Genomic DNA, 126101 nt, shown 5'->3' with positions numbered 1-126101 from the left:
AAGTGGCAATAATGGAATAATATGGTTAAAGGACCACTATAGTCACCCAGACCACTTCAGCTCAATGAAGAGGTCTGTGTGCCAGGTCCCCCAGGTCTTAACCCTGCAGCTGTAAACAGCAGTTTCCGAGAAACTGCTATATTTACATTGCAGGGTTAATCCAGCCTCTAGTGGCTGTCTTACTGACAGCCGCTAGAGGCGCTTCCGCGGCGCTCAATGCAAAAATCGCATTGAGCACGCAGAACGTCATAGGAAAGCATTGAGTAATGCTTCCCTATAGGCGGTTTGAACGCACATGCGGCTCTGGTCGCGTATTTGTGCATTCAACTTCACTCTGGAGCGGACGTCTGAGGGGGAGGAGAGGTTATCAGCGCCAAGGGATCCTGGCGCTGAATTAAGGTAAGTGGCTGAAGGGATTTTAACCCGTTCAGCCCATCAGGAGGGGGCCCTGTGAGTGGCGGGTACCAAAGGACTATATAGTGCCATGAAAACAAGTTTGTTTTCCTGGCTCTTTAGTGGACCTTTAAATGAGACCTTTCTTGTTGAGTTTGGCATTACTTTTAGGGTTAGAATCTGGGTTGGTTTCAGCCTTAGATTTACCCATAAAATTATTAACCTACATGTTATTGCTGCTTAATACTACTCCCTTATGTAAAAGGTACACTATGGTCGTCAAACAACTTTACCTTAAAGGGAAACTATTCATCAAAAATACTTTAGCTAAATGAAGCAGTATGAGGTATAGATAATGCCTCTTAGCATTGAAACCTATGTAGGAGTTAAATCACTTTTGTTTCGTTTTATGCAGCCCTAGCCACAGCTCCCTTGGCTGTCACTCACACAGCCTGCATGGAAAAAAGTTTAATTTTTAATCGGATGTAACTTACTTTAAAAGTGTGTGTTTTTTTTTTTTTTTAAATCTCCAGCATTATAAATTGAGCTACATACAGGAGACTCCTGTAGGGTCTAGCAAGCTATTAGCAGAGCATGAGAAGAAATTTGAAATTAAAACCAGATTTGCAATAAAAGTGTAAACTTTAGATGACTGTTTAGAGGAAGTGCTTAGGAAGCTTGTATACGTCACATGCTGGGAGGTGTGACTAGAGGGGCAGGGCATGATCTATACACCAAAACTTCATTAAGCTAGTTGTTTTGGTGACTATAGTGTCCCTTAAAATGTTTTTGTATAAAGATCATGCCGCTGCAGTTTAGGTGATAGATCACTTTGTTTATGCAACCTTAGTCACACCTCTCTGCATGTGACTTGCACAGGCTTCTCAAAAAGATCTGTTTAAATTTTATTGCATGACCTGCTCACTATGAAATTATTTGAAATTCTTCAATAAAAAAAAAAATACATGAAAATAAATTCTAAATTAAACATTAATAAATTATATAAAAGGGATACAGAAAGAGGTGGAAAAGGGTTTTCCATCCACAAATATATATTTACAACAATATAGTTTACACAAAAAGATGAATACAAATAACATTGTACTTTAGTAGTGATGTTCCGAACGGTTCGCTGGCAAACATAGCTTGTTCGCGTAAGCCACGGATGGCGACCATATGCGATGTTCGGTCCGCCCCGCCCCCTATTCGTCATCATTGAGTAAACTTTGACCCTGTACCTCAGTCAGCAGATACATTCCAGCCAATCAGCAGCAGACCCTCCCACCTCCTAGACAGCATACAATTTAGATTAATTCTGAAGCTACATTTTTTTTTTTGTTTATTATACATTATTCTCCATAGCCAGTAACCTGTGTTTATAATACATTATCCTCCCATAGCCAGTAACCTGAGTGTAATACAAGGACTATTGGAGAGGGGCAGTAAATGTAATATAATAGAATTAATGGAGGAAGACATGGTACTGAAAAAGACTGTCCACTCCGGGCAGCAGCCAGCTGACCCGTGAGTCAGGCTGGGGCTGCCGGGAGTGGGCAAGGGGAGATATGTGGCGGGACATCGCCACTAAGTGCCATGTCCCCTGAGTATTCAGAGGTTTGGTTTTATATTTTGTGTCTCAATATGTACTGTGATGGTTTTCCCTTGTGTATGTCTTGCTATTACTGCATTGCAGAACATTTAAAAGTTGACAGTTAACTCCTGGAGCCGTGAATAAAAATTGTCAGTTGACTCCATTGTGTCGTGTGGTCCTTGGGAACGGGAATTATGCTGTGTGTCCTGCCTTCTGTATGATGAATCCTGAGTACCAGCGGAGAGCCCTTGGATAAACCCCTGCCACTCCGCTACAAGGCTCCCATTGGCCCACGTCATTCCAGAACTCCCACACACGAACGTTTTGGGGGCGTAGGCATGACGTGGGCCAATCGCTGGTGTAACAGTAGTGTACATTTAAAAAAAAAAAAAAAAATAGAAATTTGACTGTGAAATAATAGCAGTTAGTTTCCTTCACACATGTGCGTTTCAGGGCCTGCCAGGGCACAGTGTCACACCAGTGCAACTCTTATCTGGTGTAACAGTAGTGTACATTTAAAAAAAAAAAAAAATACAGGGGGCTTGTCACCTTTCGGGGACCCTTGGTGTTGTACGTGGCTGGGTGGAGGAAGAGACCTTCAATGACATCAGTGAGGACAAGGAACTTGGTATCCAACCTTGTGCAAATGGGGAGTTTGCGGTGCGTTAAACGGGGAGTTTGGTCTGTCACTGTGAAGCGGGTGTAACCCTTATACTACCTGATCGATACAACATCATACCTGATGTCTTAAAGCACGTTATTCCAAACAATTTAGGAATGTTAGGTGATTTATGCCCTTTATGGATTAAAACCAGACTCTGCATCAACTATATAATTTTCCATGGGAGTTTTGCCATGGATCCCCCTCCGGCATGTCACAGTCCAGGTGTTAGTCCCCTTGAAACAACTTTTCCATCACTATTGTGGCCAGAAAGAGTCCCTGTGGGTTTTAAAATTCGCCTGCCTATTGAAGTCTATGGCGGTTCGCCGGGTTTGACCGTTCGCGAACATTTGCGGAAATTCACGTTCGCCATTCGCGAACCGAAAATTTTATGTTCGCGACATCACTATACTTTAGTAATCTATGCATATTTACATATAGGTCACTGTGCAGAATATAGCTTTTTGGGTCTTCCCATGTGTCACAATGACATCTTAACTAATCCATTAAAGGGACACTCCAGGCACCCAGACCACTTCTGCCCATTGGAGTGGTCTGTGTGCCAACTCCCACTACTATTAACCCTGCAAGTGTAATTATTGCAGTTTTTATAAACTGCAATAATTACCTTGCAGGGTTAACTCCACCTCTAGTGGTTGTCTAGTAGATCAGGTCTCCCCGGCTGGTGGGCGGGATCAGTCTCGCCCACCGGCCGACGGAGTCAGTATGAGGAAGCAGCGACGAGGGACATCGTCGCTGCCCCAGGTAAGTTACTGAAGGGGTTTTCACCCCTTCAGCAACCGGGGGGTGGGAGGGAGAGGGAACCTGCAGTGCCAGGTAAACTGAGTGTTTTTCTGGCACTGGAGTTTCCCTTTAAAGTAGATGGGTTGTCTGAGAGAGATAAGACATTTCATATCTTTTGTTTAAGACTAGGTATAAAACCTATGGGATGTTGGGTGATTTCCAATATCTAGGTATTGCTGATGTAGCATTAATAGCCATCTAGAGCTTGCAAGAGCCTCCTGTGAATGACTAAAGTTCAATTTACAGAGCGAGAGAAGAACTTCTAAAGAAAATTAACATCTGACTAAAAATGAAATACATTTTTTTTTGTAATGCAGGCTGTGTGGTATGGTTACAGCTGTATGGACAAACAAAAGTGATTTACCTCCTTAAAGGGACACTCCAGGCACCCAGACCACTTCTGCTCATTGGAGTGGTCTGGATGCCAACTCCCACTACCCTTAACCCTGCAAGTGTAATTATTGCAGTTTTTTTAAAACTGCAATAATTACCTTGCAGGGTTAAGTCCTCCCCTAGTGGCTGTCTATTAGACAACCACTAGAGGGAACTTCCTGGTCCCTAGTACAGATTATCTGTGCTAGAGCGTCGCTGGACGTCCTCACGCTGTGTGAGGACCTCCAGCGTCGCTATATTCCCCATAGGGAAGCATTGAAATTCATTTTCAATGCTTTCCTATGGGGTGCGCTAATGCTCCCGGCCGACGTAAGCAGAAGGAGGAGCGGCGGGGGAGGAGGAAGCGGCGACGTGGGACATGTCGCTGCCTCTGGTAAGTCACTGAAGGGGTTTTCACCCCTTCAGCGATTGGGGGGTGGGAGGGAGAGGGACCCTCCAGTGCCAGGAAAACGGATCGTTTTCCTGGCACTGGAGTTTCCCTTTAAACACTCCAATAAGTTGATGCCTAAAGTGTCCCTTTAACTTCCAAACTGAGCCTTAACTCTGTATCTTGCAGGAGGCACATCCAGTATTGTGGGCAAGTTCACAAATTGCAGACGCTCAACAAAAATCTATAGCATTTAGAATTTAATGCAACACTTATTTTACTACAGCAAGAAGTGAAAGCTATATTATAGTAAGATGATCAGGACTGAAGGAAAAAATAATTCTCCTGAAATAATCAACATTATTAATTTTCCAGGTTTAGTATTTACTAAATGGAATGGAATTATTTTACCCAGTGGTTCTTAATTCCAGGGTCAGAGCCCAGAAATGTGGTGTTTCGGGTTGCAAATGTTTCGCAATAAGAAACGTCCCGGAGAACGCATTTATTTCGTAAACAGGTCCCACTGTACATTTTTTTAGTTGAATGTCTTTGTATGACAGTCCAGCATTTAGTGATTACCAAGTTGTCTAAGGGCTGGGTTTTTTTTCCGTTTTTTTCCCTTATATTTTTCTTTCATTCTAAACCCCCTCCCCCCAAAAAACCCTTACACAACTTGGTAAAACTAAATTCTGGCTTGGGAACTACTGCTATAAAACATCTTGCTGGAGGAGAGGACTTGTATAGCATGCACAGGGGAAGTCTATTTCCTCAAATATTGAGTCTGCACTGTGTGACTGTGCAAAGGGGGTTCTCATCCTCGGTCTGGTCAGGTCAGTCAGATTTTAGTGGAAGATGCACTTCCAGGCAGGGCTGCATGTGACACCATTAGATGGGTACAATGTGGTTCTCTCTCTGTGAGAGGGACTGAATGAGTGTTGGCAAGCTTGAGTAACTGCTGCTGCGCAGGAACTCCTGCCAAAAGTGTATATCCCAGGGCTGCGATAAGATTAAAGGGACCTTGGCCCTAATTTTAAAAATGTCATTAAATAATACAGTGATGGAAATTAATTTATTTTTGTGAGGGAGGTGGTTTCTGGACAAACTCATAAACCATCAAACTGCAAAAAATTGATGTATGTATATTCTGCAAATATTTTGTCTTATTCATCGGTAGGTCTTTATAAGCTCTGTACCCCTCTACCAGTTGGAATATTGACAAATTTTGGGTTGTTGGTGTGCCTGAAGTGCTGAGATGAAGGGACCACTGGCACAAGGTAAATCCAGTAATCCTCCCAAACCTGTGAAGAGACAATAATATAAAAACAGTTTCCAGGAGAGCAAAAGAATAATGGCAAAACTATTGGGACACTCTGTAGTGTACCCTGGGTAACCCGGCTGGTTACCTGCGCTATTAATAAATGTCCAGACCCATTTCCCCCAGTAACTGGGCGATACACAGTTCCAGGGGTACAACAACAGCTTTAGAGGCCACACTCTGCTTTATACTCTCTTCATGCAAGGGGGGTGTAACACAAGTAGCATACAATGTCCCCTCCCAGGGACAATTATCAGAACCCTAGTCCCTTGTTCCAGCCATCAGTGACCCCTCCCAGGGGTCTGTGCGTGTGACAGAAACTCCATTCCCTTTGTTCCCTGTTCCTGCCACCCAAATACAGGGTTTCCACTTCCCATGGCAGGGGTGTCTTCCCAGGATTCTCTGTACCTGGGAGTCCCAGCACAGGAAAACCCCCCGCCTTCTGGGCTCCTAGGCACAGAAAGCCAGCCAAACCGCCATTATCCTCTTAAGAGTGTCCCCACCAATTTCAGGGACCCCCCCAGAACGGTAACTGTTACGAACAACCTCCATCTGCGGGGTCCACAGCCTCCGTCTGCGGGGTCCCTGGGTGAAACCAAGCAAAGAAAACGTCACCTTACAGGACACGAATACACCCCCTGGCCGGTGCTCATCTATACGAATGGCAGCCACCCTTGCATTTTCCCACTTATGTTGCAAGTTGTCAATGTTCTAATTGATTGGTGTGAGCATTCCAGGGGGCACTGTGGAGGTCCTTGTTCGGGAGCAGAACGAGGAGGGAAGCAATCCGCAAATGCTCCTCCTGGACGCAATTCGTCTAACGAACAGGCCACCACCCAGGGTCAGCACGCACCGATGTTTCCATTGTGGTTTTCACACCTCGTTAGCGAGATGTGAACGTTCTCACTAAACATTTGACATAGTAGTGTATTGGGGGTGGTCCCTGTTCGGGAGACGAACGGGCTTTGTTTGTACGTGGTCTCCTGAACGGGGAGCAGGTAAAACACACAAGAAATCATAAATCCATGCGGAACATAGGCAAAAATACTTAATACATTTTACGGATTAATTATTGAATTCACGTGAATTCAATCAGATCTATTTATACAGGTGTATAAAATCAAGCACCTTGCATGCAGTCGGGATTTACAAACATTTGTGAAAAATAATGGGTCGTTCTGTTGAGGTCAGTGAATTCAAGTGTGCCACTGTGATATGATGCCACCTTCGCAACAAGTTTGTGAAATTTCATCCCTACTAGATTTTTCATGGTCAACTATAAGTGGTATTATAGGAAAGTGGAAGTGTTTAGGAACAGCAGCAACTCATGTTGCGTAAAAGTTGCCAATGCTCTGCCGATTCCATAGCTGAAGAGTTCCAAACTTCCACTGGCATTAATATCAATGCACAAACCTGTACAGCGGGAGCTTCATGGAATGGTTTTCCATGGCCACGCAGCTGCATGCCAGCCACACATCACCAAGTGCAATGCCAAGCATCGGATTGAGTGGTGTAAAGCACACTACCACTGCACTCTGGAGCAGTAGACATGTTCTGTGGATCACACTTCTCTGTTTGGCAGTCTTATGGGCAAGTCTGGGTTTGTCAGATGCCAGGAGAATATTACTCCATCAAACGGTATAGTTTGATGGAGTAGGGATAATGGTGTGGGGATGTTTTTCAGGAGTTGGACTAGGCCCCTTACTTCCTGTGAAGGGAAAAACTGTTCTGTAGTATGTTTTGGACAATGCTATGCTTCCAACTTTGTGGGAACTGTTTAGGGAAAGGCCCTTTTCTATTTCAGCATAACTGTGCCTCAGTGCACAAAGCAAAGGTCCATAAAGGCACGGTTGGATGAGTTTTGTGTGAAAGAACTTGACTGGCCTGCACATAGTAATGACCTCGACTCCAATGAACACCTTTAAGATGAACTGGGATGGAGATTGCAAACCATGCCTTTTAGTCCAACGTGTGCCTTACCTCACAAATTCTCTACTGGATGAATGGTCAAAAATCCACACAGAAGGGAGCGGAGCTTGCCGGCGAGACGGACCAGATGCCATTTCTAGACGCTCCTAATACTCTAACAGAATCCAGCTAAATTGCCGAATTCTACACTCCATCCAACCTTTCCAACAGCGGGCCCGACCAGAGGGACTCTGGCCGCATCGTTCAATGCCCTTTTTATACACCCCGAAGCAGGCCAAGCGGAAACGCAGAGCCGGGGGCTAACCTAACACCGGTGACCCCCGGTTCTCGAGCAGGTTCTGTGTGGCTCCAGTCCCCAGGGGAAGGCATTTTGCCTGCCCTCAAAACAAGCATGCAACAGATCGCTGAAAATGTGAGAGGTACCGAGAGGGACATCCTGGAAATCCGAGGAGAAGTGTCCAAAATGAAGGACTCCATACTAGAGCTGTATAATGCGCAATAGGCTCTATCATTGCAATTATCAGCACAAGAAGACAGGCTTCATCGCAATCATGTAAAGATCCAAGGCATACCGTCAGAGATCACAGGAGCAGACTTGCCACACTATGTACGACAAATACTGGCTTCCATACTACCACCAGCTGTTGTGAAAAAAAAGCATTCTAGCCGGGATATACTGTCTCCCCACACTGGCAAAAATGTCTGCACCAACTGTAGGAGATGTCATCCGTCGCTGCACTTTACCTCAAGATAAAGGCCACATCATGGCTGCAGTATATTTTAGGAATCACAATTGACCTTCTACCACGACTTAACTAAAGCCACACTACAATGGCAAAAATCGATGAACCTACTAACCAGTCATCTACGCTCAGCAGGTATGACGTACACATGGGGGTCACCGGGATCCTTTCTCATTAATCACAATGGGACTACCCACAAGATCGCCAAGATGGGCGAAGCACCCACTATGCTTGCAGCGCTGGAAATCGTAGATTCAACTGCAGCTTCGCTTGACCAGCACTCAACTCAAGTGTGGGACCCATCAATTGTTGTGCCATTTGTTCCGAGAACCGAACCAGAGGACTCACTAGCCACTTGACTCCCACGAATGCCAAACTTATCAATGGAAGTTACTTTGCTCCCACATGTTTCAGTTTTATTTTCCTTCTATTGAGTTTGGTTACCGAACATTGTTTTCTGTTGGGTTCACACATTACAATCTAGACGTCTCTTTGTAAAGCCTCTCAGGCTTTTGTAGTTTCAAGTGCCTTAATGTATGCAGTGCTGGTCCGGAATCGGCCCCCATCCCCCAATGCCCCCTAGGTTAGGGGTGAAATCACTCTAGGGTAGGCCCCTTCACTCATATACTTACCACACCTTCTATTGAAGAGGCCCTCAACACTACGGCATACCTCTATGGGCTCTTTATACTACGAATAGTACATACATTCAAACTCTATAGAGCAGCAGAATTGGGTATAAGCTTGCTCATGGTTAGCCACCACATCTTTTCCTAACCCGAATCACGCTCAAGCTACCACTAATCAACCAAGAAAGGGACAAAGGCGCCCTATGTAAATGTTTAAATAGCTCACCAAGCCCTCTAAGACTTACCTCCTGTTTACAATAAATATATTAGCAACATTGTATATTAAGAGTATCTTGTAATATCCTTAACATTGTATTGTTTAGCTATACAGTGGAACCGCGGAACTCGAATGGTCCCGTTTCCGAACAATTCGGAAGTCTAACAAAAATTTCTAGTAAAAAATGGCTCAGTATGAGAACGATTTTCGGTACCCGAACAACTCATGTCACAACTTACACCATCAACTCTCATCATAAGTAAAGTGAAGTTACATTTTCATTTCATTTACTGTACATTGTGTTTATTATTATTTTCCTATGTTTTTTATGCATGTAAGGCATTATTATACTATATAATTTGTTTTAAAATGCTGTAATTTTGGGGGTCTGGAACGGATTAATCAAATTTACATTAATTCTTATGGGAAATGTTGATTCGGTTGTCAAACAAATCAGAACTCGAACAACCTTCTGGAATGGATTAAGTTCGAGTTCTGAGGTTCCAATGTATTTGCATGTTGATTAGGCACTGCACGTCAAAAATAAAAAATTCCCACAGAAACACTCCAAAATCTTGTGGAAAGACTTCCTAAGGGAGTAGAAGTTGTTCTAGCTGCAAAGGGGGGACCAACCACATTTTAATGTCTGTATTTAGAATGCAATGCCATAAGTCCCTGTTGGTGTAAATGTCAGGTGTCCCAATACTTTTGTCCATATAGTGTATCTGTATGTAGTGAGAATCCCAAAGCACTAATTTTTGGAGGCTTCTATTTGAAAACTGTATATATGCAAGAACATCACGGAATGATGAATAACCTGGAGTTGGATTCCCGAGCAATCAAAATAAAGTAATTATAATAAATATCTGGATACATTTTAAATAGGGAAAAGTATACATTTTAACCCATAACATTTGATTATCCATGACTGGTAATCATGGCGGGAAATTATTGTCCTAGGTCACAAACGATGTGCACCCATCGTTGCACGTTCTCTTTCCTGAATGTATCGCTTGCTAAGATGAAGTCTAACACCTTGCATATCAACTAATTTTTATGTGAAGTCCTGGAGAATAAAGAAAATTTAGCTATACTTACTATAAATATATTTTCATTGATCTACCCATTGCAACATCACAATAGGGTTAGCTCCACCCACTTGGCTTTTTAGGACAGGGAATAAATGCTATAAATAAGCCTCCTACCAGACCGGATCTCCAGTGTGCATTCAATGCTCCTAAAAAATTAAATAAGGACTTCATGCTGCCACGGGTATATACAGGAAAAGAAAGTTACGGCAAGTATGGCTTAATTTTCTTTTTTTTTCTCCTTTCAAATCCAAGGCAGAAATGAAAAAAAATACTGGAGGCATGAAAACGCATCAGATTAATTAATTTCTTCCCCCTGTGAAGTCCTCAACATCATGTTGCTTCAAAAAAATTAAAAAGGTTTTCATTTTTCTTCATCTCTTGTGGATTGAGGTGATTTATTTTCTTGTGGAGGAATCCAGTATTTTGATTGAACCTAAAATCCATGCTAAACATCTCCCCTGGAGAGAAATACAAGAAGCAACCAAAAATGTCTGCAAAATCAGAAATATGTTAAAGGGAAAGACAACTATACTGTAGAATTTATGGTAATTTCCGATCATGTTTAAACTAGAGGCTTCATTATGCGCCCCATAAACCATGGTCATATCCTTCACTAGATAGTCTAGGTCAGACTCCCCGGTCACTAGAAGTGGTACTCACGGAGAGTGACCTTTAACAGGACTATGTGTACTGGGTTTTCACGGAAAGAGAGGCTGAACTCCCCTTACTGGGTCTTTTCAATAAGTGGACTGGTAAGTATAAAATAAAACCGTAAAACTTAAAAAAGGAGAAACTGTCCACAGCCAGCAGGACAAGAAAAAATACTGGAGAACCTATCTGGTAGGAAGGGTATTTATAGCTTTCATTTCCTGTCCTAAACAGCCAAGTGGGCAGAACAAGTGAATTGCAGCCAGAATTGCCAGTCGCCTTTTGACTAATGAGAAATTCAGATGCATCATATGTCTACTTTAAAATAAATATTCTTGTAAGGAAATTCTTTTATAAAGTATTGAGATTGCATATTTATCAACCCCTGGGTTTCAGCCGGATTCATTCTAAACAAATTCAGTAGCTGATAAATTGTCACAAACATTATCCTGGCTTTTGCATGCTTACCTATAGCAATCTGCAATAGTTACCCTCTGGGAACATAAGCAGTGAAATGGTTAAATAATATAAAAAAGTTCTAAAATAGAAATGTAATATGTACCTATTTGTATACTGAAAAAATGTGTATATATTATTTATAGTATGGGTATATTTTGCACACTGGCCCATTTTCATGCCAATTGGTTTGTCTGTTTTGTTTTACCAAATCTTTGATTGCAGACGAAATTTAGTCATATGGGCAATGTTCGGCCGTCCCAAATTTTTTTTCTATGTTTGATCTAAGTGGTTCGGCTAAAACAGATCTTTCGCCATGCACAAGTCTAGTTCCATGTTAATTATCTTCAATATTTGATTTCTGAAGACAGCATCAAAAGCCATCATGGAAAAAAAAAAAAAAAGATGATCTTGGACCATGGAAAACTGCCAAATGTGTGTGGTACAGAACTAAATTACTTTTGGAATGTGAGACCAAAGGGATTTTCAGATTATGTATAGTGCACCATCAGGGGTTATGTTAATTTTATTCGGAATGTTTTTTAAAATAACCCGGTTGCCAAATGAATAATTCATGCATTAAAAATAAATTCCCTCTTATGGTAAAAGAACTTATGGACTTGAGTTTGATCTCTGTGAGTTAGATGTTTAGACATAAAAATGTTAGTTTATATTTAGACTTGAAATCACACGGCAATAAAATATCTGCATGATTCCCCTGTTTGTTGTTGCATACCATTCTCAAATCTGTTTATATTTAGTAATTATCATCATATTGTGATATTTAAAGACATAAATCTACCTGTTTGTCCTTTCCCATAATGAAGTTTGAGTACAATGTATTTAACCCCTTAAGGACACATGACATGTGTGACATGTCATGATTCCCTTTTATTCCAGAAGTTTGGTCTTTAAGGGGTTAAAGGGACACTCCAGGCACCCAAACCACTTCTGCCCATTGGAGTGATCTGGGTGGCAACTCCCATCACCCATAACGCCACAAGTGTAATTATTGCCGGTTTTATAAACTGCAATAATTACCTTGCAGGGTTAAGTCCTCCTCTAGTGGCTGTCTATCAGATATATAGCAGCCGCTTGTATATCCTCCGGCGACAGCTCCTCTCCGGTGCACTCGGGAAGGCTGTCTGCTGATCTTTGTGGGGAAACGCTGGCTGTAAGTCCGACTTCTGCTGAGCGCTTCTGCTGCAGATAGATGTTGTAGAAAAAAAGAATAGCACCCTATCAACGCGTTTCGCCCTTCTGCCGAGGGCTTTTTCAAGATAGGTGCTTAAAGTTCTGTTCGGCAGTTTTATACCTTGCCGGGCAAAAGTAATTCAAATCTCTTAAAGGTATATGCCCTTTTTTTAAAAAAACATATGGATAAAAAATGTGGCAAACTCATGGAAACAGGTGCAAATTGGATCATACATCTAAACTATGGTATAAAATGGATGTTGTATGGATTCAGCTTTGTGCATTGACAATGTGCATAAACATGAAACATGAAATAATTTTAATGATAGCTACAGGGAGTGCAGAATTATTAGGCAAGTTGTATTTTTGAGGATTAATTTTATTATTGAACAACAACCATGTTCTCAATGAACCCAAAAAACTCATTAATATCAAAGCTGAATATTTTTGGAAGTAGTTTTTAGTTTGTTTTTAGTTTTAGGTATTTTAGGGGGATATCTGTGTGTGCAGGTGACTATTACTGTGCATAATTATTAGGCAACTTAACAAAAAACAAATATATACCCATTTCAATTATTTATTTTTACCAGTGAAACCAATATAACATCTCAACAATCACAAATATACATTTCTGACATTCAAAAACAAAACAAAAACAAATCAGTGACCAATATAGCCACCTTTCTTTGCAAGGACACTCAAAAGCCTGCCATCCATGGATTCTGTCAGTGTTTTGATCTGTTCACCAGCAACCACAGCCTCCCAGACACTGTTCAGAGAGGTGTACTGTTTTCCCTCCTTGTAAATCTCACATTTGATGATGGACCACAGGTTCTCAATGGGGTTCAGATCAGGTGAACAAGGAGGCCATGTCATTAGATACCATACCAAACCATACCACCTTCCAGTCTACGGTCACAAAAGAAGTGTTCGATATTAAGAATTGCATTACTTGTAACACCAAACAAGTTATATACAAGTTGGAGTGCCCTTGTGGCCTCCAGTACGTGGGCCAAACCAAAAGGACACTCAAGATCAGGCTCAGGGAACATGCCTATAACATCAAAAGGGGTTTTGAGAAACACTCCCTCTCCAATCACTTTAGAACACATCACAATGGTGATCCAACACTCCTCTCGTATTGTGGAATAGAAAAGGTGGAAATACCATGGAGGGGAGGGGAATTAAGTAAAACCCTAACGTACCGGGAAATGTTCTGGATTTATACCCTTAAGACTCTGATACCTTTGGGCCTCAATGCAGAGCTAGAATTAGCCCAATATACTATAACATAAGATTAGAACTTCCATCAGCTCATAATATATATAATTTCTGGCTAATCTGTTTAACCCTTCAGTATTTAGAGATAAATAGGGATTTATATTCCCCAGCAATTGAGAACCCTTGACAAATAGCGTTCCATTATTGTACACACAAAAATAAAGTTTATCTATCCCTAATGTATATGCATTTTTACATGTAATCATCTAAGTTTTAATTTATATGTTTAGAATTTTTATATTTTATAAGTACGACCATAATGAGTTTTGGGAATATTTTTGTACTATACAGAGATTCCAAGTTCAAGATTTATGTTGATTTTGTATAACTGGCATATTTCCCCTCTTTTATATAGAGATGCTTTGAGATATAGGTTGTTAGCAGGTCTCTGTCCTGATGGGAAGACTTTAGACAAAATTATATACTCTATAGCTACTAGTTCACTATTTTTTATTCATTAGGAGTAAGTATGCCAGTTTTTAAATGTTATACTACTTGCAATGTGTTACTAACAATATCACATTAACATGTGACTGTATGTGACTGTATGTGACCATGGTGGGGATGCTGGTAGCAATCATTATTTCCATGACTGCTTTATACTGCACCTTCAAGTATGAAGCCAACAGTCTTAGCTATCATTAAAATTATTTCATGTTTCATGTTTATGCACATTGTCAATGCACAAAGCTGAATCCATACAACATCCATTTTATACCATAGTTTAGATGTATGATCCAATTTGCACCTGTTTCCATGAGTTTGCCACATTTTTTATCCATGTTTTTTTTTTTTAAAAAAAAGGGCATATACCTTTAAGAGATTTGAATTACTTTTGCCCGGCAAGGTATAAAACTGCCGAACAGAACTTTAAGCACCTATCTTGAAAAAGCCCTCGGCAGAAGGGCGAAACGCGTTGATAGGGTGCTATTCTTTTTTTCTACAACATCTATCTGCAGCAGAAGTCGGACTTACAGCCAGCGTTTCCCCACAAAGATCAGCAGACAGCCTTCCCGAGTGCACCGGAGAGGATCTGTCGCCGGAGGATATACAAGCGGCTGCTATAGACTCTGTCCTGCATCATCTATTACGATGAGTACAAGATTTTATTTAGTGTAAGAGTTTTAAGTTTGGGGGGGGGGGACTTTATTTGTTCCTGTCTCTTGGATAATAAATTTTGATACAGAATTACGCTATGTATCTTTCTCTGTTTCTTTTCTTCAAAGGTATTTCTACATTTCTCTGAGCTCCTACATATCACTACGTTATCTGGACTTCCCTTTTTTTCAGGACTTTGTTACAGAACTGTACATAAATTATATTTTTTGGACACTTTGTTATATGACTTTCCTATTTTGGCATACAAATGCACCTTTTTTAATTCTAAGGGGATTATCTACTAAGCGCTGAAACCTACATACATATTTGTTTTTTTAGAATTGGGAAAATTCTCTTCCTGTTTTAGCTGCTATTATTGTTTGAGTACCTGAGGTACTACATTTATTGTATTATCTTGATTGTTTATCGACTTTTTACGTTGGCCTTTTATTTTCAACTTGCGCTCTCTTTTCAACTATTTTATATTTTAAATGACTACTGGACTTTATTTTTTCCAAGTTTTTGGCTGAAAACAAGAAAATCGAGGAAAGAAGATTGAACAGAGGATAGACAATAAACAATATATAACAAGCACTGCCTCAGGAAGCACCTCTAATAGCCATCCGAGGAGTGGCCAGTGGCTGTAATGTAAATGTCCTAGGCTGTAATGTAAACACTGCCTTTTCTCTAAAAAAGGTTTTTACTGCAAAAAGCAGGGAATGATTCTACTCACCATAACAAATACAATAAGCTGTAGTTGTTCTGGTGACTACAGTGTACCTTTAATTTATAAAGAGACTGCTATCTATCCCACTTGCTTCTGCTAAAAGATGTCAATATTCTGACATTGGATACAATTTCAAAAGGCCTAAAGCCACAAGGGGCATCAGCAAGGACACTAATTACATTATTGTCTCATTCTTTAGCTGGTCAGTACAAATCACCCAGACAGTGCGGAAAACACCATCAAACTTGTTTGAGCAATATAGCCTCTCCTTCTGTGTACATCTTATGACTACCCTGACATGTTGAACAATGCTGGAACTCACTGTAACTACATGATCCAACACTTTACCCTATGGCTGGTGATATGCACATGGCCTGATAATTACCAAGGAGGACAATACATATCAGATAGCAGACGCTTATCGGATACCTGTGCTAATAACATAATTGGGCATTCAGAGAGGATTGGCAATAGCACTAAAAAAACAACCAATTGGCATCCGCACACTGTTACAGCATTTCTTCTGACAAATTTCCAGCCGCGACCAAGGTTAACAGCTAGGCCTAAACTTCCTTACAGCACTGCTAACGCCTATGTCACACTCTTCTTTCTTTTTTCTTTTTAACTTTGTTTTATTCACCATTGTCTTTTTCTTTCATCTCATTTCCAGCATGGTTATATATAAAACATTCCCAGAAGTAATTTTCTTAGGAGCCCTTTTCAATTTTATTTGATTATAACTGTCATTTTCAACACCCGTATATGGATGAAGCAAGCAAAGTATTATTTTACGATTATAAAACATGGAGTTTTGTGATGTACGGTACACTGTCACTGTCACAATAAAGGAGTCAGCATTTAAATATATATAATTATAGAGGATGAGTACTTCAACTGTTTGGCCACGTTTATATGGCTATAACAAGATTGAACTCACTGCTATAGAATGGAGTAAAATAATATTTAGAAATATTCCTTTATAGTAATATGATAGCCAATAATTGATTTATTTTGCTTATCTTTTCACTAATGCTCTTCCACATGCCCCAAATAAAAAATAAAAAAATCGTTGGCAATATTATACTCCATCTTGTCCAAATCTTGAACCCAAACTGCTGGTCCTTTGATCTTGCCTCTTGGTGGGGTGGTGGATCGCATTAATGGCTTGGTCAAGTGCCCAACAAATGTCTTCTGTACTGGTGTGTCACTTGGGATCTCACGCTGGGGACACTTCTGTTCAGAGACCAGAAATGTTAAAGTGTGCCAAAAACAGAGAACTGAAGAACAATGTGATTAAATCTATTTAACTCAAATGAACGTGTGAGAAATGCAACAATATAAAATGATCAAACAGCAAGATTGTGTGCCACAGTAATAACAGAAAAAGCTGCACTGAAATTTGGGTTTAATTCTACACCTCTCTATGACTATTTAACTTCTTCTGGACCAGGTGTTAAGCAGATCCCTCAATATGGTATGTTTTGCATGCCATTGGTCATTTTGGTGATACTTTCACTAAGCCCATATAATTCTATCATCCATTTGCATATAAGGTAGTTTTTAGTGAATGTTTTTATTTTCATTAAGTTTTAAGAAATAAGTGCATTGTGACCAGATAAAGAAAAAAGAAGGAAGACCTAGCATCATTGTTATTACATTGTACATCAGGAGACATATTGCAAGCAATGGACTTACTCTATAATTTGATCTATGATAGCATAATTAATCTTGAAAAGTAGAATGCTAAGGGGCAAAACTAGTATCCTAATGACAGCCATTGCTGTAACAAAGTAGAACTAGTGACAAACCAACTTCCCATCCTGGGTTATAAGCTAGCACCAAATTGCCCATATAGAGAAAAGAAAAGATGGAGACGGATAAAAATAAGGAAGAAGTAGAGCATATGTAGAAACAGAACTGAGAAATGGAGTGAATGAGGAGGGAAAAGTAGGACAGAAATTAAAAAAGTAAGTATACAAGTAAACAGCAACGACAGTTGCGCCAACAATAATCAAAACACAATTCTAACAAAACATTTTTGACATACTGGAACATCCTGCCCAAATGAGCTTACAACCTAAAAGCTTCCAAAACAGGATACTCCCATGGTTGCAGGAGAGACTAATAAACAACTTCTGGATCACCCCCATTCCAAAGGAGGAGGAGCCCAGCCCACGCTGGAAAGAAATATGTCTCCATCTCAAAGAACCGTGAAACTGTCAGGAACTGCTCTGCTCTGTTCTGTTGTCTGGCCTTAGCTTCTGGTATCCAGTACTCTTTTACAATTCTTGTTTAGTTTTTCTTGTTTTTTCTGGTTTTCTATTCTGTGTCTGGTTTTCTGGGTTCATTCCTTTATTCCGTTCCTGGAATTCCCAGTCTCCTGGATTCCTTTATATGTTTGTTTCATGTCCTCTGCCCCTTCCTTTACAAGTGAGTACTGTGTGCGTTTTATTGTTATTTATTTAGTCATGCATATCTAGGCAGTTAGGACCCACTGTACTTTTGCGCAGTGGTGGGCTGCATACATCTTGGGCATTTATGTATGTCTAAATCTCCAATGTTTTACATATATAGTACTTTGTTATGTCTCCTCTTGTTTTGCCTTATATCTCGTCTTGTTTTATTTTGTATTCCCTGTCCATGTACAGTCCTGTCCTGCCCCTGTTCTGTTAATGTTTCCCTTATGTATTGTGTACATGTTCTGGGTTCTACTTTCTATCCTTCTCCGGTTCTGGGGTCTTCTTTTCTTGTTTGGTGCCTATTCTAGTCTTACCTTGTTTCTAGTACTGTATACATATCAGCAATTGATCTGCTCTGGCTTCCACTAAGCTGCATCAGGGTCTTGGTAAGTGGCCGTACTAACGCAGGTGCTCAACACCAGGGGGCGTGTGGTTACCCTGCACCAGGCCCTACTTATCCACTTCCATGCTGAAGACTCCTCTCATCATCTACAACAGGCACAGGGGTCCCAGTCTTTGGACCGCCACCCTGACAGAAACCAACTGATCCTACCGGCTAAATATAGAATTGTCTTGAGTTGTACATCCTATCTGGAATTGGAGAGTTGCAAGTAAGATAAAGAGATAATAGGAACCGGAGGACACACTTAACGAACATGCACCAATCCTCTGACTTACAAAGAAATCAGCACATATGGGTAAGGTAGAGTCCTTTAGTGGTATGAAGACTAAGCCACTTAATAGGCAGACAGATTATATGCACCTTTACCAAACATTCCATACTTGTCCAGGACAGATTTAAGTATGACAATTATTAATGCCAAAATTGTAAAGGAGTACGTATATTAAATCTTATAATAAGCACATAGAAACTAAAGAGAGAAAACAATTATTATAATAATTTTCTCTTCTGTGGAAAATGCAGACAAAACCCGTTGGTAGCTTTAAAACTGTGCAGCAGAAAATATATATAGCATACATGAGTCCAAAGGATTAGCAAGACACTGAGGGTTGTTTTTCAAAGTGTTCTGTTCTAACAAGTGGTGCTGGAATCTGATAGAATGATCCACTGGTTCACACATTCCCACCATATAGAGAGCCTTTGCAAGGCTGCACTACAACTAGCTTCGAACCACTGGAGCCTTTGTTTCCAGAAAATACTGTGCTACTTCTTACAGCTGCGATCAATCAGCTGGGACTGTTGCACCGACTTTGCCAATGCCCAACACGATTGAGCTCTCCATGCAGCATAAGGTTAGGTTAAAGAGGAGCCTGAACCTCTTGTGTGCCTTATCTAATGGTGACTTTCCAGGGATTGCATAGTATCGAGGGACTAGTATCAATACATTAAGAGTTGGAGTCATCCTGGCTATAATGACAAAAGATGGACAAAGATGCAATGATGGATCTGAGAGTCTCCAAAAGTCTCCCATGATATATTGTGGTAAAATCTCTCACTGGATTGCTACTGGCTACTGTTTGATGCTATTAAGGGTTAAGGAAAACTCTCTGGCTCAAGAAATATGGAGGGGACATGAGAAAATGGACTGTGATAATCCCTTCAGCCAAGTGGGATGGAGACAGGAACAGTTGCCAGACCCCTTAGCAAGCAGAAAGATTTGGTTTCAGCAAATCTTCTCAGCTACAGTGAAAGCTGCCAACTTCAAACTTAGTCTGTTCCATGACAAATCTGCAGACATCCCCACCAGAATGTTATGAGGTTTAAAATCTGTAATTAAAAGGTAAAGGAAGAGCAGCTGTTTGAGTACTATCCAAAATGGCCACCCCCAAAAAGTTTGGATTTCATGCAGACAAAGTGGCAATCCAGGAGGGTAGACAACTAACTGTCCTGGGTCTGCATGGTGTATCCTGGTAGGTTTTCTAATTTGTAGGGCGTACCTGATGTTCTATTGCCCAGTCACTTAGAGATATTGAAACGAGATAAAATGTGTAAACAGATTCATGTATGAAAGCAGTCTTTAACCCCTTAAGGACCAAACTTCTGGAATAAAAGGGAATCATGACGTGTCACACATGTCATGTGTCCTTAAGGGGTTAAAGAGAAACTGTTGGCACTGTAATTGACTATTTTCCTGTAAGTGGTTATAGTTTCTGGAATCCCCCTGCACTGTAGTTCAGTGTTAAACTGTTATTAATGGCTTAACCCAAAATGGGAGTCCCCAGCAGTCCATCCCCTCTGTGCTGCTTGGGCTGATGAGAGAGGAGGCCTGAGCAGCAATGGTCATTGGTGATTGGCTGGGAGTATCACCAGACAGTTTTTAGCCAATCACAGCTGTAAATTGCTGGTGTGAATTGGTATGACTAAGAACGTGTGTAATCTCTGCGTTAGCCATGCTTCCAATGGGGGCCGAGCTGTGGGCTGCCAGGTTCTATCATCAGTGCTAAACTGCTCAAAAATGGTTTAACCCTGAATAAAGGGACAGTGCCAAGGAACTCTGGGCACTATAAACAAGTCAGTGAGATGGAATGTTTATAGGTCTAGAGTTTTGCTTTAAAGGACATTACCGATGAATGTGATTTTAACTTTGAATGTTAAGATATCAATATAATTCTTAAAGGGACACTATAGTCACCAGAACAACTACAGCTTAATGTAATTGTTCTGGTGAGTATAGTCATTGCCTTCGGGCATTTTTATGTAAACGCTGTTTTTTCAGAAAAAAGGCAGTGTTTACATCCTCCCTAGGGACACCTCCAAGTGGCCACTCCTCAGATGACCACTGGAGGTGCTTCCTGGGGCAGTGCTGCATAGTATTCAGCACTGCCGTTCAGCGTCTCCGCGCTCTGCTGATTGGCCATAAGAGCAGCAGGTGCTGATTGGCCAAAACAGCATTTGGCCTCACCCTCATCCTTGCCGATTTTAGCCAATCCAATGCTTTCCCAATTTTGATGTCACTAAGGAGATGAGGACAGCAAAGGTGGACCCGCGCAGCGCTGGAAATAAGGGGAGTTTTAATTATTTTTAAGAGGACTGAGGGGGTCAAGCCACCTAAATTGTGGGTTTCGCACTATAGGGTCAGTCTGACCCTATAGTGTTCCTTCAATAAAAACCTGTCTTCTTAACCCCTTAAGGACACAACTTCTGGAATAAAAGGGAGTCATGACAGAATATTTCATCATGTGCCTTTAAGGGGTTAAAGATGTAGCCAACAAACTAAATACTTTTCAGCTACGTTGAATGAATCAAATTCCTGTTAATCTACGTCTGAATTAATCTATTCTTTAGGGATTTACCTGGAGAGTCGACTGGACTGGTCCGTTCAGAATTTGATTAATTCTACACAGCACAAAAAGATTTGTGCACAAGTCTAACGGTTACCAAATTCAGTCAATCAATGCTCTGTCCTGAAAATCTGTAACACTAAAGATGCAAGAAAGTGGCATTTTGAGTAATGCTTGTGCTAGTCTAATTAAATTTGTCGCTGCCAGCAGTATAATGTACAGAACCAACTTTAGACCAAAATAAGAGCTAATGAATGAACGTCAAAAATGCAAAACACAAGCATAAACTGAGAAAAACAAACTTTATTACAGAATTTCTTTAGTGACATTGCAGGCATGCCGAAATATTTACCGAAATAAGACTTTGTTTGTGGTATTACATTTTTGATGCATGTTGTACAGATACATTGTGAATTGTATCATTAGTTGCAAGATTTTAGCTAAAAATAAAGTCATTTTGGTCTTTAAATTTACAATGAATAATAATGGCTACATAAATGTTCGGCCAAAATAGGACCTACATTTCGCAACTGATTTGTCCACTCATCACAACTCATTGCTTAAAGAGATTTTACTTCTCGAAAAAAATACATTCTGCAGAAATTAGGCCAATCACACTGTTAAAAATGGCCAGATATAGTTTTTTTTTTTTAAATTTTTCAGACAAGCAAGTTTGCGATCACATATGGAAATAAAATACGTTCTTGCCCAAGGTCTTTAAAGCTTCAATTTCACATTAATATGGCCAAAATGGGAATGTGTTGGCTGTAGGTTGAACCAGACAAAAGCAAACTAAAAACAAAAAATAAACTAAGACAACCAAAATAAAAACACAGATTTTGGCCTTCTCAATAAATCATTTCAAATTGAACAATTGATTTTATAAAAATATGCTCCTAGACTTGCTCTCCCTTTATTAGTTATTCAAGCATATGTTTTGGCAAATACATTAAATCTGTTTAGAAATCTTTTATTTATCATTCATATTATACAACAAGAAAACAAACATTTTATTTATAGAAGAAAAAAAAAAAATATCAGTAGTGGCACTTCCGTAAAAAGGTTATATTTGTATTCCCTGCAGCATACTCCTTTCTTGTTGAAATTGGCCTTTTGAGTGTTAGGTGGTTGCAGAGTTCAAAATGCTTTGCCAGAGAACAGTTTTAGGCATTCAGAAGTTCATGTTCCTTATCGGTTTTCCCAACAGCATCTGGATTAGATAGCGGATCCAGGTCAGCAAAGAGATTGTACCAAGCAGACAGGTCTTTAGCAGGTTTGGTGCTCTCTGGAAAGTGAAAGACAAGGAAAAAAAATAAGTAGCTATGTTATGTAATCTTTGTCCAACAGGAATGGACTCTCAATTGTACAGTATTTTTTACAATAACATATATATATATATGTGATATATGTGTGTGTGTGTGTGTGTGTTATATATCAATGCATGCCCAGTTCTAGGTCTAGGCTTATAAACTGTAAATGGAGCAATGATAGGGCTTGTTAATAAAAACAAACTAAGCATATTTATGTGTGTGTTTTTTGTTTGTTTTTTGCTTGGTGAAGATTTAGATAGATTTGTGAACAATATTTGAGAGAAATAGGCCTTTTGTGTACATAGAAAAAGTCTTAGATCTTTAAGTTCAGCTCCAGAAAAATAAGGGCAAAAACAAAAGTGTTGCGTTTATAATTTTGTTCAGTGTAAGTTTATTGTGATTTAAATATGCAGGCAAACTTAAACGTGTGCATCTATACAGGCACGAGTTGGGGAGTGTTGAGAGCACGGCTTGTGACATCAGCAGTGTATTGTGTGGCACACGCTTTCTTTGAGTGGAAAAATGGATTCTGAAAATAGAGCTTCTATTTGAGATTGATCCGTGCAGTGGGGAGCCAAAAGGGGACTGCCCTTTGGCAGACATTACTATGGATGCCATATTTAATGTCACCGAGGAAGCACCGAGGCTTGCTCAGCGACGCATTGTGAATCCCAATGTGGAAAGACCATCTGAAACAAACAGGGTCTTTAAAAGGCTTCTACTTTACTGAAGGTGTTTTTCCCCAGAAAGATTTTTATTTATCTTCTTGGCTAGAGACTTGTTCCAAGCCCATGTTTAGAAATCCCACTGCTCTTAATATACAGTGAACAGAATATTGCCTGCCATATTCATATGCATGCCATATTTTTATTATCCACCACCTCAGGTCCGGGCATTTGGTGAAGAAAGGCGTATAAGCCCTCTAGTTCCTATTATTTTTCTGAAAGCTCATACCCCGACAGACTAAAACAGCTGCCAGAATTATGGGAGCAACAGTCAACAATTTCTGGAGGAAAAATATTGCAGCAACTCTGTTTTATGGAATAAAATGGCATTTATTATCATCATCATGATGATTATCTGGACCCTTGCTCTGAAAGACTAGCAGGTTTACCAAACCATTTGTCAACCATTACTACGCAATTTCACATATTAAGCCAAAGCAGCAGAAATAGAGACATTTTCTGCCTCTGCTTATCTTCTTTTTTTTTTTTTTTTAAAACTTTATTTTTGAATGAAAGATCATGTCAAGAAAGTTACAATATAATATATGGCTAAATATCGGTATTTAACATACAAGGTGATTTCGTCTCTATCAGAGCAGTATCATAACTTTTACATCAGGTTTTTCGTTACATGTTATTACGATGATCTTTCGGTTTTATTTTTATATGACTTGGAGAAAAACCAGCGGTGAGCGTTTCAGCATACTTTCTATAATGAACAGCCTGTGGTGGCTACGATAATGCTTAATGTGTGGGTTGGGACTATATTGTTTGGCTCTTTGGTGTGGTCCTCGTCTGGTGTCGGAGAACCGTTATGTGAGCCCTCGTGATAGGTGCTGTGCTTATGTCCCGTCCCCTAAATTGAAAGGAAAAAAGAGTAGAGAACAGTGGAGAGAAGAGGATAGTAGGAGGGGGGAAAGTGCCAGAATGGAAAGATGGTGGGAGATAGGGAGGGAGAGAGGGGAGGAGAAGGGGATGGGTGCGCCGGTGTGGTGCAGGATACGGCTACGCCCCTGGTCTTTTGCCTGTTCCTCTACGGGGTGGCCTGGGGTATGTCAGGCGTACTCACTGTTTACCCAGGGTTCCCACATCTTTTCAAATTTAGACGTGGTACCTCGAACTCTAGCTGTGAGGTCGTCCATCAGGTGAACGTCTTTAATATTGGATATGACCTGTTTAGTTGGCGGCATGTCTACTTTGAGCCACGATTGGGCTAAGGCTCTCCTTGCTGCTAATGTCAGTTTTTGGATTAACCTCTGTTCCCTAATTGTCCAACCGTCTATTTCTCTGTTTAGTAAAAATGTCCAGGGGTTGAGATCTGGGGCCCTCTGAAATATATTCTTAATAATGTTGTGGATTGTTTTCCAGAAACATTGCACCTTTGGGCATTCCCACCACATGTGGAGGTAAGTGCCCCTGTGGCCACACCCCCTCCAACAGTCGTCTGATGGGGTTTGTTTCATGTGGAATAGTTTGACCGGGGTGGTGTACCACCGGAGCATCGTTTTGAGGGATTGCTCCTGAAGGGCCACACAGATGGATACCGAATTGTTGGCCTCCCATATGTCCCTCCATTCCACCCCCTCCAGTACTTCACCTAATTCCCTTTCCCATGTGCCTGTGTACGTCAATGTGCCCCACTCCTCTGTTTCGGTGCTAATGTGCTCGTATAACATGGATATAAGGCCCTGTGGAGTTGTTTCGCGTAGACACATTTTCTCAAAGGTGGTCAAAGGACCCTTGCCCGCTTTTTGCATGTGGGGGTGTTGTGAAAAGTCTCGTAATTGTATGTAGCGGAAAAAGTCCGCTGGTGTGAGGTGTGCTTTCTGCTTGAGGAGTTCGAATGATATGACTTCGTTATTTTGAAACATGTGGCAAATTCTTTGTAATCCCACTTTTTCGAGATTTGCAAACTCTCTGGGTGTCATGCCAGGGGGGAAGGCCCTGTTTCTCAGCAGGGGGGTTAATGGGGATGGCGATGTAGCCATTTTGTATTTGTGTGCTGACAGGTCCCAGATTCGTAGGGAGTTCAGTATTGCGGGGCAGTCGGTTCTTAAAATAGGTCTCACCTCCTTAGGTACCCACATGTGGTATTGGGGCAGGTCTGGACCTGTGAGGAGGGATTCCAGATCTACCCATCTCCTCACGTCTAGGGGCGCGTGCCACATGGCCACCTGTGCTAGCTGTGCCGCCACATAGTAAAAATATAGATGTGGTAAGCCTAACCCCCCCCTTCTTTTCTGTCTGTATAATATGTTTCGGGATATTCTATGGCGTCGGTTTTGCCACACGAAGTCCCCTATGGCCTTTTGCAGTGGGGCTAAATCTGATTTAAGGAGTTTGACAGGTAGTGCTTGGAAAAGGAACAATATTCGGGGTAGTATATTCATTTTGATAGCATGAATACGACCTATCCAGGAAATGGGTTTATCTAACCATTTTTCCATGTCCCGTAGTAGGGTGCGCATGAGTGGTGTGTAATTCTGTTGGAACAATTTGGTCGGGTCTCTGGTTAAGTGGATCCCTAGGTACTTTATTTGGTCCCTTTCTATGGGAATATTGATATCTGTTCCCAGTGCCGCCGTGTCCTCCGCAGACAGGCCCATTGGCATAGCGCTAGATTTTTCTAGGTTGGCCTTGTATCCCGAGAAAGCTCCGAAATTAGTTAGGACCTCTTGTAGGGCTCGCATGGAGTCAAGCGGGTTTGTGAGTGTCAGCAGGACATCATCGGCGTAGGCGGACACGAGAAATTCCTGTCCCCCCACTGTGATTCCCTGTATATGCGGATGTTGCCGTAGGGCTTGTAGGAGTGGTTCTAGCGTGATAACGAATAGTAGCGGGGAGAGGGGGCAACCCTGCCGAGTGCCATTCCCCAATTTGAATGGTTTATATCCAGCGCCTGCAATTTTCACCTGTGCGTATACTTGGTTATACATTGCTCTAATGGTAGATATGAATCTGTCCGGAAATCCCAGGAACATCAGTAGCTTAAAAAGATAGGGCCATTCTACCCTATCAAAAGCTTTCTCCGCGTCTATTGAGACCACGACCGTGGGTGTGTCCGATGTCTGTTGGCGCCATATAAGGTCGATGTTTCTTCTGGTGTTCTCGAACAGTTGCCGGTCTGGAATGAAACCTACTTGGTCGGGGTGTATCATCGTTTTCAGGAAGGGGTTGAGGCGGTCTGCTAATATTTTCGCTAGGATCTTGATGTCGTGGTTGATAAGAGAGATTGGTCTGTAATTTTCGGGAAGGAGTGGATCTCTCCCGGGCTTTTGGAGCAGAATTATGTTGGCCGTTGACATCTCCTTCTCGGGTGTACCTCCTTTCATGAATTCGTTAAACAGCTTTTCTAATCGGGGTGATAGTTCTTCTCTGTAGGTTTTATAGTATGCCCCGTCGAAGCCGTCAGGGCCCGGGGCCTTGTTGCCTTTGAGACCTGTTATTGCCCGGTCTATGTCTTCTACAGTAATGTCGTCGTTAAGTTGCAGGGCTGCAGGTGTCGGAAGTTTTGGTAAGTCTAGGTTGTCCAGGAAGGTTCTCATTCGTGAGTCCGCCACCTCTTGTTCCGTGTGGTCCCTGGTCGTATGGTTGTATAGCTGTTCATAGTAGTCTGTGAAGACCTGCGCAATACCCGTAGGGGTGTTTTTGATGGATCCGTCTTTGTGCTTGATAGATGTGATGTGTGTCCTATCCTGTCGCGGACGTAGTGTCCTGGCCAATAGGGTGTCCATCTTGTTCATTTTCTCATAATAGTTTCTCTTGGTCCAGGTGAGGGCTTTCGCAGTGTCGTCCAGCAGCAGCTTGGTGATGGATCGTCTTGTCTCGGTTAGGCGGTCCAAGATCTGTGGGGTCGGTGAGGATTTATGTTGTTGTTCTATCTTTCGTAGTGAATCTAGTAGCAGAGTCAGTCTCTGTGTTTTCTGAGCCTTTTTTCGTGTAGCTATTTTAATGCACGTTCCCCTTATTACTGCCTTATGTGCAGCCCAAATTACTCCTGGGGCTACTTCACCTGTTTCGTTCAGTGTGAAATATTCTTTGAGATCTTTTCTGATTGCTTCTCGGGATTCTTCGTCCTTCAGCAGGTGGGGGCTCATTCTCCAGTTCCAAGGTGAGGCCGTACTGAGATTACCCAGTTTTAATGAGATGTCAGCGTGGTCCGACCATGATATGGACCCTATTGTCGACTCCATTACTCTAGCCATGCCCACTTTGTTCACCAAGAACTGATCAATTCTAGAATACGACCCGTGAGGTGCTGAATAGAAGGTGTAGTCCAGCGAGCTCGGGTGTTGTGCTCGCCACACATCTATCAGTTCGGTCTGTTGAAGGAACTTGTAGTAAATTTTGTCCTGGGAACCTCTCCCTTGCGACCTTTGTTGGCCCCTACCAGAGCTCCTGTCTGCGGCTGGACACGGCACGGCATTCATGTCCCCTCCCACAATGGTCAGGCCATGTGATAGGGCTTTGATTTTTGTGGCTAAGTTTCCCCAGAAGGTGGGGTCGGGTGCGTTGGGCGCATAGATGTTGACTAGGTGTACTGGATGGGAGTGTAGAGTGCCTGATAGTATGATATACCTCCCGTCCGTGTCTATTTCAGTTGTCATAACGTGTAACGGACACTTGTTATGTATGAGAATGGCGACTCCATTGCCCTTACGGTGTGATCTCGCTTCGTATGTGGTGGAGTACGTGCGATCTCGGATGTGGAATGTGGTGCTTTTAGAGATGTGTGTCTCCTGAAGGAAGGCTATGTCGGGCCCTATTCGCTTTATCTCTCTGAACATCAGTCGTCTCTTGTTTGGTGCATTCAGGCCTTTAACATTGATTGAGGTTAGTTTTAGGGTCATCCCTGCCATTGGGAGAGGTGCCTATCGTTGATCCCGAACACCGGGACATGGATAGTCCCTGGGTTCCGACCTGTCATGTGTGGTGCCACATTTGTGTGCCGTTCTGCGTCCGCCACCGGCTTGACCAGAGTAGGGAGGTAGAATGAAAGGAGGGGGGAAAGAAGAGTGAAGAAAGATAGGAACTCTGAGAGAATAACAGAAGATCTGGACTTACTAATCGCCAGATCAGTACGGGGTGGTGATCCCTGTCCCATGTACCCTCCTAAAAAGGGGTATGTGAGACTCGGGTTCCCACTCCTGGTAACAGTCACACCACCTGTATGCTATAATTTGTGTTATGTCGATGGTTTCGGCTGAGTATATCCGGCATTTTTCGAGTGTCCCTTTGTCGGGGATATCTCCCTGGGTTTCCCCTCGTGCGTCCCGTGTAGAGAGGTGGGCTATTTCCCTGCCCCCTGTCCCCCCACTTATGTTGGTCTGATGTGACCTGGTTTTGGGCGTCCCGGGTATGCCGGGCTATGGTCTGGGGTGTGGGAGTGACTCCTCTGTGACGTGCAATGCCCGTTCACCCTTGAGTATATGAGGGCTTTTGTGCCGTGTCTGTGGGTGTTGTGTACTAGAGAAGGGCAGTAGTCCACTAGGTGCGGCTCTGCCGGTATGAGTTGGCTGGGTTAGTGTCATGTGTGGGGTGTTGCGTACCCGCAACATGGGTCCCCCTACAGTACCGCTCCCGTGTTTCTATGCGCTTTGTATGAGGAAGGGGAGGTCCCCGTGCTCAGCGTTGAAGAAAGGAAAAACGACCTATGTGGTCAAACATATTCACACGTTTTCAAACATAGAAGAGAAAATTATAGCATAGGTTAACAGACCTGCTGGTATGCATGTACATTTTTAGGCTGTGAACTATAGTGAAAAACATTTGAACAATAACAGAATATGAAACCTTGCCGCTTAATCGGATTAGTGCTGGTCCGTGCGGCCATGTGTAGAAAGAAAACCTGGGCCCTATCGTCTTGGTCCCTGCTGGTCCCGTCAATGTGGGGGGGGGAGGGGGGGTGCGGGGGCGAGGGAGTCATGCTCTGTTGGTGCTGTCTCTCGGTTCCTCGGGTTGGTCGTGGAGGGTGAGGGCGACCAGGGGGTTATGTGGTCGGGTCTGCTGGTGTTAACATATGGGGGCCCCTGACTGTCGAACCTCTTGTGTGTGAGTGTCGGTCGTGCATCCCTTGGTGGGCAGTCTGTCTGTCTTATGGCTTCCCCTGCTGCGTTTGCCGTTGTGAACCGGTGCGGGGAGATTGGTTCGTGTCAAAGGTATGGTGGTCAGGGAGTGTCATTAAGCAGAGTCTGTAGAGCTATGAAGTTCGTTGATGTGTGCGTGTCTGGATGCGGTCCCTTTGGTTATCAGCAGTGTCGTCTTTGTCTGTGTGGTCTCATGCTTGTCGTTGTCCCTAGGAAAGGGTCTTGGGTCTCCCGAGTGGGTGCTTGGCGTCGGACTATGTTACCACTCTTGATGCAAAACATATAGCGAGTGCAAGGCACAATAATTGCTGCACGTGGCATGAGGTCACACGTGTGAGGGTGCTTGCCATTAGGGCCTGTGGCTGTTGCTGCATGTGCCCTCTCCCGAGTGTGCCGAGCGCTCCCTTAGCATAAAAATAAAAACTGCCTGTGTGTTCATAGCATAGTGGTGAGGTCCCCTTTAGTGTCCCCTCTGTCTCTGTCCCTTCCCCCAACCCTCCGTGCCCCCCACCCAATTACCTGGTGCCCCATTAGTGAGCCCTGCACCCCGGCTGATGCAAATAAGGGTTCAATAATCAATGCTGGTGGAGGTGTCCAAAACCCTTGTTGAGTTGCCAATTCTCTCCCCAACATACCCCCTCCCCACGGTGTCAGCGGGACCCAACCCGGTGTGGCAGTCCTATGGACTCCGTGTAATGTGCCCCCGGTACCTCACTCTCCGACGGTCTGCCATTCCCTTGGAAGAGGTGGAAGTTCTCCAGCTCCGGTCAACGTGGCAGGTGCTTGCGGTGGGGTCTGGAGGCCCAGAGCTGCAAAGAACGTCGAGGCGTCCTCTCCTGGTTGTAGAACGTGTGTTTTGCCGTTGTGGAAAGTTAGCAATTTAAAGGGGTAGCCCCAAGCGTAGCGTATATTCGCCCCTCTCAGGGCCTCCGTGATAGGCCTCCACTCCCGTCTGCGTTGTAAGGTTGCTGGCGCTAAGTCCTGATAAAGAGCCAGGTCAGCCCCTTGGTAGGAGATTGCTCCGTCTCTACCCCTTTTAATCAGCGCTTCTTTAGTTTGGAAGTGCAGAAAGCGGATAACAATATCCCGTGGGGTGTTCGCGTCCGTTCTCCTGGTGCGCAGGGCCCTGTGGGCACGTTCTATGTGCCAGAGGTGATCTGGTAGTCCTGGTAAGAGGGGTTTGAGAATTGCTGTGATGATATCGATAATTGGGCCTTCCCCTGACGCCTCCGGTAACCCTCTGAGCCGCAGGTTGTTCCGCCGCGATCTATTAGCCATATCCTCTATGGCAAGTTCAGCGGTAGCCAGCCGGCTGGTCAGATGATTAATTTGATGGATCGCTGTGTTGTGTGCGGCTGTAGTGGCTTCTAGGCGGTTTTCTAACCGCGTGGTGCGTTCGCCTATGGCCTGTATCTCCCCCCTCAGGACATGTGTGGAGCGCTCTATTTCCCCTGCTAGGTAATTTTTTACCTCTGTGAGGGTTGCCAGGATGGTCGCTGTCTCTGTGGTAGCCCTTGGGGAGCCCCCTGTGGGTGCTGCTGCAGGTTTCTGTGGCGGTCCCTGCGTTCCCGCGGTTTCATCCTCCTGGCCGCCGCCATTTTGTGGGCCCGCGGGTCCGGTGCGTGGCGTGGAAAAATATTCCGCTACGGAGGCACCAGTATCCTGACCTTTCTTGGTCGGTTTCTTGGCCGGTCTCTTCTCCATTCTGAGAGGTTTTCGCCGGGTTTTTGCGAGTGGAAAACGCTGCTGTATGCTGTCTGGTGGTGTGGACGGAGCGGAGCTCTAAGCGAACACGTCCATCTCGCTCCGTGTCCTGGCCACGCCCCCCTCTGCTTATCTTCTAATTCTGCTTTTTTGACCTAATATGTGAAATTCAATTGCCAAATCCCAACATCTTATAGTTTAGTGTATAACCCTGCAGGTAAAAACCACAGTAACATTCTTTAAGGAATTCCACCAAAGTATATTCCACACTCTAGTCTACACTGTTCTACAGAAGGATTCATTTAAAAAAAAAAATCTTGTAATGTATTCCTAAAAAAAACATCAATGTTTGTTACTCTGTTGAATTTCACACCTTCATTACATGGAAACCATATATAATGTTAGTAAAATATGCCAGGAAGGAAGTCTGAAGTTACCTTTCATCTGTAGCTTATTAATATTTGTACTTGGGTTGCTTGATGGAGGTGTGGGCTGAGGTGTTGGAGAGGTCACATTACCAGCAGTCCAGTCTGTAAATCAATATTAAACCACATTACTTTAAACATGCAATTACTTCTCTACCATAAATAATATGTTTTCTCAGTTACATAAATACGAACCACAAGGGGATTTTCTCATTTACTAATTATCACTAATTCATATTCAGCATGCTCTATGGTAAATAGTAAAACTGCTTTGAGGGTTTAAGAGTAGGCTGTTTAAGATAAGAGCATTTTGAATCCAGGAAACCAAAAATAAGCTATGACGGATGTTATGAGTGATTACAAAACACAAGTTTAACTTTTTTTTTTTTTTTTTTTATGTCTCCAAAATTATAAACAAATAATTACATTTCCCTCACACACACTTCATCGTCATCTTTTTTGTTATGAAGGCTCTCACAGTAAAAAAACAATAGCAACATACAACACGCACAACAAGCATTATGGAATAGAATAGTTAAAGGGTTACTCTAAGCACCATTACCACTTCACAGATTGGAGCCTGAAGTCTTTATGTGCAGCATGTCTTAACCAAACGCTGTACATACAGAGTTTAACCCCTCTGCTGCAAGAAGTGTAATTTCACCTTTGACCACGCCATTGGGGTGCCGTTTGGAACAAGAGTTCCTGAGCACCTTTGGCATCTAATACCAGCACGTACAGCATGCAAACACCAGGCAGCCAATGGTAGCATGCCCCCCCCAATGTTCTCCCCTTAGCCCATCTTCTCTGCTCTCCCATCCCCTCTGGCAAGTGGAAGTGATGCCAGCCAAAGAGGAACAGACTGCAGGAAGAACTTGGCCACAGCTATAAACCTAAAAACCCCAAGATACAAACACGATCTGCTAGCTAGTTATGTAAACCCCAAAATTTAGTTATTTTAATCTGACTCATATTTCAGCATTGTGTACCTATTATACTACATTATATTTTATATAATGGTCAGAGATAGGGCTCAATCACTCTAAGGGCAGCATAAAGACATGACCTAGCATGTTCAGGATTGGGGGGAGTCAGTTTTTTTTCTTTTTTAAATGGAATCAAACTCATTGACAGCAGCTGTTGCTGCCCTTGATTCAGTCCCCCATCCATTACCGATATACAAGGACTTTGGTGCTATGGAGAGAACTGACCATGTTTTTACCTCCACAGGCCCTCTCCAGGCGTATGGGAAGGGGCAGAATTAATGAGAGTCACACTGCTATTTGCAGCGTCTCTCATTAAAGGGAACAGTCACCTGGATAATTTCATCTCAAAGAATGGTCAGGATGCAGTGGCCCTGTCCTTTAAATCTACATCTAGTAGCTGTCACAATGTTACTAGATGTTATTTTACTGAACTGGCCGAGGAAAACTTAGTCATGTAACACGGAGGCCCCCATAGGAAAGTATGAGGAGCACTGGACTGGCCGCTGCTGGACTCTGTGAAGTCGGAGGAGACTGAGAGGTATGCAGCGCATAGGGAGCCCAAGGGCTGGAAAAAGGTAAGTAAATCTTTAATTTCTTTCTTGCAAACAGAAGGAGAGGAGCTGTGTAAAGCTAGGGACAGGGGCACTATATTGTGAGAAATACAGGTTTGTATTCCTAACGCTATAGTTTTCTTTAAAACAGCCCTTTGCTGCTGGGGATATGGCGGCCAGGAGGCACAGAAACAGGTGAGTTCTACTTATCTAAACCTCTCCCTAGCAGGCACCACCAGCGTTACCTTGTTGGTCCTCTTCAGTGCCAGGAGCCAACATCAGTGCTACATTCTCGTGCATGCACAAGAGTACAACATTGAGGTCTATGGTCACTGGTGACGGCTAGGGGGTTGACGCTTCTTGACGGTGGTATCACCGCCCAGTGTCTAGAAGTGTCAGTTGGAGGAAAAATACTGATGCAAAGTAGTCCCTACTTTGTTTCAGTACATCTTTTGACTGGGTTGGGTTTAACACAGCCAATACGAGCATTTTATATAGATTCTGTCTTTATTAAATTTTTCAGGGGGGAAAGGAAGGGGGTAACAGTGACGCTTTAATAAGGTTATTATTCTATCACTCATATGCCAGGAGGGTGGAATGTAAAGATATTTATTTTATTTATTATTGCCATTTATATAGCACCAACAGATTCCGTAGCGCTTTACAATATTATGAGAGGGGGATTTAACTATAAATAGGACAATTACAAATAAACTTACAGGAACAATAGGTTGAAGAGGACCCTGCTCAAACGAGCTTACATTCTATAGGAGGTGGGGTGTAAAACACATTAGGACAGGAATTTACACTCAAATAAGGTGGGCTGCCCTTTAGGAGAGGGCAAGAGACAGGTATGTGAGGTAAGGGTTAGTCTTGGAGGCCATAAGCTTTCCTAAAGAGATGGGTTTTAAGGCACTTCTTAAAAGATGCAAGACTAGGGGAGAGTCTGATGGCGGTAGGCAGGCTATTCCATAGGAAGGGAGCCGCCCGCGAGAAGTCCTGCAAGCGCGAGTTGGCCGTACGAGTGCGGACAACGGACAGGAGGTGGTCACGGGCAGAACGGAGAGACCGAGAAGGGACATACCTATGGATCTGTGAGGAGATATAAGAGGGGCTAGAGTTGTTCAGTGCTTTATAGGTGTGAGTTAGTACCTTGAATTGACTCCTATAGCATACAGGAAGCCAATGTAAGGACTGGCAGAGGGGTGAGGTGTGAGAGAAACGACTAGAGAGGAAAATCAATCTAGCAGCAGCATTCATTACGGACTGTAAGGGTGCAGTACGGCTATTGGGAAGACCAATCAGGAGAGGGTTACAATAATCCATGCGGGAAATTACTAGAGCATGGACAAGCTCCTTGGTAGTATCTGGTGCAAGAAAGGGGCGGATGCGGGCTATGTTTTTAAGATGGAATCTACAGGATTTGGCAACATGCTGGATGTGAGGCTCAAAGGTGAGACCAGAGTCAAGTATGACGCCAAGACAGCGCGCTTGCAAGGATGGACTAATGTTGGTACCACAAACTTGGAGGGAGAGCGAAAGATGAGGATAAGTATTAGGAGGAGGAAAGACAAGGAGCTCAGTTTTTGAGAGATTGAGTTTCAGAAAGCGGGAGGACATCCAGTCAGAGATGGAAGAAAGGCAAGCAGTGACACGTTGCAGGACGGCAGGGGAGAGGTCCGGGGAGGAGAGATATAGCTGGGTGTCATCAGCGTACAGGTGGTAGTGAAATCCAAAAGAGGTAATAAGTTTGCCAAGAGAGGCAGTATAAAGAGAAAATAGAAGGGGACCAAGGACGGAGCCTTGGGGAACGCCAACTGAGACAGGGCAAGGGGAGGAGGTATCATTAGAAAAGGAGACACTGAATGATAGATACACTGTCCCTTCTTTTCACAGCCTCTTTCCCAGCATTTCAGTAATTGTGGAGTAAAATAATGAATGACCACACCACCGTGCAGCCAAGAAGTGTGATTGCCACAAATCTTGGGTTGTAACCCTGAGGACCTGGAATGCTCAAAACTCTTCTGGTGCTTTCAGAATATCAAAAGCTGATATAGCCTACATTTAACCCCTTAAGGACACATGACAGGAATATTCCATCATAATTCCTTTTTATTTCTGAAACTGTGTCCTTAAAGGGACACTCCAGGCACCCAGACCACTTCTGCTCATTGGAGTGGTCTGGGTGCCAACTCCCACTACCCTTAACCCTGCAAGTGTAATTATTGCAGTTTTTCATAAACTGCAATAATTACCTTGCAGGGTTAACTCCACCTCTAGTGGCTGTCTACTAGACAGCCACTAGAGGTCACTTCCTGGGTTCTAGCACAGGAAACCTGTGCTAGAGCATCGCTGGACGTCCTCACGCTGTGTGAGGACCTCCAGCGTCGCTCAAAACCCCATAGGAAAGCATTGAAATGCTTTCCTATGGGGAGACTTAATGCGCATGCGCGGCATTTCCGCGCATGCGCATTAGGTCTCCTCGGCCGGTGGGCGAGATTAGTCTCGCCCACCTGCCGACGTAATCACCAGGAGGAGCGTCGCGGAGGCGGAGACAGCGGCGCGGGACATCGCCGCTTTCCCAGGTAAGTCACTGAAGGGGTTTTCACCCCTTCAGTAACCGGGGATTGGGGGGTGCGAGGGAGAGGGACCCTCCAGTGCCAGAAAAACGGATCGTTTTTCTGGCACTGGAGTTTCCCTTTAAGGGGTTAAAGCTTTATTTGACCATATTATCATTGTTCCATTATGAATATTTTTGTATGAGGTACATTCTCCAGGTTTCTACATCTAAAATTCAGGCTCAGGTTCCAAGTGAATAACCAATAGAAAATGTACGCACACACATTCATTTTACACACTTTTGAGCTTTTCAGACTTATCACTGCTGGAGAAAAATACCTACTAAGGTATCTTAAAGTGGTCAAATTAATTGTAGAGAATTCCTGATTTATCAAATCTCCAAAAAAAGTGTAAACAAAGTTGACTAAATGCAGTAACCCCTTAAGGACACAACTTCTGAAATAAAAGGTAATCATGACGGAATATTTCCGTCATGTGTCCGTAAGTGGTTAAAATTAACAATAAAACAAATAAATAAAACTTGCCTTGAAAAGAAGACTGGAGGTCATTCAGGTCTTGGTCTAGGAGCTGAGAAGGGAGGAAACCAGATGAGGATTCAGCATTTTTGTCTATTTCTCCAGGGTTTGGGTTCAAGGGTTGGGCAGGATACATAGGTTCACCAAACACATCCATCCATTCTTTGCCAAGATCTCCACTTTCTAAAGACGAAGAACTTAGAATCTCGTTTAGAAGTTGCATGTCATCCTTATCTCCAAAGTCTGAATTGAGAAGGTCTTTAGAACTTGCTTAAAAGGACGAAAAAATATACATTTGTCTTTCTGGATATCAATTACCAATTTTAAACAATTTATATATTTAGATAGCCAGTCTCTTTACATATATATTCTCTGTAAGAAGTGTTTCATTGGGAAGTATTTTCTTCACAAAAGTTTACATTTTACATTCAGTTAATCTGCTCCACATTAATCAAATGTATTACATCAATGAATTATCTAATACCCTGAGGTACTTAACACAATGCAGTTCTAGAGTACACAAACGTTTTCAGCCACTGACCAAAAAAACCCAGAAAAAAAACAAATTAAAAAGATTTTTAAGAATAGTAATTAAAAAACAATTGGTAAAGAGTTAGATTTAGATTTTGCACACAAATATAACACCTTAAAATGGTTGTCTCAAAGACTAATGGACCAATTAAAATCTTAGTAAACATGTATTAAAATTCCATTGCATATAAATGTCTCATATTGGTGAACAGTCCACCCCTCAAAAACAAAATGCTATTTAGAAGAATGTCCTTTTTGCTAATGTAAAAATGAAAGAAAAAAAAAAACCCAGCAAATTAAAATTTCCAAAGACACCAATTTTTTTTTTTAGGTGGAAACATTTGTACAATCCTGAATTAGCAGCCTAGAAATTGAAATAGTGCTCCTTCTTCCTATATTTTAAGATGTTCTAAAACCAACATAGTTACACTAATGCTGTAGGACCTAACACATAGATACAGTTGCTTGCTAGGATACAGTTATAGTGTAGATAATGTTAAAGGCTTAGGCCAGCAAACAGGTTCAGAGAAAAGAGTCCAGAATCCACAGGAGAACCCAAACTTTAATAAATCTAATATATATACAAAGATAGTGGGAATTAGGACTGGATTGGATCCTCGTCTATTGACCATGTTATACTACACATACTGAATGTGTGTGTATACACACACAATGTGTATACCTGTATATGCACTATATACACACACACACACACACACTCAAAGTATAACAAGGTCAGTAGACGAGGATCTGATCCCGTCCTCAATCCCACTGTCTTTGTGTTAACCTAAGAGAATTATTCGGTCTGAATTGAAATATATTATGTTGAAAAGAGCTTCACAATGTGGACTCATGTTGATTAAATAATTCAGCTTTATTAGGTACCAACACAGTACGAAACAGATTTCACAGAGCATATGGCACACAGACCAACTGATACTGAACACATACAATTGATACAATTTGAGAGTAACTGACATTTTGGCAAAGGAGGGCGGAAGGCCAATGCAAAACACGTATTGGTGCTTGCCATGTGGTCCATGATTTGTGTTTGCATTTTGCAACAGCAGTACCCCTTGCAAAAGAAGGAGTGCAAGCACTTATTTCAATATACAAATTCTACCCACAGAACCAAATAGAAAGACATTTATGTTGACATCATTTTACATACCACTTTCTTCATAAAGAAATTTCTCTTCAGGCTTCAAATCTAGCAAATCGTCAAATGCACCTACAAATGACATACATCACAAGAACAATGCTTGGATTAATCCAACAGGAGATCACTCACATAGAGTATTTTCAACATACAAAAACAAATTACTGTGCAAATACAACTGTTTAGAGATAAATTTTATGGCAAGACAGGAGGCTTCATATTTGCTTATCTTTCTTTACTGAAAACTCCCAGCAGCAAAGAAACAGTTAACAGCAGTGTAAAAAAGTTTAACCAATCAGAGTGCATCACAGCAATATAAACTGTCATCAGGCTCCTCCCAATTCCTCTTTCTTTGCTGCTTAGCCTCCCAGGTGAGTCTATTCTAATTATACTCCTATTTATGCTCAATTTTTATATATATTTATATGAGTATATTGCTTTAATATTATATATATTTATTCATTTACTTATTCTAGTATTTTCTCAGCCTTTCTGTGCTTTTACACACTGCTTAGGTGACATGGGCTGACTCCCCAGTCAACCTATAAACACAATTGCCTCTCTTTTTTTTTTTCTACCATACTTGTATTCTTATACTCTCTGTTTAACTGACACACTTTCCCCGCAGCGCCCGGCATTTTGCCGGTCCGCTCCGCTCTGTTTTTTCCCTCACACACTTCGTGTGTTGCCTTGCGTCTCCATAGAGACGTTTCCCGCCCTTTTCTTTCCGCGGCCATTTCTATTTGCCTTTTCCCGGGCTTCCTCTCAGCGCCATCTTGCGGAAATTTTATGCGCGGCGGTTCACTCGCATTTCAGCTCCCACTGCAGAACAACGACCCAGCTGTTCGGTAAGTACTTTTTATCCCTTAAAGCCCCAGACCTTTTTATTTTAAATCATTAAGGATACATACTCAAAATTTCCCCTTTTCTTGACAGGTTTTCAACTTAAAAAAATCCTTGCTTGATACTGAGGGTGACCCCCTCAAGCCTTTATTCAGAGGGTGACCCCCTCTAGCCTTCCTTCAAGGGTGACCCCCTTTTTTTCTGCCTCTATACAGGGTAATCCCTATTTGATGACACAGGCACATACCTGTTATTTGATTTTGGACATTTCATTGTCCTTCCTCTCTGGGTGAACCCCATTGATGTATTGTGGATGAACCCCACTGTTACAAAAATTACTTTCTGTATAAGTCCACCGCCTCATTGTAATTAGTTTGTCTGCATACCAAAATTAAAAATAATTAAAAATAATAAAAAAAAAAAAAAAAAAAAAAATATTTTAAACTATATATATATATTGTATATTATATTATTCTCTTTGTGGTGACCCCACTGTTATTGACATTATGTCTGATGTGCCAGAACCAGCAGTTTCTGCCGAACTTAAGGCTTGGCTATTCAATGCCATCACTGAATCCATTCCTAAAGCTTTAGCGGCTTTCAGCGAGCAGACAATACCAGCCCCTACGGCGGCCATTACCCAACTCTCAGATTCCGAAGATTCTCACACTTCGGAACATGAAGGAGCCCCTCGCAAACGCCCTTGGAAGGGCGATAGCGCCACCGCCGGTAAAGGCAAAGCGCCCGCTAAACACCCTAAAGTGCCCTATTCAAAACCCAAACATGATAAATTTGACGCATTTGAGGGTTCTACCTCTGATTTTAACCTCCAAGTATTAGACGAATACTACGCAGAACACTCTGATACTGAGGCTCCGCCTCATAAGACATTCCGAGACCTTTATCCATCCGATTCTGCAACTAATGAACCCCTCATACCTCTAGAGGAACTCCAATCGGAGTCTGACCCCATAGATACCTTATTTGACACCTCTGGACGCCCTCTATTTGACCCCAGGTGCATTAAGCACCCTAGATCGGCCGAATGGGCACCCCCAGACCACATTGCCAAATACTGTAGAATGTGGCTCCGTCGGCCTTTAGAAAAAGAGGTGAGAGCCAAATTAAGGGCTGAATGCCCACGCCCCACCATCCCAGACAAGGTGGCCAATACACCAGAATTCGACCCCTTCCTTGTGACCTTTCTAACCAAGTCAGGGAAAGACCCCCGTAAAGGTCTAGAACAGGGTCTTAAAACTGCTCAAGACAAGTTGATGGATGTGGCGGGCCCGCTCACACAAATCTTCATTATTGCAGACGAGGCTTTATCAGGTGGCACATTTGACGCACATATGGTGCGAGAGTGGGCACAAAGGGCCTTATGCCTTTTAGGCAATGCCAATGTGGCAATATCAACAGAGCGGCGGAAAGCCGTCCTTTATAAAATTGATGCTAAACTTGCCGAACTAGGCACCAAAGAACTTGGTCCAGAAGCTCAAGGCATGTTATTTGGAGACAAGTTCATAAAAGAACTAAGTAAACACGTCTCTGTTTTTACAACACTGACAAAGGCACAATCCTCTATTCGCAAGGTATTTCGCTCTCAGCGTTTTTCTGGAAGAGCTGGTCGCTATAGAGGCCGAGCGACTGGCAGAGCCGCCTTCACAGGCTACAGGCCTCGACCTTCAGACACCTGGAATTCGGGCAATACCCGATTCCAACACAGACAATTTTTTCCCTCTCGCGGAACAATCCGAGGACGTGGATCCGCTTCCCTACGCGGTCGCTCTGCTACAGGTAATAGACCTTCCTTATTCTCTTATTCCTATTGCAGGCCGGTTAACCCTTTTTTCCCAACAGTGGTCTCAACTAACTCAGGATCCTTGGATCCTTCAAACGGTGTCCGGGTTCCACCTGGATTTTTCAGTCGAACCAATTCAAAATTCCCTTCCTACCCCAATAAAAATGTCTTTGCTAGACGAGTCGACTCTACGGAGCGAACTCAACGATCTATGCACCAAAGGTGCGATCGAACGAGTTGCGGGCCCACAGGTCTTCGTAAGCAACATGTTTCTGGTAAAGAAAAAATCAGGGGGTCTACGACCAGTCATCAACCTGAAAGATCTGAACAATTTCATCGTATACCGTCACTTCAAAATGGAAGGGATCCATTTATTGAGAGACCTACTCTCCGAGGGAGATTGGTTCTCTCGCTTCGACCTAAAGGATGCATACCTCACGGTGCCGGTAACACCAGCACACCGCTGCCTCCTTCAGTTTCGTTGGGAACAGACACTATGGCAGTTCACCTGCCTCCCCTTCGGCCTATCTTCCGCACCCTGGTGCTTTACCAAACTAATGAAACCAGTGATGGCCTTACTGCGGTCCCAAGGAATCCGCTCCATAATCTATCTGGACGATATCCTTCTCATGGCACAGGACCAGGAAACCCTCCTCCATCATACAAACATGACCTCCGCCCTATTGCAGAATCTTGGCTTCGTGATCAATCACCAGAAATTATCTCTAACACCGTCCCAGACGATACAATTCCTGGGATTCCAGATAGACTCCGTTCAAGCAGTCCTTCAACTTCCGGCACCCAGAATAAAATCCATAAAAAGAGACATTCGGAAGTTACTGATATCACCACACCTTCGCCTACGGGATCTAGCCCGCACCATCGGCTTGCTCTCCGCCTCAATACAGGCTATATTCCCTGCCCCACTGCACTACCGGGCACTGCAACGATTAAAGACCCAATACCTACACCAGTCGACATCTTACGACCAACAGATCACACTCACGGACGAGGCCCGGCTTGAGCTCCATTGGTGGCTACAACATATGGATGCCTGGAATGGAAGAGCCATTTTCGGATCCCAACCAGACTTCATCCTGGAATCAGATGCAAGTTTGCTCGGATGGGGCGCAACCTGCTCGGAAACCTCTACAGGAGGACTCTGGTCCCACTCAGAACGCGCACTTCACATCAACTGCCTCGAACTGATTGCAGGCTCATTTGCAATCCGCAGCTTCGCCAAAGATGCCTACAACTGTTCAGTTGTGCTGAAAATGGACAACGTGTCCGCAGTCCGCTACGTGAATCATCTAGGAGGTTCCAAATCAAAGATGCTCTCAGACCTGACCAAGGAATTATATCAGTTCTGCCTAGACAGGAATATCTCCCTGCGAGCGGAATATCTGCCGGGAACAGACAACCTTGTCGCAGACTGGTTCTCCCGCCACTGGAGGGACTCCAGCGATTGACAACTGAATCCACAAATATTTCAGCATCTCCAGATTTGCCGGGGACTATTCAACCTGGACCTCTTTGCATCTCGCCTCAACAGGCAGACGGACGCTTTTTACAGCTGGTTACCGGACCCAGCGTGCCTTGCAGTCGATGCCTTCCTACAGAAGTGGCCGATGTCAGGGGCATATGCGTTCCCTCCATTCTCCATGATTCCACGCACGCTACAACTTCTCAGAACTCAAGGTGTCAAGATAACTCTAGTGACCCCCGCTATGGCGGGCCCAACCATGGTACCCTTACCTACTGGAAATGTCAGTGGACTTTCCCCTGCTACTACCCTGCACCCACGACCTCCTCAGAGACTCGATAGGCAACTTTCACCCATTGGCGATCCAAGACCATCTCCAACTAGTGGCTTGGACCATTTCAGGGGATCGTGGAATGTCTCAGGCCTTTCGACAACTGCTCAGGGACTCCTTTGGGACTCATGGGCCCCAGGAACCAGACGCTCTTACATCTCTGCATGGCGCCTATGGAGTTGCTGGTGCTTGGAAAGGAACCTTGATCCCTTTTCAACACCTATAATTAATATTATTAACTTCCTGTCGTCTTTATTCGACCAGGGTAAATCCTACCGGACCATTAACGTGTTTCGGTCTGCTATTTCTGCAGCGCACGTTCCTATAGAAGGCTCTTCGGTGGGCAAACACCCGTCTGTCTGCAGACTTTTGCGGGGCATCCGCATCGCTAGACCCCCCGAATCCCAAATATAATCAATTCTGGGACGTTGCCGTCATGCTCACGTTCTTGGAAGCTTGGCCGGACAACGAAGCGCTTTCCCTACGCCAATTATCAGCCAAATTAGCTCTCCTCCTCTGCTTGGTCTCCTTCCGAAGAGTTTCCGACATCAGGGCTTTCGACTTTCACGCCCTCGATTTCACACCAGAGGGGGTACACTTTCACATCACTAGACGCACTAAGACCAACTCATCTACCGTGAGCTACCCTTACTTCTCGGAGAGACCACTCCTATGCGTAGCCCGGTGCATAAAACACTATATCGCTCGCACTACCCTTCTCAGAGCACCTACCGGGCCCCTCCTGGTATCCTATGTACGGCCTCACAAACCAGTTTCGTGCCCTACCATTGCACGCTGGATCAAATGGCTCCTAGCCCTGGCTGGCATTGATGCATCTTTCGGGGCTCACTCGGTTAGAGGCGCAGCCGCCTCTTCAGCACTCTTAGCTGGAGGTTCCTTAGCAGAAATTCTATCCTCCGCTGATTGGTCTAGAGAATCCACCTTCCGTACCTTTTATTTTAGACACTCTCCTCACGTTTCTCTGTCCTTACTATCTGTGCGTTAAAATAGCAAATATGAAGCCTCCTGTCTTGCCATAAAATTCGGGATTATTCTAGCTCCTAGTGACCGAATAATCTAAATTTTATTAAAGACAGGAGGCGAATATTTTCCCACCCTAGTTTTCTCTTCCCACCCTTCTAGGTAAGTATCCTGTACTACCTCCAATTTCTAACTATGACTTACATCCTCTCTTTCGCTAACCTAGACTCATTAGGTCGTTATTATTATAACCCGTTTTTTATATTATATTTAGTTCATTAAATTCTAGATGGTCATTTACTGTTATACCACTCTGTTATTACCATAGTTAGAGCTTGCACTAAATTGGAAGTCAGTTCACTGCATTTATTTGGTTTTCTTTTGCCAAAGAGACCATACTTTCACGATATTTCTCCTTCCTCCTAGTGTGAAGATCGCTTGCCTTCTGCCTTGACTCTACCTGCGGGTTGATCACTACCTTCATCCTTAAAGATACCTTCACCGTTACCTGTTCATCGTTTTCATGACTACTTTTACATGGTTGACTCTACAGCTGATCGGCTACATCAAGAAAGAGGAATTGGGAGGAGCCTGATGACAGTTTATATTGCTGTGATGCACTCTGATTGGTTAAACTTTTTTACACTGCTGTTAACTGTTTCTTTGCTGCTGGGAGTTTTCAGTAAAGAAAGATAAGCAAATATTCGCCTCCTGTCTTTAATAAAATTTAGATTATTCGGTCACTAGGAGCTAGAATAATCCCGAATTATAGACACACAAACCCTAGCTTATAAACATGGAGTGATTATCTTATATTTGTGTCTCCCAAACCCTTAGCGACCAAAAAAAAAAAGTCAATCACATCTTTACACTATTGGCATGTAATCTCACACACTATACATAATATGTACAGACATATAGACAGAAACACACAAACTCAGAAGGGCTCTGAAGGCTTACCCTGCTCAGCTTCAGATGCCTAACCCCTGTGCCAACTGATGTATGCTGGAACAGAGCTTGCTATCCACAGCCAACTTCTCCCTATCTTCAACATGTCTGAAATGTGTGCTAACGCTGTAGGAATTGAAGGGCATAAAAAGGCAGGCAGAAGGACAGACAGACATATATACAAATACCTTCAAATGAAGAATGGCTCTGAAGGATTCCTTTATCCAGTTCAGCCTCTGATGCTTAAAAAATATAAAATAAGAACATACATAAATAAACTATATTTATAACAAAGCTTTATATTACAGAAAATCCCACAGCATGTTTGTCTTAATTTACAATGTCGATTTGTTGAATTTTATTTTTTTTAACTATAAATAATTGTTCAGTACTCATGACAAAGATAAAAATAAAAAATAAAATGCAAAAATCATGTATAGTAAACCTGTCAACTGAATACAAGATGTACATCCTTCTAATTGGAATCGTTACGGGAGTAATCTACACAATAATGGCCTCGCAACAGGGTACTACTTACTGCTGTTTATTTTTATTTCTGGGACCCGTGGATTGGGGTGCACATGAGGAGGGAGTTCCCTTCTCTACTTCCTCCTGTTTTGAACTTTGGGTTAAAATTTAGAGTTGAGTACTGTTTTTACTGATCTGAACTAGCTTAGACTGGAATTTTACACACCTCTACTTTTTTGATCTGTCATTAATCTGATCCATCTCATTGTTTCTCTGTTAAACAAATGTTATTTTTATTGCACATTTATACTGTACGAATTCTCTAAATTAAAGTTTAAAATAAAAATAAAAAAAGGGATGTTCTAAGCTGATTGCAGAGGTTATGTTGATTAGTGCTGGCTCCATCCAAGATTTAATGTAATAGGGTTTAGAAATGGTTTGACATAATCTGGGACTCTTCCTGGAGCACAGAGGCCACCTCTTCATAAGCCACATTGATAATTTGGAATTATTGCTAACCTATCCCTAGCACAAACAGTCAATTACAGTTGGCAAGTTGGACTAAATTGACCATGATAATGTGGACAGTGGAAGCATTCAATTGGCAGCTGAGGAGTTGTCGGTTTGCGGGCAATGGGAAGAAATGGTTTATGTCAAACAGTTCCTAAACAAGCCAACTTTGAACCAGTTGAATGCCCCTAGTACATGCTAGGCAATAGAACCAGTACTGAGACCTACAGTGGTAACTTAAAGGACCACTATAGTGCCAGGAAAACAAACTCGTTTTCCTGGCACTATAGTGCCCTGAGGGTGACACTCCCGCCGTCCTGAATGGGGAGGAAGGGGTTCAATCACTTACCTTTCTCCATCGCCGGGCTTCCCTCGGCGCTGGGGACTCTCCTCCTCCTTCCGACGTCAAGAGCAAGAGCCGCGCGCGCATTCAGCCAGTCCATAGGAAAGCATTAGTTCCCATCACTCTACTACACTGAATTCTTCAAAGGTTTAGCTTTCAAAACATAATTCACTCCTAAAATATTTGTTCTATAACTTCCAAAAAATAATCCAGGATATATGAGGCATTTTAACTATCAAAATTAATAAAGAAATCTATTTTGATTTGTATATTTGTTTTAGTTGCAGTAATTGTGTAAATATGTATATATATATATATACACACACACACACACACACACAGTGGAACCTCTGTTAACAGAAAGGAGTTATCAAGTATAAGATATGTCTTAAAGGACCACTCTAATGCCAGGAAAACATACTCGTTTTCTTGGCACTATAGTGCCCTGAGGGTGCCCCCACCCTCAGGGTCCCCCTCCCGCCCGGCTCTGGAAAGGGGAAAAGGGGTAAAAACTTACCTTTTTCCAGCACTGGGCGGGGAGCTCTCTGCCTCCTCTCCGCCTCCGTTCCGCCCCGTCGGCTGAATGAGCACGCGCGGCAAGAGCTGCGCGCACATTCAGCCGGTCGCATAGGAAAGCATTTACAATGCTTTCCTATGGACGCTTGCGTGCTCTCACTGTGATTTTCACAGTGAGAATCACGCAAGCGCCTCTAGCGGCTGTCAATGAGACAGCCACTAGAGGATTTGGGGGAAGGCTTAACCCATTGATAAACATAGCAGTTTCTCTGAAACTGCTATGTTTATAAAAAAAAAAATGGGTTAACCCTAGCTGGACCTGGCACCCAGACCACTTCATTAAGCTGAAGTGGTCTGGGTGCCTAGAGTGGTCCTTTAAGCGGGAGGACAAATAATGATTTCACTATTCACCCAAATCATTTCAAAACAAATAAAGATGTTCTCATACTGTCTATTGCAAGTTTAAAGGTATACTTCACTAGGGGAGAATACTCCCAGACTACAGCAATAGTCTGTATTTATCTCTATCTGCATATAATAGTATAACACTTACCTGCCATTCCAGTTTCAATATTGTGCATCTCATCATCTAATGAAATTAACCTGTAAAGGATGATAACATAAGGTTTGTCTTGTAAGGCACGAACAAGGTACATAGAGTAAAACTTATCAGGAAAGGTAAAAGAATCTTAAGATGTATAGCTAAGGAGAAAGATGAGACAGGGGGGATATAATAGAAACATTTAAATACATAAAGGGAATCAACACAGTAAAGGAGGAGACTATATTTAAAAGAAGAAAAACTACCACAACATGAGGAGATAGTCTTAAATTAGAGGGGCAAAGGTTTAAAAATAATATCAGGAAGTATTAGTTTACTGAGAGGGTAGTGGATGCATGGAATAGCCTTCCAGCTGAAGTGGTAGCGGTTAACACAGTGAAGGAGTTTAAGCATGTGTGGGATAGGTATAAGGCTATCCTAACTATAAGATAAGGCCAAGGACTAATGAAACTATTAAGAAAATTGGGCAGACTAGATGGGTCAAACGGTTCTTATCTGCCATCACACTCTGTGTTTCTATGTTTACAGTTGAATGCAAAAGATTGTTTAACACTAAATAAGGCTCTCTGGCCACAAACTGTATGTCCTTCTGCTGGAGGTATGGCAAGGCAGAAATTACACACTAACTTTTAACCATACCACTACATACCAGCAATGGGCATTGTGATAGACTGAAAGTAGTCAGCTGACACCCTCAGCTTCCCAATGCTGCTCTGACTAATACTTGGTCATTAGTCCAAGCAGCACAGAGGGATGTGTTGATGGTGACTCTCATTTAGCATTAAAACATCAAAATTGTTGAATGGGAACAGCACCAGGGGACTCCAGAGATTACAACCACTTCAGTGAGATAAAGCAGTTACAGTGCCATCAGTGTCCCTTTAAATCACAATACATATGTATTAGATAAACATCTTGAATGCCATCTTAATTAATGGAATGATTCAGTTATTTTGTACTTTTGAGAAATATTCACAATCACCCCAAGAAGAAGCGGACACCATAGAAAAAAAACAAAGGTGGTACGACATGGATTCCACATTGGGTTCTTTTTTTTTTTTTTGATCTAGGACACATGGGGCGTACACATGTACACATATTTATTAGATACACACATCCTCTTGTTAACTACCACAATTGTGTGCTATAACCATACAACCCATTATTTCTAATCATGAAAAAATACCCCCCATAGGATATTTGTTTTACTGCCATAGCTGATACTTACTGATCATCATTTTTTGCCAGATCTTCTTTGACTTTTGTTTTTTTCTTTGTTTTCTTTTCTGGATTGTCAATGTCCATGGGAAACTGCAGGCTCTAAAAGCAGAAACAATTAACATTTACTATTTCTACAATTAGAAAATGGTTTACAAATAATTTCATAATGAAATATGAATACATGTACCCATGCAACAAAAACACATTTAACACATTCTGTTTGTTTTATAACCAAGAGAGTAACATCCTAGCAGAAAGGAGGAATAAAAGAACATTTTAAAATAAATTCAAAGGGGAACACTTTAACAAATCCTTCCCGGTAGTTATTTTTTAGCACATAGAACCCCCAACTCTTCCCATATAATATGCATTTAAACAGTAAACTTACATGGTATAACAAAAATATACTGTAAGGCCACAAACACAAAAACAGTACAATGGAGAAGGGAGAGCAATGTAAAAAAAATAATAGTCAAGCACACCAATAAATTCATATACATAACGACAGAACAACTCCTAGATCCTAAACTTTTTGAGACTGTTTTTTTTTTTTAATGATACTCAACATACTGAGCATCAACTAAATGCATAGGACAACCATGCTAATAATGCGAATGTTGACGACTATCAGAGTAAGTATTTGCTGGTATAGTTGCCTTGTATTAGTTTGCTATTTGTTTTATTACATCTTATTACTCTCAAGAACTTTCCAGAATTTGTTTAGATATGGGTTTCTGTGTTTCCTGTATCCCACTATGCCATCAGTACGATCAGTTCTTAACTGCATTCTATGTTTAGAGCATTGTTTTACGGAGTTTGCCCAGCTTTCTATATACTTCTAAAGAGCAGACTATTTTCTATCTTGCTATAACACCTAGTGGTAAAAACATCAGTTTGGTTTCCAACCTCCCTCCCCCCCCCCCCCAAAAAAAACCCAACATCATATAATTCAGTCAACGGATAGTTGATTATAATAACCGGTACTAAAGTGGTGCAAATGATGACCAGTTGTCAATAATAAACTAAATATTACTTGAAAGGCTTTAAATTACCTGACATTCTTTTCTGAATGTATAAGTTGACACATTTATGCATAAAAAGAACAAACAATACACACCCAAAGGGTTATTTTGTATTTTAAGTGAGAATTCAATGTGAACTTAAATTTAAGGTAAAAAAACAAACAAACCAGTCAGGCTCATTTTTTCTATTCTTTAAATCTGAAATTTATTTAGAATTTCGCTTTAGTGAATAACCTTGAGAGAGTTATACTCATCATATTCACTAAAAAGGACTTGCAGATTTTAGATCGAAATAGCAAAGTTGACTTGGTTTGGTTTAAGTTATAAAAATTGTTGCAATCAATAGCTGTAACCCCCCACTCCGCCGCCATTTTGTGCGCCAAAACATATAACATGCTGCGACTTTAAGAAAACATTCTACAGAGCGGAACTTTGTTTTATATTTATCAGATTCACATTTATCTATATAAAATCCATATGTTAAAGCTGCGTGGAGCTTTGAGGAACTTGGCTACAAGCATATAGACGAATATAACAGATGGAGATGTTTTCAGGATGCCAGATCTGCACACAAACAATGAAAATCCCACCTATAAAGGCATCTGTGCCAAGAGAAATTAACATGTATGAAAGAATTTCTGAGCATTAGAAAGAGCTTAATTGGCAAAGAGAAACAAACATTTAGCCATAGAGAGATATTGAGAATATACCTAGTATTATGTTTATCTAGTAGACATTAGATGGTAAAATTGTTTGTTATAGCCTACTGTGAAAAGTATTCCTGTAATTATGAAGTTTTTACAAAGTTTCCTATATAATAAGTATCCCATTTTAAAGCGAAGTCTTGGATCATTTTGTGCAGATAAATATTGTCTACAAATTAATAATATGTAGTGTACAAGTTACAGTGTGTTGAAACACTTGCACAAAAGTCATATTCTATATAGATGATTTTTGCCCCGGTTTGTGGGGGAAAATTTATGATACAAAATGCCTTTCATGTATTTTATTGTACCCTTGAAAATTGTGATGAGACTCTGTGAAATCCAATATTCCTTCTTTGTGTCTCATTGTTTTTGTTGTATTGTAATTATTGCTTGCAAAACTTAAATAAGCAATAAAAAAAAAAAAAAAAAAAAGTAATTTAGCGGAGAGGATAGGGTGGAAGGGCTACAATCAATGTGAAAGGGAGGGAAAACAAGTACAGGTATGTAAAAAATGAAATATGCACATAATTGACATTAAGCAACCTGGAATTCGGAGTGTAACTACTCTCCAGCACACAATTAACAATAACTCTGGATGTGCCGTGTGGATGGGCAGTGCTAGGGGACTCTGGACACTATAACCACAATGGGATGGAAGCTCTATAACCACAATTGGATGCGCTTCAGACAATCAACATGCAAAAAATGCAGTACAAAACAAGAGGCTGAAGAACACTAACAGATTTAAAATCAAATGACTAACGTTTGAATATTGAACATTTCAGTTTCTCAATGGTTCAACGCAGTCCAAGACTGTGTTGATAAAAGTATAGGTACAGTAGACAGGAATGTAACAAATATGACTATTTAAACCTGTCAATGGTCCTCAAATTTGTGTGTGATACAAAACTAAAGTAATGCCAGTAACTATATAGTCTACATCACTTACACAATCAGTTTATGCAGTCCTTACATGACATTTTATGCAAAAATAAATAAATATAAATTATATAAATTAAATTCCATTAACACATGATCATTAGAACTGCCTGTGATGTATCATTAATCTCGATAAAAAGAGAACACTTTGTGTTAGTGAACAGATGCTGCCTGTGGTTTCCATTCACTTTCATCTTCCACTCATTAATTCACAAGAATAAAACGCCACTGGCTGTAACCATTACACATTCACTTCTAGGGGAAAATGCAGCATAGGGGATTATGGGAAACACTGTGTGGACCAAGTTCACTATCGACATGATTTTCTTCCATGCATTACTGTTGCTCGAAGTTACTTTAAATATGATAACATGAACATCTAAAAACGATGTAACTATAATGTAAATTTCCCGGAGTCAGGGACAGATTTCTGTTCAGGTATATAAGGCATGTGCCTAAAGGAGAGGACTGCGCTGAGTGACATCTTTCAAAATATCACATTTTCTGCCTATGCTTGTCCCATTCACCTTAAGGCTCCAAACACCATAACTACCTCAACCAACTGTAGTAGTTCAAGTGCCAGGAGTGCCCTTATAAGCTATGTAGTCAAATAGTTTGACAATTTACATGCAGTATTGCATGGCAGGACTTCGCTCAGTGGAACTAACAGAAGATCTTTGTAGGCAGAAAGAAGGTAAGTCTTCAACTATTTACCCAGGGAAAGGACTAGGGAACTCCTGGCACGATAATCACTACAGTGGGCATATGGTGCTTGTAGTGATTGTTTAATGAGTGCATACTGAACCGGTGGCCATCTTGGGGCAAAGCATTCTGAGTTCATGTAGGAATCAATGACTAAAACTTCTCCAAACTCCTGATCATTATTTCCGTCCTCCCCCTGTCTGTCTGTGCCCTAGCCACTACTTGTAAGCAGACGCACACTGTTAGACATTAGCAGCATCAACTAAACTTTGAATCACCCGCTTCACTACTTCACTTATAAGTCAAGTGAAGTAACAGGGAACACAGACGACACTCCAAAGATCTAAGATGGTTCTGTTTATTAGAGGTTAAAGGGACACTATAGTCACCAGAACAACTACAGCTTATTAAATTTGTTCTGTTGAGTAGAATCATTACCTTAAGGCTGTTTGCTGTAAACACTGTCTTTTTACAGAAAATGCAGTGTTTACATTACAGCCTAGTGATAACTTCACTGGCCACTCCTCAGGTGGCTGTTAGAGATCCTTCCTGGGTCATGGCTGCCTAAAATGCATCCAAACATTCAGTATCTCCTCCCTCTGCATGCAGACACTGAACTTTCCTCATAGAGATTCATTGATTCAATTCATCTCTATGAGGAGATGCTGATTGGCCAGGGCTGTGTTTGAATTGTGCTGGCACTGCCCCTGATCTGTCTCCTTGTCAGTCTCAGCCAACCCTATGAGGAAGCAATGTGATTGGATCAGGCTACCACTTCTGATGATGTCAGAGGAAGTTCACAGGCAGAGGCAGCAGCTTCAGATTTGAATACAAGTAAGATTTTACTATCTTTAGGGAGGCAAAGGGGGCCCAGGGGGGCTAGATAGTGGTTTTAACACTATAGGGTCAGGAATACAGATTTGTGTTCCTGACGCTATAGTGCTTCTTTTAAGTGCAGATGGTTCTGTTTATTAGAGTCTAAGTCTCCTCAAAATTAAGTGCAACGTTTCGGCTCTATGCAGCCTTAATCATGCATAACAAGTACAAACATCCATTAGGTATATATACCCTTTCAATTAGTTAATTAATATGATAATTCTCTCTCTTTTGGCGACAGACTCCGGGATTTTTTTTAATAATGCTAGTTCTGATATGAGTGCTAATGGATGAGTCTACTTTCATGATTAGTCTATATATTACTTTCCAATATTCAGACAATTTTGGGCAGAACCACCAAATGTAGGCCATGTTACCTCCACCTCCACAATCCCTCCAACACTGGTCAGAGTATTTGTTATTCATATTGTATAGGCGGGAGGGAGCCAGATACCATCGATAAAGATTCTTATAATGATTCTCAAGATAGTTTGTGCAATACACTTGATGCCCTTGAAAGCTGTAAAAAAGTTAAACCATTCCTCCAGACTGTATTGCGTACCTAGCTCCCTCTCCCAAGACATGTGCTCTAGCTTAAAAGGGGCTCAGTGTTGTATAGTGAGTAGCATATAGACAGTAGCCCGTTTCGACCCGGGTCATGTAAAAAATATTTTTCTAATTTAGGACTCTCCAGAGATTTATAATTTCTATCCACTTCTCGAACATTACATTTTTCTTTCAGTTTTTCGCTAATTTCTCTGAACTGCTATGTTTACATGTGAAGGGTTAAAACCGGAGGGACCTGGCACCCAGACCATTTCATTGAGCTGAAGTGGTCTGGGTGACTATAGTGTCCCTTTAACATAACAGAGTGAATTCTGTGTTTACATAGCTTATAACCTATGTGAGTAATCCATGCCAGGATTTTATGAATTTATAGTTAATTGGATTGACCATGTGATCTACTTATTAACTAATTGAAAGGGTATACATACCTAATAAATGTTCGTACTAGTTATGCATGATTAAGGCTGCATAGAGCCGAAACATTGCACTTAATTTTGAGGAGACTTAACCTGTAATAAACAGAACCATATTAGACCTTTGAAGTGTTGCCTGTGTTCCTTGTTACTTCCAGGCCCGGACTGGCCATCGGGCACAGCGGGCAAATGCCCGGTGGGCCGCGGTGGCCGTGGGCCGAGGCCGGCAGGGGAAGGTCCCAGGATCTCCCCTGCCGGTCTTTGCAGGGCAGGCAGTATCCTAGAGCCGGCCCCGCTGTATTCCATGGAGGGCCGGTGGGGAGATCAAAGATCTCCCTCACCGGCCCACATGCTATCAAAGGCGGCTGCCGGCGGGGAGAGAGAAGGAGGGAGCCAGCCTGCCAGCAGAGGAACCCGGCGGAGCTCTATCTTGCAGCTCCGCCGGGTTCCTTTCGCGAGATCCGGAGCGTTGCCATGGCAACGACCGGATCTCGCGAGAGTGAACTCTAGCCCGCAGGCTAGAGTTCACTCACCGCTGGACCACCAGGGAAGGTGCACCATGCCGGTACCCCCCTCCCAGATACTACCATGCCGGTCCCCCTCTCCCACTCACCTGCATGCCGGTACCCCCCTCCCAGATACTACCATGCCGGTCCCCCTCTCCCACTCACCTGCATGCCGGTCCCACTCACCTGCATGCCGGTACCCCCCTCCCAGATACTACCATGCCGATCACCCTCTCCCACTCACCTGCATGCCGGTACCCCCCTCCCAGATACTACCATGCCGGTCCCCCTCTCCCACTCACCTGCATGCCGGTCCCCCTCTCCCACTCACCTGCATGCCGGTACCCCCCTCCCAGATACTACCATGCCGGTCCCCCTCTCCCACTCACCTGCATGCCGGTCCCCCCCTCCCAGGCTAAAAGGTAAGACGGGAGGGAGGGACATAATGCTTACTTATTTTTATTTTATTTTATTTTTTTACCCCCCACACACACACAATCCCTTCTAACATGTATACAGAGCACTCTCACACACATCACACTCAGCACTCACACACATCACCCACAGCACTCTCACACTCAGCACTCTCACACTCAGCACTCTCACACTCAGCACTCTCACACTCAGCACTCTCACACTCAGCACTCTCACACTCAGCACTCTCACACTCAGCACTCTCACACACATCATCCACAGCACTCTCACATCTGCACTCTCACACACATCATTCCCAGCACTCTCACACACATCACACTCAGCACTCACACACATCACACTCAGCACTCACACACACATCACACTCACTCTCACACACATCATCCACAGCACTCTCACATCTGCACTCTCACACACATCACACTCAGCACTCTCACACATCACACCCAGCACTCACACATCACACACAGCACTCTCTCACACACACGTCACACACAGCACTCTCACACACACATCATCCACAGCAGCCACACACAGCACCCAAACACACCACACAGCACCCTCACACAAATCACACACAGCACCCAAACACACAGCCTGCACCCCTCACGTACACACAGAACCCCCCGACACACTGCACCACACACATACACAATACTTCCAAACATATTTATTTATATATATATATATATATATATATATATATATATATATATATACACACACACACACACACACACTAGATTCCTTGTAAGCAAACACATACTACACTCCTAAACACACACTCTCTACAAACACTACATCACTTATACACACACACACTATAGCCTGCATGCACACTCTTGCTACATCCCCTATACACATTCTCTACAGCCCCTAGCCACATATGCATTACATTACACCACAAACACAACATGCCTAAAACCGACCTTATAACACAATACCACACCACAATCAGCTCACTCTGCACACACACAATACCACAAGCAGGCTCCAAACACATGCACAATACTCTTTCCTGGCATTTTTGTCTCCTGGTATCCATTTATAGAGACACCAGAGACAAGTTGCAAGGAAACACAGTGCAAGCATGTTATTAAATTTGCTTGCGCTGTGCAGAACAAATGCAGGGCCTTTTTCTCATGCTAGAGCTCTTCAGCAGAGCTCTGCGCATGTTCTGCCCTGGAAGAGCATTGAACCAACATGCTCACTTTGAGAGGGGGCGTGTTTGTCATTGGTGATGACAAAACACACCCTCTCTGCCCCGCCCCCTTCTTAGTGGGCCGCTGTGGTAAAAAAATGCCCGGGCCGAATTTTTTTCCCAGTCTGGCCCTGGTTACTTCACTTGATTTGAACAGATTGCGGTGTCTGTTGCTTTCACAGAGCACCTCCCAGGTAGGTGGCCGGATTATTGAGCAGAACCCGAGTGCGGGGTGAATTGTTTCTTGTGGCACTTCACTTATAAGTTAACTAAACTATTTTCTCACTTTTGTGGGTCTACATGGCTGGTAGTACCACATTAAGGAAAATACTTTTTATATTTTCAAGTAATTTATTGTTATTTATTTTTTATAAGGGGAGAGGCTGGGGAACTCTAAATGTATATGCCTGGTTAGGCAATCTTTTGATGCTTTTTTCCCTGAACTGTAGTAACATTTTTAACTTTTTGAGATGTCAACTGTCAACTTTTTTTTTTTTTTTTTTTAAGGTAACGTTTATGTATTTTGGGAAATTCTGAATGTGTATGGGCATGCACATACTGTTAGGTTATATGTTTGTATATGTGGCATTATGTGTTTGATGTCTGTGGTGTTATGCAAGTGTAAATGGTGGTATTGTGTGTGGTTTTGCACGCATATGTCTTTGTGGGATGCTTGTGGTATTGACTGTTTATGGGTTGCCTGTTTTGTAATGTTGTGTGCACTTTTCAAAAATACTTATGAACTTTGGGCTGCCTGTGGTGTTATGTGTACGTAAGTAGACCTTTTATGGTATTATGTGTGTCTTTGGTGTTGTGTGTTCATATGCATTTTTGGCCAGGGAGGGAACATGAATTAACATTAATCCTTTGTGGTCTGGTGTGTAGATTTGCGGTCAGCACCTTCCATGGTACAGACTACTTGTGCCTCTGCCTCCGATCCAGTGAGACTTGGTAACCCACAGCAACGTTCTAAATCCCCAAACCACGTTAAAGGGTGAGGGTAGTTTACTTGTGGTGGGTGCAGGCTCCCACTGGAACAGCTGGGGAGATCCTTGTATCTCCTCAACTGGCCCAGGTTTGGCAACCTTGCATGCCATGCAAATGCGCCATAGCTTGCCGACCACAGGATCTTAAAATAAAATTGCAGAAAAAAAAAAAAGGTCTTTCCTCACAAAATCACCTGACACGTTGCTATCTTTGAGCATAGTTAATGCTACTCATCAAAACAGGAGAGCATTTCATTAAAAGTTTAGCCTGTTATTTTGCCACTCTGAGGTCATTCCCTTATAGGAAGAGATAACTATAGGAATGTGACAGGACAGGATGTATGTGAAAATATTTCTGATATGCTGCTGTGAACTCTGGGATCACATTGTCTAAATGTAGAAATCTGTGAAGGGTGGAGTACTGTCAGCTGTACAGTATTTATTAATCTATGCACAGTTGAAAAGGCTGTGATGCAGCTATTGTGCAATTGCTTAAAATCCAAATGCTGATGTTTGAAAATCAGATTAGTTGTTGAAATACATTAAAGGACCACTCTAGCCACCCAGACCACTTCAGCTTAATGAGGTGGTCTGGGTGCCAGGTCCTTCTAGGGTTAACCCATTTTTTCATAAACATAGCAGTTTCAGAGAAACTGCTATGTTTATGAATAGGTTAAGCCTTCCCCCTATGTCCTCTAGTGGCTGTCTCATTGACAGCCGCTAGAGGCGCTTGCGTGCTTCTCACTGTGATTTTCACAGTGAGAGCACGCCAGCGTCCATAGGAAAGCATTATGAATCCTTTCCTATGTGACCGGCTGAATGCGCGCGCAGCTCTTGCCGCGCGTGCGCATTCAGCCGACGGGGAGGAGAAGAGGCGGATCGGAGGAGGAGAGCAGGAGGAGAGCTCTCCGCCCAGCGCTGGAAAAAGGTAGGATTTAACCCCTTTCCCCTTTCTAGAGCCGGGCGGGAAGGGGTCCCTGAGGGTGGGGGCACCCTCAGGGCACTCTAGTGCCAGGAAAACGAGTATGTTTTCCTGGCACTAGAGTGGTCCTTTAAGCATGCATTTGACATTTTTTATTCTAATATCACGTGTTCACTGGCAACCTTTAACATCAGAAGATTCTATTTATCTTAAAGGGACACTACAGTCACCTGAACAACTTTAGCTTAATGAAGCAGTTTTGGTGTATAGAACATGCCCCTGCAGCCTCACTGCTCAATCCTCTGCCATTTAGGAGTTAAATCCCTTTGTTTATTAACCCTAGTCACACCTCCCTGCATGTGACTTGCACAGCCTTCCATAAACACTTCCTGTAAAGAGAGCCCTATTTAGGCTTTCTTTATTGCAAGTTCTGTTTAATTAAGATGTTCTTATCCCCTGCTATGTTAATAGCTTGCTAGACCCTGCAAGAGCCTCCTGTATGTGATTAAAGTTCAATTTAGAGATCGAGATACAATTATTTAAAGGGACTCTCCAGGCAGAGTCTTTTACTCACCTCGTTCCAGCGCCGGGAGCCTCGTGAAGCCGCGCCCCCTATTTCGTCAAAATGACGAAATAGGGGGGCACGAGCAGGGAGCAATCAGACGCTTCCATTTGGAAACGTCATTGCTCCCTTGTGCGCATGCACGGCTTCGCCCCACATGCGCACATACTTTAGAGGGCGGCATGAAGTCCTGAGCGTACTACCGCGCATGCGCGCGGCTGCGAGCTGAGCTGACTGACAGCTCAGCGTCTTTGCCCGCCCCCCTCCTCTGCTGAAAGGCTGGAGAGAGAAGGCGCGCACACAGTGCCTTCTCTCTCCTGCACACGTCAGACGTATTTTAATACGTCTGACGTGTACAGGGCCTTTTTAGGGCCCTGCATGATAGGAAGTCCCTCTGGTGGCCGTCTGAGTGACGGCCACTGGAGGTATTCCTATCAATCAATGTAAACACTGTATTTTCTCTGAAAATACAGTGTTTACATTAGATTGCCTGCAGGGAGCTATAGATCATACCTGAACAACTACATTAAGCTGTAGTTGTTCAGGTGACTATAGTGTCCCTTTAAGGTAAATTACATCTGTTTGAAAGTGAAACCAGTTTTTTTTTATGCAGGCTCTGTCAATCATAGCCAGGGGAGGTGTGGCTATGGCTGCATAAACAGAAACAAAGTGATTTAACTCCTAAATGACAGTGAATTGAGCAGTAAAATTGCAGGGGAATGATCTATACACTAAAACTGCTTTATTTAGCTAAAGTAATTTAGGTGACTATAGTGTTCCTTTAAAGTTGAAAAATTACACGGTGCATTTTTACTATTGCATTATGCCAACCAAACATTTCGAAACATCGAATTACTAAAGATTCTTTATGTAACAAAGGCATAGCATAAACTATAAGCAAGACTGATAAATGAGATGCTTGCGACTCAGTCATAAAAACATTGGTTATAAAATATCCCTTTAAATTCCTACAACACATTCCACCCAGAAACGGCGAACCCTTCAGAAATAGACGCATTATACAGAAGATCATTATTATCCCATAGTTTCACTTCGACTCCTCTGCACTCCTCAGCCCCACAAATGCTTTAGCATCATTTATTGGAATGATGGAAGAACTGTCACTATCAGAGGAGTGCCATTTCCTTATGAATTCCGTGTCACTGCTTCTTGTTTTATAACCCAGGTGTTAACACATAACAGTACTTGTGACCCAGTGATTGAAAGAATGGGACAAAGTATTCTCTAAGTATCATCGGAAATATAGCTCATACAACATTACTGAAAGGACAGCAATCACGGTTATGTAACCTTTACCATGAACTCTCTTCCATTGTATCCATTATAATTCCAACGGATAGCATATGCAGTCACAGAATAAATAAAACATGCAGAGCAGAGCACATTTCAATAGTATGTAGAATGTATCCAGTATGCAAAACACAATTCATTATATGCTTCTTTGCACAATAGCTTTGATCTAGTTTTTAACACTAATTATCTCATCTCATCAAGCATAAAACGGAAGCAGGAAATACCCACTTAACGGAGTTGCAGTTTGAACATGTTAAGCACTGAAATGTATTATATTAACAAATAACTGTGGTTTTAAAGAAAAGATCACATCTGTCATAAGGCTAGATGAAAATCATTGAAAAGGAGTCAACAACTGTATTGACAAATGATTAGCTGTTAGCCATGTGATCTGGAAGAGGTACTGGTGAACTATAGCTCCCATTGCCCTCTTCCAACTGGAGTTCTAGGACACAGGCTGTAGGACATGGGTGCCCAAAAGGCAGATCCCCAGATGTTGTAGAACAACAACCCCCACAATGCTTTGCATGCCTTAAGAATGACAACATCGAGGGAGCTGTAGTTTTAAAATATCTGGAGATGTACATTTTGGGCACCCCCGGTGTAGGAAAATTACAGGCATTTTATGTCAAGATAAGGTGGCTGGTCACAAGCTTGCTACGCAGGATCTAGAGCACAGAGACAGTTTCATAAAAGTAAAACACACATACAGACACACACACACATAAAATCAAAACAAATTGGTTTGTATTTAATACAAATAAGTATGATGCCAGAGAGATAGTTTAGCTTTGAAAGTAATTGCTATTATTCATCAGGCACAGAGCTCCTAATGTTTCCCGATTAGAAATTCTCTTTAACACTGCTCAGCATGATGCTCTCAGCGTGATAAATGTCACGGCAGAGATAAGTAGTCATATTCTCCCAGCATGGGGATCCAACGGCACAAGTAATGAGAATTCTTATGGACGATTGCAATGCATGAACGGTCCATATTTTTTAACAGTGTTTTGCTGCTGTGACAGATAGAAATGTATGGAAAGTTATTATAAAACAAGCAGCAGTGAATCATCTCTTCTTCTTTTTTTTTTTTTTTTTTAAATGCGACTATATAATCTGTGCATTATCATTTCTTCTATTTTTTTTTTTATGCTAGGCATATACACTCCATATGGCTTTAATCAGATAACTCATCAATATACAACATTTATAACTCATTAATGTTGCATTTCTGACATATTTAAAAATAGGAAGACTTTGTTTTGACGGTATGAGCAAATCTTTACCCTTTCTTTTTCTTCAAAATTTGCCTGTAAGCATTTTTAAGTTTTGTTAAATTGCACACTAAATTACCGTATATACTCGAGTATAAGCCGACCCGAATATAAGCCGAGGCCCCTAATTTTACCCCAAAAAACTGGACTCGAGTATAAGACTAGGGTGGGAAATGCAGCAGCTACTGGGAAATTTCTAAATAAAATTAGATCCTAAAAAAATTATATTAATTGAATATTTATTTACAGTGTGTATATAATGAATGCAGTGTGTGTGTATGAATGCAGTGTGTGTGTATATGAGTGCAGTGTGTGTATATGAGTGCAGTGTGTGTGTATATGAGTTCAGTGTGTGTGTGTATGAGTGCAGTGTGTGTGTGTATGAGTGCAGTGTGTGTGTGTATGAGTGCAGTGTGTGTGTATGAGTGCAGTGTGTGTGTGTATGAGTGCAGTGTGTGTGTGTATGAGTGCAGTGTGTGTGTGTGTGTGTGTGTGCAGTGTGTGTGTGTGTGTGTGTGCAGTGTGTGTGCAGTGTGTGTGCGCGCAGAGTGTGTGCGCGCAGAGTGTATGATTGCAGTGTGTGATGCAGAGTGTGATGCAGAGCGTGATGCAGAGCGTGATGCAGAGCGTGATGCAGAGCCTTGGTGGGGGGTGGGCATTTGTATTATTATTTTTTAATTATTATAATTGTAATATTGTTTCTGTTATATTCATTTTTTTTATTATTATTATTTTTTTTATATTATTTTATTATTATTTTTAATATTTTATTATTATTTTTTTTCCGTCCCCCCTCCCTGCTTGATACATGGCAGGGAGGGGGGCTCTCACTCCCTGGTGGTCCAGTGGCATTGGCAGTTCAGTGGAGGGGGGCTGTCAGAGAGCACTTACCTCTCCTGCAGCTCCTGTCAGCTCCCTTCTCCTCCGCGCCGGTCCGTGCAGCTCCTCTGTCAGATCACAGTGTAAGTCTCGCGAGAGCCGCACTATGACCCCGCGGCTCTCGCAAGACTTACACTGGGAGCTGACAGAGGTGCTGAACGGACCGGCGCGGAGGAGGAGGCAGCTGACAGGAGCTGCAGGAGAGGTAAGTGCTTCCTGCCAGCCCCCACAGCCCTCCAGTCTGTATTATGGCAATGTAAATTGCCATAATACAGACAGTGACTCGAGTATAAGCCGAGTTGGGTTTTTTCAGCACAAAAAAAACTCGGCTTATACTCGAGTATATACGGTAGCTACATACACTTATCAGCAACAGCATTCAAACCACCTGCCTAATATTGTGTAGATGCTTTAAGTCCAGCAAGTTGCGAGGTGGGGCTTCAATGGGTCAGATTTGTTATGTTAGCACACCCTACAGATGCTCAAACGGAGATCTGAGAATTTGGAGGCCAACGCAACACCTTGAACGCTCTGTCATGTTCCTCAAATCATTCCTGAACAATTTTTGTGTGGCAAGGAGCATTATCCTGCTAAATGGGCCACTGCCATTAGGGAACACAATTGGCATGATGTGGTGTCTGCAACAATCTCTAGCAAGGTGATACATGTCCAAGTAACATCCACATGAATTCCAAGACCAAAGGTTTCCCAGCAGAACATTGCCCAGAGCATAGCACTTCCTCAGTCACCCTGCGTTCTTCCCATAGTGCATCCTGCTACCATCTCTTCCCCAGGTAAATAACGCACATGCACAAAGTCATCCACCTGATCTAAACAAAACTTAATTCATCTTCCATTTCTGATGCTCATGTCCCCATTGCAGGAGTTTTGGGCAATTGACATGGTCATCATGGGTACTATGACTGGTCTGCTGCTACGCAGCCCCATACATAGCAAACTGAGATGCACTGTGTGTTCTTACACCTTTCTTTCATGGCATCAGCATTACGTTTTTTTTTACAGTTCGAGCTACAGTAGTACTTCTGTGTCATCGTTCCAGACAGGTTAGCCTTTGCTCCCCATGTGCATCGATGAGCCTTGGGCGCCCATGATCCTGATGCGGGTTGACTGGTTTTCCTTCCTTGCACCACTTTTGGTAGGTAATAACCACTGCATAGCAGGAACACCCCACAAGACTTGCTGTTTTGGCTCTGACCCAGTCGTAACTAAGAATTTTTACCCAATAAAAAAATCGAGTGGACAGTCCCGGATGGGATTTAAGAATGGAGAACGGCTCGTAACTCCAATTAACAACGTCCTGACGAAGCATATGTGCAAAATGCATAGAAGTGGACAAACAAAATCACAACAGTGGGCGGAGCCAGGGTGTTGCAAAATTGAAAGCATACAATACCGAAGCTTGACACTAGTTACAGTTTAAATACATGATCTGTGAGTAGCAGAAAACGGCTGTATTTTACTCACAACTTTGACTGTCATAGGCAACTTTATTCATGTTTTAAGTAGATGTTAAATAAAAGGTTTTGTTTGCCAAGTACTAAATATTGAGTAGTTCAAGTGAGCACATTTGGAAGAGGATGGTGACCACCTATTAAAGTCACGAATGCATCATATACTAGAGCTGGTTTATAAGCTCTAGTAAAAGTGAGTGTGTATAACTACCTTAGGGTATACATTAATTTCTGTCATTTGCAAATACCATCTGCATTATATGTTCTATGTTTTATTGTCTTTTTCTGTGATATTTGGGGAAAAAACCCTGCAACAGATAGTACAGGAAAAATATAAGTATTGGTTTAGATTGTGTACCTTTCATCTATTCACTTACTAATACCCTTATCCATACTGCCATTAGTGCATGGTGTGTTATACACAGAGTGGTATACTGCACTAAGGTGTCTTAGCAGCATATACATTCGTTAACACAAAGGTCCTCTGTGTTCTTAAAGGAGAAGTATTAAAGGGATTTTATTTCTTCTTTCTCTTGCTTAAAGAAGTGCTTTTTGCAAATACCGGTAGTTATTTTTTACTACATGGAACCTGTCAAAGTAACTCAGATCTTTTCGCTTGCACGTTTTTCCTGCTTCCAATAACACATGAAACTCAAGAACTGACTGTTCACTTGCTGCCCAATTTATTCTACCCCTTGACAGGTGCCACGGTAACAATATAATCATTGTTATTCACTTCACTCAGCTTTCTCGATAAGAGTGAAGACTTTGAGTTTTAACACCGGATGTTAAGAAACATCTTTTAATAAACAGTTCATTAGAAAAGGCACAAGTCTCCCTTACAATCTTGACATCAACAATTTCAATGCAAAATGAGTTTCAAGTTTCTTCGTGTTCCCTTAGTTCAGACATTAATACCTTTTTTTTTTTTTTTTTTTAATTTCAGGTTGAAATACCGAGCCAAATAATAAGTAAACTAAATAAGATACTAGCAAGAGTACAACCTAAAATCAATAGGTGGGTAGCAAATACACCATTCACTTCTCCTCTTCCTAGTGCTACTAAAATATTTTTTTATATTTTGCTTAAAGGGACACGATAGGCACCCAGACCACTTTATCTCAACGAAGTGGTCTGGTTGCTATGCTCCTCTCGTTTTAACCATGAAACTGGAAAAATTGCCTTTCTGCGTAAAATGCCTCTAGTGGCTGTCAAACAGAGGTGTTTCCTCCGAAATAGCCAAGTAAAAGTCAGCTTTTTCAATCAGACTGTCTCACAGAAACCATCTGATTTGCGTTTTGCTGCACATGTGCACTAGCCTCCCAAACATGAGAAAATTAAATTTTAGTTCAATTTTACATCTTACTGGGGGCTCTGGTTACCCAAACAGTCACTAGGACACTATAGTGTTAGGAATACACGTTTGTTCCTTTAAATAGCATGCATTAGTCTGCAAAGAAACATCAAGGCACTCTACAGTAAATAAGAAAATACTTATATTAACAAGCATTTCACTGACATTTAGAATGATGAAGTAAACTTAAAGTAATTAAGCCTGTGATCTATTCTATCAATTTTCTTAGAGCCTGCGAAGCAAGGATAAAACACTCAGATTAGTAAACATCACCAAAATACCTTAGTAGCAGTTATTAAACACCAACATGTCGATAAAGAAAGTATGTAATTCTTCATTTTTTATTGCTGTGCTAAAGATACCCGTAATGGGGAACGTTTGGATAAAGATATGTTTTTTCCCCTTGCTTACCTTTATTGTTGTGAATTCATACGGTTGGTAACCCTTGAAACTTTCATGAATTGCTGCCATTGTGTGAGAAGTCTTTTCCCAGAAGTGTAGCAATGTTGTCTTTCAAAGAAGAAAACAAATACATTTATCACATAGCTATTGATAATGCGTGACAAGACAAAAGATATCGCTTTGAATTGATGGGATTATATTTCAACTTGGAAATTAAAGATTCTGTTACCTGGTATGTCGTTAAGACATGAGACAAAAGATTGCATCTACTGGCTCGAAGGAGATCTACTTTTTCACACACGTCTGTTTTCAATCTGTCGAAGGCTGATTTGGTATGACGCACTTGAGCCTGAACCTAATGAATAAATAGAAGAACAACTCAAATTAAAATAAATTACGTTTGACAGTACTATTGGTTTAAATTAAAAGGACACTATAGGCACCCAGACAACTTCATTTCATTGAAGTGGTCTGGGTGCAGTGTTTCTGTCCCATAAACCCTGCAATGTAAAACATTGCCGTTTTAAAGAAACTACAATGCAGGGTGGGTTAAGACTGCCTCTAGTGGGCACTTCCTGCACTAAAAGTTGAACTCAGCGAAATTGGATTTTCTCTGGATGTTCTCATGCTTTTCATGAGGATGTTCAGCATCTTGTAAATCCTCAGAGGAAAGCATTGGTTCAATGCTTTCCTTTAAGGATAGCCTAATGCGTGCATGGCGCAAATAGCCATGATGTCGCTGGAGGAGGAGCCTGACCCAGCACAGAAGGACATGGGAGCTGGAATCAGGAATGTAACCCTTTGAGTGCTGTAGGGGGCCCGAGGCAGAACGACACTGTTGTGTTAGGAATGTCGTTTTGTATTCCTAACTATTTTGTTCCTTTAAATTCAGCAAACAGCCCTCCAATCCTAGTAAGGTGAGAAAAAAAGGCCTCACAAGCACTGGAAAAATATAACAAATAAAGTAACAATCCCATTACAGAGCATAAAAAACACTAGATGGCCTTTTAAATCACCTGCTCTTTACAGATCCTGTTACCTAGAATTAGAAAATTGTGATATACCTCAAAGATGACATGCTTGAAAATATGTCAGATTTTCCAGTGGCTATTTGTTACATTTGCTATGGCTTTGCTAGATTAAATCAACATTAATTTGTTAAAAAAACAAAACAAAAAAACATTTTAAAATGTTACAGAGAATTGTTAGTTGTTGTTAGCTCTTTATAACGCTATATCAGCAAAAGTACAGGTAGACCACACGGTAGTTCAGTAAATGATAAAGTTATCTGTTCCTCATAAGCATAAACACAGAAGTTAATACAAATAAACACTAAATTGTGAACTGTTGAAATGTCAGAGTGAATCTTAAAGGACCACTCTAGTGCCAGGAAAACATACTCGTTTTCCTGGCACTATAGTGCCCTGAGGGTGCCCCCACCCTCAGGGACCCCCTCCCGCCCGGCTCTGGAAAGGGGAAAAGGGTTAAAACTTACCTTTTTCCAGCGCTTGGCGCTGAGCTCTCCTCCTCCTCTCCGCCCCGTCGGCTGAATGCGCACGCGCGGCAAGAGCTGCGCGCGCATTCAGCCGGTCGCATAGGAAAGCATTTACAATGCTTTCCTATGGACGCTTGCGTGCTCTCACTGTGATTTTCACAGTGAGAATCACGCAAGCGCCTCTAGCGGCTGTCAATGAGACAGCCACTAGAGGATTAGGGGGAAGGCTTAACCCATTGATAAACATAGCAGTTTCTCTGAAACTGCTATGTTTATAAAAAAGTGGGTTAACCCTAGCTGGACCTGGCACCCAGACCACTTCATTAAGCTGAAGTGGTCTGGGTGCCTAGAGTGGTCCTTTAAATATACATTTCAAATTCTATACCGAAAATAGCAAAACCTTCCATTCACCTTTAAATTTATTTATTTTTTTAGATTTAACCCATCCAATAGTTTTTATTGTTGTTTTTTTAAAAAAAAAAAAAAAAAAAAAAAAAAGAAACAAAAATAAATAGGAAAAACAACATTAAAACATATGGAGCATGGGAAAGCATTACCAGAATACAAACAGGAGCGTTCAATGAATGCATTTCATTTTAGGCTCACTTTTAAACCTTGTAGCATTCCTTTAATGCTGTTGGCTAGGTCAATGGCAGAACTTGTGTCCAATTAGTTCACAGTTTTTTCTGATAAAATTACTAATCTTCTCTTAGTGGTCAATGGAACACCTGTTCAGCAGCAATTTATGTCTGTATTCTAAAATTGTTAACCGTGTGGAGAGACCTAAGCTATTAATACTGTTTTTTTTTTTAAGATGTATTTAAGTAGAGTATGATAAAACTCAGTAACCCGAGAGATATGGAAAGCTGATGGAATGTCTGGTGGTACAGCAAAGTCTCAGAAGTAGCACAGGAGGGAAATTTAGCAAAATAAAAATAATATTACATACTTAGGGGAAATGCTCTAAGCACGGATTAAAAACCTGCTTATGGAAAATGGTAGTCAATGTATTAATTGCAAATCAATATATTTCCCAATAATTCCTCTCTCAGTTCAAACAAGATGAGTCACTACTAAGGTCTATGTGCACCCACCATGGGCAAATACACTCCAAAGGTTAGTCCTGGTTATAATCAATGAAGACGGATCTCCATTCCCTAACTCACAAATTCCATAAATGACACTGAAGATTCATCTTGGACAAAGCCGCAATGAAATCAGAGAGGGAACAAACCACTGGAACGTATATAAAAATTTCAGGAACTACAGGAGTCACAGGAAATCAGAAGATGAGTATTTATATTTCAACAGCAATGATTCAATATTGTGGTAATAATGTTTATTTTCTAAATTTAATATATTGTCCTGTGTAACTAAAGGATATACACTGATCAGCCACAACATCAAAACCACTGACAGGTGAAGTGAATAACATTGATCATATCGATACAATGGTACCTGTCAATGGGTTGGATATATTCGGCAGCAAGTGAACAGTCGGTTCTTGTGTTGGAAGCAGGAAAAATGGGCAAGCGAAAAGATCTGAATGACTTTGACAAGGGCCAAATAGTGATGGCTAGATGACTAGGTCAGAGCATCGCCAAAACGGCAAGTCTTGTGGGGTTTTCCTGGTACGCAGTGTTCAGTACCTACCAAAAGTGGTTAAAAGAAGGACAACTGGTTAACTGGTGTCAGGGTCATGCATATTGGGAGCGAAGGCTGGCCCATCTGTACTGATCGCACATAAGAGCTACTGTTGCTCAAATTTCTGAAAAACTTAAAAGGTGTCAGAACACATATGCATCACAATTTGCCTTGTGTGGGGCTGTGTAGCCGCCGACCCGTCAGAGTGCCCATGACGATCCCGGTCAACCACCTTCAATGGGTACGTGAGCTTCAGAACTGGACATGGAGCAATAAAAAAAAAAAAAAAAAAAGTTTGCCAGGTCTGATAAATCAAGTTATCTTTTAGATTAGGTAGATGGCCTGGTGCATGTTGGTCATTTATCTTGGTAAGAGATGGCAGCAGGATGCACTATGGGAAGATGGTAGGCTGGCAGAAGAGACTGTGTTATACTCTGGGCAATGTTCTGCTGGGAAACTGGGTTCTGGCACTGATGCGGATGTTAAATTTAACAGGTACCATCTACCTAGATACTGTTGCACACCACGTACACCCCTTTATAGGAATGATGTTGCCGGATGGCAGTGGTCTCTTTCAGCAGGATAATTCACCTGCCATGCTGCAAAAACTGTTCAGGAATGGTTTGAGGAGCATGACAAAAAGATCATGGTGTTGCCTTGGCCTCCAAATTCCCCAGATCTCAACTCACACCTGTGAGCATCTGGCATTTTAGAACAACATATCGGATTAATGGGGGCGCCACCTCGCAACTTGCAGGACTTAAAAGATCTGCTGGCAATGTCCTGGTATAAAATACCACATGACATTCAGAGTCCTTATGGAGTCGATGTCTCAACACATCAGAGCTGTTTTGCAGCGCCAGGGGGACCTACACGATATTAGGCACGTGGTTTTAACGTTGTGGCCGATCAATGTATGTGTATGTAGCTTAAATGGAAGACTGTTTACATAATTGAACTTTGCCCTTCTACACGTACATGAATTAGATTCATTATATGACACTCTGCAATCAATGCTAATTTCCTGTGGACTCTTTCTACACAGCAGGGATTCAAAAGGCTTCTGTTTATTTATTATTTTCTGTTTATTTTTAAGTATTCAGTTCATGACCTACTGGAGCATTGCAAGACCATATGTCATGTATGTCAAGGCTGATTATTAGAATACTTACCCAATTGCTGTGATACCAAATGCACCTGTTTTCAAGCAATGAGGACAAGATGCTCTAGCTGTGGGGAATCAGTAGAAATGTGTGCATCTGTAACAAATTACATCAACCGATAGATTTTCATAGTAGACAGATATATAAATATACACAAGGTTGGAAAATATAATTGAGATTTACCAGCCATGCAGTGTGCAAAGGTAAAATAAGGAAAATGTATACATACATAAATCCATAACAAGTGTCCATGAAAAAAGTCAAAATTCCAAAAATGTAACAAGCCTTACAATATATCAATATGCAGTGAAGGTGCACAGTAAAAAAAAGTCCTTTTTTATTTTTTTTAAAGAGTCAGTCTAAGCACCATTCAAAACATCTATACTGCATACAGCACCCTAAGCCCAATGTCAGGTCCCCTGCCTCCGCACGGCGGCCTTGCTTACCCCGTCACCACGAGCGGCGCCATCTGGTCGCCGCTGTGCTGCAGACTGATAGAGTTTCTGACGCTGCACGCTCCAGAGCAACATCCTTATTTGCGTGCCGGACCCGGTCATGTGACCCGGCACACAGTGATGACCTCAGAGACCACAAGGGAAGGAAGAAACACCTCCCGTGTGTTGTGGTTAAGGTTAGCCAACCAGACACACCCTGTGTGTATATAAGCTAACCTCCCCCTTGCCTCAGTGCCCTGTTGTGGTCTGTTTTTTTTTTCCAATATCGCGTTATACTCTGTCTGCTTATTTGGTCAATATGACCCTCGTTTTAGCATAAGGGAGATTAAAATCTCCTGAATGCCCCTACTCGCTATGCTGTGAGTAGGAACATGTCTGCTAAACAGTGAGCAGCCAATGCCTGCTCCCTGTTAAAAAAAAAAAAAAGCCCACCACTCCCTGAATCAAATAAAGGGTGACATAGCACAGGTCACCCATGGTGGGGTATCTTCTAAAATAATTAACAGGGGAGGACATAGACCCCAGCCGTGTAGGGACTACTCAATGGAAAGGGGACCTGGGGTCCCACCGCTGCCCCCACTCATGATTGGCGGGTTGGGGGCAAAAGTAACAAAAGGGGGGAGACCTATTGTCTCCACCCCACCCCCCGATGAGCGGCGGCTGGGGGCCCTAAGTAACATAAGGGGGGGGAACCTATTGTCTCCCCCCCACCCATGAGCGGTTGGTGGAGCCCTAAGTTACAAAAGGGGGGGCATATTGTCGTCATCCTTGGCCCCACCCATAAGCGGCGGTTGGGGGACAAAAGTAACAAAAGGAGGGGGGGTAACAAAAATGTAAAAAATACCCCCCCAATTGACTAGAGGTCCCCAATCCCCTAGTCACCCCACTCCCCAATAAAATTAAACCCTACTTACCCCCTCACACTAAAAATAGTGAGGGGACAACAAAAAACGAAATACCTGTAAAAAAAAAAAAAAATATATATATATATATATATATATATATATATAAAAGAATTGAAGACAGGAGCACTCTCTGGGATTTTTCCAATTTTGTATTAATAAGAAATCACCACTTCTACATCAACGTTTCGACCCTTCTGGGCCTTTATCAAGACAATGACAGTGTCAACAAAATACCTATATATACAGTGAAACTAAATGTATAACTTACCCCATCTGTGCGAAAAGTTTTCTATCCACTTCCGTGTTTCGTGATTGTGCGCATGTGTATGAACGTGCATCCGTGCGTGTATATATATATACACACATACACACACACTTACCATTAGTATAAATAAACTTTTTTTTAGCCCTAAAAAAGGCCTTGCCTTATTGGTAACTTGCAAGGCTCAAATTGACCTATTAGAGTACTCTTATTGGTTGGCCCACACCAACCAATCAGAGCGCTCCGAGTCAAATTGCCTTTCCCCACCTTGCGGAGCTCAGACTGCGCGGTGCCCTCACTGGGTGAAGATGGATTGTTTTTTTTGGGCGTCGGTTTTTATTTTTATTTTCAAAGTTCTGGATTTTTATTTGGCCTTTATTTGGGCTGAAAAAAGAAGGTTTAAGAAAAAAAGAAGACATCTAATGGTAAGAATATATATTTTTTAATTTACAGGTATTTAGTTTTTTGTTCCCCCCTCACTATTTTTAGGGTGAGGGGGTAGGTAGGGTTTAATTTTATTGGGGAGGGGGTGACTAGGGGCTTTGGGACCTCTAGTCAATTGTCGGGGGGGGGGGGGGGGGTATGTTTTTACATTTAGCCCCCACTCATCGCCATTGGGTGGGGATTGGGGATGACGATAATAGGTCCCTCTCTTTTGGTACTTTTGCCCCCCCCCCTACCTTCAAGGGTGGGAGGAACAATAGGACCCCCACCCTTTTGTTACTTAGGGCCCCCACCTGCCGCTCATGGGTTTTAATCTCCCTTAATTACTAATACAGGTCCTTTTTTTTTTTTTTTACCAATTAACTATAGGGAATAAAATAAAGGGTTTCTCCAAACATTATAACCACTACAGCCCGCTCTAGTGGTGATGATGCCATGAGTAGCCTGGTCCTGTTTCCCAGTGATGAGCAAAGCTATAAGCAATGGTTTAACCAATTTCCTTGGTCCCCGCCGGGCTCTGAGGCTCCTAGCTCCTTTGCCGAGATGTAGAAGACAGAAGCTGATAATCTGTCATCGGATTGCCCTCAGCCAATAAGTAGCACATTGTTAGAAAATAAAAACTTATTTGAGAATTTAAAAAAAAATGTACAGAATTGGCATTAGCCAGCCTTGAATTCTTGTTCTTGGCTTACTAATCACGCCCCAATGATGCTTCTGAAGGTGGCGTTAAACTTTCTGCAGCTAAGGGGTTAAAACTTTGCATGTTCAGTGTTTTAAGGTAAAACACTAGAGACCCCACAGATACTAGGGAGAGTCTGGTGAAGGTGTTTTGGAAAATGTATTTTATAAAGAAGGGGGCACTGATCTGACTCCAAGACAGAGTTGTAGAAGCCCAATATTTGTGCAAATAATGAATAGCCTCAAGAGTTGATTTTTCTAAAAAGATGATCTATAGTAGATGAGCATTTTCACAGCCGGAGTAGTGTTGACACCGATGAGTGACCCAATTTTGTTCAGGACTGTAGAATATGATTGAAATAAAAGACCGCCACACTTTATTATTTAGTCAGGTTATGCTTAAACATGTTTTCTGAGCCATGCTCTATATTACAGGAGGAATCTACAGTCTGGAATAAAGCCTTTCAATATACAACTATAATACCCCAGTTTGCTTGGAATATCCAAATGTTTCAGAAAAAAAGTATTATACGTAGGAGAGAAAGATTAGATTATCTGTGTGTGAAACAAAGGTTCAGGGCAGAGTTACAGATTCTAGAGGCAAGACACTGTTCCTATGTTTGGGAGTTTCCAGAAAAAACAGACAGCACAGTCAGAGAGCTTTATCTTTCCATCCAAGCTTTACTTCCATTCTTCGGACTTGTAAATATGCCCTTATCTAAACTGTGCATATCATATATTTAAAAAAAAAAAAAAAAAAACACATCACAAACTTGTAAGAGGGTTATTATGATTATGCATTTTCTGATGCTGTGGTACGAAAGATATGTCGAAAAGAAGTGGCTAGACTTGAACAGAACATTTTCATTTTTTAAAGCATAAATGGCTTTAAAGGGAAACTATAGTCATTTAAACAAAAGTATACCAAAGTAATGAAGCAGTTGTGGTGTATAGATCATGCCCCTGCAGTCGCATTGCTAAATTCTCTGCCATTTAGGAATTCAATCCATTTGTTTATGCAGTACATTAAATCTGATTGAAAGTGAAACCATTTATTTCTTGAAGCCTGTGTCAATCACATGTAGGGGAGGTTTGGCTAAGACTGCATGGACAGAAACAAAAGTGATTTAACTCCTAAATGGCAGATAATTGAGCAGGGAGACTTCAGAGGCATGATATATTTACCCAAACTGCTTCATTAAGCTAAAGTTGTTTTGGTGCCTATAAAATTGGCTCTGCATGAAACCAAACAGCTAGCTACACTGCTTCTTTTTGCTAAATGGAAACAGTCATACATATAAACTGTACTGGCTCTTTATTTCAATCAATGGTTCCCCTGAGCTAATAGGTTAGCATGGGGTGTACATTTCTCAACAAAACATGTAGCTGCATTAATTGCGTGCTCAAATATTTTAAATGAAAGTCATTATACCATGATGAGCACAGATAGAAGTTCGAACCAGTGAGAGGAATCATACATATAAAAATAACATCCATGGGTTAATTGGTTGTCAATGGCCTGGAAAGTTCCCCTTTCTGGTGGGGGCATATTAGCTGCATTGAATCAGAACTTAGAACACTAAGAATACACTAGAGAATTATTATTATTAGCAAATAATATGTAAAAAAAGGTGCAAGTGAAACTAAACAAATTTGGGCATACTAAGCAGAGAACACCATTTCAGATGAATTTTAAAAACCATTACCCCTCCCTCCCAGTAACCACTGTAAAAAAATAAAAAAATTAAATATTTATATATATTTTTTTAAAATCGACAATTTTTATCCACTCTACTGAGAGTGAATGGAATTGTCACAGACACTGAAGCCTGTTAAGAAACGCGTCAAATGTTTATCCCCTGCACTCCTGTTAGTTGCCTCTAAATAGTTAATCTAAAAAAAGTCATCTTCCTGCTAATGGAATAGGAAAATCTGCTGGAAATTTACATTTAACTGCCCATTAATAATGTTGAAAGCAGGTTAAAGCAGGATGCTCGCCCTCGATTGTGAAGGAAACTCCATATTTATGATTCTTGGACATGATCACCGGAGATTAATCAGCTCTGACACTCGCTCTGCATTTTAGTGACAGCACTTGTGACTGAAATCTTGGCTTCTTTTCATCTGCGTTGGTCAGGGTGTTCTCTTTCTGTAATGGAAGAATACGCTTTCCTTCACACCTGATGCATTTTTAACACCAAGGCTTTTAAAACTAAGGCTATCCGGGCAACTGGCAGTAAAAAACTCAAATGAAGCAGCTCTCTTAGCTCCTCTAACTGCGTGGCATGTGGGCCTGTCATGTTTGAGTTTGTTTGCAGAGTGATAGGATCTTTTTAGTGCTACATTATTTGGAATACAATGTACATTTTTCTTTATTATTATTAGTTACATTATCACAATGCTTCATGTGCACTGAACACATTACATAAAACGTAGTTTATTTTTTTTAATGAATGTACTTTTTTCCTTAAAGGAACAGTCCACACTATTTTTGTTTAAATAAAATTACTATAAAGAAGCAATTCTACCAATGAAAATATGCATGCATTAAATTAAAGCATGTTGGCATTGGGGGTATATCTAAAAAAAGAGCGTGTAAAAGCTGCAGTTCTTATGTCTGCAGCTTTTGCAAGCCCTACCCTTTACCCTAGGACAGAGTTTCAGTATGTGCTGTGGAAACAGACAATCAAAGGCTTGTTATTGAGAAGTCTCTGATTCCCAGCCACGAGTGTGAGCGGTGAGGAGGAAGCTGGGGAGAGCCAGAGAAGGACTAGGAGGAGGCTGCAAGATCCTTATTAGAAGAAGTATTCAGAATCCACACTGAACTTTTCATTGTGTTAATGAAATAGAAACAATAAACAAAATAAATGCTGGGACTTCAGATTTAAGATTATGGCTGTTCTTTATTACTCAAAACAGTTTTATTGAAATTGATCACATTTTCTCACCACAAAGTGCTTGAAAAATAAGTACGGAACTCTAATTAAGGTATAGCAAAGCAGGATGTTCCAGAAAGCTATGGGGAAATCTGTCAAACTGATCTGAGGCTGCCAGCTTTGCAAGGACCAACCAATGTCTGAAAATGAATGTGGTTGTGTTAGGTTTGTTATCCTTTCCGTATGCCTCTTGTAGGTTTATGATTATACTCCCGTTTGTCACTTGCTTTTATTTACATTTATAATGTTTTCTTCCATGTGCTGGATCTTAAAATTATTAATTAATTCAAAAGCAAAACCTGCAAAGTGACAGAGCAGCTTTGAAGGAACCATCGAGCATTCAATTTATTACTTTAGATTTAGGCATGCAATGCTCATTACAACATGGGTAACTGACATGTGAAGCATGCCATCCTTGGAATCCTGGTAATTCATTCTTTAGGGAATAAATCTGTTGGTTTTAATTTTCCATCACAATATGGAATTCTTGAAGATGGAATTAGAGGTAAGCTAAATCATATATACATCTTTTCATTAGTATTATTTTTGCAGCATCTTTATTAGAACTTTTTGTTTATTTTTTTTTGCGGTACCAACTGCAGAGCAACCTAATTTTACCAATGTTATCCTTTTAGAATACTAAAATAATTTAAGAACAGTTATCGGTGCCTGATCATTCTTTATACAGGAATACTTTGAGTTGATTTGTATTACTGCGACTGGAAAACTGTCACGCTTTCCGAAATTATAACACTGGGCACACAACATGAAGGCTCTAAGAAAAGAATTTAAATATGGGAATCCATCTGGCATTTTCACATGATCTGAGATTTCTCTTCTGAACGAGAAATAAAATTCTGGTTTAGCTATGAGTAATACAAACTGCTCATATGTGACCTCTAATTTCTTCTCCTACATAATTGAACAGATGAAGAGGGATCTCAAGGGTACGCATCAATCTGAGCTCTGACGTAATGCCTTCCAACAGACTTGTTTCTATTTTTAAACAGTACCTTCTCGTAGTTCCATGAGAAATCGCTATTTGTGTTTATCCTACAATGGAGTTGAGGATTATCGCACATCTCTCACTGCCCCGTATTTAGGGATATTTGTGTCAACACATTTACTTTTGAATAATTGTATAAAATCTTAATTATCTATTATAGTTTCTTCCAGATTATTTAAATGAACACCATTCTCATATGACATGGCGTAATTAGATATGTTGCTACGTTCTTCCTTAAAACACACTAGAGTTGTGGTTTCGTATATCTCTTAAAGCGACTCTGTCACTATATTGACTAACCGCTCCCAAACTTTAAAACGGCACCTCCCAAAACCCTAGTAAGAATTTGTGGCCAGCAGGTCTGGTGCAACATATATCTATTCATTCTGTGCCGGTCCTACAGGGTCTTCATTCACAGTGCCACCATCTTAGCAAGATACTGGTCTCCAGAAATCTCCTTCTCTGCACTTCCAATGGCGTGCCCGTCAAATAACATGCATGACTTGTGAGGATCACCAACGGTTTACAGCACTGTGTTGACTTACAGTCTCTCATGACGAGTCAATGTAGAGAACTGGTGACACATCTCTGGAGGGAGATGAGTACTAAGAAGCCGTCCAATTACAAAGTTGACAAAGGATGTGGAGCTTGACTCAAGCTTGGCAACGTTCAGGTTATACATAAGAATAAGTAGTCTATTGTTTTCCTTATGTATAACTGTTTAAATGATTATCATTCTGAAAAAAGAAAACAAAATGGGGCTTCCCTAAACGACAGGACATATAACAAAACATTTTTTATTTTAATTAGAAAAAAAAACAAAAAACAAAAAGATATATCAAATGCCCAATCAAGTTTTTTATTCCTATACCTTGGCAAATACATGTGAAGCAAAGCCATTAAATATTATTGCCATCAATCTGAACTCGATGTTACTTCCCCTAAGTGAGCATCTGAACAAATTAGAAGAAAGGGCAGGCAAGGGGCACGTTATTACACATACACAAATGATAACTTGTATTTTGGAAACAAAAATTAATTTGCAATTTATACTGTAAATGGGGAGCACAAGGAATTTGGAATAATTGAAGATAACAGAAAGTGTGCAAAGGAAAAAAATATAGTCAGTACCTGCAGGTATTTTAATGTATACACAGCCTCAGAGAAAAGGCAGTGTTTACATTGCCCCCTAGGGACACCTCCAGTCGCCACCACTCTGATGGCCACTTAAGGTGCTTCCTGGGGCAGTGCTGCACTGACGTTCAGCGTTTCCACGCTCCACAGGGTGACACTGAACTTTCCCTATAGAAATTCATTAATTCAAAGCATCAATATGAGGAGATGCCAATTGGTCAGGCTGGCGTTTGGTCCCACCCTGCCTCCTTGACGGTCTCAGTCTATCCAATATTTTCCCTTGTTAACCAAAGAGGCAGATCGAGGGCGGGGCCTCTTAGAGATTTTTCTTAGAGGTTTTAGATGTCTTACAACAATTTATGCAATTAAAATGTAATTTAGAACAATAATAATGTATCTTACACAGACTTATTTCTAAACACATTTATTGTACTTTAAATACATTACTGTGAGTAATACTGCTGTAAAGCACTGTTATACACTCAGACACAACAGTATGGAGCTACTAGAAAAGAAGGATATTCGGATTAAAAAAATAAAATAAAATAATAATAAAAAAATAATAATAAAAATAAAAATAAAAATATATATATATATATAAAGAATACTTTTTTACTGTACCTAAATGCTTCGATGAGCAGTATTTAAAGGGTTAATTCAACCACAAACCAGTCTTTTCATAAAACACTAGATTTGTTTATGCTGGGTCCCACGGCCAGAGGGTGTGGGGGGGCGATGAGTATGAGCCACCAATAAATGTCTGGCACAAGCATGCTGCCGTGCTGGCATAAGAGTCCAAATTTGCATCAAATTCACATTAGCCAGCCCGGACCTTGTGGAGTTAATCCACTGGCAGTAGAGAGGATAAACTCTGTAGGTGCAGCGTTTTATAGCAAAACGATGTTTAAACACACTTTATGCACACACTTTGAGTAAGCAATGCAGAAGGCCTGTAATAAAGAGTATCAACGAGTACCCACCTTAGAGGGTAATGTGAAAAGAGGGGCAATTTGCCAGACTTGTAACGGTAAGGGAGAGAGGATTGGAGACCCTTAAAGGGGACTCAAGCCCCTCCCACAACTACAGGCCTAGCCTTTAATATGTTTATTTTTTAATCGCCTTGTTTAAATTGAATTAAAAGAATATGAATTTTGTAAACGTAGACTTTTCCTTTGGGTTTAATTAGCTGTCAACTGTAGGATTACACAAGTTACATTTCCTTTTCCCCTACGGCCTTGCATCACTCAAAGAAATGTTACTGTTAATGTTATTTCTATTCATACCAGATAAATCTCCAATGCAATATATATTACATAACAGTGTTTAATACATATTGCATGTATGACAAAAGAATGTTCCTCTCCAGGAAATTATTAAACTAATTTCAAAGCGAATTTGGCAGCTAAAAAGGACACACATTGGATCTTACCCTTACTTTTAAAGGGCTACTCCAACCAAATTTTTTTAAGAAAACACTGTCTTTGGTCAGAGCAACCTTTCCTATACTGGTTCCCCCTTCCGCAAATTAAAAGAAATGAAAAAAGAAAATAACGAAAATAGCTAAAACGTATCCAAGTTCTCTTGCAGCCCAATTCTCCTCGGCTAATGCCACAACCCCTGACCGCAGCGGTAGGGATGTTGTAGAGGATGTCAAAGTAGAAGGGTTGAAGGGAAGACATGAACTGCAAGGTCTGTGTGTGTAAGGATGGGCCTGGCACCAGTACAGTACGCAAGCGTCACATTAGCCAGCTGGAACTCTTATTCCAGGCAGGCTAATGACGTCCCAATGACCCAGCCAGAGGTGGAGATTAATCTTCGGCAACGGAGAGGTTCAATTCTGTATGTGCAGAATTTCATAGTAATACACTGCAAACACGATCTTCAGGAACCAGGACAACTTCAAATAAGTGAAGTGGTTGTGGAGCTTAGAATAACTCTATAATGCATTATGCAGATAGTGCATAAAAACTTACATACAAAAGTCAATCTAATTTTTTTTTTAAATTATAATAATAAAATCCAATCCTGCAAAGTTTGCACTTTTAAGTCACTCTTCATTAATGAGATGCAAATTCTGCAGCAACAAGGAACCAACTGAATGTAAAATGTAAGCCAACTATACAGGTGTAGTGCTAAGCATGTTCGCAATGATGACAATACTGTGATATCCCGATATCCTGTTTTTTTTGGTTTGTTTTTTAAACTATAGCTTCCAATGCAGGAGTGATTGCATTGATGTGGTTCTTCTCTCTCTTTTTTTTTTTTTTTAATTCTTTATTTTTGTTGTGCAGTTTATTACATATTATCGACATACGCCACAACAGCGTGTTTGCTGATGCACATAAGTTTGACAGTGGCATGAGACATTGCACATTTTTATGTAGTTATAACAGGCTTTGGCTAAACAGAGAAATCGTTATGATATTATAGTAAGGTGATCACCGCTTTATGGTGCTAGGTTGGCATTGCTAGTGTGGCATTATGATTTGCAATAGAACAATAGCCGGGCAATCGGCACATTTTAGTTTTTTATGTTACATGAAGATATCAGGCTTCTAGGCATCATTTTTATGGCATAACATGCTAGGCTAGACATGCGTATAACCAGCTAATTGCGCTTAAGATTGTAAATGTATTGCACATTTTATAAAACAGTACTAGTAATCACTTTTCTATTGTAACACAAGCTTGCGAACTATAGTACTATGATATTCACTCATGAGTTAGCTGTTGCTAAGTTATGCCCTTAAGCTGTTGCCCTTGCTAATTACGCTTAATATGCAGGTAGAGTCCTGAGGTCATTCACTTAAAACTATATGACTGTTGGAGTGTAAGAGCACCCCGACACCCCAGGGGCATGCTGCCAGGTACTTGTACCCCAAGGAGGCAAGTTATGCAGGCTTCGCTCCCCCAGTGAGTCCAGAATTGTTTAGTGCTGTGATGTGGAGCTCTCTTCCACCGCTTTCCTCCAGCAGTCCGGTGCCTACTCCCTGCGGTCCGGCTGACTAGTTTCACTGCGTCGTTATGGAGGCGGTGTAGGTCAGCTCCTCGGGATGGAGTTATGGTGTGCAAGTCATCTGGGCAGGTCCGAGGGGTCTGCTGGGTCTGGAACAATGGGTCTGTGCTTTGCTGGTTAGCAGGTAGTCGCTCCCGCCTTTGGTATTGAGCCATTTCTGCAGGCGTGCAGTGCTTGCGTGGGGTTCTGGAGGGTACCATCCCCTCGGAAGCCAGAGGCGCTCGTGTGAGCCAGCAGGGTCGCTGCGCCGCCATTTTAGGTGCGGTCAGAGTTGTGTTTTGGTGGCTGTCGGGGACTCAAGAGCTCCGATGTAGCAGGAGCCACAGGGCGTACAGGGTGCAGGATAGCGGGCGGCGGCCGTCCGCCTCACTCACCGCCTGTGTAGGCCTCATCCAAAAGGAGCAATGCGTACCCCTCCGGGGGACTAAAACAGCAGCTGCAAGCCTCTCCCCGGGTCCAGTGTCTCCATAGGTGCCAGCCCACCGCGGTAGGTCAACGAGGGGAGTTCAACAGATCCATATTGTAAGATTTTAAGCCAAGATTTGCCGGAGCTGTTGTGAGGTGCGACCGGCTAGCTCGGCGGCCAGGCCCCGCCCTCCCGATGTGGTTCTTCTCTTGCTCTGCACCCCAGCAACTACATCACACATGGTGTCGTTGATGCGAGTATTCCTCTAGTGACTGTCTCACACTTTTCTAAATTTATGTGACGGACGGCACTCTAATCAGACTCTGATGTGCTGAGCGGGTCTCAGTTATTGGGATGTGAACCTGTTTGGGGAAGTGTTCACAGGGTATGGCAGCTATGGATGTGTTGGAGAAGGGATATGTATTTAAGTAATATTTCCTATAGTCCCATGATGATTTATTTTGAGAGGGAGAGCCAGAAGATTTTAAATTAGGCTGCTTAAAATACACTCTTCCTATGATTTCCATTGGACAGTGTTTATCTGGATTGCAAAGTATTATTCAGACCTACAAATAAGGATAACCAAAACTAAAAAGGCATTAACAGTTTGCCAGGAATGCAAAAACAAAATTAAACATTATCGTATTTGCAGCAGCACAATTTGTCAAAAATGGATTTTGAAGACATAATGTCCTGTACTTGGTCTCCATCTAGTGTTAGAATATGAGAATGCAACAGTTACACACTAACAATCTTTGAACAGATTTGCTTCCTGTTCGAGAAGTCAACAAAACACTTTATAGAAGAATTTTCAAACTGTACTTCCCTTGATGTTGGATTAAAACTCCCGTGATTCTACTAGCCTGTAGCTGCAAGAGAATTACAAAGCTGTAGTCCAATAAAATCTAAAGATCACAGTTTGACACCTCTGCTCTTAAGCAACATATTTTGGACTAATTTCATCAAGCTCTGCAGACTGAAAGGATTTAGACCACTCGGATTACAAACATATCCCCAGAAGATACAGCAACCTACCAAGCTTTGCTGGAATGGGGCCAGCTACACAGAAGAATATTAAGAGAGTATACAATATTGCTAGGGATATCTATGATCATGTTGTAGAAGTTTAGTATCAGGATGGCAGAGCCAGTTATTAATAAAGCCTTGGTCCACAGCTTAATGTAAAAAAACTTTAAGGTAAAGTAAAGCTGAGCATCAAACCAGCAGATCAGTCAAGTAAAGCAGTTAGATGATTAACACATAATCACAGCTTTTACTGAACATAGCTCAGAGTAAGGACATAACTTAAGGACAACTTAATAGCTTCTTGCAAGGTACAATCACCACCTTTTTGTAAACAAAGCAAATAAAGATGTGTTAAACTCACCGACAAAAACCTTCCAAACACTGACACATCACCTAAGCAAGCAGAGGTCAGTCCAACACCATCAAGAGAGCTGAAATAGAGCTCTATGCAGCCGCCCGTTGGAGCATGGAGAATCCTCAGATCTGTAGATGTGTGATGCTGGCTCCGAAATGGGCCGGGGCAAGGGGGATGCCTCACCCGGATACCGCACAACAGCCCCCTCTGTTGGACTTGGCTTCTACCTGCGAGCAATGCCCAGCCAGGGAGTTGGGAGAAGACCTATACAGGGACGACTTGACTACCTGACACCAAGCACCTGATATCCCGATAGTTGTCACTGCTAAACCAGAGCTAGATATCTGCCTAGATCCCAATGATGCAAGCTATTCTCCAATAAGCAAAAGTCATTTTTTTTAAACGTTAAATATAAAATTAGAAACCAATCCTGTTTGCACTTTTAAGTCACTCTTGATTAATGAGATGCAAATTCTGCAGAAACAAGGAACCAGTTGAATGTAAAATGTAAGCCAACTATACAGGTGTAGTGCTAAGCATGTTCACAATGATGACAACATTGTGATATCCCGATATCCTGTTTATTTATTTTTCTACTATAGATTCCAATGCAGGAGCGATTGCTTTATTAGCTTACTTTATTATCATATTTTAGTTGAACGCCTTAATCTGATGTTCATAATTGATTTCAGTATATTTAGTCATAACGTTCATTAAGCCATGATGTTCCTATTTATACTCCCAACTATACACATATTTTATAGTATCATATTAGGCCACAATTTGAGTCTTATTTACTTTTGACAATGGCAGACGCCATCTTACCTACACTCCCAGTTATACGAATCATTACTTTCTTTATTAATTCCACTAACTGATGCAGCAACACTGAGGTATGCTTAGATCCAGCGGAATAATCTTTTGTGATTTAGCCTTGCATGTTATAACAGTATACATGTCTTGTATATTTAGCTTGCTTAAAGTCTTAATCAAAACATCCAGTGGTACTTGCACTCAATCACACCTTTGGTGCAGGTATCTGTGTCACCTCTAAAGACCCACTATATAATTATAGAAGATACCAAAATGATACCGCACTCAATTTTAAAGCAAAACAGAACGAAGGGTAGTTTATTGACACAACATAGAAGTATAGGTAAAAGGGCTAATCTTTCCTATATAGAGGTAAACATATCTTAATTCGCATAACTAGTTCACCATATATAAAGTACAAAACTTGCTTAAAGATTTAGTTTAACTCCTGAGAATAGACATGTTTTCCTAGCCTGACCATTTTATTACACTATAAAAGTGTGCCGAACTCTCAAAATGCCACAATATCAAAATGTGCACACCAAAATAAAGAATGTAAAAAACAAAGAACTTACAACAAAATCGTGGGCAATTCTCTATCCAAGAGAAATTAAAAACTTAATCATTGAGGTACCATTATGGTCCTTTGGAAATTATGGGAAAAGAACCATTGTGAAGACATCATTATTTTAAAAAACCCAACACGTGTAAAAAAAATAAATAAATAAATAATTCTTACCTTTCTAAATTTTTCCATTTGCTTAAAAAGATCAGGGTCCAATTCCTGAGAGACATCTTTCATCCAGAGTAAAACGCCTCGATATTCAGTTCTTGCCTGCTCCATTCGATTCACAGTCAATAGAGTGTCAGATATAGCCCTATATCGAAAGGTCTCCACCTCTTGATGTAGTCTAGATAAAGGACTTCTTAAAGCCAATCTGAAACAGTTTAAAAAAGCAATTGATATTACATGGTAACGGGAAACATATACTCAAAACACAAAGCAATAATGGTCACTGCAGGTGAAGATTTTGGTACCTATATCAGTAGAAAATAACTGCAGTTCTAGGATTGTCCAGTTCTAAATCTATCTAGATTACCAAAGACACTTGATTTTTACTTTTGTGGCTTCTGATAAATTAATGTTTTAAATGGACACATGTTAAACACCAATAATTCTGCAGAAGAGCTGTTACCTTTTTTTTTTTTTAAATGTATACCGTATATACTCGAATATAAGCCGAGGCCCCTAATTTTACCCAAAAAAACTGGGAAAACGTATTGACTCGAGTATAAGACTAGGGTGGGAAATGCAGCAGCTACTGGTAAATTTCTAAATAAAATTAGATCCAAAAAAAATTACATTAATTGAATATTTATTTACAGTGTGTGTGTATGAATGCAGTGTGTGTATGAATGCAGTGTGTGTGTATGAATGCAGTGTGTGTGTATGAATGCAGTGTGTGTATGAGTGCAGTGTGTGTGTATGAGTGCAGTGTGTGTGTATGAGTGCAGTGTGTGTGTATGAATGCAGTGTGTGTGTATGAATGCAGTGTGTGTATATGAATGCAGTGTGAGTGTGTGTGATGCAGGGTGTGTTTGTGTATGTGTTGCATGGCCTTGGTGGGGGGTGGGCATTTTTATTATTATTTTTTTTTTTTATTATTATTTTAATATTTTTTTTATTATTATTTTTTAAGTATTATTATTTTATTATTATTTAATTTTTTTTCGTCCCCCCTCCCTGCTTGATACATGGCAGGGAGGGGGGCTCTCACTCGCTGGTGGTCCAGTGGCATTGGCAGTTCAGTGGAGTGGGGCTGGCAGAGAGCGTTTACTTACCTCTCCTGCAGCTCCTGTCAGCTCCCTTCTCCTCCGCGCCAGTCCGGTCAGCTCCCCGTGTAAGTCTCGCGGCCGCACTATGACCCTGCGGCTCTCACGAGACTTACACTGGGAATTGCAGAGGGAGCTGACCGGCGCGGAGGAGAAGGGAGCTGACAGGAGCTGCAGGAGAGGTAAGTAAATGCTTCCTGCCAGCCCCCCTCCTACACAACCCCTTGTCTGTTTTATGGCAATGTAAGTTGCCATAATACAGACATTGACTTGAGTATAAGTCGAGTTGGGGTTTTTCAGCACAAAAAATGTGCTGAAAAACTCGACTTATACGGTAAATCTTGTTTATTCTTTTACTTAAAGGATCACTATGTATTGCGGACCCTTTAGTGTTAACACCACCATCTAGCCCCCCTGGGCCCTCATGCCTCCATAAATATAGCAAAATCTTACTGTATTCAAGCCTGAAGCCATCACTCAAAAAAACAAGCAGTCTGCTGACATCATTAGAAGTGGTAGCCTGATCCAATCACAATGCTTCCCCATAGGATTGGCTGAGACTGACAAAGAGGCAGATCAAGGGCAGAGCCAGCATGTTTCAAACCCAGCCCTGGCCAATCAACATCTCCTCATAGATAACAAATTGAATCAATGAATCTCTATGAGGAAAGAGATTGAGCATGCAGAGGGAGGAGATAATGAATTTTTGGATACATTTTAGGCAGCCTGACCCAGGAAGGATCTCTCACAGCCATCTGAGGAGTGGCCAGAGAAGTTATCACTAGGCTGTAATGTAAACACTGCATTTTCTCTGAAAAGACAGTGTTTACAGCAAAAAGACTGAAGGGAATGATTCTACTCACCAGAACAAATTCAATAAGCTGTAGTTGTTCTGGTGACTATAGTGTCCCTTTAAGACCATTGACGCTCTTGATAAAAATGCAACCCGATGACACATGAATTTAGATCTACAGTGCATTCAGCTAGAATTGTTAGTAACACGTTTACAGCAACATTCAGCTGACATAGTTTGTTCTTGAGATTACACATTTTTATTTAAAAAAAAAAAATATACACATTTTCTTTTAGGATAAATTGGATGGATATTTGATTTACAAAAGAACTACTTACAAATCAACTACTGAACAAATAAAAATAATAATTTACGATATTAGAAATAATAGAGAAATCTGGAATTTGCAGTTGATAACTTAATGTTCCAGCTTAAAATGTTCTTTATAGACGGACAAATTAATGTATATGATCCTCAGCTAGTCTTAGATGTCCAAACTCTGATAATATTGATAATTAATAGACTACAGTAGTTTACACTATGAAATGTTTCCATAAGTGGTGTTGTATAAAGTGTTTTATTTAAGTTTATAGCACTAGAAATGCCATGGCTGTCTCAGGTTTTAAAAGCAAGATGGCTGTTCTCAGGAGTCTTATTTTAGTGACTTTATTAATATATGGATGGCAAGGATAGAAAGGCAAGTATGTTGGGTAACACTGAAAGTCTTTGGTCATTCCTGAAGTGTGACATACAGAATTATAAAAATGGATCTTTGTATTGCTACAATTTAATTTTTGCTTGCTGTGATAAGTAATCTGGCCTTGAGTATGTAATATGTCCTCAAAATCTAGTTCAGGAAAGTCAGAGGATGAACTGGGCTGGGCACATATTTTGCCATTTCCAAAACAAATCTGTTATTCTAGAAATCAGCTAAAAATTGTTTCTTGCCATTTTTGTTCTCATTTTCCTCCACAGAGATATTATTTTATGGTTTAAGCAAAGTCTTGTTCTATCCCATTGTCAGTATTTATTTAACATTTTCTGAAGGACCATCATCCAAAATAAAATATATTCAGTTTTGTGGGAAGAAAAATTGAACTGTTGACTTTACCGAAGATATCAGCTGGCAATTTACATCATGAACCCATGTATGGGTCTTTAACCCCTTAAGGACCAAACTTCTGGAATAAAAGGGAATCATGACGTGTCACACACGTCATGTGTCCTTAAGGGGTTAAGGATACTGCATCATTGTATATGTTTTTTTTTTTATTGGAGTTTGTACACACGGTATACAATTCACCATTATTCGAGTTATAAAAATGGACAGATTTACATCAGACATCAGCCGAAGCGGCAAACAAGACGCCAGTAAAATTAAGTCAAAGTGAAAGAGTAATGAAAACTCACTAATTGCATTTCATTATATCCATAAGTAAAAAATACTCAATTTAACTGCCAAACTAGGATATCCTCGATTGAACATTATATATGTATCCTACATTTCTGTCTGTAAAAAATTAGTATTCAGTAAGAGTAGAAAATTAAATTTAAGAAGAAACATACAAATAAAATTATAACATTATATAATGGTAGCGACTTAAATATCAACATCTGTCATGGGTTAGCTGCAATCCAGGTGTCCGCCGAGGCATTGCTCCTCCCAGTTAGTTTGTAGAGCTTCTTGGGCTATCCAGGTATCTCCCCCGTGGCTTCTTCCATCTTGCCGTAAGGCTATTTGGGTTGTCCCCAGAAATGTGGTCATAGCTGGTAAGTCCAATCTCTGGAGTAATGCCTCTGGAGTTTCTGCATAGGGTAGGGTAAGCATGTTGGCACCCTTCTGTACCACAATTGAGCCTTCAGCGCTCCATCAGCATCTAAGGCAGGGGTCTCCAAACTCCGGCCCTCCACATGCTGATGAACTACAACTTGTCAGGGTACCTGTAGTCTCTACCTCAGAGGAGGTGAGAGACTTAGACGTTTATCCTCCCAGAGGGGTTGTTTCTTCCGTTCCTCGCGGTCCTCTCGGCCTTTTACAAGCCGACCGCGAGGGATCCACTTCCTTATATGACGCGACGCTCAGTAGTCGACGTTATGACGCCAACCCGGGTCGACCTGTCAGTCAAGTTCCGAGCACTAATCAGGACTCGTCGGGGGCGTGATTACCCTCTAGAATCTAGGTATAAAGTAAGGCTTTCGGCATCTGCTCATTGCCCTGTCGTGGTTCTAGCCTGTCTAGTCACTCAGCGCTCTGGTATTCTAGTTGTCTCTTTGGTTTTGACCCGGCTTGTTTGTACTACCCTGTTTATCTCTGTTACCCTTTGACTCGGCTTGCCTCTCGCTTACCTGTCCTCTCGTTCCCTTGACCTCGGCTTGTCCCTGACTATTCTCTACTTACTCCTTACGTTAAGTCCGGCCATTCTAAGGTCCGGTATACGTACCTACCACCTGTTTGTACTCTGCGTGTTGGATCCCTGTCCCGATCCTGACATTACGACAGGGCCAATGGATCCTGCAGGTACAAACACTCAGGTTGGTCCTTCTGACTCTAGGTTCGACGCCATGGATCACAGAATGGACCAGATGGCTCTAGCACTACAGGCGTTACTATCTCGTGCTAGTAATCAACCAGAGGAGATGCGTAATACTTCTATCTCTCCTGTGAGTTCAGGTCTAGAGGTTGCCACTGTAGGTGCTTCTTCCCATATCACCCCACCTGTACATTATGGTGGTTCTCCAGAGAAGTGTCGTGGTTTCTTAAACCAAATAGGTATCCATTTCGAATTACAACCCCGCTCCTATCCTACAGATAGGGCGAAGGTTGGATTTATTATCACATTACTTGTCGAAAAGCTTTGAGATGGGCTAATCCATTGTGGGAAAATGATAATCCGTTAGTATACAATTATAATGCCTTTGTAGCTGCTTTCAGAAGAACTTTTGACCCTCCAGGTAGAAAGGTCAATGCAGCTAGATTACTGTTGCGCCTTAGACAAGAAAACCGAACACTTGTGGATTATGCACTAGAGTTCAGGTCCTTGGCGGCAGAAGTTAAGTGGAATGAACAGGCTTATATAGATGTATTTTTAAACGGGTTATCAGACATAATCCTTGACGAGGTTGCTACTAGAGAGCTTCCTGAAAATTTGGAGGATTCAATTTCTTTTATTTCTCGCATTGATGAACGTTTAAGAGAGAGGCAGAACACTCGAGAGAGAGACCGTAGACCTTCCTTTAAACTAGCTCCTTCATTTCAAAGTGCTGAATCCACAACCTCACTTCTTCCAGAACCTATGCAGATAGGCAATACTCGCCTCTCAGAAGAGGAGAGACAGTACAGGAGAAGGGAGGGGTTGTGTATGTACTGTGGAGTCAGAGGTCATTTACGCCTAAATTGTCCTAGTCGCTCGGGAAACGCTCGCACCTAAGTTTCTCTAGAGGACAGGCCTTGGGTGTTTCTATTTTGTCCTCTAATCATAATTATAAAGATCACAGGCTTCTGCTACCCGTTTCTTTAACTTGGGAGAGGGGAGTACTAGAAACTATGGCATTGATAGACTCCGGAGCTGCTGAGAACTTTATCGACCAAGTTTTTGTTACTAAACACACTATCCCATCCCAGTTAAGGGAGACACCCCTGGCCGTTGAGGCCATAGATGGTAGACCTTTAGTTGAGCCTGTGATTTTTCGTGAAACCATACCCGTTAAATTAACTGTTGGTATCTTACACGAGGAAGACATATCTTTATTGCTTATTTCGTCTCCATCTGTTCCCATAGTCCTGGGGTATCCTTGGTTAAAAAGACATAACCCTATTATTGATTGGGAATTAGGGGAGATAGTCTCATGGGGTCAGGGTTGTCAGGACAGGTGCTTACGGACAGTGTCACCGCTTTGCGCAGTTAACACACCGAGTAATTCTACCTACTCTACAGAGGTACAAATACCGCCTCTGTACCTGGATTTAAAGGCAGTATTTGACAAAAAGAATGCTGATACTTTACCTCCACACAGGTCTTTTGATTGTAAGATTATATTACTACCTGGTACTATGCCCCCCAGGGGTAATGTATATCCTTTGTCTACTAAAGAGAACTTAGTCTTAGAGGAGTATATTCGTGAGAACCTTGAAAAATGATTCATTAGGAGATCCTCCTCCCCTGCCGGGGCTGGGTTTTTTTTTGTTAAGAAGAAGGATGGTACACTAAGACCTTGCATTGATTATCGAGGTTTGAACAAAATAACCATTAGAAATGCCTACCCAATTCCTTTGATTACCGAGCTCTTTGATCGTCTAAAAGGCTCCAAGATTTTCACCAAGTTAGATCTCAGAGGGGCGTATAACTTGGTGAGAATTCAGCAGGGACACGAGTGGATGACGGCGTTCAATACCCGTTATGGGCACTATGAATACACAGTAATGCCTTTTGGTCTCTGTAATGCACCGGCAGTATTTCAGGACCTGATCAATGAAGTTCTTAGGGAATTTCAACATGACTGCGTTATTGTATATCTGGATGATATACTTATACACTCTAGAGAGATTGAGACTCACCACAGACAAGTCAGAAGGGTATTGCGCAAGCTTCTCCAACATGGCTTGTACTGCAAATTGGAGAAATGCAGCTTTGACCAATCCCAGATAAACTTTCTTGGTTATGTGATTTCTGGGGAAGGGTTTAACCCCTTAAGGACACATGACACGTGCGACATGTCATGATTCCCTTTTATTCCAGAAGTTTGGTCCTTAAGGGGTTAAGATGGACCCGGATAAGCTCCAGTCAATTTTGGATTGGCCTTTACCCAGGGGCCTCAAGGCCATTCAGAGGTTTATTGGATTCTCCAACTATTATAGGCGCTTCATTAAGGGATACTCTTCAATTATAGCTCCTATTACCAATATGACCAGACAGGGGGCTGACACTAAGAACTGGTCTACTGAAGCCCTTCTTGCCTTCAAGACACTCAAGGAACTGTTTGCTTCTGCACCAATTTTGGTTCACCCTGATACGACTCTGCCTTTCCTACTCGAGGTAGACGCCTCAGAGACAGGTGTAGGTGCTATCCTGTCCCAAAGGTTAGGTGTGGATAAGCCCTTACATCCATGTGTTTTTTTTTCCAAGAAACTATCAGGTCCTGAGAGCAGATATGACATTGGTGACAGGGAACTACTAGCAGTTATCATGGCTTTAAAGGAGTGGAGACATTTATTGGAGGGCACTTTACATCCTGTTACTATTTTAACAGACCACAAGAACTTGTCCTATATTGGGGAGGCCAAGCGCTTGTCCTCCAGGCAAGCTCGTTGGTCTTTATTCCTCACTCATTTCAATTACGTGCTCACTTATAGACCTGGTTCTAAGAACTCTAAGGCCGATGCTTTGTCTCGCCAGCATGAGCCTTCTACTATATCTGAGACGGTTTTGTCTTCTATAGTTCCCAAGTGCAATATTATCGCCAACACGAGTCTCAGGATTCATTCTCCGTTGCTTGCCGAGATCATGAAGTTACAACATCTGGCCCCTAGACAGGGACCCGGGGCACGGTACTTTGTTCCTCCTGAGCTGCAACGGGAACTATTAGAATGCTTTCACAACAGTAAGGTGGCTGGGCATCCTGGCATTCGCAAGACGTGTTCCCTAATATCTAAAGATTTCTGGTGGCCTTCATTACGTAAAGATATTGGGGATTTTGTTGAAGCATGTGAGGTCTGTATGAAGACTAAACGACCTCAGACACTTCCATGTGGGTTTTTGCATCCCTTGGAGATCCCCGAGAAACCATGGACCTGTTTGGCCATGGACTTCATTGTCGATTTACCTGCTTCTAAAAAACAGACTGTGATTCTCACGGTGGTTGACAGGTTTACTAAGATGGCACATTTCGTGCCCTTACCTAAACTTCCATCTTCTCCTGAATTGGCTGAGATATTCGCAAGAGAGATTTTTCGCTTACATGGGATACCTTCCGAAATTGTTTCCGATAGAGGTTCCCAATTTGTTTCCCGTTTTTGGAAATCATTCTGTTCTCAAATGGGTATCAAATTGAATTTCTCTTCTGCCTATCATCCTCAGTCTAACGGAGCTGCTGAACGCACCAACCAAAAGATTGAACAATATTTGCGTTGTTTTGTTTCCGAACACCAGGACGATTGGGTTGGTCTGATTCCTTGGGCAGAGTTTGCACACAACAATCTTGTTTGTGATTCTACTCGTTCTAGCCCCTTTTTCATGAATTATGGCTTTTATCCTTCCATTCTTCCCTCGGTTTCTCCTTCCCAAGGGGTACCGTCGGTTGATGTTCATGTTGCCAATTTGAGGAAGTTGTGGGATCAGACTCGACAAATTCTCCTACATAATTCCATGTTGTTCAAGAAACATGCTGATAAGCACAGAAGGGCGGCTCCGGTTTTTGTTCCAGGTGATAGGGTATGGCTGAGTACAAGAAACATTCGTTTAAAGGTTCCTTCTATGAAATTCGCTCCTCGTTACATTGGCCCTTACAGGGTTCTGACTCGAATTAACCCAGTTGCGTATCGCCTAGCTCTTCCAGCTGCCTTACGCATTCCTAACTCCTTTCACGTTTCTTTACTGAAACCGTTAATCTGTAACAGATTTTCCTCCACTATATCCTCTCCTCGCTCTGTTCAGGTTGAGGGTCAGGAGGAGTATGAAATCAACTCCATCATCGATTCTCGAATCTCCCGGGGGAAGTTACAATATCTTATTGACTGGAAGGGATATGGTCCTGAGTAGAGGACTTGGGTACCTAAGGAGGATGTACATGCTCCTCGCCTCCGCAGGGCTTTTCACTCCCGTTTTCCATCTCGTCCCGGTTCCTTCCGCCCGGTGGGCGTTTCTGAGAGGGGGGGTACTGTCAGGGTACCTGTAGTCTCTACCTCAGAGGAGGTGAGAGACTTAGACGTTTATCCTCCCAGAGGGGTTGTTTCTTCCGTTCCTCGCGGTCCTCTCGGCCTTTTACAAGCCGACCGCGAGGGATCCACTTCCTTATATGACGCGACGCTCAGTAGTCGACGTCATGACGCCAACCCGGGTCGACCTGTCAGTCAAGTTCCGAGCACTAATCAGGACTCGTTGGGGGCGTGATTACCCTCTAGAATCTAGGTATAAAGTAAGGCTTTCGGCATCTGCTCATTGCCCTGTCGTGGTTCTAGCCTGTCTAGTCACTCAGCGCTCTGGTATTCTAGTTGTCTCTTTGGTTTTGACCCGGCTTGTTTGTACTACCCTGTTTATCTCTGTTACCCTTTGACTCGGCTTGCCTCTCGCTTACCTGTCCTCTCGTTCCCTTGACCTCGGCTTGTCCCTGACTATTCTCTACTTACTCCTTACGTTAAGTCCGGCCATTCTAAGGTCCGGTATACGTACCTACCACCTGTTTGTACTCTGCGTGTTGGATCCCTGTCCCGATCCTGACACAACTCCCATGATTTTCTGGTGATCTATTTCAATGAAAGAATCATGGGAGTTGTAGTTCAGCAACATCTGGAAGGCCGGATTTTGGAGACCCCTGATCTAAGGGAATGCTCTCTAAATCTCCTGGCTACTGGCTAAAAAGCCAGTTGCTTTTTCTCAATTAAAAAACAAAATGGAAGGTCACTATATATAGCCAAGGTACATCCCTCACAGTTTCCAGTGATCTAGAACTAGCCATAATGGCAGCTCTCGCCGTACATTTCTGGTGGTAGCTATGGGACCTCTGGGGGCACCTAGAGGTGCTGCCGCCGATTTTCACACTCGGAAGGTGGATAAAATAAGTGGGGTGTCGGCATTGCACTTGAGGCCCATGGAGGTAGTAAGTCTCCAAGCGAAGGGCAATAAGTCATCTCCATCTACCTTCAGGTAGGTATCGGTGTCTGAATTCAAGTGAGGGTACTGTTGACGGACCTGTTGTGCAGTAACGTGCAGTTGACGGACCTGTTTGGAAAGTCCTTCCACTTGGTGCCTGATTTCTTGGAGTTGGTTGTCCTTAGATTTCTCCCTTTCCTCCACCTCCTGCTGTAAGACAAGCCTCAGGTCTACCAGCAGCCTCTTGATGTCCCCCTCTGTGGATGGGGATTCGTCATCATCTAAATCAGACCTGTGGTGTGGTTACCTTATTATTAACTCATTAAGGACCAAGCCTTTCCATCACAACAGCATAACTGTTCATTTTACTTAGTATTTTCAGTTCCATTCAACACTAATGTCACTAAATTAGCAGTATCTCGTTAAGGAATAGGAAATTATTGTCATGCACACTGCATGGTTTGGTTCTATCAAGAGTTAAAATGCACTGTATATCAGTAAAAAATATATGATTCATTCAAAGGTTAAAGCCTTGTGTTTTCTCTTTACATCGAAGGTGGCGTATGTGTTCATGTATTCTTGCATGCACACCAACCCAGTACTAATTCTTGAAGATACAAATTTTATCTAAACATATATATAGATATATGTATATGAAAAAAACTGATAAAATTGGTGTATATATATATGTGTATATATACACACACACACACACACACACACAGTATCTTACAAAACTGAGTACTCCCCTCACATTTTTGTAAATATTTGAATATATCTTTTCATGTGACAACACTGAAGAAATAACACCCTGCTACAATGTAAAGTAGTATGTGTACAGCCTGTATAACAGTGTAAGTTTGCTGTCCCCTCAAATTAACTCAACACAGACATTAATGTCTAAAACGTTGGCAACAAAAGCAGTAGAACAAAAAGTTGTCACATGAAAAGATATAATAAAATATTTACAAAAATATGAGGGGTGCACTGTATATACTGTATATATATATATGAGACATACCATTATACACAGAGACTTGTTTATGGTTATGGGTTCCTTGTAACTGTCAGTAATTTGATCATTTTTAATATATTAAGATCTGTATTTTCTCTGCAGAATACACAATATCCTTTGATGATAGTTTTGGTTTCTCGTATAGCCATACTGATAATTGTGTACTTGCAGTGTAAGCATACAATGGGTTACTGGGGTTAGGTTGGTATAAAAGTGAGCGCCAGCCTATAAATCCCAGCATAAACTCTTGGTGATCACAATTCAGTGATAATCTGGAGTATAGTAGGTAGTTCTTGAAGGATTATATTTGTGTAAATAAATGCCCTGGTAAAGGTGTTGAATTAGTTCATCTAGAGGCTCGGTGATGTGGACCTATTCATACACACACTCTTCATGGCAAGTAGTTCTGTCTGCGACAATAATGTTACAGGGTTCACATTCACCAATGCAAGCAAGAATCTGATGGCTGCAGATGCTGATTGACAAACAGATTAAACGCGAACCTGTCATCTCCAAAATGTATGAAGGGCCAAGCACAGTCAAGAGATGAAACAGTTTTCTCTATGAAGAGATATCATATATTCAAATAAGCAAAGACCTGTAAGAGCTATATATCAACATCACTGTACAACGACACAGTGTACAACGACACAGTGTACAACGACACAGTGTACAACGACACAGTGTACAACAACACAGTGTACAACAACACAGTGTACAACAACACAGTGTGGCATGATAAGAATTAATCATGATGGAGCTTGCATGAGTGTGCTTTGGCACAAATATATGGCTCATGAACAAACTGCTCAGCAGCTATTCTTCCCAGCACACCCTTGTCTTATATCGGAGGTCTTTCTAAGGTAACACACTGAATCAATAAGTACTCTCCCATTTCAGCAAATTATTCAGAGCATTGTGCTTTTAGAATGAATTATGAAACGGATTGGCGATAAGTGGCAATTCTAGCAGGCAGACAGCGCTGATGCATCTTGCACAGTACATTATACATGACACACCTTTGTTGAGATGAAAAACAGAGAGCCTTCCCTGTAGCCTGCATAATTTTACCAGCCCTGGATTTATCTTGAGATCCTTGCGAACGGAGGAATTTGCCAAGCTCATTTTCTTCCTGTGATAGAACTAAGGGGAAAAAAAACATAACATCACTCAATGATAAAAACAGTCAACAGGGATTCAATATAACAAAATGCAATAATCATTTACTAGCTTTTGTATATGGGATTATTTAGAGGGACACTATGGGCACTAAAAAAAGCTTTAGCTTAATGAAGCAGTTTTGGTATAGATCATGCCCCTGCAGTTTCATTGCTCAATTATCAGCCATTTCGAAGATAAATTACTTTTGTTTCTGTTTACACAGCCATAGTGACAGGACATAAAATAAATAAAATTAAAAATTTAAAGGGACACTATAGTCACCTGAACAACTTTAGCTTAATGAAGCAGTTTTGGTGTATAGAACATGCCCCTGCAGCCTCACTGCTCAATCCTCTGCCATTTAGGAGTTAAATCCCTTTGTTTATGAAGCCTAGTCACACCTCCCTGCATGTGACTTGCACAGCCTTCCATAAACACTTCCTGTAAAGAGAGCCCTATTTAGGCTTTCTTTATTGCAAGTTCTGTTTAATTAAGATTTTCTTATCCCCTGCTATGTTAATAGCTTGCTAGACCCTGCAAGAGCTTCCTGTATGTGATTAAGTTCAATTTAGAGATTGAGATACAATTATTTAAGGTAAATTACATCTGTTTGAAAGTGAAACCAGTTTTTTTTTCAATCTGTCAATCATAGCCAGGGGAGGTGTGGCTGCATAAACAGAAACAAAGTGATTTAACTCCTAAATGACAGTGAATTGGGCAGTGAAATTGCAGGGGAATGATCTATACACTAAAACTGCTTTATTTAGCTAAAGTAATTTAGGTGACTATAGTGTTCCTTTAATTTTTAAACAGTTATGACTGCACAGTTTACTTTACAGTTTAGAAGTTTGTATCTCCTGTTCTGATAATAAAACTATAATCACACACACACACACACACACACAAGGCCATAGTCCTAATAAACATTATCCAGCGTGGAGATGTCTGGATATACAGAATAAGGGGTACGATGGCTTATCGACACATTTACTATAATAATAAAAACATTTATAAACAATTTTGGGAGGAACAGATTATTGGCAACTTACAGCAGATCCTTTTTTGGTACTGTTCAATCACTTTCAATAACTCCAAGCATGTTCTCTGAATTGAATGAAAAAGCTACAAAAAACAAACAAACAAACATCATTAGATTTTTGCAAAGTGATTATGGAAAAACAAAACAAAGAAAACACTGCTTTTTAATGTATAATATTGTTACACACAAGTTATATTTACTTATGCCAATGTTTCAGGAAGTGTATTAGATTGTTGCTCAAAACGGCCCCTAAGATGGATTTGCCCCCCCCCTTTTAAGAATGATATAAAACACACAACAACCCCTGCCAAAAAACCCCACATAAAATAAAATTAATTGAAGCAAACATAAAATATCTGCTCCTTTTACAGTGATGTATTTTACATGCAGGAACTTGCAGAGATTACTCAGCCAATCAGCCCTACATGCCAGATGTATTTTGATAGTCTTCTGCATGCCAGGTGATTATCAAGAGGATACAACAATCCCATGTATTGCATAATAGACCTGCTCACTGTAATGAAAACTGGTTGTGTAAGTAAATGAAAATTTATATTTGACTTCAACTAGTGGAACCAGTTTTTTTAAAATTTCTATTAAAGTTATTGGAAAGCTTCATGCTTTTGGTTTTCGCTTTGTTAAGGAAGATTAAGATAAGGAGGCAACGGTATGGTCAGATATTTCAGCGGCCCTTTCTTTTCAGGTGGACTTTAAATTTGTACAGATTTTTCTATAGTAAAAGTTTTATTGCATCACGCACTGGCTGATCTGCTTTTAAAATTATTTATAAACCCCATTATCTGTACAAGTAGTGCAGAACCTATGGCATGTGTCACTTTGGACAAGATGGGGCAGAGACAGAATTTTGGGGCTCTACTAATAAGGAAGAGATAGCAAAATGGAAACAGAGGTGGAAATATTAACTGATACGGTAAGTATATATCCTCTTTTTAAATTTTCTTCCCTTCTCTCCGCCTTTTCATTTATCCCTTTCGTTATTCCATCACTCCCTCCCATGCACATTCCAAAGTCTTACTCTGTTTCCATTAAATTCCACACACACATATCAGCCTAAGTTTTGTTTATTTATTTATTACTGACAATTACAATTAGAACAATACAATATAAACAGATCGATACAAAAGGTAGATGGCAGTGCCCGTGAGCTTAAGGTACATTAAAGGGACACTATAGTCACCAGAACAACTACACCTTAATGTTGTTGTTCTGGTGAATATACCGGTAATCATTATATGCAGGCATTTTCATGCAAACATTGCCTTTTCAGAGAAAAGTCAGTGTTTATATTGCCCCTAGGGACACATCCAAGTGGCCACTCCTCAGATGGCCACTGGAGGTGCTTCCTGGCTCAGTGCTGCACAGAAGGCAGCAGTGCCGTTCAGCATCTCCACCGAGATATGGTGAGTTTTATTAACTTTTAAGGGGGGTCAAGCCACCTAAATGGTGGGTTTTGCACTATATGGTCAGGAATACATGCTTGTGTTCCAGAGCCTATATTATTCCTTTCAAGAATAGAATAACTAGACATTGATTTGCTGTTGTTGGTAAGCTTGCCAAATTATATTTGTGCATAAACGTTTGAAATGATTTATTCAGCATACTAAAATATATATATAAAAAAAATATCATACATAAAACAAATATCTCAATATATAAAAAAAAAAAAAAAATTCTAATATTTTTCAGACCATAAAACCTTTTAGAATGCGTATCCATCAATATTAAATTTAGGCCGTAAGTTAGCTCTCGAGTCACATCTGACAGTTCTATTTACAGAAGAACCTAGAGCATAATAATTACAAGTATATTAACAAAGGGTGTTCAATTTTGTATGTTTACCTAGGCATTCAAGTGACTCACCCAGCCTTATTCCAACCCCTTAGGCAAACAATTCAGGCTCAGATTATTCTTCTAGATGTGTAAAATATGTGCTCCATCTTATGGAGAAAATGTATATTGCACAATTATGGGAACTCAAGAGAAAATTACTTACATAAGGCATCCTTTAAAAATGTCTGTCAGAATGTGTTTAAAATGCACATTGTGAAAATGACACTCTTGTACACGTGCTGCATTCATAGGAGTGCAGAGTAATTACTGTGCCATTCATACAAGCACTGGTAGGATTAGGAGGTGCAAAGCATTGGGGTTTAGGGTTTCCCTAATCCCAGTGTTAAGTGTCAGGTAAGGACAATGTGCTACCTATAAGGGGGGTAGCCACTCCTGTCACTCTAATTGACATTAATATACATCAGAATGAAATCCTAACCTCTAGTTTAGCATCCAGATCTGAATCAGATGCTACAACATGTTCATCTTCTTTCTTCCCGGTAACCTTGATGAACGTTTGCTTGGTTTTCCAATATTTCTGCTGCATCTTGTTCACCACAGATTTTTCTTGGCTTTGTGCATACCGATCATAGAATTCCCTTGAGTACTGGCTGTAAGAAAACACATACCACTTAGCAATCACCAATATGGCTCGTGTTGGCAGATAAAAGTTTTTTTTTTTGTCTGACAATTGAAGGCTGGTAAAAAGGGGTCATAATTAAAACATCTTACACACCGCTCTTTGGTTTTATATTACATACTCCAATTATCCTTAAAGGATCACTATAGTGTCAGGAAAACAAACTCGTTTTCCTGACACTATATAACCCTTAGGCCCCCCCCCACCCTCAGGGCCCCCCTCTCTTGTGCTGAAGGGGTTAAAACTCCTTCAGTTACTTACTTTAATCCAGCGCCGGGCTCCCTCGGCGCTGGTGACCTCTCCTCCCCCGCCAAAGTCAGCTCCAGAGTGGAGCGGAATGCGCATGCAGGGCAAGAGCCACGCACACATTCAAACAGTCCATAGGAAAGCATTTCTTAATGCTTTCCTATGGACACTCTGCCCGCTGAATGCGATTTTCACATCCAGCGTCACAGAAGCGCCTCTAGCGGCTGTCAGGAAGACAGCCACTAGAGGCTGGATTAACCCTGCAATGTGAACATATCAGTTTCTCGGAAACTGCTATGTTTACATCTGAAGGGTAACAACGTGGGGGATCTGGCACCCAGACCACTTCATTGAGCTAAAGTGGTCTGGGTGACTATAGTGTCCCTTTAAAGGGATACTCTAAGAAGAAATACTATTTCATCTTAATTACATTTTTAAGAAACACCAATATTTAAATATTTCCTAATTTCCTCCTGCAGGCAGCCACTAAAGGTGGTTTCTCACTGAAGACCTCTGATTTTTTTGAAGGTCTTAATGTTTTGTATCACCGTATGATAATGCCAAAAGAATACAGTGCTTCTCTTAGAGCAGCATTAAATTGGTACAGTGAAGCTTTTGCCATACATGGACCATATATCCCCAGATGAGAAGAACTGCATTGGATAAAAGTAATCAAAATGGATGAGTTCATTGGTTTCAGAAGGGGAGGGAGCTGTACTCAAAATTAAGAAAGGAACATGAGGCATAAATGTTCCTTTAACAAAAGAGTGTGTCTCCTAAATTATACAAAGCAGCTAATCAGATACATTTTTGATTTCAATCTCTTTTTTTATGGTCCAGTTGGCCTTAAAGTGATACTATAGGCATCCAAGCCACTTCATCTCATTGAATTGGCCTGGGTGCATATTCCTAGGTACCTTAACCCTGAAAAGGTAATTATTGCAGTATTTAATAAATAATTACATTTGTGGATTAACTCCACCTTTAGTGGTTGTCTACCAGACAGCCATTAGAGGGACTTCCGAGTCGTAAGGCGACTTTTGATGCTGGACGTCCTCATGCTATGCATGAGGACACCAAGCGTCACCCAATGCTTTCCTATGGGGGAAAATTTACTGTGAGCGCGGCCAGTGACGTACATGCGCATCAGGTTTCCGCCGACGTCATCTGAGCCGGAGCCAGCTTTGAGAGACATCGGTGTAGGACTATGGGTTTTTAATCCCTTCTGCACCATGGGGGGGCCTTGACCTAGCGGAGGTAGCTTTGTTTTCCTGGCACTATAGTTTCTCTTTAAGAATCAAAAGCTTAATGAAGTGGTCTGGGTGCCAGGTCCAGCTAGGATTAACCCTTTTTTCTGTAAACATAGCAGTTTCAGAGAAACAGCTATGTTTACCTATGGGTTAATGCAGCCCTAGTGGCTCTCTCATTGACAGCCGCTAGAGGGCTTCCGCGCTTCTCATTGGGATTTTCACAATGAGAAAACGCCAGCGTCCATAGGAAAGCATTGATAATGCTTTCCTATGGAATGGCTGAATGCGCGCGCGGCTCTTGCCTCACATGCGCATTCAGCCGGTGACGGAAGAAGAGGGAGGAGAGGAGGAGGAGGAGAGCTCCCCGCCCGGCGATGGAGAAAGAGGTAAGTTTAACCCCTTCCTCCCCCTAGAGCCCGGCGGGAGGGGGACCCTGGGGGTGGGGGCACCCTCAGGGCACTATAGTGCCAGGAAAACGAGTATGTTTTCCTGGCACTATAGTGGTCCTTGAATGTTTGTGTTGCATAGAATTAATATTTTCATATAAAATATATAAACACAATGTTGAAACTATACATTATTAAAAAATGCATACTGTTGACATATCTTGTGTAAACATTATCACAACCTTGACATTTTTGGGGATATTGCCGCTGCTTGCTACTGTCCTCTACTTGGGGTCACAAGACTAAACTAAAGATTTTCTATGATCAAAACAGGGAACAGTATTGTATCGGGCAACTGTTAATAAAATACGGTAAGTGTTGTATATTAGTCTGTTTTACTTGCTTTTATTGCTTGTTATAAGTTGTCTTCAATAAAAATAGTGAATTTTTATTATTCCTGGACCTGCCTGTTTCCTCTGACGTTTGGACATCACCTTCTTTGATGGGGAATATATTATTATTATTATTATTATTGCCATTTATATAGCGCCAACAGATTCCGTAGCGCTTTACAATATTTTGAGAGGGGGGGGATGTAACAATAAATAAGACAATTACAAGAAAACTTACAGGAATAATAGGTTGAAGAGGACCCTGCTCAAATGAGCTTACAGTCTATAGGAGGTGGGGTATTAGAAACATTAGGATAGGAAATATCAAGTAGGAGTGAAGCAGAGCTGGAGGAGAGAGCAAAGCACTATCCCATAGGGACAGGTATGTAAGGGAGAGATTACTCTGGGAGGCCATACGCTTTCCTGAAGAGATGGGATTTAAGGCCCTTCTTAAATGATTGAAGACTAGGGGAGAGTCTGATGGCAGTAGGCAAGTTATTCCATAGGAGAGGAGCCGCCCGTGAGAAGTCCTGCAAGCGTGAGTTGGCCGTACGGGTGCGAGCAGCGGTCAGGAGGTGGTCGCGGGCAGAGCGGAGGGTACGAGGAGGGGCATACCTCTGGATCAGTGAAGAGATATAAGAGGGGCTGGAATTGTTCAGTGCTTTAAATGTATGGTTCAGTGCTTTAAATGTATTTTAAATGTATATCACCTACGTCCTGTGGATTGAGCAAAACCATTATTTTGCTCTGCACCAGTGAGTACATTTCCTATTACCTTACACCTTTTAATTAATACAGTGAGCATTATTTTATTTCTGTTATACCCCCATCATATGGTGAGGATTTCTACCATTTATATCCAAGAGTGGGGGATATACCACTCCACACTATGCACTAGGAGCTGTCAGAATGCTCCAAAAATGTGAGTGTACACCTATTTAAGTACACACTCCATTTAGTATGCAAAACATTCTACTCTGTATTGGTGTTACTTTATGTTTCTGTTACATATCCTTTGCACCACCTCCCATTGGATCCCACAGGTGAGAAATACGTTGTCCAGACGCACTGAATTGGAGCTAATTGTTATCTCTGTACAATGTAAATGCATTTCCTTTTGTTTCCTCCACTCAATATCTGACTTACTACACTATATTCCATTTTTAAATACACAAAAATAAGTCCTGCGCTTAGACTCCCACTACTCATGGGTGGCAGCAATGACAATAGTACACATCAGCCCCAATATTTAAATAAAAAACAAAGAAAATAGTTACTTGTGCACTATCCCATATCTCATGCATATTTAAATACTTGGAGGTTTTTAGTGACACTCCAATGGCCATTAGATGTAAGCCCACCAGCCACGTCAAAGCAAACCTCTTAGGTGGGTCCTACACTAACAATTCACCTTGCTTACTTCAGCTTCAGGCAAAGAAAATCTCTAATGAGAGAGTATTTTCCTTAACTCCTACATACTAGCCCTTAATAGGGAACACATTCCATTTTGTGTCCTCTAATTTTGTTGCATATAGTCCTGTATCTGAGGATTTTCCAAGGTGATAATTTTCTTCTCCTTGTATACATTTTATCTGTGACCGCAAATGAGAGACTCTGGTTTGGTTAGTTCGAGCTGCCTTGTTCGTTTTATTACAAGTGCTAGAAACCCGCCATTCCCCATTTTTAAAATGACTGATAAAATGCTTTTAGCAGCTTTTAAATGAGGTAACTAAATGAAGAATATTATTTTATGTTTCAACAGGTTAAATGCATTACTTCATTTGAATTAAATATTTTAAAATTAGATCATTTTTGTGGCAAGTGTTTAAAGCTAAATGATGAAATCAAAATAATGCAGTCTGTGAAATATACGGTTATCCAACGGACGATATTGAGCCATCAGATATGAGTTTATATTACACAGCAATGAGTGGCGACATTAAATCACAATGAGGGGTGCCCAGGCTTGGTTTAAAGGACCACTATAGGCACCCAGACCACTTCAGCTCAATGAAGTGGTCTGGGTGCCAGGTCCCTCTAGTTTTAACCCTGCAGCTGATAACATTGCAGTTTCAGAGAAACTGCTATGTTTCACTGAGGGCTAATCCAGCCTCTAGTGGCTGTCTCACTGACTGAAAGGGAGCCCGGCGCTGGAGAAAGGTAAGTGGCTGAAGGGGTTTTAACCCCTTCAGCCCGGCAGGAGGGGGCCCTGAGGGTGGGGGGGACCTAATGACCCTATAGTGCAGGAAAACAAGTTTGTTTTCCTGGCACTATAGTGGTCCTTTAAGGCTCAGAATAGGCTTAGATATGGTAGGCTAGAGCATCTATGTGAGAGGGGAATTTGATGATCTGCTTGTCTGGCCTAGATCATACCAAAAAGTTGTCAATCAGGTCCTGGTAAAGTGTTAAAAAAAAATATCAAACTCTTCCAGTAAATTAAATCTAAAATACGATAGAAAAGCATAGACTTGCATGAATAAAAATAATAATTGGAATTGAGATTATTTTAAATGGAGTGCAGTACTTGTGAGAGACATATGGGATTTTGTTAATAAAGGGTTTAAAAAAATTTACTTACTAACTGTGACTGTCCATGACAGTTTAGTCTTGAGACACCTGAAAAACAAAACCAATAAAAATAAAATTATTCAACCATCATATGATCAATGATATTTCTGTAAATCAAATATTAGAGGTATGCTGTATAAGCAGACCTTGAAAAGACTTGGAGGAAAATTAATGAAAAGTAATAGTTTTTACAGAGAAAAAGTAAAATGGCATTTATCCAAGAGCTACAAACATGATTAGATTACGTAATAGGAATCTGCTTTGCAACTAAGTATGGGGAACTTTGCTAAATCTTCTCTAAGACTAAAGTCTTTTTTTTTTTTTTTTTTTACAATAATGGTTTATGTCAGAAGCTCAAACTGAATTTTACATCTTAGGCCAAAGTGACCACATTGCAAAATATCCTCCAGTCATTCATTCTTCATTTTGACTATTTTGGTTTAAACCAGAAACCATAAATCAAACAAGGCACATGTTGGCCGTGCCCAGTCAACCTCAGCCAGCTACCACTTGTGGCGACTTCCTCACCTATGCGAAGGTGAATGGTCGCAATGTGAGAGAGTTAGAGGCCACACTGCTGACTGTACTAGTCCAAATCCAATTCTGGTGAACACTACAAGAAGTAGCCAAATAAGACACTTACATCGAGCAGCAGACAGAGCAGCTGACATATAACCTGGTGGTTACATTTGTATTTTATTCACAAGTCCATTATGGAGATAGATCTGCTATCTCCACACCAGCCCTCGGCTGAGGAGCAATGCCAGTTTACAGGTTTTAGCCCGATTTGCCCAATAGCCAGCTCCGGCCTGGCTTTAACTAGGTAAAACCCAGATTGCGGTATAATAATGCAAATTAACTTTTGGCTACTCTGATTTGCTACAAACAAAAGCAGTATTATGTCTGTCAATGGTGGGATATATTGCTAATCACTCTCAGCCGATCAGCTAAGCCCAGCATTATTGATCTAACAGACATGTTGGGTTAGACTCTACCGTTATCTGACCAACAGCTGCTCAGACTCACTAGCCTGCTGCTGCTGCCGTTTCACACTGAGCAATCACAGCACAAGCAGGCCAGTTAGGGTGAGCAGCAGTTGGTCAAACAACAGTAACGTCGAACCCAACATGGCTGCTCAGCTAGATAAAAAAAAAAAAAAAAAAAAGTGAAATGTTCCAAAACAAATAAAATCAATACACATAATTAAAAAATAAATTAAATATATATATATATATATAGCATAAAGTATCATTAACTGTGACAAACTTTAAAAAAAATTAAAACTGAAAATGTCATGACATTGGTCCTTAAGCCCTGTGCAGGGCCTAGCTCATTGGCTGCGACCGATCAGCTGATGTTCTCAGCCAATTGGAATTTCATCTCTGCCCTCAACGATAGCCACATGGAAAACTACCATAAATCCACCACATGTAGCTGCCGATTAGTTACCTGTTACCTGTGTCCCTCTTTCTTATCCTAATGTCCTTCTTTTTAAGCAGTTCGACATTGTTGGCGTGTCCAAGTGTATAACAAAGCTCTACAGCAATAATACTTAAAAGTATTGTGCCCCGGACACACCCCTAAAATTACAGCGTTCCTCTTTGTTCATTTGAAATGTCGGCAGATATGCTATAGATTCTATTAAACAGGTTTTCTATTCTTATATTAGGGAAAGTTGGCCGCTGTTCAGTTGCAATTCAGATAAAAGTATTTTCAAATATAAAACAATTTCACACACACGAGCGAATGGCGTTCACCTCTAGCAGGAAAATACAAATGTTTAATGATGCCTGGAGGGCATGGGAGAGGGCATATGATGGGGTGCCGCTGATTTCGACAATATCACCGCATGTTGATCTTCGGCCCTTTCTACCTGTCCCGTCTGGTTTCCTTGGAGCACTCTAGATTTCTATATCCCTGTACTTTTCTAGACTATTATCACCAGGCTAGTAGAGTTAACTATCCACGTGCTCTGCTGGCAACACTGCTTGGCAACTGTGGACATCATTTAGCTTAACATACTCTCCAACCCCAATCACGGTGTATTTTTGTGATTTCTAATCCCAAGCTTTATTTTTTCCTCTATCTTCCTTGGGCATTCAATGTGTCCATCAGAGGCACCCGTGCATACTGGATGCTTGGCATTATGACAGTGATCCTACACTAATTGTTTCTTACACTCACTGTTTACACTGACGGTCCGTGGTACTACGCTCCCTTTTGAGTTTATGTCCTAGCCTACGCTTTGGGGTCTGTCTCCATAAAGGATTCAGGTAGACGGATTCCGAAATATGATGTGCATATGTACAAAGATGAGTGAAGCTGTTGTTACGGTATGATGATCACACCTTACTTATGTACGGTCAAGAATATACTGATGGAACAGTTGTAACCCATTAACCCCCCTCCTTTTTTTCCTTCTGTACCCCTAATTTCTTTTTCTTGCATTGAACAAAATTTATAAAAATTACAAATTAAAAAAAATAGTATTTTTTAATAATTGTCACTAAAGCATAGAAATCAATTTGAAAACAAGCGGGACCTATCAGTCTCAATGCAGGTTCAATTTGGTTGAAAGTAAATAAAGTGAAAGCATGTTATGACAATGAAATTACATAAGATCCAGATGAAAGCCAGGCACTGGAGGTGGAGTAGCATGGGGTATGTAGAGCACAGTTGTCATTCATTGTAATAAAACTCCACCAACAACATTCTTTTCTAACCCCTTGAACACGTAAGTAAGACACGAATACACAGTGTCAACACTCCAGACACACAAAGCAATTCAGCAAGTTTTTCATAGTTTATAAAAGTGGCAATTTTAATGAGAAACTTGTGACAGGTCAGCTCCCTGGCAGAGACTGAAAGTCTGTGTCTGGGATATAGGGATAGCCCTTGCAAAAGTTGCTGCTGTCTATTTGCACAAAAAAGTGTTGTATTTCCTATTTGTTATATGCATGATTAGATAAGTTTGCTCTGTGCAGTGGGCACTAGGGCCATGCAAGGGATTGCAATCCTTAATTCTGTGCCTAAGACTGCATATGGTCCTAAATTAAATTAAAAGGATCACAAAGCGGTTTTCCTGACACTATAGTGCCCTAAGGGAGGCCCGACCCTCACGTTAAAACCCCTTCAGCTACTTACTTTAATCCAGCGCCGGGCTCGCTTGGTGCTGGTGACACCTCCCCGCAATCCGACGTCAGCTCCCGAGTGGAGTGGAATGCACATGTGCGGCCAGAGCTGCGCACGCATTAAAAACGCCCATTTCTCAATGCTTTCCTATGGACGTTCTGCGCGCTGAATGCGATTTTCGCATTCAGCGTCGCAGAAGCACCACTAACGGCTGTCAGGAAGACAGCCACTAGAGGCTGGATTAATCCTGCAATGCAAACATAGCAGTTTCTCTGAAACTATGTTTACATCTTAATGGTTAAAACCTGGGGGACCTGGCACCCAGACCACTTCATTGAGCATGCTACACTCATCAAAACCTGGTCAGACTAGTTAGGCACTTACTGATGGATGGTTTGTGACAAAACAGCAAGCAAATGTAATAAGAATTAGCAGCATTACCACGTCATAAATAACAGAAACATTTTCCAAGTCACCATCCCACTATACCATCTGTTCTCAACAGACTCATCATGGATACAGGGATACACACACCATGGATACAAATATTCAGTGTTTCTGAAAACAGCTTCAGGACAAATAAACTTCATACTGACCTATGGAGTCTGAACATGTTTAACCCAGCACTTCAAGGGTTAACGTGCAGAGAGATAGCTCTCAACTATAAATCTGCCAAAGTGCCTGTCTGTCTGCCTATTCTGTATGGGGAGGGACTGACAGGGGTTTTTGGGACTTGCAATTCAATAATCACCTTTCTAGTTATGAAATTACTGTGTTTATATACTGATCAGTTATACACATGTGCTCCTGCTTGAACTCTCTTTACAGTACACCTGCCATAGGACTGAAGCCTCAGGTAAGCATGCCAATCAGCTAAAATGTATTTTCTCTAATTTCTACAGTTATTTGTTCTTCTTATATAACAGCATTCCAAAAACTGAGGCTGCTTTTAAAAAAAACTGTACCTCTCCTTGTTGGATCTTTATTATTAAGAATTTGTTTGGTGATTGTTAATTATGTAGAGACGTGTTCAGGAGGTGGACGAAATAAAATACTTTAATATGAAAAAAAAAAAAAAAATCCCTGAAAACGTTGCATTTCAAGTAAAGGAAGAATGGAACACTAGATAAATACATTAAAACCCTTTAAAGATAATATGCATACAATTTGTTCTGCATGTTTTCGATGGGTGTACATGAAGCCTTGGATTGAAGTAACTGCAGATCTAGAATCTGCAGCTATTTAAAGCTTTTCACGTCTTCCCTGGCACAGACTTTCTGTATTACAGCTCATTGAGAAGCCTTTGCAAGGCAGGTGCTATGGATAATTGCCTGCCATTTGAATTTAGTGAATTCAGAGATAAACTCAGGAAAGGGACAGGACCAGCTGTCTGCTTGACAGCTTGGGAGGTGCAACAAGGTTCATTTATGAAGATGCAGAGTTATATTAAAATTGGCATTTTTCTAAAATAAATAATAAATGTACACACTCTCCACACATAAAGCAATTTGGCAAGTGGAAGTGCCTTATGTGTTTGGACTTCTCTGCAAGTAGTTAAACCCTTTAAAAACACGATCTATGCCATTATGTATTTCAAGCTTTTTATACTAAAGGATGGCATAGAACACTGTGCCTTTTAAATACCAGCAGGGTCAGATTGTTGCTGGAACCACGGAAACCTACCGGTATTTATAACTCGATACCGGGTTCTCCCCTAAGTCAACTAGGGCCAGAATTAGTGGTCCCATGCTTACCAAAGTAAGTGCTGCTGATGCTCTAAGCCAATCAGCAGGTCACTTTCCCGGCGGCATTCTGCGCGTTCCTTAAACCGAGATTCAAAAGCTGGATGCCACCTGGGGGAACTGCAGATCACTGCACACTGTGTGGTTAAACCATTCGAAAGAGTTTGCCCAGGGGCCTGCTGGCACAATACCAACATAATTTAATGGAAATTCAGCCCTGGCAAGCTGGCTCGAAGGTGTTGTTGGGAAACTCTAATTTAATTTTTACCCTGATCCCTTTCCACATACAGGCTGCAGTTACGCGGCCTGCAGGTAATGTGGCAGTTTCTGGACTCCTAGAATACAGAAAGGAGAATATTGATCAGTTCAGCTCCCTTGTGCCTCTAATTGCTATAATGTATGATATAAAATCATGCATCATTACAGAGCAAACCAAGCAAAAGGACGAAGAAGAAAAACAAACAAGCAAACATCAGTCTCTAAAGATTAAATAAAGAATAAATCACATGTTCTGCTAACACATACAGTACTAGTTACTGTACACATGACAAGAATAGAAAACATTTCACAAAACTAAAACACAAAAAATATCAAGAAATTACAATACACTTTTTGCAGTATGAGCACTTAAATCAACACAATCGTTAAAAAAATAAATATATTTATTTTTAAATATGTTAGAGTGTTCCTTGTTGTTTATAGGTTTCAATTCATGAAATAAAATCCATCACAGTCTCTTTTGTGATATCAAAAAGGAATAAAGGAGGCACTCGCCAAACAGGGAGCAAATCGACAGCTGTGTACAAAAGAGAAAACAACTACACACAAAAAACACTTAAATTGTAATGGTTTTAGTTCTTAGATTGTTTCTTTATGTCATCGGTATGCAAACATCTCTGGGTAGAATCACTGTTTCCTCATTTTAGAAACCTGCTTGGAAACCCGAGACCCTGTCAAGATTATTAAATAAACTGTGCACTGTCCAGAAAGTGTCAAATTATATGCCAACAAACCTGAGCTGGAAACAGTCAGAGTTTTAGGTCAGGTTTTACAATTCAGCATCCTAAGCCTAACAATTTTCTTGTCAATTGCTGATAATTCTCTATAAACAACTCTCTCAAATGGGAATTATTCATTTCACTTCACAACCGTCAAACCAAACAAACAAACACAAAGTATATATTGTAATACGCGCTTGTATTTTTTTCCCTTCACATTGTTCATTCTGTCATAATAAGTAATGGTTATGTGTTTTTTTTTCTGTCACAATTTCTTGAAAGAGATAATTTCACCAGTTTCTTTTCTGTAGACAACAGTGTGTGTAACTGTCACAAGTAAAACTGACACTGACATTTGTGTAAAGTAGGACATTCTAGTAAACTGAAATTTCAGGCCGATTATCCGTTCCACCGATTATTAGAGCCAATACTTGGCATATTTTTGATAACCGGTGTGAGCCTTGTCATTTACCGATATTACAGTAACTTACTCATCTGTTCCAGTCAGCGCACGTAGTCTTCCTTTTCCGTAAACTCCGGCCACCAGCCAATGAAGCCTTACATTGCTACCTCGTATCTACCCTCCCTATGAATTCCCACATGCGGAACTTAATTGAAGGCAGGGAGGCAAGACAATAATCTACTGTAAAGTACTGGGCTGGCTGATTGAGTGATAGGAGAATGATTGCCGTCAGCTATTGCACTCCTTTCAGTTAGAGTACTAAACTTGCTAAGATCTCACTGAACCCAGCATGTACTGGCTGCCTGAGAGTGATTTGAGTGTGATTGCTGTCCGCATGGTCAGTTAACGCAAGATTTATGTAGAAATTGTGTTGCATTTTCAAAACTTTAAATGTAAAGAATACTGGCACCGGTTATCAGCAATCAGCCAGAAAGGCGACCGGTAATCTGCATCTGCTCTGTAAAATGATATATTGGTTTGGACACACTAAGAAATTACTGCCCACAGTGTTGTGTCACCAAAACTGGTTAAAAAAACAAAACGGCTTTTAACGAAGCTCGGAGACCTCCTACTACTTGTACACAATGATAATGTATAATTCATTCTTCTGCATTATCACTGTTGAGTTCATCCAACCTGGATGGTATTAATTATCTGTGAGTGCTGGAGGCATGTTAGCCTAGCACCCTAATGCAGACAATGCCTTGTAGATGGGTTGAAATTGATATAGGTAATGCAGAAGGGTCAAGGCGGAGAAAGTCTGCAGGAAGAGCCTTGGTTCATGGCAAGCTGCTCCTTAATGGTTTGAAACTGAACCAGGAGACAAAACCAGAGCGCTTACTAATCTTCACTGTAATCCAACTAGTGCTATCCAATGTGGACAAAACTCACTCTGATAATTCCGCATTTAAAATACGGCTGAGGAGAGGGCAGTCTCTAGGCATCACGAAGAGCACCAGTTTATGTCAAAATGTTGCTGATAGGTTTGACATTAAACTGGGGCCAAGGCCAGGAAACTCTAATTTCCACTCGCCATTAGCCATTTACCTCTAGTGAGCATACTATGTCTTACCGTGGAGAAGAACTTTTAAGGCCTGGCTAGTAGCATAGGACTTCAAATGTTAATCCCTGCTCTACGCAACACAACCAATATACAGAGAGCTGTAGTTTTTATGCTTAAAGTACCCCTTTAAATGCTAGCTGTGATATGTATTTATTTTATAATTTATTTTAATAATAATTTATTTTTATAATTTTCAAGGAAGACCAGGCATTTAAATGGTGGGTTCATCAAACACTTTTTTTCCCGCAACACCAACAGACAATGCTTTTACCAAGCCAAGATAATTGGTTTTTGCCTCCCTGAGACATGATATAAATCATGGTGCATGGGCCCTTCTACTATTGAAATAGCTTTTGGTAGCAGCAACAAGGGAGTATTGTGAAGATAGTGATATTTTGTTCTTACATCCACTGATTTCCTCTATTAAGTAAATGATCCAATGGCATTTCCTCTGATGAGCAAAACTGGTTCTGCCACTACCACCACCACCACCACCACCACCACAAATGTGACTCCAACTTTAAGAATAAAACACATGTTTTTCATCAACAAAAATTACCCCCAGGGTCAGAATCTGAAAAGCAGGTTTAACCCCTTAAGGGCATGTCATGATTCCCTTGTATTTCAGAAGTTTGGTCCTTAAGGGGTTAATCACTTAACATATTTGAACATTTACATAGCAATTTAAAAGGAACATAACCACTTTAATAAAAACAAAAAAAAACTTTCGATCAGGCGGCCTAATTTAGAAAGTGGCCACTGAATATAGATATGCATGTGCTGTAACAACCAAATTATTTAATTAATTCTATTTTATAGTCAAAGCTGCAGCCTCTAAAAAAGTATTATATACTTATAAACCATGCCAACTCTATATTTAAACTGCACATTCACTCAAAGGATTCCAGTGCCTATAAGTTTTGCATGATTTCATAACTCCTTACGGAAAGTAGATGTTTATTTTTTTATTGAAATCATTAAAAAAAATAGATTTTTATTTTTTTTATTGAAATCATTTCTTATTTTCTTTCATTTAAATAGGTTTTCATAAATACCGACACTCTATCAGACACCTGTACACAGCAAGGTTTTAAAACTAGTCTCTATAACCATCCTCTGAGCAGCCAATAGGGCACTGCGCAACCCTTACAAATATAAGATGCCTACCGAACGGAGAACTGCTAATCCACTATACTGTATATTTAGGGAAAAAGAGGCCTGCGTACCTCAGCAAACGAGTCCTCTTTCGTGACCCGCGTATCCCATACATGTTAATATTTTCCACCGCGATCGAACGATGTGTCTACGCAAACATAGTATAAACGTACCCACTAACAATGAATTCTGCACATGGCCAAATAGGTGATACCCCAATGCTGGAAACAGGAGAGAATTCCCCCCACTCCAGACATGGTTCACCCAAATGACAGTCCCCAGGGGGACGGATGAGCTACATATGGGGACAGTTAATGACACCAAAGCGTACATGGAGGTCTGGTCCCAAGGTATCATCCCCACTACAGCGACAGACTCCACCACTCAACTAGACTTAGAGACTATACCTGACAACCGCGACTAGTAGTGTGCACCCCAAACCTCTCCCCCTCCCCCCCTTCAATCCCCTACCCCCTTCTGGGTAGGCCTCTGCTAATAAGCAGAGGCCTACCCAGGTGTTAAACATTCCTAGTGGGAGGTGATTTTAGGAGTATATAAGGGTAGTTGTCATTAGCTTGGCTAATAGAGCTTGGTTGCTTCATCTAAGTGTTGCTTCTAAGTGTGTGTGTGGTTGGAGATATTCTGGAGAGTGTTGCTTCTAAGTGTGTGTGTGGTTGGAGATATTCTGGAGAGTGTTGCTTCTAAGTGTGTGTGTGGTTGGAGATATTCTGGAGATAAGCTGGAGGTAATCCGAGGTATTCAGGAGGATAAATAAAAAGTTAAGGTTTGTTTGATTTAAATTATTCACCTCATTGGAATGGCAGACTTAGTTCAGTGTAATAGTTGCTTTGCATTTGTTTCACGTTCCACTTTTTGGAGGTTTGGTTGTTGTCTAATCTGTAGACAGTTCTCTATTTTGCGGCAGGAGATTGTATTTTTGAAGTCTGAGATTTGTAAATTATCTGGTAAACAAACTCAGGCTGGAACTGCTGCAAAGCCACTGCCGCAGAGACATACTAGGAATGGCAGATGGATTACTGTAGGATCTGGTAGACTTGGAGTTGTGGATAAAAGGCATATTGCACAGTCTGTTGCTCTACATAATTCATTTTCTGCACTTTCAGAGTGTAGTGGTGTCGTGGAGAGAGGCACTGAGGCTAGTGGTGTTGTGCAGAGAGGCACTGAGGCTAGTGGTGTTGTGCAGAGAGGCACTGAGGCTAGTGGTGTTGTGCAGAGAGGCACTGAGGCTAGTGGTGTTGTGCAGAGAGGCACTGAGGCTAGTGGTGTTGTGCAGAGAGGCACTGAGGCTAGTGGTGTTGTGCAGAGAGGCACTGAGGCTAGTGGTGTTGTGCAGAGAGGCACTGAGGCTAGTGGTGTTGTGCAGAGAGGCACTGAGGCTAGTGGTGTTGTGAAGAGAGGCACTGAGGCTAGTGGTGTTGTGCAGAGAGGCACTGAGGCTAGTGGTGTTGTGCAGAGAGGCACTGAGGCTAGTGGTGTTGTGCAGAGAGGCACTGAGGCTAGTGGTGTTGTGCAGAGAGGCTTGGTGAGGCCTAATAGAAAGCAGTTGTTGGTGGGGGATTCCATCATAAGAGGTGTGGAGATGGACAATGGTGGTCTTGTGAGGTGTCTTCCCGGAGCTACTGCTCACAGAGACAGGAGACGTATCGGTAATATTGTTAAGCAAGCAAAGCAGGAAGGGGAATTGGATGTACTTGTCCATTTAGGGACAAATGACTTGGCTTGCAATGAGGTTTCAGAGGTTAAGGAAGTTTTTAGTGTTTTTGCCAATGATATACGGCAGGTTGCTTCCACATTGTCATTCTCTGAAGTTCTGCCTGTGCATAACACTCAGAATGACAGGCGGATGCGTATTAGGGACTTTAACTTGTGGCTTGGTGAATGGTGTCGGGAGCAAGGATTTGGCTTTATTGCTCATGGTAGCTCTGTTTGGAATGGAAATAAACTGTACAAAAAAGATGGTTTGCATCTTTCTCAAAAGGGAACAAATGTTCTCAGTGAGCAGTTCAGAGGTTTTGCTAGGATGTATTTAAACTAGGAGGGGGGGGCAAAAGGGTGATAAAACATCAATCCAATTGTCCCCCAAAACAAGGACAGAAGGTACCTGTAGCAAGTGTGTTAAAAAATGATAAGCTTAGAGTCATGTCTACAAATGCTCGCAGTTTAGGGAATAAGATCCATGAACTTGTGGCAATAATGGCAACTGATAGTGTAGATTTAGTCGCTGTTACTGAGACATGGTATAATGAGAAAAATGACTGGGACATAGCAATACCAGGGTACTCTTTATATAGAAAAGACAGGGAAGGCAAGAAAGGGGGAGGGGTGGCCCTGTATGTAAAGAATAGCATAAAATCTAGCCTAATAAAGGTTAGTGAGGCGAACATAGAGTCAGTTTGGGTTACGTTAGAATTTGGTAATCACACAGTAACTCGTGTAGGTGTGATTTATAGGCCCCCAGGACAAATTGAAGAGTTAGATAATCTACTAGTTGAAGAAATAGCTAAAATGACAATGAAGGGGGAAGTTATCATCATGGGTGACTTTAATCTTCCTGATATAAATTGGAAAACAAAAATAGCTACTTGTGCCAGGAGCACACATATTCTAAACTCCCTACTGGGATTGTCTCTAAAACAAGTCGTTGAGGAGCCAACTCGTAAAGAGGCCATACTAGATTTAGTGTTAACAAATGGAGATTTGGTATCAGATATTACTGTAGGTGAAAGTTTAGGATCCAGTGATCATCAGTCAGTGTGGTTTAATATAAGAACAGTGACTGAGTCACACCACACAAAAACAAAAGTTTTAGACTTTAGAAAAACAGACTTTTCCAAAATTAGAATATGTGTAAAGGAGTCATTATCAGACTGGAGCAATTTAAATGGAGTCCAAAAGAAATGGGATTATTTAAAAGTTGCACTACTGAAGGCAACAGAAAATTGCATTAGGCTTGTCAGTAAAAGCAAAAAATTCAAGAAACCACTGTGGTACTCCACAGATGTAGCCAAAATAGTAAAAAACAAAAAGTTAGCATTTAGTAATTATAAAAAAACCCAGAGTGAGGAAGACAGAATGACCTATAAGATTAGGCAGAAAGAGGCTAAGCAAGTTATAAGAGCTTCCAAATCACACACAGAAGAGAAAATAGCACAGTCAGTAAAAAAGGGGGACAAAACCTTTTTTAGATACATAAATGAGAAAAGAAAAGTAAAACAAGGATTAGTTAGATTAAAAACAAAAGAAGGAAGGTATGTAGATGAGGATAAAGGTCTAGCTGACTGCCTCAATGAATATTTTTGTTCGGTATTTACAGATGAAAATGAAGGAAAGGGACCTCAGTTAAGAAAAAGGATAAATGAGTCATTTATTACACGTGAGTTTACAGAGGAAGAGGTTCTATTTCAACTGTCAAAAGTAAAGACAAATAAGTCAATGGGACCTGATGGAATACACCCAAAGCTATTAAAAGAGCTTAGTGGTGTACTAGCAAAACCATTAACAGATTTATTTAACCAATCATTGATAACAGGAGTAGTCCCAGAAGATTGGAAGTTAGCGAATGTTGTGCCCATTCACAAGAAAGGTAATAGGGAGGAGTCGGGCAACTATAGGCCAGTAAGCCTAACTTCAGTAGTGGGGAAAGTGATGGAAACCATGTTAAAGGATAGGATTGTTGAACATCTAAAAACACATGGATTTCAAGATCAGAGACAACATGGGTTTACTTCAGGGAGATCATGCCAAACTAATCTTATTGATTTTTTTGATTGGGTAACTAAAATTATAGATCAGGGTGGTGCAGTAGACATTGCTTACCTCGATTTCAGTAAGGCTTTTGACACTGTTGCACATAGAAGGCTTATCAACAAACTACAATCTTTGAGTTTGGATTCCAATATTGTTGAATGGGTAAGGCAGTGGCTGAGTGACAGGCAACAGAGGGTTGTAGTCAATGGAGTATATTCGAAGCTTGGTCTTGTCACCAGTGGGGTACCTCAGGGATCTGTACTTGGACCCATTCTCTTTAATATTTTTATTAGTGATATTGCAGAAGGTCTTGATGGTAAGGTGTGTCTTTTTGCGGATGATACTAAGATATGTAACAGGGTTGATGTTCCAGGAGGGATAAGCCAAATGGAAAATGATTTAGGTAGACTAGAAAAATGGTCAGAGTTGTGGCAACTGACATTTAATGTGGATAAGTGCAAGATAATGCATCTTGGACGTAAAAACCCAAGGGCAGAGTACAGAATATTTGATAGAGTCCTAACCTCAACATCTGAGGAAAGGGATTTAGGGGTGATTATTTCTGAGGACTTAAAGGTAGGCAGACAATGTAATAGAGCAGCAGGAAATGCTAGCAGAATGCTTGGTTGTATAGGGAGAGGTATTAGCAGTAGAAAGAGGGAAGTGCTCATGCCATTGTACAGAACACTGGTGAGACCTCACTTGGAGTACTGTACACAGTACTGGAGACCCTATCTTCAGAAGGATATTGATACCTTAAAGAGAGTTCAAAGAAGGGCTACTAAACTGGTTCATGGATTGCAGGATAAAACTTACCAGGAAAGGTTAAAGGATCTTAACATGTATAGCATGGAGGAAAGACGAGACAGGGGGGATATGATAGAAACATTTAAATACATAAAGGGAATCAACACAGTAAAGGAGGAGACTATATTTAAAAGAAGAAAAACTACCACAACAAGAGGACATAGTCTTAAATTAGAGGGGCAAAGGTTTAAAAATAATATCAGGAAGTATTACTTTACTGAGAGGGTAGTGGATGCATGGAATAGCCTTCCAGCTGAAGTGGTAGAGGTTAACACAGTAAAGGAGTTTAAGCATGCGTGGGATAGGCATAAGGCTATCCTAACTATAAGATAAGGCCAGGGACTAATGAAAGTATTTAGAAAACTGGGCAGACTAGATGGGCCGAATGGTTCTTATCTGCCGTCACATTCTATGTTTCTATGTTTCTCTCCCCTCCACTTCCCCCACCCACAACACATTGAAAATATCATATGCCCAACTCTAAAAAAGAGCTCTGGGACCTGCGAGTCCAACATGTAAACGCTAACGCAACAGACGACTACACAAAACACTGGAGGGTAGTACATGCCCGCGTCTAAGGGGCTCGGGGACCTGCGGGCCCATCATATAATAGCTAATTGTACCATGGAGAGACCTGGAAAGTACAATGAAACACGAAAGTAACCATTTCCTTTTGCCATGGTCATTAATCCTAGGTGAAATGGGACCTGCGTGTCCACACTGTTATTTTATATATCATGTGAAAGTACTACCCACTGTTTATATATCATAGGACCTGCAAGTCCAACACGTAAATGCTACTTGCGTTACAATGTGACCTATGTATGTCTACTTGATCAGCATTTTCTTTTTATTCCAACGCAATAGTTACTATGCGAAATTAATGGGACCTGCGTGTCCTTGCCGAAGTTTTCTTATGACATGATCGAAACTGAAAAATTAAAAATACCCAATAAAAATATATTTAAAAAAAAAAATAATAGGTTTTCATTTAATAAAATGCTTTTGGAGGGGAAAAAATAACTATCTAAAGAAAGTTTTCTATTTCAGATACATGATAGAACAAAGGTTATTCAGCATGAAATATGGATTAGCTACATAGCATGAGCCTGTATGTTCATGCAATATTTACAGGTTTGGTAAATTAATTCCATGAATTCACGTTAATTGGAGTTAGGTCTGCAGGGATAGCACTTTTTTACAGCAAACATTTTATAAAACAAAGGTTCAGAAAAATACCTTATTGTGTATAAATCTATGTACAGACAATGAACACCTTTTAATTTAATTTAAATTGTTTTCCATATATGAGTGATTACTAAAATGGAGTTCGTTCACCTTGCAATAATTTCACTGTTTATTTATTTCTAATGATATATGACAAAATCAGTTTTGGTATAACTGTTAAACTGACCTGAAAACGTATTATTCTGTGAACATGAAATCTTTTCTGGTTGCAAATATTGAATATTATAAAAACCAAATAAATAATAATCTTTACGTTTTAAAATCATTATTGAAATGGTATCTTGACGACTAGTGAATTAAACCATGATTTTAATCAAACCCCCCCTGAGGAAAAGCTTCTAGTAATATGCAGTGAATATAGTGTTACTGAACCATTTCTCTGTATGAACTGTGACACCCTGCAGGAACATGTTAGAAAAAGCAAATATTGTTAACTTTTTTCTTTTAGAACTATTCAAATCTATAATTTGTATCAGACGGCCAAAGTGCTGTTTCTCATTATAAACCTGATGTTGAGTTAGTAAGACATTTTACTTGTTGGCAAACCATTCATATTAACTATTACTTCATCATGAAGCATTATAAATTTAAATTCTACAGAACTAATCATGTACGTGTGACTTGAATATTGATGTTGCAAATCCCATTTCAAATACATGCCCCTTAGCTTTGGGAGCCACGTGGCAGATCCACTTCAACACTATGGAATTCATTTGCTGGTTTTCAATGGGGGAAGGCCAAATGCGGCTCAATCGCCTTAGGTCCCATCCCCATTGGCTGATGTTGGCTGAGGAGGACCGCGACCCAGCACCAGTGGAATCAGGAAAGTGAATGAAATGGTTTGGTTTTTTTTAAACCCTTTTATGGACATGGGGGAAGGGGGTAGGGGAAGCCACGGTGTCAGAGGTACACTTTATTGTTAGAAATACATCTGTATTCCCAACACTAAAGTATTTATTTAAGAGACACCAGGTGACATCACAAGTCTCCTATGACATTTCATAGAATATGGTTTTGTACAATGTGGAAGAATACAACAGTAGTGTGGGCAGAGGTGCAGGGCATCTGCCAGAAGTCGCAGAGATATCAGTAACAGTATAGTCAGGTCCAGAGGCAAATGTAACAATTCTTTATAGACATGATTTTTATTTGCAGCAGATGAGTAGCCCCCTCCCCCCCCCGCCAAAGTTGCATAAGCTTTAACCCCTTAAGGACCAAACTTCTGGAATAAAAGGGAATCATGACGTGTCACACACGTCATGTGTCCTTAAGGGGTTAAACAAACAGATGCCTGGTCCGCTTCATGTCTAATCTATAACATATGTATACTTTGGATTTAGTCATGAAAATCGAACTTCAATGTGAATGAAAACAATTTAAAGGGACACTATAGTCACCCAGACCACCCTTCAGATGCAAATATACATTTTTACATTTGGGGTTAAGCCAGCCTCTAGTGGCTGTCTTCCGGACAGCCACTAGAGGCGCATCTGTGATGCTGGAGGCATATTATGCCTCCATCGCGCAGAGCGTCCATAGGAAAGCATTGAAAAATGCTTTCCTATGGACAGTTTGAATGCGCATTCGGCTCCGCTGACGTCGGCAGAGGGAGCTGACGTCGGCGGGGGAAGAGAGGTCACCAGCGCCGAGGAAGCCCGGCGCTGGAATAAGGTAAGCTGCTGAAGGGGTTTTGACCTTAAGCATCACGGGAGGGGGAGCCTGAAGGTAGGGGCACCCTCAGGGCACTATAGTGTCAGGAAAACAGCTATGTTTTCCAGACACTATAGTGATCCTTTAATAATTATAAAAAGAAAGCCTCCAACTACACATAGCTAGGGCCTAAATTTTGCAAATCAGCTGTCTACTCACATGATTTTACCTTTAATAACCCAGATTAAATAGGTTCAACAGGGTAGGCAAACACAATTAAGGCCTTTGGTCCAAATGTTGAAGTTTTTGTGTTTCGGTTTACAATTATTTTATATTGATATGCCTAGCTTTTTAAATCTGTAGATTCTCTATTGTTATCTCTAACCAGTCTGGGCATTGGATCTCGGTTTCATTTTCCTAGAGTACCACGCCATATCGCATTTTTACCTTTAATAAAGTATCGGGTCTTTTCACTAAACTCAGAATTTTAGCATGTCAAATCTGAATGTAACGATAGTTGGAGGATATATTTATCTACAGTTATGAGGATACTGGAATTGTACAAAATATTTCAGAGCAATAAGACTTTGCCTTTTGGCTCATTGGGGTGTATAGCTGTTTACCAGTCTGTTCTTACTTCACCACTCCACTATCTTAAAAGTACACTATAGTCACCGAAAACCACTTCATCTAAACAAAATGGTCTAGGTGCAGTTTTCCTGTCCTGTTATCCCGGTAATGTAAAACCCTCATGAGGAGCATTGGATTTAACTTTCACGGAGGAGGGAGTCTCGGTGCTGGAACCAGCGAAGTAAAACAAAATAAAATTTAAAAAGGGGGTGGGAGGTTTAACACCATAACATTCTATGACAATTGACACACACATCTTCAATTTAAATAAAGAAAGATGTCTGGGCACTCAAAAAGCTGTTAGTGAGCAGCTTTATTGATTCAAAGCAACGTTTCTGCTCTCTGCTGGAGCCTTTATCAAGCATAATTACCCAGCAGAGCGCCAAAACGTTGTTTTGAATTAATAAAGACTGCTCAATAATAGCTATTTGAGAGCCCAGACATCTTTCTTTATTTAAATTGAAGATTTGCTTTTGTGTCTCATCAGCCCGATCTGGAGGCACTTTAGGTGGCTGTACTCTTAAAACGAGTGCGTATAAACAGTGACATTTGATAGTTTAAGCATGAACTGCTTATTTCTATATGTTCGCTCTCAATGTAGTTTATTTGTGAACTTTAAAGAAAATCTTTGGTTTTAGTATTTAAAATTAAACATTAAAGGGACACTATAGTCACCGGAACAACTACAGCTTAATGTAGTTGTTCAGGTATGATCTATAGCTCCCTGCCGCCTCTCATGTAAACACTGTATTTTCAGAGAAAATACAGTGTTTACATTGATTGATAGGAATACCTCCAGTGGCCGTCACTCAGACCACCAGAGGGACTTCCTATCATGCAGGGCCCTAAAAAGGCCCTGTACACGTCAGACGCATTAAAATACGTCTGACGTGTGCAGGAGAGAGAAGGCACTGTGTGCGCGCCTTCTCTCTCCAGCCTGTCAGCAGAGGAGGGGGGCGGGCAAAGACCGCGAGCTGAGCTGTCACTCAGCTCAGCTCGCCACCGCGCACATGCGTGGTAGTGCGCTCAGGACTTCAGAGGGCGGCATGAATGCCGCCTTCTGAAGCATCTGCGGCAAAGCCGCGCATGCGCACAAGGGAGCAATGACGCTTCCAAATGGAAACGTCTGATTGCTCCCTGCTCGCGCCCGCCTATTTCGTCATTTTGACGAAATAGGGGGCGCAGCTTCACGAGGCTCCCGGCGCTGGAACCAGGTGAGTAAAGAGGCTTGGCTGGAGAGTCCCTTTAAGCATATTATAGCCTCTGCACCAGGTGTGTCCAACCAGCAGGCCACATGAGGCCCTGAATCGCTTGAAATGCATCCCAGTTGCCGTCGAAGCTGCTGGGCGGTGAGGGAGGCATGGTGCTCATTACTTACTGTCTGCACAGTTCCCTTGCATGCCTAGCCGTGAAACGGCAGCTGGGACATGACGTCATCGGCACTAGAGGGTGCATGAGGGACCTGTGCAGGAAGCGCAGTTATCCCATCACAGCTGCAATCACTGGCCACTGAGGAGAAGATCTACTCCAGCCCTCCCAGAGCAAGGTAGGGAGGCTGGGTGGACCTCTTAATTACTCATTATTTGTGTATGATGTGATTTTTGTGTGTGTATGCCAATTATGTGTGCATGTAATTGCAAGTGTGTGGGTTTGTGATTGTGTGTGTGTTCACATATCTGATTATGTGTGTATAGGTCTGTGATTGTATGCGTGCATGTCTGTGATTGGGTGTATAGGTCTGTGATTGTATGTGTGCGTTTGTGGTTCTGTGATTGTGTTTGTGTAATGCCTGCGATTATGAGTTTGTATATGTGTGATTTTGTGTGTAAGTCTGTGATTGTGCATATATGTGATTCTATGTGTGTGTTTGGGGGTGTGTGACTGTGATTGTTTATGTCGGCATGCATAGGTCTGTGAATGTGTGTGTGTGCATATCTGTGGTTTCAAGTAATGTATATACAGATGTTTACTAAATAGTTCCCTAAATTGGTACTCTTAAATATGGAAATCCCACATATGATAATAAAAAGGAGAGTGATCTACTAAACAAATGAAATATCAGATTTAATAAAAAAGGGTTTTCAAAGTTTTATTGTATAGATAAATTATATATTTTATGTGCGGCCCAAGACAATTCCTCTTCACTCAATGTGACCAGGGGAAGACAAAAGGTTGGACACCCATGCGCCAATATATCTCTTCTCAGTGCACATCCCAGTGTGTGTTGCTATATGAGGACTACCATCTTTCACATTAAACCCTAATGTAAAATTCAAATGTCTGATACCTGAAAATCACAATCTGAACTTCAGCCACTCCATTAGTCCATGGTTTTCAGCTGGATAAAGGGTACTTTTGATCAGAGGACTTAAAGGAAAACAAAGTTGTCAGAGTGACAGCCACTAGAGGTATTTAATCCCTGCAATGTAAACATTGCGTTCCTGCAGAGAACATGTGGAACATGGCATTCAGATCACTTAATTGAAATTAGGTGGTCTGGATGCCTATAGACTGGAGTTCAGAGAGAAGCATGATGGCACTCCCTCCAAGTCCCACCAAGGTGACGAAAATACTTGCATTTTGTATTGAGCCAGTGGCATTATGGGAGTGCACAGGTGTACATTCACTCAGTCAGGCAGACGATTAAGATCAGATCAATTTAACTAGTTTGGTTTCATATTGTAAAGGAAGACTCCAAACACCATAACCAGGAGGCCCCCGGCAACCCCTCATTGTAAGTAGTCAAACCATTTTAGAATGTTTTGACTTCTTATGTGGGGTGTACATGGTGCCGCTCCCTGCCTATTTGCAAACTCCAAAACAGCTGGAAGATCCCACTAGGATCTTCTGTTAGTTCTTCTATGCGTTCTCAAATGGTTTGACTACTTACATGGAGGGGCTGGGCACTCTTGGCACCATAACCACTACAGCACAATGTAATGATTACAGTACATATAGTGTTCCTTTAAATTGGATTTACATAAACAAACCTAAATAACCCTGTGTATCTGCACACACAAGAAAAAACATTTAGCTGTTGATAAAACCACTATAAAAATAAACAAAACATTTCACCTTAACCCCCTGAAAAATATATTAATCTGTCTAACCTGACTATTCACACAACAAAAGACAACGTTGTGTGCGACACCTTGCAATTCTCAAATAAATCCCCCCTTTTATTATTTACTTGATTATACACGTATTATGTAAATGTTCCGTGTTTTTGGACGCCATGTGATGTTTATGTCGCCCTTGGCTATTGTACATTACATTAAACTGGTGACTAAGGAACTTAAGACATAGATAGATGTTCGGTATACCTGCATAGATACAAATATTATAAAAACAGTTTAACCTCTTCAAACTTAAATGAGATGTCAGCCAATTTCTAAGGTTTACTCAAAGATGAATTAAAACCAAATATACTTTTCAGAAGCCTGAGGAATAGTCTATTACTTTCTTGTCATTTTAATATTCTGTGACTGGGCTCTATGGAGTTATAGGATGTGTCTGGCCTACTTGTTGCATTAGAAAATATTAACAGGAGATGTACGTCCAAAAATGAGAAAAAAAAATGTAAATCCTGTTTGACATAAGATATCTCAAGTATAGTAAGCGACAGTGGGGTTGGCTAAAAGCTAGCTCACAGCTGGAGCATAACTGCAACTCCCTAAAGACAGGCACAGCATAATGGGAGTTGTTGTTAATCTACAGATGTTGGTTTGTGCTGGCCACCCTTCAGGTAGAGATAAATAAACTACAGAGGGCTTAAAGTCACACCATGCTCAGGGGGTCACTAGTTAACCTGGTATTGTTTTTAATGAACATATGGATATGGGGTGTATTTTTGGCATACTACATGTTGAGCACAGAAACAGTAAATTCACAATATTATGTTAGATGTGGTATAGGGTGACATAGATCTGACTGAAAAAAGCCAATAAACATTCCAGCTTTGCAGACAAGCACCTGCCCACCCTCCCCATAACCCACAGCCATGTACAGGGAAATCACCTGCAGAGAGCCAGACACACTGGGAAATGACAGAGAGTGAGGAGCCCAGGCACCAGACACACAGCGGCAGAGAAAAAAAGGACACAATTCACATATCGCTACCTGGGATGGAATTTAGTGAATAAGCTGAGAGTTCCAGGAGCCGATCCCAGGGCCTGAGATGGGGGAAGCTGCACGGTGTATCCCTTGCAACGTCACCCAAGCACAGGGAGCTCCCTCCTCCTCCTCCTCCTGCCAGCTCCTCCTTCTCCTGTACTCTCACAGTCCTCCCAAGGATGGAGCATGGGGGCCACACAGTGACAATGCCTGGAGAGTGGGGGGGGGGCTGTAATGACAATACCTGGAGGAGGGAGGGGGAGAATACAATGTCAATGCCTAAGGGGGGGGGGGGATATAATGTCAATGCATAATTGCGGGGGGGGGGGGGGGGATATAATATCAATACCTGGATAGGGGGGGAAACAATGACAATTCCTGGAGGGGAGGGGAGGGGGGGAATATAATGTCAACGCCTAATTGGGGTGGGGGGGGATACAATGTCAATGCCTAATTGGGGGGGGGGGGCAAACAATGACAATTCCTGGAGGGAGGGGGGGGAGAATACAATGTCAATGCCTAATAGGGGGTGGGGACACAATGTCAATACCTGGATGGGGGGCAAACAATGACAATACCTGGAAGGGGGGGGGGGATACAATGTCAGTGCCTAAATGGGGGGGGGGGGGAATACAATGTCAATGCCTGGATGGGGGGGAAACAATGACATTGCCTCTGAAGGGGGGCTACAATGAAAATACCTGGAAGGGGGGATACAATGTCAATGCCTGGAGAGGCCAAAAAGCCACAGGTCATACAGCATTAATCCAGTGCTCACATACTAGCACTGCATTCCTATAATCCGTGCTCTCACTCTCCCAGCTTCCTTCATGTTGGTGTTTCCTGTCAGTATTAGTTTCCACTGCAAACAGATCCTCACTCCACCATTTTATTGAAGGCTTCATCTTTTTGTTTGGCTTTCTCTTTTCCATCTAAATCCTCAGCTCACCCTCCCAATTATTAATTATTATTATTTTAAAAAAATGACAGAAATCATGTTACTGCAGCCCTGCACTCTCATGGTTAAATCCAGTGTATTTCTCCTCCTCCTATACCTAGGTGCAGCACTGTTTGGCCTTCAGTAAGTGGCTCTCTCACTCCCCCACCCATGCCTGTAGGCACTGCAGCAGGTGAACAAGTCCCCCTCCTCCTCCCTCCTACACCTGTGAGAGCTGCAGCAGCTGGTGTCTTACCCGAGAACCAGGAACAAGACGCCCTCTAGATGTCGCCTCTGACGTCACACACACATCCCAAACCTGCTCTGTGCCTGCCAGCTCAGTGTGATGGTGGAAAGGTACATTTGTCTCTCCCATGGCAGCCATGAGGTTGGTCATGTAATTAGTTTACTTTAAATGGGTTGAGGGGGTGTCACATTGCTGGAAATATTTGTGGTAAAGACTCATTACTTTAATCCATCCTTCTATATCTTTTATCTCTGTAACTTAAAAAACAAAGAATTTAATTTATATTTGTAGGGCTAAATTCAGGTGTTACACATTGCTATTAACTTCTTTTCTGCAATTCTAAACTTGCATAAACTGCTCTGTTGCCAATATATATATATTGAAGGGACACTCCAGGCACCCACACCACTTCTGCCCATTGGAGTGGTCTGGGTGCCAACTCCCACTACTCTTAACCCTGCAAGTGTAATTATTGCAGGTCTTAACCCTGCAAGTGTAATTATTGCTGCCTCTGGTAAGTAACTGAAGGGGTTTTCACCCCTTCAGCAACCGGGGATTTGGGGGTGGGAGGGAGAGGGGACCTTCAGTGTTTGGAAAACGGATTGTTTTCCTGGCACTGGAGTTTCCCTTTAACCCTGCAAGTGAAATTATTGCAGTTTTTATAAACATTATAAACCCTCCACTGTTCCTGACAGTTACTAATAACGAAGTTAAAGAAAAGATGTAAGTATTCAGGAAGACATCACAATATGATGAAACTCCAAAGGAAGATTATTAAGGATTTGGCAGATGACGCAACTATCACCATAAGACCGGCTGATAAAAGCAGAGGTATAGTCATTATGGACTATAACTATTACTCACAGGAGTTGAAACAACAATTGGCAGATAGACAGAAATACTATCAACTAACTCAAGATCCTACTGTACAAATCCAGAACAAGATAACAGAAATTGTATCCCCATTGATGAGGTGCTAGAGCCTGTTGCTAAATGGCTGGACCATCTATTTAACCCCTTAAGGACCAAACTTCTGAAATAAAAGGGAATCATGACATGTCACACATGTAGTGTGTCCTT

At 41.4% G+C, this 126101-nt stretch overlaps 1 protein-coding gene across 3 annotated transcripts; it reads right to left on the bottom strand.

Moving 5' to 3' along the window:
* Window positions 1-21522: 21522 nt before the first annotated feature.
* ICA1 (islet cell autoantigen 1) lies at window positions 21523-123940 on the bottom strand. 3 transcript variants are annotated; one of them, XM_063452423.1, is made up of 15 exons: window positions 123844-123940; window positions 103079-103116; window positions 98026-98197; window positions 95746-95818; window positions 94555-94678; window positions 82829-83027; window positions 64581-64706; window positions 64361-64459; window positions 47826-47917; window positions 46589-46638; window positions 44387-44440; window positions 37824-37883; window positions 36131-36391; window positions 31502-31594; window positions 21523-22524 (listed from the first exon to the last, which is right to left on the bottom strand). In XM_063452423.1, exons 2-15 carry the CDS (start codon window positions 103093-103095, stop codon window positions 22403-22405), a joined length of 1542 nt encoding a protein of 513 aa, XP_063308493.1. In that variant the 5' UTR covers window positions 103096-103116; window positions 123844-123940; the 3' UTR covers window positions 21523-22402. The 3 variants fall into 3 exon arrangements, with proteins under 3 accessions (XP_063308493.1, XP_063308492.1, XP_063308494.1); XM_063452422.1 differs by having other exon boundaries at window positions 123742-123934; XM_063452424.1 differs by having other exon boundaries at window positions 123762-123934.
* Between the last annotated feature and the right edge of the window lie 2161 nt (window positions 123941-126101).

The sequence above is a fragment of the Pelobates fuscus genome, chromosome 4 (assembly GCF_036172605.1).
Source record: "Pelobates fuscus isolate aPelFus1 chromosome 4, aPelFus1.pri, whole genome shotgun sequence".
Taxonomy (NCBI): domain Eukaryota; kingdom Metazoa; phylum Chordata; class Amphibia; order Anura; family Pelobatidae; genus Pelobates; species Pelobates fuscus.
This window is presented reverse-complemented; position numbering and strand designations above follow the sequence as displayed.

Excerpts from the sequence above, each read along its gene's own strand:
- ICA1 (XM_063452423.1), bottom strand. Across the intron at positions 94,679-95,745 it reads GTACCAAAAAAGGATCTGCT|TTCTATCACAGGAAGAAAAT; the intron begins GTAAGTTGCCAA and ends TTTTCCCCTTAG. Across the intron at positions 47,918-64,360 it reads ATGAATTCACAACAATAAAG|AGCCTGCAGTTTCCCATGGA; the intron begins GTAAGCAAGGGG and ends TTCTGCTTTTAG.